Source organism: Lucilia cuprina, chromosome 6 (genome assembly GCF_022045245.1).
Source record: "Lucilia cuprina isolate Lc7/37 chromosome 6, ASM2204524v1, whole genome shotgun sequence".
In the NCBI taxonomy this organism is placed as follows: Eukaryota; Metazoa; Arthropoda; class Insecta; order Diptera; family Calliphoridae; genus Lucilia; species Lucilia cuprina.
Genome location: NC_060954.1, coordinates 10,275,538 through 10,386,741, shown reverse-complemented (window position 1 = coordinate 10,386,741; position 111,204 = coordinate 10,275,538). Strand labels below are relative to the sequence as shown.

General features: G+C 30.3%; 8 protein-coding genes and 1 pseudogene across 14 annotated transcripts; 5 read left to right on the top strand and 4 right to left on the bottom strand.

The window, feature by feature from the left end:
- The first annotated feature begins 4,869 nt into the window (after positions 1-4,869).
- Positions 4,870-11,470, top strand: LOC111686187 (integrator complex subunit 8). The gene is made up of 11 exons (XM_023448502.2): positions 4,870-5,104; positions 5,161-5,508; positions 5,572-5,692; positions 5,752-6,220; positions 7,949-8,665; positions 8,725-8,970; positions 9,034-9,473; positions 9,544-9,662; positions 10,779-10,951; positions 11,037-11,207; positions 11,329-11,470. The coding sequence occupies exons 1-11, from the start codon at positions 4,990-4,992 to the stop codon at positions 11,446-11,448; spliced, it is 3,039 nt and encodes a 1,012-aa protein (XP_023304270.2). The 5' UTR covers positions 4,870-4,989; the 3' UTR covers positions 11,449-11,470.
- LOC111686185 (flap endonuclease 1-like) lies at positions 11,439-12,927 on the bottom strand. Its single transcript, XM_023448501.2, has 2 exons — positions 11,909-12,927; positions 11,439-11,847 (listed from the first exon to the last, which is right to left on the bottom strand). The coding sequence occupies exons 1-2, from the start codon at positions 12,791-12,793 to the stop codon at positions 11,578-11,580; spliced, it is 1,155 nt and encodes a 384-aa protein (XP_023304269.2). The 5' UTR covers positions 12,794-12,927; the 3' UTR covers positions 11,439-11,577.
- A 131-nt stretch (positions 12,928-13,058) lies between these two features.
- LOC111686181 lies at positions 13,059-14,063 on the bottom strand (annotated as a pseudogene).
- A 724-nt stretch (positions 14,064-14,787) lies between these two features.
- Positions 14,788-20,590, top strand: LOC111686180 (protein DEK). Of its 2 annotated transcripts, none has more exons than XM_023448496.2 (11): positions 14,788-14,928; positions 16,102-16,321; positions 16,830-17,173; positions 17,235-17,649; positions 17,725-17,825; positions 17,887-18,039; positions 18,104-18,307; positions 18,377-18,461; positions 18,542-18,648; positions 19,976-20,128; positions 20,191-20,590. In XM_023448496.2, the coding sequence occupies exons 1-11, from the start codon at positions 14,887-14,889 to the stop codon at positions 20,203-20,205; spliced, it is 1,839 nt and encodes a 612-aa protein (XP_023304264.2). In that variant the 5' UTR covers positions 14,788-14,886; the 3' UTR covers positions 20,206-20,590. The 2 variants fall into 2 exon arrangements, with proteins under 2 accessions (XP_023304264.2, XP_046810841.1); XM_046954885.1 differs by lacking the exon at positions 14,788-14,928 and adding an exon at positions 15,541-15,558.
- A 15,067-nt stretch (positions 20,591-35,657) lies between these two features.
- LOC111686179 (far upstream element-binding protein 2) lies at positions 35,658-44,289 on the bottom strand. Of its 4 annotated transcripts, XM_046954698.1 has the most exons (10): positions 43,925-44,289; positions 42,755-43,456; positions 42,258-42,695; positions 42,044-42,190; positions 41,485-41,921; positions 39,860-40,076; positions 39,242-39,496; positions 37,435-37,555; positions 37,082-37,386; positions 35,658-36,335 (listed from the first exon to the last, which is right to left on the bottom strand). In XM_046954698.1, the coding sequence occupies exons 1-9, from the start codon at positions 44,009-44,011 to the stop codon at positions 37,211-37,213; spliced, it is 2,580 nt and encodes an 859-aa protein (XP_046810654.1). In that variant the 5' UTR covers positions 44,012-44,289; the 3' UTR covers positions 35,658-36,335; positions 37,082-37,210. The 4 variants fall into 4 exon arrangements, with proteins under 4 accessions (XP_046810654.1, XP_046810653.1, XP_046810656.1 ...); XM_046954697.1 differs by having other exon boundaries at positions 35,659-36,335; positions 37,082-37,555; positions 43,925-44,288; XM_046954700.1 differs by lacking the exon at positions 39,242-39,496 and having other exon boundaries at positions 35,659-36,335; positions 43,925-44,287.
- A 1,128-nt stretch (positions 44,290-45,417) lies between these two features.
- Positions 45,418-48,632, top strand: LOC111686182 (zinc finger protein 808-like). Its single transcript, XM_023448497.2, has 2 exons — positions 45,418-45,582; positions 45,641-48,632. Exon 2 carries the CDS (start codon positions 45,656-45,658, stop codon positions 48,596-48,598), a length of 2,943 nt encoding a protein of 980 aa, XP_023304265.2. The 5' UTR covers positions 45,418-45,582; positions 45,641-45,655; the 3' UTR covers positions 48,599-48,632.
- Positions 48,633-49,491: 859 nt separating this feature from the next.
- On the top strand, positions 49,492-73,695 carry LOC124420996 (homologous-pairing protein 2 homolog). 3 transcript variants are annotated; one of them, XM_046955633.1, is made up of 6 exons: positions 49,492-49,702; positions 64,865-64,959; positions 72,645-72,766; positions 72,830-72,926; positions 72,986-73,207; positions 73,269-73,695. In XM_046955633.1, exons 3-6 carry the CDS (start codon positions 72,645-72,647, stop codon positions 73,464-73,466), a joined length of 639 nt encoding a protein of 212 aa, XP_046811589.1. In that variant the 5' UTR covers positions 49,492-49,702; positions 64,865-64,959; the 3' UTR covers positions 73,467-73,695. The 3 variants fall into 3 exon arrangements, with proteins under 3 accessions (XP_046811589.1, XP_046811588.1, XP_046811590.1); XM_046955632.1 differs by lacking the exon at positions 49,492-49,702 and adding an exon at positions 50,117-50,387; XM_046955634.1 differs by lacking the exon at positions 49,492-49,702 and having other exon boundaries at positions 64,846-64,959.
- Positions 50,824-51,531, top strand: LOC111686184 (transmembrane protein 14 homolog). Its single transcript, XM_023448500.2, has 2 exons — positions 50,824-51,035; positions 51,114-51,531. Exons 1-2 carry the CDS (start codon positions 50,960-50,962, stop codon positions 51,368-51,370), a joined length of 333 nt encoding a protein of 110 aa, XP_023304268.2. The 5' UTR covers positions 50,824-50,959; the 3' UTR covers positions 51,371-51,531.
- LOC111686183 (A disintegrin and metalloproteinase with thrombospondin motifs 16) lies at positions 53,497-92,805 on the bottom strand. Its single transcript, XM_046955631.1, has 11 exons — positions 92,677-92,805; positions 86,695-86,954; positions 86,125-86,229; positions 66,417-66,559; positions 66,161-66,213; positions 63,184-63,310; positions 62,799-62,963; positions 60,949-61,180; positions 60,806-60,885; positions 58,332-59,546; positions 53,497-53,960 (listed from the first exon to the last, which is right to left on the bottom strand). Exons 1-10 carry the CDS (start codon positions 92,783-92,785, stop codon positions 58,508-58,510), a joined length of 2,313 nt encoding a protein of 770 aa, XP_046811587.1. The 5' UTR covers positions 92,786-92,805; the 3' UTR covers positions 53,497-53,960; positions 58,332-58,507.
- Positions 92,806-111,204: the final 18,399 nt, after the last annotated feature.

Genomic DNA, 111,204 nt, shown 5'->3' with positions numbered 1-111,204 from the left:
TCTGGCTAAACTAGAGCAGATAGAGCTAAAACAATGAAAATCTGTGATCACTCTTATTTCCTAAGAAAAACTCGATTTTTGAGTGAAAACATAAAAGTCCATTTTCTGTGATCACTTTTATTTCCTAAAAAAAACTCGATTTTTGAGTGAAAACATAAAAGTCCATTTTCTGGCTAAACTAGAGCAGATAGAGCCAAAACAATGAAGATCTGTGATCACTTTTATTTCCTAAAGAAACTCGATTTTTGAGTGAAAACATAAAAGTCCATTTTCTGGCTAAACTAGAGCAGATAGAGCCAAAAGGATGATAATCTGTGATCACTTTTATTTCCTAAAAAAAACTCGATTTTTGAGTGAAAACATAAAAGTCCATTTTCTGGCTAAACTAGAGCAAATAGAGCCAAAAGGATGATAATTATTTGATAAGAAACACTTGATTTTTGAGTGAAAACATAAAAGTCAATTTTCTGGCTAAACTAGAGCAAATAGAGCCAAGAGGATGATAATTATTTCCTAAGAAAAACTTGATTTTTGAGTGAAAACTTAAAAGTCCATTTCTGGCTAAATTTGAGCAAATAGAGCCAAAAAGATGATAATCTGTGATCACTTTTATTTCCTAAGAAAAACTCGATTTTTGAGTGAAAACATAAAAGTCCATTTTCTGGCCAAACTAGAGCAGATAGAGCCAAAACGACGATAATCTGTGATCACTTTTATTTCCTAAGAAAAACTCGATTTTTGAGTGAAAACATAAAAGTCCATTTTCTGGCTAAACTAGAGCAGATAGAGCCAAAACAATGAAGATCTGTGATCACTTTTATTTCCTACAAAAACTCGATTTTTGAGTGAAAACATAAAAGTCCATTTTTTGGCTAAACTAGAGCAGATAGAGCCAAAATCATGATAATCTGTGATCACTTTTATTTCCTAAGAAAAACTCGATTTTTGAGTGAAAACATAAAAGTCCATTTTCTGGCTAAACTAGAGCAGATAGAGCCAAAACAATGAAAACCTGTGATCACTTTTATTTCCTAAGAAAAACTCGATTTTTGAGTGAAAACATAAAAGTCCATTTTCTGGCTAAACTAGAGCAGATAGATCTAAAACAATGAAAATCTGTAATCACTTTTATTTTAGACCAAAACTCGATTTTTGAGTGAAAACTTAGAAGTCCATTTTCTGGCTAAACTAGAGCAGATAGAGCTAAAACAATGAAAATCTGTGATCACTCTTATTTCCTAAGAAAAACTCGATTTTTGAGTGAAAACATAAAAGTCCATTTTCTGGCCAAACTAGAGCAGATAGAGCCAAAACAATGAAAATCTGTGATCACTTTTATTTCCTAAAAAAAACTCGATTTTTGAGTGAAAACATAAAAGTTCATTTTCTGGCTAAACTAGAGCAGATAGAGCCAAAACAATGAAGATCTGTGATCACTTTTATTTCCTAAAAAAACTCGATTTTTGAGTGAAAACATAAAAGTCCATTTTCTGGCTAAACTAGAGCAGATAGAGCCAAAAGGATGATAATCTGTGATCACTTTTATTTCCTAAAAAAAACTCGATTTTTGAGTGAAAACATAAAAGTCCATTTTCTGGCTAAACTAGAGCAAATAGAGCCAAAAGGATGATAATCTGTGATCACTCTTATTTCCCTAGAAAAACTCGATTTTTGAGTGAAAACATAAAAGTCCATTTTCTGGCTAAACTAGAGCAGATAGATCTAAAACAATGAAAATCTGTAATTACTTTTATTTTAGACCAAAACTCGATTTTTGAGTGAAAACTTAGAAGTCCATTTTCTGGCTAAACTAGAGCAGATAGAGCTAAAACAATGAAAATCTGTGATCACTCTTATTTCCCTAGAAAAACTCGATTTTTGAGTGAAAACATAAAAGTCCATTTTCTGGCTAAACTAGAACAGATAGAGCTAAAACAATGAAAATCTTGGATCACTTTTATTTCTTACAAAAACTCGATTTTTGAGTAAAAACATAAAAGTCCATTTTCTGGCTAAACTAGAGCAGATAGAGCTAAAACAATGAAAATCTGTGATCACTCTCGATTTTTGAGTGAAAACATAAAAGTCAATTTTCTGGCTAAACTAGAGCAGATAGAGCTAAAACAATGAAAATCTGTGATCACTCTTATTTCCTAAGAAAAACTCGATTTTGAGTGAAAACATAAAGGTCCATTTTCTGGCTAAACTAGAGCAGATAGAGCTAAAACAATGAAAATCTGTGATTACTTTTATTTCCTAAAAAAAACTCGATTTTTGAGTGAAAATATAAAAGTCCATTTTCTGGCTAAACTAGAGCAGATAGAGCCAAAACAATGAAAATCTGTGATCACTCTTATTTCCTAAGAAAAACTCGATTTTTGAGTGAAAACATAAAAGTCCATTTTCTGGCTAAACTAGAGCAGATAGAGCTAAAACAATGAAAATCTGTAATCACTTTTATTTCCTAAGAAAAACTCGATTTTTGAGTGAAAACATAAAAGTCCATTTTCTGGCTAAACTAGAGCAAATAGAGCCAAGAGGATGACAATTATTTCCTTGATTTTTGAGTGAAAACTTAAAAGTCCATTTCTGGCTAAACTTGAGCAAATAGAGCCAAAAGGATGATAATCTATGATCACCTTTATTTCCTAAGAAAAACTCGATTTTTGAGTGAAAACATAAAAGTCCATTTTCTGGCCAAACTAGAGCAGATAGAGCCAAAACGACGATAATCTGTGATCAGTCGATTTTGAGTGAAAACATAAAACAAATAACCTAGAGGAACTAGGTCCAAAAACAATGAAAATCTGTAGAGAACATTAAAAGTATATATTATTTTTAAATTGTAGTAAATAGAACTGGTTTAAAATTTGTTTTGTTTTGCAACAACAATAAATTTAAAAAGGCGTAATATGTACAGGTATGAAGAGTGAAAAAAAATGATCAAATCATTGAAATCTTTACAAAAATCTTGTTTTTATATATTAACAGCATGCCAAAGAAAGTGCTTAATACAGAGAAGAGAAAAAGGGAATACATATTATTATTATTATTTAAGCAACAATGACTTAATACTTGTACTATACAGGGCAATGGGGAATGAGATTTAACATTAAACCCTCTCTGAATCGTATTATTGTGCAAATGATCAATATATGATCAATAATAAAGTTGTTGAAGTTGTTTAAGTTTTAGTTATTGAACTAAGTACTTACATAGTCTGTGTTTATGTAGTGTAGTGTGTGATTGAAGATCCTTTCGTTATGCCTTTTATGTGTTAAATTTTTTTTGTTTTATGTTGGAGTTTCGAAAACATAACACAAATTGGCAAATGATTGTGATCATTGTGTTTTTTCTCATTCTTTTTGACAAACTTATAAACCCATAGTTGATGTCTGTTTGCCCAAAAAAGGGCTTTTGCAAGACAATGACTTGGTAGGTAGGTAACAGGTTTTTAAGGCTTCCTTTTAACGGCACAAACAAAAAATAAGAGCAGTTTTAGAGTTTAATGAATTTTTTAAAATGGGAAACAATTTTCAGACAAATTGTTTGATTTATTGATGGGTTTTTTGAGCAATGACCTATAAAAATGAAGAAAAAACAAAAAAACTAACTGCAACAAAATTTTTGAAAATTTTTGTTATAAGAAATTTTTTTAAGGCATAAAAGGAAACTTGTTAAAAAATTGTAAAAAAAGTTTTCATTTAAAATTTAACATCATTAATGTTTAAATGTTTTAAGAAACCTGTTAAGATGGAATAGTGATGACTACGGCGGCAGCATACTTTTATGGTTAATAAACAAATTTGAATATTTAATGATTTTTTGTTTGAAATAAAATTTTTTTGAAACAAGTGCACACTCACACAATTATAGAAAAAAGAGAGAGTGAGAGAGGTAATCAATGGAAAAAAAAATATTTCAAATATTTTAATTTAATGCAAATATGTAAATTTATAAAATTAAATTTTGTTCCAAATAGCACTTCTTATTTCCTAATTTGTTTTTATTTCAAATTAAATTGATATTTTTTTATTTATTCGAAAACGAGTTTGAAATACATAAATAATAACAATACAAATGACAAACAATAAACAGCAACAACAACAACATCAAAACTTAAAGAAACTGCTTTGATTTCTTTTATTAAATTATACATTGAAATTATCATGTGATTAAGTGGCAGAGAGTCTTAAAGTTGACAAATATGTACAAGGGAAAAACCGAAATTTTAAAATTTTTAACTCAAATTATTCAAACGCTATCTAGAATTAACACATTATTTTGTATAAATAGAAATTATTTAACAAAATTATAATTTTTTTTTGCAAAAATCATTATTTTCACTTATTTCTTTCTAAGATTAATATTATATTAAAATTTTATTATTAACTTAGCATTTTTTTATTAAATTTTAATTTAAAATAAACGTTTTGTATAATAACAACGTTAATTTAAATTATTATTCATATAAACATTACTATTTTGCTATGAAAACCTGTAGTTATACATATATAATAAAAAGCTTATTGTTATGAAAATGTTTTAGCTATTTCCGTTGTTAATATAACAAAAAGCTCATAGCTGTAAAATATTACAAATATATATATAAAGTTCAAAGTTATAAAAACCAGCTGTTTGATTTAATGTCAAATATATATTCTCATTATTATGTAAACCTTTTTCTAGCTATTTATTTTTAATGCAGACAACAACCTTTATTAAAAGAAATGCCACTCAGTTAATATAATCATTTAAAGTTGCCACTCTATTAAAAATGTTAAAGCAACATTTAGCTTTCGTATACAACTTAAACAATAAAACACAATATGGCTACTTTATCAAAAAGAATATAAATAGCAAAACAAAACTAATAAACTAAAACAGCAAAAGCATAAACAAATTACATGTTGTGCTGTAAAAATTAAAAGAATTTCATTCAATTTCTCTAAAAAAAAAATTAAAGAAAATAATAAAAATATCTTCAAAATGGATGACCCCTTAAAGCCCAAACCTGTACCCTTAGCTGCCGAGACAGTATTATGGTTCGAATTTCTCTTAGATCCTGAATTAATAACCAAACATTTAAAGAAAATAAATCCAGGTAAGGCAAATAAAAAAACATTCTTAAAAAACTAATAAAATTAACAATTTCCCCAGATCCTTCTGCTTTGGAACTTTTATCACAGTTCATTTCCATGGCTCCGGATAATGTGGTAATACCACAATTTGATTTAACTAATACCGACCCTAACGCAATGCCGGTGCCCAATCCACCCGTAGTAACGGGTATGCCGGTTAATATAGAGGGTTTGCGTTTGACACGCAAACAATTGGCTTTAAAGGTTTTGGCACTCAAAGTGGCCACATGGCTTAAATGGAATTTGGATGTGTTTGAAAAAAATCTACCCATACCCAAGCAATTGTGTCTACTAAGAGATTTATGTACCATAAGTTTTGGCAAAAGAGTAGCCATACCATTTACAAATGATTTTCAGGCTAAAATAAGTAAGTCAAAAAAAATGTTCCTAATTCAACTAAATAGTATATCGAAATGTACTCTATTTTTAGCTGCTGAGGGCAATGAAAAGGCTGCTAAATTTGCCTTAACCTTCTATCATCGCTGGGTATTAAGACTGCAAATTCTTAAGGACATAGCTGTCAAAGCAGCTCGGCCCAGTATGGGCAATATGTAAGTCTCACACAGAAATGTTAACAGTAGTTAATAAAGCATTTTTCTTATACCTTTAGGTTCGTTCCCCTTGAACCCATGCATCAATTTTTCGCTCCCGAAATAAACCCCCAGACGAGCATAGAATTTTTACAAGAACTTTGCAAATCCAATGAACCCTTTCATGTCTTCTCTTATGAAACATTTGTACCGCCTCACCCTAATGATGATGTCAATTTACCACAAAAATTTGACGCTATGCTACAGATATCACCAGCTGAGCTGAGAACTCAAATCTGTTTTGATCTGGTTAATTTCTATTTGTATACCAAGCAGTATCTATTGGCTCGAGATGCCGTAAATGAATGTCGTCGTTATTTGAATTTAACTAAAAATGAATATGAAATGATTGGTAAAATACCCTCACAGTTTGTTTTCTGTCATGTGAATGAAGATGAATTGGAGGGTTATCTGTTGGCATGTGGTGTAAGTGCTCAATCGCAGACCTTAACGGAACGTTTTAATATGTCACAATTGACACAATATAAGGTGAGATTGATGAAAGTTAATATGTGGGATCTATAGTCTTGACTATAGATCAGTTTATGGTCTTGTCTATAGATCGATTGACTATAGATCAGTCTATAGTCTTGACTATAGATCATTCTATTGTCTTGAATATAGATCATTCTATATTCTTGACTGTAGGTCATTCTATAGTCTTGACTAAAGATCTATATATAGTCTTGACTATAGATCAGTCTATAACCTTGACTATAGATCAGTCTATAGCCTTGACTATAGATCAGTCTATAGTCTTTACTATAGATTAGTCTATAGTCTTGACTTTAGATCCGTCTATCTTCTTGACTAAAGATCATTCTATAGTCTTGACTATAGATCATTCTATAGTCTTTACTATAGATCATTCTATAATCTTGACTATAGATTCGTCTATAGATTTTACTATAGATCAGTCTTTAGTCTTGACTTTAGATCCGTCTATATTCTTGACTATAGATCATTCTATAGTCTTGACTATAGATCATTCTATAGTCTTGACTATAGATCATTCTATAGTCTTGACTATAGATCGTTCTAAAGTCTTGACTATAGATCATTCTATAGTCTTGACTATAGATCATTCTATAGTCTTGACTATAGCTCATTCTATAGTCTTGACTATAGATCATTCTATAGTCTTGACTATAGATCATTCTATAGTCTTGACTATAGATCATTCTATAGTCTTGACTATAGATCATTCTATAGTCTTGACTATAGATCATTCTATAGTCTTGACTATAGATCATTCTATAGTCTTGACTATAGATCATTCTATAGTCTTGACTATAGATCATTCTATAGTCTTGACTATAGATCATTCTATAGTCTTGACTATAGATCATTCTATAGTCTTGTCTATAGATCTTTCTATAGTTTTGACTATATATCATTCTATAGTTTTGACTATAGATCATTCTATAGTCTTGACTATAGATCATTCTATAGTCTTGACTATGGATCATTCTATAGTCTTGACTATGGATCATTCTATAGTCTTGACTATGGATCATTCTATAGTCTTCACTGTAGATCATTCTATAGTCTTGACTGTAGATCATTCTATAGTCTTGACTATAGATCCGTCTATCGTCGTGAATACAGATCAGGCTACAGTCATGACTATATATCATTCTGTAGTCTTGACTATAGATCATTCTATATTCTTCACTATAGATCATTCTATAGACTTGACTATAGATCCATCTATCTTCTTGAATACAGACCAGGCTAAAGTCTTGACTATAGATCATTCTATAGTCTTGACTATAGATTATTCTATAGTCTTGACTATAGATCGTTCTAAAGTCTTGACTATGTATCATTCTATAGTCTTGACTGTAGATCATTCTATAGTCTTGACTATAGATCCGTCTATCGTCTTGAATACAGATCAGGCTACAGTCATGACTATATATCATTCTATAGTCTTGACTATAGATCATTCTATAATCTTGACTATAGATCCGTCTATAGTCTTTACTATAGATCAGTCTTTAGTCTTGACTTTAGATCCGTCTATAGTCTTGACTATAGATCATTCTATAGTCTTAACTATAGATCGTTCTAAAGTCTTGACTATGGATCATTCTATAGTCTTGACTATGGATCATTCTATAGTCTTGACTATAGATCAGTCTATAGTCCTTACTAGAGATCAGTCTATAGCCTTGACTCTAATTAGTCTTATAATTCTAACTCCTTCAATTTCAGGACATTATTGAAATTCTAAAATTAGATAACCGTAAACGTGAAATACCTTTGGTTAATAGACGTATATTGGAACTAGACATAGAGGGTGCTATATCGCAAGGCATATTAAAGGAAACCAAACAATTAGAAATGCAAGTATCGGCACTCAATTTGGTGCGCAGTAAATTTGAAGAGGGCAACATATTTGCCAGTGTGGATTATTTTGAAAAGTACGCACAATTAAATTGTTTTGCAGCAGTAGTGGAGAGTATTATGGATGTTTTACCCCATAGTTCTTTAAGTGAACGTAATATGCTTAAACAATTTCTTATCGATTGTATAGTCAAGCATAAAAATAAACAATGGCTACAGGAAATTATGCATTTGAGTATTTTTACACCCATAGAGCTAAAGGATTTGCTGCAACAAATACAGGAAGAAGAATTACCACAACCAACATTGGCTTTGTTAAATGAATGGAAATTTAATTCTAAAATGCCACGCATAGAAATAGGCTCTCTAGAAAGACAACTTATATCCTGTACCAATGCTAATACAGTACGAAAGTTGTTAGTGAAATTAGCAGCCACTAATCCCGCCAAACCTTTGTGGACGGTAAATCCTAGTTGGGAAATATCTACACCTATTAAGTCGGTATTAATGTCTATGCAAAGAGGTTTTCTACAAGATTTTGCTTATGTTTTATTGGGTAAAGCAAGAGAACTAACAGCAAAGGGGGTGAGTTGTTAAAAAAAAGAAACATTAAAGGATTGTAATAAATAACATCATCTTTTCAGAATTATGAAGGTGCTGTTTCTATGTTAAGCATTTTAAAATCAGAAACCCAAAGACCAGAACTATCAAATGCTACTGTTATCTCTAAATTGGGTAAATTAGTTAATTGGGAAATCTTACTAATACAAATTACTCAGTGTTTAGATGAATGGAATAATAAAACCTTAGATTTACAATCACTGGGTAATCGTTGTAAACAATGTTTACAATCCTTGCAAACCAATGATAACATTATACCCCGCATAGAGGTTAGTTTTTTTTCTTTCAATTGAAAAGAAATTAAAATTTTAATTTGAAAAACTTTCAAATAGATCATCGAAAGCTGTGCTTTAATGTTATTAAATCTTAATGATTGGACTGCGATTATGCTGCTAGACAAACGTTTGCCACAATTAGAATTGCCTATAGCCTTTGCTGCTACCTTTTTGGATATGGAAAAAATGAAAGGACCTAAAAAGATATGTCGTGATGCCTGGGACTTGGTATTGTCCATGTTTCTTAATACTTCTAAAAGAGGCAACAGTACAGGCGGCGGTGGTGGTGGTTCTGGCAGTGGTGGTGGCAGTTCACGTAATTCACCCTGTTTGGCTGTTTCAACGGGTTTACATCCGTTTTTAAAACGTATACGTCATCAAATGTTATTCAATTTGGCCATTTCTATGTTAGGTAAAATACACAATATTCTAAAAGATGATGCCAATCATGATTTAAATGGTGAATATATGCAATTATGGCCCACCACTATAAGCAAGTAAGTTACGTTTTTATTGTACGAAAAACAAAATTACATTCTAATAACTTTTCATATTCTTCTATCTTAGTCCTATTGGTTATAGCATAAGATCTGTGTGTGAAACATTACATTGGTTACTTACCGAAGCTTTAAAATACTATCCCCAAACTATACCCTGGCTAAAAATGAAGGGTGATCTTGAATTAGGTGAGTTTATGATGTTTTGTTGTTATAAAATGGATTTCTTGAAAATGTTTTGCTTGAATTTGTTTGTACAGTTTCTTGAGTCTTGATTTAATTTTGTATGTTTTTGAATTTTGTTAGATATTGTTGTTAAATCTATAAGAGAAAATATTAAAAAAAGAAACAAACTGTTAGAGATTTATCTCAAAAAAAATGTTCGATGTCTACTATAGATCAGTTTATAGTCTCCACTATAGATCTGTCTATAGTCTTGACTATAGAGTAGTCTTAGTCTTGACTATAGATCAGTTTATAGTCTTGACTATAAATTAGTCTACAGTCTTGAGTATAGAATGGTCTTAAGTATAGAATAGTTTAATATAGATCAGTTTATAGTCTTGACTATAGATCAGTCTATAGTCTTAACTATAGATCATTCTATAGTCTTAACTATAGATCATTCTATAGTCTTGACTATATATCAGTATACAGTCTTGACTATATATCAGTATACAGTCTTAACAAAAGATCAGTATATAGATTTGCCTATAGATCAGTCAACAGTGTTAACTATAGATCGTCTACAGTGTTGACTATAGATCAGTCTACACTCTTGACTATACATAGATCAGTCTATAGTCTTGAATATAGATCAGTCTATAGTCTTGACTAGAGATCAGTCTATAGTCTTGACTAGTGATCAGTCTACAGTCTTGACTATAGATCAGTCTATAGTCTTGACTATAGATCAGTCTATTATAGTCTTGACTATAGATCTGTGTATAGTCTTGACTATAGATCAGTGTATAGTCTTGACTATAGATCAGTGTATAGTCTTGACTATAAAGATCTATCTATCTATAGACTGATCTATAGTCAAGACTATAGACTGATCTATAGTCAAGATTATAGACTTATCTATGTATAGTCAAGTGTAGACTGATCTATAGTCTTGACTATAGATCAATCTGCAGTCTTGACTATAGATCAATCTGCAGTCTTGACTACTGATCAATCTACAGTCTTGACTATAGATCAATCCATAGTCTTGACTATAGATCAGTCCATAGTCTTGACAGTAGAAATGTATGTAAACTTATTTTCTATTTTAAGTTTCTTAAATAATACATTTATTTATAGCTATCGGTAATAATGAGGCGGCAATGCGCTGCTATGTTAACGCTTTGGTAACTGGAACTGACTATTGTAATATTCCCCTACAACGTAATGTTGCTGATGATTATATAATACGTAAAATGATAAGATGTTCTTCAAATTTGGGTTGTCATATGCAAGCAACGGTTTTATGTCAGGTTAGTTCCACATATTTAGATGTCACTTGTTCTCCTTGAGAAATGAATGCAATGTAGTCAATATTCATGTTAATTCTATTTTTAGTTTTTAGAAGAAATAGATTATGGCATTGTTTTCAAAAATCTCACCGAAAAATGTTCAAATTTTACGGATGCCATGGATGCATATTACAATTGTATATGGGATACTACACTATTGGAGTTTATAATTAATTTACATGCTAAAAAGGGTGAACATAGTAGAAAGCTAGAGGCGGTAAGTAAATTTAAAATTTGATTTAAACGAATGAATATTATATATTTTTTTTTTCTTTTTATATCTTTTCATTTTTTATTTATTTATTTTTAATATATTTTTTTTTTTGTTTTTTTTTTAGATTTCCATTATGGGCACTTTAGAACTAAATGCCAACAATAATGATGAAATCAAACGTGAAGCTGCTTCTATAAGAAAATCTCGCTTTCTTAGAGCCTTGGCCAAGCAGTATTTACTTTAATACATTAAATTTAATCACTTTTTTTTTAATAAGAGTAACTTGTAAGCAAGTATTGTGAATGTAAACGCGGAATCAACAAGAACGCTGACAATATAATATAAAAATAAAAGTAAATTACCTTTTTTTTATTTACTTAGGACGTCTGCCTCTATTACCGCTGCCACCACCGGCTTTGGCTTTTTTCAGACTTGTATTCTTTTTATCATCGTCAGCCTTACGTTTTGGTGTTGTGCCCGTAGAAGGCAAAACTTTAAAGAAACTGTCGAGACGTCCTTGAGTTTGCGATTGTTTAGATTTTAAAATCTTTTTGGCACCCGATCTAACACGATCTTCATTAAATTGACGATCACCACAGAGAAACTTAACCAAACCATCCTCATCTGGTTCTGACCACTTGAACTATAAAAAATATTTAAATTAGCATGGAAATGTAGTATTTAGATTTATGTTATGAACTTGCCTCCAATTCTGAGGGGTCCTGTACTTCGGGTGCAATAAATAGCTGTCTTGCCACATCATAATTCCAATTCTCAGGCACCGTATATTTCTTACGATCAATATTCTCCAATATAGTTTCTATATCCCGATAACTGTTCATTAACTCTATAGCACGTTTGGGTCCTATGCCCTTTATACCTTCACAGTAATCACAACCCAACAATATACAAAGATCTATAAATTCTTTGCTGGTTAAACCAAAGCCTTCCAAAACTTTATTGTAGTTAATCTCTTTAACTGGCATTTTGCGTGCTTCACTAAAGGTAAGATGACGTAATAATACCGTCGAGCCAAATGTTAAAGCATCCATATCCTCTGTGGCAGTGGCATAAACTTTTCCCGCCTTCACTAAGGCAGCACATTGGGCTTCTGCCTCACAAGGTGCCTCTACATAAGGGACACCCATTAATTTTAACAACTCCTTGGCTTCATTGGCATGTTCTTTGGTCACTCTCACCAAACGTCTGTTGAATTTTTCCATATCGGCCTCATTACCAGCCTCTGTAGCCTGCTGCAGAGCTTTTTGAGCCTCCTCACGTCGTTCGGCTCTTTTGGCCAATTCGCCAGACTTTAAATCTGGTGGCTTACCATCGAATACATACAATGGCTTAATGCCATTATCCAATAGGCGTATGGTACGATAAAATATACCCATTAAATGTGAAGTAGTCTCACCATCCACCGAAGTCAACTGGGCGCCTTCAGCTCTTACTGCAATTAAAAATTGATACAAACACATGGAAGCATCAATGGCAACTTTGCGGCCAAAATAATGTTTTATTTCCCCTTCCTTGATAGCCTGTGGGCAGACATCTGCTATTAACTTGGAAAGGCCGAGAATTCCCATTGCAATTGGGCAATAAATATATTTTTCGCGAATTAACTAAAGAAATTTCGACTTGACGCTCCCGCGGTTTTTTAGTTTACTAATAGCCAGAGCCCTGCGTCGACAAATATTAACATCGACGGCGGCTGAAATTAACAAATTATTCCATTTGTTCCTACGTAAATCTGGTAACACACAAAGGAATGTAATGGAAATAATAAAAATGGAAGTTTTATATACGATAACGATAAAATCATTTTCATGATGAATCCGAAGATGCGCGTAATTAATATGTACGATCAATATTTTCCAATATAGTTTCTTTATCCCGTTAACTGTTCATTAACTCTATAGCACGTTTGGGTCCTATGCCCTTTATACCTTCACAGTAATCACAACCCAACAATATGCAAAGATCTATAAATTCTTTGCTGGTTAAACCAAAGCCTTCCAAAACATTATTATAGTTAATCTCTTTAACTGGCATTTTGCGTGCTTTACTAAACGTTGGCTGGCGTAATAATACCGTGGCAGTGGCATAAACTTTACCTACCTTCACTAAGGCAGCACATTGGGCTTCTGCCGCACAAGGTGCCTCCACATAAGGAACGCCCATTAATTTCAACAACTCCTTTGCTTCATTGGCACGCTCTTTGCCAATTTATCAATATCGGCCTCATTACCAGCCTCTGTAGCCTGCTGCAGAGCTTTTTGAGCCTCATCACGCCGTTCGGCTCTTTTGGCCAATTCACCATACTTTAAATCTGGTGGCTTAACATCAAATACATGCAATGATGTAATGCCATTAAATGTGCGGTAGTCTCACTATCCACTGAAGTCAAGTGGGCGCCTTTAGCGCTTACTGCAATTAAAAATTGATACAAACACATGAAAACATCAATGGCTACTTTACGGCCAAAATAATGTTTTATTTCGCCTTCCTTGATAGCCTTTGGGCAGTCACCTGCTATAAACATGGAAAGACCGAGAATTCCCATTGCGATTGGGCAATAAATACAATTTTACCGAATTTAGAAATTTCGACTTGATGCTCCCGCGGTTTTTTAGTTTACTACTAGCCAGAAACCTGCGCCGACAAATATTAACGCCGTTTTTTCCATTTGTTTCTACATAAATCTGGTAGCACACAAAGAAATGAAATGGAAAAAATCTAAATGGAAAATCATTGAATGGAACCGAAGACGCGCGTAAATATAATTTTTAAATATACATATATTCAAATTTATATTTATTTTCTAATTCACTTTTATATATTTCATGATTTGTTAGTTTTAATGTTTGGTTGGAGCCTGAATATTTTAACAAGAAATTCTAATTTTCCAAACTTTTTCCAATTACTAATCCAAATGTAAAAAAAAAATAGTAATGACAAAATAAACACTGAAAAAAATAATGTTGTTTACTAAGTTTTATGAAATGTTATAAATTGATTTTATAAAATTGAGTCCTTAGAACATTCACTATTTTCTAATACATACATACAGTGACAACCAAAAATGTAACATGAAAAACTATGGTCAGAATTAAATACTATTAATTTTAAAAACTAATAAATGCTGTCTGTACCTGCTAATATTTTATCATGATAACAATTTGACATTTAGCATAATAAATATAGTGCATTAAAATGAACAATTTTTCTGCCGACTTTTGTCAAGTGCCGTGATAAATATATGTCTAATATAGACATGGGTTTAGAATTATGAGTGCTAACGTTAAAATCTTTATTTATTGCAAATTATTGAATATTTCGTTAAGTATTGTTGATATTTTATTTAAATTTTCCAAAATTTTGAAACGAAAATTATTTTTAAAGATGAACAAAGTCCAAAAAATTCGAACAAAACAATTCTTTAAAAAGTTATTGCCAAAAAATTGGATTTTTTTTACATAAATTTAACAAAATATTAAAAAAAGTACCTTTTCCCAAAAAAAAAGTGAAGTAAACTGTACCCCACCTATTTAATACCAGCAAATACAGCCCTGTGCTGGAGACAAAACATAAAGCGAAATAAATGGTAGAGAAAAAGAAAAGAAAGACGACGAAGAAAAAGTAGTGAATTTTTTTATTTAGTTGAGTATTTTCCATAAGCATGTCGGCTGACGGTGAAAAAGATAAAACCATTGAAAATATGGTATGTAATTAATAAAAAATTGCATAAAAAGTGCAAAAAATGTGTAATCTATAGTGGGAACTAGAAAAATTGTGCGAATTATTGGCATAAAACGTTCAAAAATACTTGAAAAAATTCGAGCGCGTCACATCGCTAAAAGGAATCTAGCAAACGGAAAAAAAATTTACACAACGTCGTTTTTTTCGTACATCTTTGCATTATTATAAGCTTTCTTTTTCCTCCGTTCATCTATTTCTCATTGTATATAAACATGGCGTCGGTCCATTTTTCCACCGTGTTTTTTTCTTTTTGTATGTTTTTGTTCGTTCTTTTTTTCTATTCATCATAAAACGAAATGCATGCATTTGTATAAGTGCATGTGTGTGTGCGTGTTTAAATGCGGTGTGTGTATGTTTATAAGATGAAGAGCGCGGTATTATTGGGCGAATTGATTAAAATAAAATCACAAAAAAAGGAAAAAAAGTGCGCCGTTGAAGTTTGCTTAAAAAATTTCGCGAATATTGTAGAGATTTGCATGCGTGTCAGTGTTGCCAAGTTTATTTTAATTTAAAGGATTAGAAGAAAAGTTTGTAGTGTATTTTCTAAATTGTTGCAAAAATTAACGTGTAATTAATTTATTTTCTTGAAATGGTGTGTTAATTATAGCTGTTGATTCTTATTAGAAACATAAATGTTGAAAGCTACAGTGTAAATGTAAAGAATTGCGGCTGAAAAGAAAACCAAAGAAAAACAAAAAACTTAATAAGGGTTACTAAATGGAATCAAAACACTTGCACAAACACACATATTTAATTAACAGTGTTGCATTTTTTCCTAATCTAAAAATAGATTTATTTAAACAAAACTGCCATATATTAGCTAAATACATATTGACAAAAGCTACCAGATGATTAAATAAATAAAATTGTGGAGTATTTATGGCAAACGTTTTGTTTCGGCGTTTTTTTTTAACTTGAAACAAGTTCTTTTTTTAACTGTTTTTGTTGCTTTTGTTTTGATTTGTTGACAGACAAACAAAACGAATTGCAAAACTATAGACAAGTGTGTATTGCTGTCTCACTCTCTCACACACATACATAGGCTTTTGCTTAGCAAATTTGGATTATTATAATAGTTTTTAAAATTTTCTAGAATTAACTAAATATTAAGAAATATCCTTTATATTAATTTTAGGAAACAGATAAGAAAGAGGAAACAACAACAAAAGTTGCAGATGCAACTGATGACAAGAAATCTATTGAAAATGATAAGAAATCGAATGATGAAGGCGGTGGTGAGGATAAAACACCCTCTGCTGCTGATGGTAGTGAGGCTGAAGATGAAAAAACTAATAATGAAACTGGTGCACAAAATAACGATGATGAAGATGATAAGAAACCTAAAGATGATGAAGGTAAATATAATATTTATTTTTCTAATAGTATGGTAACTTTCTGTAATATGAGAAGAATGGATGGAATGAAACATAATTTGAAATTAAATTTTAGTCATTAGGTTCTTGACTCTACTTTAGCTGAACTGGCTAGACGGTTTATTATTAGTGTAGTTTTGTGCTGTTTCGAGATCTTCTGGGTTCGTATCCCAGTCGGGAAGAATAAAAAATAAATAAAAATTTTTCAATTAAAGAATTTGTTGTTTCGGTCGGTACTGTGTTGTTTGTATATTTCCCTTGGTATTTGTTCATGCTTAATCTGTAATTTGCTTGGGTTAAGTTCAGTAAGAACCAAGGTATAAGAAAAATTCACTATTCATGGTTTATTCGTGCTAATACCAGGCATATAAGCTTTCCCAAGGGTGAAGATAAATCTTTTTTTTCCGCTCAGTTCTAGTTCATGTTATATTTAAGTTTTAGTTCTATAGAAGTTGAATTCTAAACAGTCTTTACTCTTAATATTATTCAGAAAAATCCGATGAGGTGGCCGATACTAAGAAATCATCATCAAACGATAAAGAAGAGGAATCAACTAAAGGCGATGATAAGAAATCCAATGATATTAAAAAGGATGAAAATGCCGATGAGAATGATAGCGCCAAAAATGGTGATGTAGACAACAAAACTGAAACGAAGGAAGATGAAGATGACAAAGAATCTAAAGAAGATGAAGAAGAAGACGAAGAAGATGCAAAGAAAGAGAATACAGAAGTTGCAGAAGATGATGAAAATGTTGTAGCTCTAGCTGAAATTGATAAAATCAATGAAAATATTAATAAAACTAGAGTGGATGGTTTGCAAACATTGCATGCGGTATGTTAATTGATTTAAACATCTTTCAAGTGAAACTAATAAACATTTGATTCCTTTACAGATATGTTTTGGTTCTCAAGGCAAAAACAATGTTGTCAAGAAGAATTTACGTTCTTTTGCGGGTTTTGAATTCGAAAAGGATTCTTCGGAATATAAAAAGAAATTTGAATCTATTAAAAAGATTGATATAAAACAATTAAAAAGTATTTGCGATATTCTTGCGCTAGAACGTAAAGGTTCTAAAGAAGAGGCAGCAAATCGTATTCTTAAATTTCTTATGGAACCGGATGAGTCGCTGTGTGTAGAAGCCTCGCCAGATGATGAAGAAATGGAAGAGGATGAAGAAGCCGGTGAGGAGGAGGAAGAAGAGGAAGATGAACCCAGTGAAGATGAAAAACGTAAAAGCAAGTCGTCTGGTGGTAGATCGGGTGGCAGATCGACTTCTGGTCGTCCTAGGCGTGCTACCGCTGGCAAAAGTGAGCTACTTTAATAAAATTATTATGAATTTTGATTTATTGTCTTATTTTGTATAATTTTTTGGTGTTTTTCAGAAATGTCCGCTTATGTTGATTTCTCTAGTTCAGATGAAGATGCACGTAAAGTAACACCAGCTAAACGGAGACGAAATGATGACTCCGAATCGGGTTCGGATGTAAGTTTACTTCATTCTTGTTTTAAAATATATTTTTGAAAATAACTTTTCTTTTTTGTAGTATAATCCTTCTGCAAACTCTGATTCTGATGGCGGCAAGGGACGTAAAGCAGCTGCTGCAGCTAGAGGAGCTCGTGGTCGACCGGCTCGTAAATCACGTAGAAGAAATTCGGATTCTGAAGAAGAATCTGAACTATCTGAAGCTGATAGTGATGTAAGTGTTAAAATTACTTTAATAAAATAAACATTTAATATTATTTTATTTCGACAATAAAAAGGCGGCTCCTAAACGCAAGCGTCCCTCAACTGGTGCTGGTAAACGTGGTCGTCCTGCTGTTTCGCCTCGTGGTAAAGGTCGTGCTGCCGCTAGTAAACCTTCTCGCAATAAACGCAAGGGTAAAGACTCTGAAAGTGAGGAAGATGTCTCCGAAGATGAGGAGGAAGAGGAAGAAATGTCTGATTTGGGAAGTGAAAAAACTGAGGTGAGTTTTACTCTATTTTATGAAAAAATGTACATAAGTTCAACTTTTCTTTGTTTTGTTTTTATTTAGGAGGAAGAAAAATCGAAAAAGAACAAGAAACCTGTTGTAACACCTGCGAAAAATAATAAACCCAATAATAAAACTCCTTCAAAACGTAAGTATTTTCTTAATAGAAATTTAATTATTTAAATTTTTGTGTTAAATGCATTCATTCATTTTTCTTTTATTTTGTAGCAGCTGGACGTCCTAAAAAATCTAAAAAGGAATCATCAGAAGATGAAAAAGATGAAAGCGATGAGGATGAACCATTAAACAAAAAGGGCAAAGCTTCATTCCCCACGGTAAGTTTAGTGAATAATATCGTCTTTAGTTAGTCTAAAATTTTGTCAAGAGTTTGTCTAAAATCTCAACTGAAGTTTGTCTATAGTCACGACGACAGTTTTTCTATAGTCTTGACTATAGTTTGTCTATGTTCTCGATCATAGTTTGCCTATAGTTTGTCTGCAGTCTTGACTACAGTTTGTCTATGATCTTGACTATAGTTTGTCTCATACAATCTACAAAAATCCTGCGTGTTACCAACCCAGTTATTCTTAAAGGCCCCAAGTGCGCAGTGACCAGTTATTACCCCTACTAAAGTTCTTATACTATTCTTATCCATTCCTGGTTGCTTTTGGGTTTAATTTTGGCCATATTACCCTAAAAAACCCTGCAATCCAGGGAGATTAGTCTATAATAATAACAGATACGGGATTTTACAGAACTATCCCTACTATTAAGATCAATACTTGAACCCTGTCTGGTCAATCATCTGCGATCTCGTTCTCCCGAATGTTATAAGTTAAAATTAACAATTAAAATAAAATATGATTTAGGAAGAACAAAGACATAACATTTTAAGTAAATAGTAATTTTATGATTTCTTTTATCGATATTATTACTGTTTTAAATGTTTATTTTAAATTTTTCTAATAATTTTCATTTGACAAAAGTAATATTTGCAAAAAAACAGCTGTTCATTGTTTATGTTTTTGAGTGAAAAGTTGGCAACGCTAACAAAGTTAAATGAACTTAAATCCATAATTGAAAAACACAATCATTTGATAAACTTCGCTAGTTAAGCCTAGTTTTTTCTGATAAAGATAATCTTCACACTTTGGTTAAAACGGGTTTAATATATATTTCGTTTTTTTCAGTTATCAGTAAAGTTACTTATTATCTTAGTTTAACTGAGTGTAATTGGCCAATTAAACTCAAGTTATAAGTGAGAAAACATAATTAACAAAAACAATGATTTCGAAAGAACAAAACACTTAATATTTTAAGTAAATTGCAAATTTCTGCTTTGTTTTGTTTTAATTATTATTGTTTTAAATGTTTATTTAACATTTTTGCAAAATTTTCCATTTTACAAAAGTATTGTATGCAAAAAACAGCTGTTTATTGTTTATGTTTTTGAGTGAAAAGTTGGCAACGCTAACAAATTGAAAAACACTAGTCATTGGATTAAATTCGCCTATATTTGTTGCAAGTTTAAGCTAACAGCTAGTTAAGCCTAGTTTAACTGAGTAGTAGGAAACCCGCCTTTAGTCTACCCTGACTTTTTGTTTTTGCGTTTCCCTTATTAAGAACAACTTTTAATTATTAACAAATTTTCTTGTTTTACAGGATGAACAAATTCGTGCTTATGTTAAAGAAATTTTAGATAAGGCCAATCTGGAGGAGATAACCATGAAAACTGTATGCAAACAAGTGTATGCTAAATATCCAGATTTTGATTTAACAGATAAAAAGGACTTTATTAAAGCTACAGTTAAAGCGGTATGTAACTAAATAAAACTATTGCAATAACAACTTTAATAACATTTTCTTTTTTATTTTAGCTAATTGCCGCTTAAAAGAACGTTAAGAAAAAACCTTGCATCTCTTTTTTAATTTCATATTAATGAATCCTGTTTTGTTTTAACTATAATATATTTTTTTTTGGAAAGAACCAATCAACCACAAACATTTTGTATAAGTTTTTCTTTAATTTTCTCTTTATTCTTTTTTTTTAGTTTTAAAACTTACCAACTACTACTGTGTATGTGTGCAAATCTTACAACAAAATGTTGTCTATTTTTTTGAAAATGATACATTACAATATATATTATACATAAATATAAATATTAAAAACAAAAACAAAAAAAAATATCTGTAAACCACTTTTACAATTTAGGTTAGTTAAACCGTAATCATATGACTTTTATCTTTAAACAAACAACAAACATAATAACAACAAAATTTAATTTTCAAATACTTTATAATTTCTTATAAATTGAGTTTATTTAAACAAAAATTTAAAATTTATTGTCTCTTTACTTTATTATTATTATTTTGTTTACATTTATGCAAATGTATATTTAAAAACAACAAGATCTAAAGAAAAAAATAAAAAAAAAATCATTCTAAAATATATAAACTAAAAAAAAAAATCAATAATTAATGTTTTATTTATATCGAAACTGAAAAAAGAAGCATTACACACAAACCACAAGGCGTCAGTACAAAATGATTATAAAATTTATTAAAATATATCTTTTTTTAAATATTTGACAAATTAGACGCATAATCAAAAGTTATTTATTAAAACAAAAAAATAATTAAACTATTATAAATTTCGGCATTTAAGATTTTATTTTTTTTTTAAATCTTTTTGTGAATACATTTACTAAATTAAAAAAAAAATAAAAAACAATAATTTTTTTCACAACTGGCCGGTTTCCCAACTGACGCAAACAAAAAAATATAAACCAGCAACAAAACACATAGTCCTTAATAAAATTTAAAACAAAGACATCATAAACAATAATAAATAAAACACAATTTTATTATTACAATAATAAAACAAAAATATAAAATAAAATTCAATTAATTAAAAAAAAAACAAACACTCAAAAACCTAGTTAAACAATAAACTTTATTATTAAAAATTCAAAATAATTGTGTCAATAACCCATAAACAATTACAATAACAAAACAAACAAAATAATTTACATTTTATGTAATAATAATGACAACAATGAATACATCTCCCCCGCCCTCTTCTCACTCTCTTCTTACATAAAGTAATAAAACTAAGTAATTGAAACAAAAACACACACACAAACACAAATTATTAATTCATTGTAAATTATGTTTTATTCGATGTTCTTAAAAAAAAAAAAAAAAACAAAATAAATATTGTAAAATTAATAAAAAAATGAATTTTGTGTTTGTTTTTTTGGGTGTCAAACGATAGAAATATTTTAACTATAATATCGACAATAGTTTCCTACTACTCCCTTAAACTAGGCTTAACTTGCTGTTAGATTAAACTCGTAACAAATTTTAGGCAAACTTTAACCGATGATTGTGTTTTTCAGAGCGAGTTTCTTACTACACAGTTAAACTAGGCTTAACTTGCTGTTCAATTAAACCCAGAACAAATTTAGGCGAACTTTAACCAATAATTGTGTTTTTCAATTTCAGATTTAAGTTTAGTAAATTTTGTTAGCTTTGCCAACTTTTCACTCAAAAACATAAACAATGAACAGCTGTTACTTGCAACCAATACTTTTGTAAAATGGAAAATTTTGGAAAAATGTTAAATAAACCTTTAAAACAATAATAAATAAAACAAAATAAATCAGAAAATTGCAATTTAATTAAAATATTAAGTTTTTGTTGTTTTGAAATCATTGAGTTTAATTGGCCAATTACACTCAGTTAAACTAAGATAATAAGTAACTTTAGTGATAACTGAAAAACACTAAACATATATTAAACTTGGTTTAAACAAAGAATGTAGATTATCTTCAGAAAATCAGAAAAACTCGCCCTAAGTAACTTTACTGATAACTGAAAAACACTAAACATATATAAAACTTGGTTTAAACAAAGAATGTAGATTATCTTTATCAGATAAACTCGCCCTTAGTTAAACTAAGATAATAAGGGCGGATTTATTACTACTCAGATAAAATGGGCTTAACTTGCTGTTAAACTCGGAACAAATTTAGGCAAACTTTAACCAATGATTATGTTTTTCAGTTATCGATTTAAGTTCAGTAAACTTTGTTAGCTTTGCCAACTTTTCACTCAAAAACATTAACAATGAAAAGCTGTTTTTTGCAAATAATACTTTTGTAAAATGAAACATTTTGGACAAATGTTAAACCAACCCCCTTAGTATAACATGGACTACAGTTCGAGTTTAATCTCGACTATATTTTGAATGCAATATAGGGTATTTGTTTGTCTATAGTCTTAACTATAGTATGTCTATGATTTAGACTATCGACTAGAGTTTATCTGTAGTCTCTATAGTTTGTTTGAAGTTTGTACTACTTGTTGTATATAGTCTTACGACTATAGTTTATCTACCGTCTCGACTATACTCTTAACAATAGTTTGTCTATAACATTGGCTATATTCTTGACTCTATGATTTCGACTGGTGTTTGTTTATAATTTCGACAATTGTAGCTGTAGTCTCGATTGTAATTTATCTGAAGTTTTGACTACAAGTTGTCTAAAGTCTTAGCTATAGTTGATCTATAGTCTCGACTACGGCTTGTCTATAGTCCCAGCTAAAGTTTATCTACAGTTTTAACTATAGTTTGCCCATAATCTCGGCTATAGTCTACATATACAGTTCGTCTGATGTTTTGACTACAAGTTGTCTAAAGTCTTAGCTATAGTTCTACAGTCTTGACTATAGTTTGTCTAGTCTTTATTATAAGTTGTCCATAACATCGGCCATAGTTCCGAATGATGTTTGTCAATGATCTTGACTATTGCTTGTTCTTGGTTTCGACTACTGTTTGACTATGATATTGACTATAGTTTGTGTATAGTATCGACTACAGTTTGTTTATTGTATAGCGAAAGTTAAGCTGTAGTTTCGATTATAATTTGTCTGAAGTTTTAACTACAGGCTATAGTTGGTCTATAGTCTCGACAATAGTGTGCCTGTAGTCTCTACTTTAGTGTGTCAATATTATGGACTATAGTGTGTCAATAGTATTGACTGTAATCCCAAACTGTAGTTTGTCTATAGTCACGACTATTAGCTTGCCTATAATCCCCGCCATAGTATCGACTGTCTATGATCTAGACTTTTGTTTCTTTAAAGTTTCGACTACTGTTTCTTTATGGTTTCGACTATAGTTTGTCTATAGTATCGACTGTAGTTGCTCCATTGTCTCGACTATAGTTTGTTTATAGTCTCGACTATAGTTTGTCTATAGTATCGACTATAGTTTGTCTATAGTATCGACTATAGTTTGTCTATAGTATCGACTGTAGTTGGTCTATAGTATCGACTGTAGTTGCTCTGTAGTCTCGACTATAGTTTGTCTATAGTCTCGACTATAGTTTGTCTATAGTCTCGACTATAGTTTGTCTATAGTCTCGACTATAGTTTGTCTATAGTCTCGACTATAGTTTGTCTATGGTTTCGACTATAGTCTAAAGTATAAATTGTCTATAGTCTTAACTATAGTTTGTATATATACTCTATTATAGTTTGTCTATAGTCTCAACTGTAGTTTGTATATAGACTCTTTAGTTTGTCTATAGTATCGACATAGTTTGTCTATAGTCTTGACTATAGTTTGTCTATAGTATCGACTGTAGTTGCTCTGTAGTCTCGACTATAGTTTGTCTATAGTCTCGGCTATAGTTTGTTTATAGTCTCGACAATAGTTTGTCTATAGTCTCGACTATATTTTGTCTATAGTCTCGACTAAAGTTTGTATATAGACTCTATTATAGTTTGTCTATAGTCTCAACTGTAGTTTGTATATAGACTCTACTATAGTTTGTCTATAGTCTCGACTATAGTTTGTCTATAGTCTCAACTATAGTTTGTTTATAGCCTCGACTATAGTTTGTCTATAGTCTCCACTATAGCTTGTTTATAGTGTGCCTATAGGCTCAACTAGTTTGTCTATAGGCTCGACTATAGTTTGTCTAAAGTATCGACTGCAATTGGTCTATATTCTCAACTATAGTTTGTCTATAGTCTCTACTATAGTCTCTACTATAGCTGCTCCTTTTATTGGTCATCTTAAGTATACAGATTTCTATTACCGACTTTAGATTTGTATATAAAAGTACTCTTTGATCAAAAGTGTAAGGGTCTTATTCACAACAATTTATCACAGGTTTATAAGACAATTTTTCATACTAAATTTGTTCAATAGACCTTTGATGAATTATTATGAATAAGTTGTTTGAATTTTGGAAGGGGGTTTAAATTAATATTACAGATTTCTGTTATCTTCTCAAGAGGATTATTGAGAGATTTTAGAACAAGTTTCTCAATTAATTAATGTCTTGATTAGTATTAAAGTTTCTGAAGTATTATTGTCGCTTTATATTAATTAGTTTTGAGAATTATCTTCCTAATCAGAACAAAAATATATTGAACAACTTTCCAAAATTACACTGAATAATAGTTTTTATAATAAAAAAAAAATTAATTAAAGAAATAAATGTTTTAAATTACTTGTACATTTATTGGTAAGAAAAATTTTTACTAAAAATATATAAAATTTATATTTCTTAAAATGTCTGTTTTTTTTGGTAAATATATAATCTAAGAAAATTTCATATAAAAAATATTGCATTTTAAAAAGAAAAAAATCAAAAGAAACAACAAAAAACAATAAATATCCTGTAAATAGAGGAGAAATACACATGACAGAAATATGCATATATAACAATATATAATTTGAAAGAAATATAATTTTTAAAGAAAAAATAAGAAGAAAATTAATTAAAATTAAAAAAAAAAACGGGGAAATTATTTCAAAATTGTCATGTGATTGCGAATTTAGAGTAGAAACATATAAAAATTTATATATTAAAAGTGTTTTACTTACCCCAGTTTAGTTATGGTATTATACTTACTTACAATAACTCAAATTGTTTTAATATAAAATATTAATTACAATGATACTAAGTCAGATTTAATTTATAAAAGTTTAAGTACCTAATTGAAAAGACATATCTGTTAAAGTCTAGTTTACAATAAACATTTTTACGCCTATTTTTATATTTTTTTATTATAAGTTTTTGGATTATAGATGATTGATAGAAAAAAAGTCGACTTTATAAACTAGACTACTGAATAACTAAAGTCTATATTGTAGTCTAGACTATAGACCAGATCATAGTCCAGACTATAGACTTGACTATAGTTTTGTTTAAAAACTAGACTTTAGACTGAACTGCAGCTAAAACTGTAGGTCAGACTTAAGACTAAACTATAGTTCAGACTAAAGAATACACCATATCCCTGAATTTAGTTTAAACTATAATCCAGATTATAGACTATATACTATATACCAAATTATACTCCAGACTAAAGATTTCAACATATCCCTGAATTTAGTCTAAACTATAGTTCAGATTATAGACTAATGTTCAGGCTAAGACTAGACTATAGACCGTAGACTACACTATATACTAGACTATAGACTAAACTATAGTCCAGATTATAGACTAGGTTAAGACTAGACTATAGACCGTCGTATAGACTATAGACTATACTATATTTTAGATTATAGAGTAGACTATAGACTAATGTTCAATCTAAGACTAGACTATAGACTACACTATATAGTAGACTATAGATTAGAGCAAACTATAGAGTAAACTAATGACTAAACTATAGTCCATACTTTAGACTAGACTATAGAGAAAACTAATGACTAAACTATAGTCCATACTTTAGACTAGATTATAGAGTAAACTATAGTCAAGACTATAGACTAGAACATAGTCCAGATTATGGACTAGACTATAGTCCATATTATGGTCTAGACTATAGCCCAGATTATGGTCTAGACCATAGACTAGAACATAGTCTAGACAAAGGGCTAGAATATAGTCGACTCTATGAACTAGACTATAGTCCAGACTATGAACTAGACTATAGTCCATAATATGGAATAGACTATAGTCCAGACTAAGGACTAGACTATAGTTCATAATATGGAATAGACTATAGTCCAGACTAAGGACTAGACTATAGTCCATACTAAGGACTAGACTATAGTCCAGACTAAGGACTAGACTATAGTCCAGACTAAGGACTAGACTATAGTCCAGACTAAGGACTAGACTATAGTCCATACCATTGACTAGACTATAGTGCAGACTAAGGACTAGACTAGAATATAGTTCAGACCATGGACTAGACTATAGTCCAGAACATGGACAAGACTATTGTTCAGTCTAGTTAATCTAATACAGACTGAACTATAGTCTAGTCAATAGACTCAATCATAGTCTAGTCTATAGTCCTGACTACATTCTAGTCTATAGTTTGAACTGTAGTCTAGTCTATAATCTGGACCATACTTAAGTCTGGACTGTAGTCTAATCCATAGTCTAGTCATAATCTGTACTATTGTCTAGTCAATAATCTGAACTAAAGCATATCCTATAATTTTGACTTTATACTATTGTATGTACTATAGTCTAGTCAATAATCTGGACTAGTAGTAGTCTAGTCTATAGTAAAGATTATTGTATAGTTTATAATCGGGATCTAGTAGTCCATTTTCTGGACTATAGTCTAGTCTAAATCTGTACTATAGTCTGAATCATAGTCTAGTCTACACAGACTATAGACTTATCTATTGTAGAGACTATGAACTAGACCAGAGTCAAAAAGATAGATCAGATTATAGTTGTGACTGGACGATAGTCTAGTCATTAGTTTCCAGATATAGTATAGACTATAGCCAATAATATAGATTAGTCCATTGCCTAGATTATTATCTAGTTTGTAGCCTGGTTTGTAATCAGGTCTTTGGTCTAATCTATATTTTTTGGACTATGATCTGTTCTATACTCCAGTCTATATTATGATCTTTGGTCTGGATTAAGATCTTGTATAGTTTAGTAAACACTAATACAAAATCTGGGCTACAGTCTAGTCTGTTACTACAATAGTTAGGACTACAGCCAAGTCTATAGTATGGACTGTATAGTAGTCTATTGTCTAGAATATAGGCCTTTCCATAGTTATGACTCACTAGCTGAGACTAAAAAATATTCTGGACTTTATTCTAAACCATAGTCCGTTCAGATTATAATCAAAGATATGTAAATAACAATATAGAAATGTTAATTTATATAAGACAAATAAACAAATAACTAAAATCGCAATCATATGAAACAATTTTGAAATATATATATAGGCAATATAAATTATATCATGTATATATATAAACATCAATTACTTTTAATGTTCTTCAATGATTGCTTGAACTATAGTTGTAGAGCTTGTATGACTAAAGAGACTTGTGACACAGAACCCCATGGCTCTTTCCTCACGATCTTTCCAACACTTAGAAAGCCAAGACACTTTCAATACTAAAGAAATATTGAAAAAAATATTAGGAAAATTTTATAATTTATAGAAAGTATATAAAAACAATATAAGAAAATTTATGAAATTTATAAAAAAAAAACAATTTGCAAAGAAATTTTAAATATATAATTGTTATTAAAATGATATATATATTATAGTTTTATATGTTAAATATAATAATAATAGGTCAATCAATTTATATATATATTTTTTTTAAGGGAATATGGTAGATTTTTTAAAGGTTCTTTTAAACTATACATACCATTTAAGGTAAAAATCGAAATATGTCACAAGTTTTGGCTTTTTTTTGCTTGTTTTGTAATTAGTTACTTTGTTTTTGTTTGAGCTATAGTTTGCCTAAAAAAAAGAGTACTCTGGACTTCGTCAAAAAGTGCTGTAAATAGTTCTATAAGAAATTAAATACAATAAAACTCCACCAATTAAGTATTTCATATAGTATTGGGTTTTGATTTTGATATTATATGAAATATAGCAATTTTTATATTGAATATAATATTATTTTAATAAGTTTTTATTTGTTTCAAATATTTAATAAAAATTATTTAAATTACTTATTCATTGTTTTTTTTTCAATTTTTTTCAGTTTGTAATATAATTATTTGATTTCTGTTCTGTTATTAAATTTATTTCGGAAAAAAAAATGTAGCAACATCTTTTTTTTTTCCTGAACAAAATACTTAACTTATTTACTAGATTATTTTAAATATTAAACAAGACGTAATTAGTTATGTTTATTTAGTTTAAATATTTATCTGTTTGACTATAAAGTTCATCATACTATTGTTAAAGTTTTATATATTTGTTTTTTTTTATAAGAAATTTTAACAAAAAAATATATTTCACCTTTTTTAAGAAGTAAATCTTACCATAAATGAAGTTTAGTATCAATTTAGCGGTTTATATTGTAAGTTTTCAAAACTTTTTTGTTTTAGAGAGGAAGTGTGTTTTTTCTTTTTAGCTGCAAATAGATTTGATACATGGAAACATTTTTGTTTTTTTTTTTCATTATGCAATATAATTGTTTATATAAGAATATAGTTTGTTTATAAATTGAAAATAATATAAAGTGTAACCAAATCTTACCGCAATTAACACAATAATCAAAATAATTAAAATTTCAATAGATATAATAGGAAATATAAGTTTCTTAAAATCGATTTATGTTCAAAACACCAGCCATTAATTTCTTTAAATATTCTTGTTTCCTAAAATCATACAAAAATCTAATAAAAACTGGAACATTCTTTAAAGATTGAATTGCCATGGTAGAAGAATCGCAAAGAGTTAATCTTTTACGAAGTTTCCTTCTCAATGGATAAACGTTACTAGATTTCCTCCAAATATCTAAATTAACAACCAATTTTTCTAACCCAACAACCTCTTAAACAAGTTTAGTCTACAGGATGGTATTAAGTTAGTCCTATAGTCTGGACTACAGTTATTCTATAGTCATGACTATAGTTTAGTCTATAGTCTCGATTATAGTTTAGTCTATAGTTTGAACTATAGTTAGTCTATAGTCTGTACTATAGTTAATCTATAATCTCGACTGTAGTTAGTCTATAGTCTGACTATAGTCTATAGTCCTGACTATAGTTAGTATATAGTCTGGACTATAGTTAGTCTACAGTTAATCTATAGATAGTCTTTAGTCTGGACTATAGTTAGTCTATAATCTGAACTTTAGTTAGTCTATAGTCTGGACTTTAGTCAGTCTATAGTTGTACTATCATCAGTCTATAGTCTGGACTATAATCAGTCTATAGTCCGGACTGTAGTTAGTCTATAGTCTGGACTATAATCAGTCTATAGTCTCGACTATAGTCAGTCTATAGTCTTGACTATAGTCAGTCTATAGTCTTGACTATAGTCAGTCTATAGTCTTGACTATAGTCAGTCTATAGTCTTGACTATAGTCAGTCTATAGTCTTGACTATAGTCAGTCTATAGTCTTGACTATAGTCAGTCTATAGTCTTGACTATAGTCAGTCTATAGTCTTGACTATAGTCAGTCTATAGTCTTGACTATAGTCAGTCTATAGTCTTGACTATAGTCAGTCTATAGTCTTGACTATAGTCAGTCTATAGTCTTGACTATAGTCAGTCTATAGTCTTGACTATAGTCAGTCTATAGTCTTGACTATGCCAGTCTATAATCTTGACTATAGTCAGTCTATAGTCTTGACTATAGTCGTCTATAGTCTTGACTATAGTCAGTCTATAGTCTGGACTATAGTCAGTCTATAGTCTGGACTATAGTCAGTCTATTGTCTGGAATATAGTCAGTCTATAGTATGGACTATAGTCGGTCTAAAGTCTGGACTATAGTAAGTCTATAGTCTGGGCTATAGTAAGTCTATAATCTGGACTATAGTCAGTTTATAGTCTGGACTATAGTCGGTCTAAAGTCTGGACTATAGTAAGTCTATAGTCTGGACTATAGTAAGTCTATAGTATGGGCTATAGTAAGTCTATAGTCTGGGCTATAGTAAGTCTATAATCTCGACTATAGTCAGTTTACAGTCTGGACTATAGTTAGTCTATATTCTGCACTATAGTTAGTCTTTAGTCTGGATTATAGTTAGTCTTTAGTCTGGACTATGGTCAGTCTTTAGTATGTCTATAGTCTGGACTATAGTTAGTCAGTCTATAGTCAGGACTATAGTCAGTCTATAGCCTGGACTATAGTCAGTCTATAATCTGGACTATAATCAGTCTATAGTCTGGACTGTAGTTAGTCTAAGTCTGGACTGTAGTTAGTCTATAATCTGAACTTTAGTTAGTCTATAGTCTGGACTATAGTCAGTCTATAGTCTTGACTACAGTCAGTCTATAGTCTGGACTATAGTCAGTCTATAGTCTTGACTATAGTCAGTCAATAGTCTTGACTACAGTTAGTCTATAGTCTTGACTATAGTCAGTCTATAGTCTTGATTATAGTCAGTCTGTAGTCTTGACTATAGTCAGTCTATAGTCTTGACTATAATCAGTCTAAAGTCTTGACTATAGTCAGTCTATAGTCTTGACTATAGTTAGTCTATAGTCTTGACTATAGTCAGTCTATAGTCTTGACTATAGTCAGTCTATAGTCTTGACTATAGTCAGTCTATAGTCTTGACTAAAGTCAGTCTATAGTCTTGACTACAGTCAGTCTATAGTCTGGACTATAGTCGGTCTAAAGTCTGGACTATAGTAAGTCTATAGTCTGGACTATAGTAAGTCTATAGTCTGGGCTATAGTAAGTCTATAATCTCGACTATAGTCAGTTTATAGTCTGGACTATAGTTAGTCTATATTCTGCACTATAGTCAGTCTATTGTCTGGACTATAGTCAGTCTATAGTCTTGACTATAGTCAGTCAATAGTCTTGACTACAGTTAGTCTATAGTCTTGACTATAGTCAGTCTATAGTCTTGATTATAGTCAGTCTGTAGTCTTGACTATAGTCAGTCTATAGTCTTGACTATAATCAGTCTAAAGTCTTGACTATAGTCAGTCTATAGTCTTGACTATAGTCTTGACTATAGTCAGTCTATAGTCTTGACTATAGTCAGTCTATAGTCTTGACTATAGTCAGTCTATAGTCTTGACTAAAGTCAGGCTATAGTCTTGACTACAGTCAGTCTATAGTCTGGACTATAGTCGGTCTAAAGTCTGGACTATAGTAAGTCTATAGTCTGGACTATAGTAAGTCTATAGTCTGGGCTATAGTAAGTCTATAATCTCGACTATAGTCAGTTTATAGTCTGGACTATAGTTAGTCTATGTTCTGCACTATAGTTAGTCTTTAGTCTGGACTATAGTCAGTCTATAATCTGGACTATAGTCAGTCTATAGTCTGGACTATAACCAGTCTATATTCAGGACTATAGCCAGTCTATAGTCTGGACAGTAGTTAGTCTATAGTCTGGACTACAGTTAATCTGTAGTCTGGATTATAGTTAGTCTATAGTCTGGACTATAGTTAGTCTATAGCCATTTTATAGAGACGAATTACCTTTTCATTACAATCTAACCTAAACAGCCACAAAACTTTACACATTTTAAACAAATTGAAATGATTTTAAATTTTACAAAAAATATAATTGTTAATATTATATAAAAGTTTCAAAGAGCATAACATTTCTTAATAATATGATCCATATAAACAAATAGTACCCCCTTAAAAGGCTGAAATTGATAAAATTATAAAATCTTAACAAAATTCAAAATATATATAGTATTTTTTATATATACACAAAAAAAATCAAATACATAATAAGGATGTTAAAAGTATTGGTTTATGATATATATAAAAAAAACTTTATAAATAAACTCAACAAATTTTTGAGAAATTGTTAAACCCCTTTACACGCACACACATAAAATTCAATTCAAAATTAGTTAATTTTTTTGTTTGTTATATATAATATATAAAATTATTATGGTAATATATAGGATGTTAAAAAGTTTTTGTTTTACTTCTTATAAAGGTTTCGTTTTTTTCATAATTTTCAATATTAAATTTCTTAAATAAAACTTAGAAATCAAACCTGTAAAATATTTCATTTTTCATAATTGTTACAAGTAAATAATATAATAATATATTGTAGATTGTGTTTTTTGTTAACAAAATTTTTACATTATTAAAAAGGTTGATAAATTTTTTTTAATTTTAATTAAAAACAAATTTACATTACACATACAAATTATACTCTTACCATTTAATATTTATTCCATGTTGTATAGCAATTGCAGAAATTCATGTAATTGTTGTTGTTATTGTTGAACTCTTGAAGTCTTCTAATTCTTCTTCTTTATGTTGGTAACTGTCCATCATCGTTGCCGTTGGTCTCATAACTCTCTGTTTAAGAAATAACACTTAACAAAGTAGGGTTTGGTATGATTTTAAACAAAAAATAAAAAATTGTTTTTTTTTTTTCATTTGTGATTAAAGATTTCTTGTTAAATTTCCTATAATTGTTTAAACAAATTAATGCAACATACATACATATATTGGTGATATGAAAATATATATAAGGATACTTAATTGTTGAATACAGCTCTTTGAAAGGGAATGGAGTTCGTATAGTTGTTCTTTTGAATATATTCTTAAAAGAGTATGTTCGTTAGAAGAGTGTCTTTGAAAGAGAGTTTTCTTTAAAAAAATGTCTTTGAAAGAGAGTTTTATTTAGAAAAGTATCTTTGAAAGAGAGTTTTCTTAAGGAAAATGTCTTTGAAAGGCAGCTTCCTTTAGAAAAGTGTCTTTGAGAGAGTGTTTTCTTTAGAAAAGTACCTTTGAAAGAGAGCATTCTTAAGAAAAGTGTCATTATAAGAGAGTTTTCTTTAGAAACGTCGCTCTAAAAGACAGTTTTCTTTAGAAGCGTGTCTTTGAAAGAGTTTTCTTGAAAAAGTGTCTTTGAGAGAGAAAAATGTCTTTGAGAGCGTGTTTTCTTTAGAAAAATATCTTTGAAAGAGAGATTTCTTTACAAAAGTGTCTTTGAAAGAGAGATTTCTTTACAAAAGTATATTTGAAATAAAATTTCTTTACAAAAGAATCTTTGAAATAAATATTTCTTTAGAAAAGTGTCTTTATAAGAGAGTTTTCTATAAGAATTGTCTTTGACAGACTATTCTCTTTAGAAAAGCGTCTTTTAGAGAGTGGTTTCTTTAGAAAAGTGTATTTGAAAGAGTTTTTTTTTAGAAAAAATGTCTTTAAAAGAGAGTTTTCTTTGTAAACGTGGCTTTGAGAAAGTTTTCTTTAAAAAAAGTGTCTTTGTAAGAGAGTTTACTTTAAAAAGTGTCTTTGAGAGAGAGATTTCTTTAGAAAGTATCTTTAAGAGAGTGTTCTCTTGAGAAGTATCTTTGAAGGAGAGTTTTCTTTATAAAAATAGAATAGCGTTTCCTCATGACAGTTTTCTTCAGAAAAGCCTTTTCTAAAGACAGTTTTCTTTAGAAAAGTCTTTTCTAAATACTGTTTTCTTTAGAAAAGTGGTTTCTAAAGGCAGATTTTTTAAGTTTGATCAGAAGAAGGTTTTCTTTAAAAAGAAGTTCCATCTGAAGACAGTAGATAGAAGAGTGTTTTCTAAAGACTTTAGAATAGCATTTTGTCATTGCAGTTTTCTTCAGAAAAGTGTTTTCTAAAGACAGTTTTCTTAAGAAAAGTCTTTTCTAAAGACTTTTCTAAACACAAATTTCTATAGAAAAGTTGTTTCTAAAGACAGTTCTCTTCAGAAAAGTTTCATCTAAAGACAATTTTCTTCTTTAATGTGTCTTCAAAAGAAATGTCTTCTAAAAGCAGTAGTCTAATATGTAGTTTAGCCTGAACCCTGATTTATAGTCTATAGTCAAAATTGCAGTCTAATCTATAGATTAAACTGTTGTCTTATATGTGGACTAAACTTTAAGTCTAGCCTGTAGACAACACTCTTATCTATTCTAGTGTATTGTCTTAATTATAGTCAAGTGTATAACTTAAACTGTAGTCTAATCTATAGTCTGAACTATAGTCTAAAATTGAAGTCTAATATATAGAATAATCTGTAAATTAATCTATAGTCTTGTCTTTACACTAACCTAGATGAAAGTCTTGTTAAGTGTACAGATTAAACTATAATCTAATTTACAGTCTAAACTATAGTCTAGTTTATAGGATAAACTATAATCTAGTTTACAGGCTAAACTAAAGTCTATTCTACAGGCTAGACTACAGTCTAGTTTACAGGCTAAACTATGGTCTACAGGCTAGTCTAAAGTTTAGTCTACAGGCTAAACTATGGTCTACAGGCTAGTCTAAAGTTTAGTCTACAGGCTAAACTATAGTCTAGTCTACAGGGTAAATTAGGCTAGTTTACAGACTAAACTATAGTCTAGTTTACAGGCTAAACTATAGTCTAGTCTACAGGCTAAACTATAGTCTAGTCTAAAGGATAAACTATAGTCTAGTCTAAAGGATAAACTATAATCTAATCTAAAAGCTAAACTATAGTCTAGTTTACAGGCTAAACTATAGTCTAGTTTACAGACTAAACTATAGTCTAATCTACAGGCTAAACTATAGTCTAGTTTACCGACTAAACTATAGTCTAGTTTACAGACTAAAATATAGTCTAGTTTACAGGCTAAACTATAGTCAAGTTTACAGGCTAAACTATAGTCTAGTTTACATGCTAAACTATAGTCTAGTCTACAGGCTAAACTATAGTCTAGTTTACAGGCTAAACTATAGTCTAGTCCACAGGCTAAACTATAGTCTAGTTTACCGACTAAACTATAGTCTAGTTTACAAGATAAACTATAGTCTACTTTACAGGCTAAGCTACAGTCTAGTTTACGGGCTAACATATGGTCTATTCTACAGGCTAAACTATAGTGTAGTCTACGGGGTAAACTATAGTCTGGTCTACAGGTTAAACTATAGTCTAATCTACAGGCTAAACTATAGTCTAGTCTACAGACTAAACTATAATCTAGTCTTTAGGCTAAACTATGGTCTAAACTGTAGTTTTAACTTTAGTTTAAGCAGCCTATTGAGTAAACTGTAGTCTAGTCTATAGTCTTAACTGTTCATTAGTCTATTCTATAATCGTAACTGAATTCTAGACTTAAACGTAGTTTAATTTATAGTCTAAACTCTAGTCTAATCTATAGTCTTAAACGTAGTTTAATTTTAAACTTTAGTTTAAACTGCCTTTAAACTAAAGTCTATAGACTAAAAATTTTCCTTTTTCCTTATAAAAAAAAACTTCCATTTTCCCCTTTCAAGAGTTGTCTGTTGGTGTTAAAAAAAATGAGTGTCAATCGATTTTGTTTGTTTTTGTTTTTTCGTTTTAATTTTTTATATTATAAAAAAAGTAAATTATAATTAATTATAATTTAAAATTTAAAGCTACAGAAATAGATTTTTTATAAAATTTTATTATTAAAAAAAAAGTATATGAAATAAAAAAAAAGAAGGAAGCTTTTGTTTTTTTGATATTTAAAAAAGACTTCTTTGCAATAATAAAAGAAATCATCATCATTATTATTATTATTATAAACATCATAATTAACTATTAACTAGAGTAGCTAAAGAGTGTTGTTGTATTAATATATATATAAACCTAACTTAAAAACGGCCGTTTTTAGATAAATTTTATTTTGTTTTGGGGTTTGTTTTTTTGAATTAACATTCCTGATACGAAGTTATAGTTATATATAGTAATAATTAAGTTTTTTAATTAATATATTTAGTTAGGGATTTAATTTTTACTTATGTGATTTAAAAACTCTTTTTTTTTTTTGTTTTGTTGTTTTAAATGTGTATTACTATCATTATTATTAATTATTAATAATATATAAATTATATTAAAGAGAGAAAAAAAAATTACACTTATTAACTAATAAATGAAAATCAAAGTAAATTGATATAATGCAAATAAGTATTTTGTTGTTTAAATTACATCAAACCAAACACTTGTCCACACACTCGCAACACTCTTACGCAGTTTTACAAAATTTCAAATTTTATAATTAGTTTTGTTTTTTTTTTAATTTATAAATTTATTTTATAAGAGAGAGACTTGGTATTTTTATTTTGTATAGAAGGTCATTATGTTTTTTGTTATATGAAAACTGAAAGCTGCAAGAAAAAAAATTTTATGGAAGGAAAAAAAGAAATATGTTTTTGTTATGTTAGAGTTTATAAAAAAAAAAACTTAAAATCATAAAAATTAAAAAAAAATTAAAGTTTTAAATAATAATAATAAAAAATATTCAAGAAATGTTAAAAAAATGAAATAAAAATATTAAACAAATGAAAACTCATAATTACACTACTACAAGTAAATATTTATAATATTAAAATAAATTAAATAGTTATTTAAAAAATTTGTTTGATTTCTTGTATTCATACACTTTTATATTTATATAACTATAAATATAAATATATATAAAATATACATAACGAAGTTTGAAAAAAAGGAAAACATGTATATATTTATATAATAATATAACAACAATATAATTGTTTAATATTGTTTCAATAAAAAAGTGAAAATAATATTTGAAATATAGTTCGTGTTTCAAATATTTTCTTATATACAAAAAAAAAAAATAAATGCAATTTACATTCTATATATATAAAACAAATATTTTGTTAAAAACAAATCTTTGTAAATAAAATATGTATGAAGAAAGCACCCAACAAGTGAATAAAAAATTTTTTTTCATAATTTTTTTTTTTTTGCAATATTCAGAGAAAAAGATTATAATTTCTTAATAAATATGATTGAGGTAAAACAACAACAACAAATCAATTAATGAAGAAAAATAAAGAAACTAATAAAAAAAAAGGTTTATCAATAAAAAACAAAAACAATAACTTACCCCAAATCCTTTTTTAAACTCCCCCAACAACAACTTTCTAATCTGTGTCCATTTTCCTTCTAGTCTATTATTAAAAAGAGTTGTATGCTGATGGTGTGTATATATATGTGTGTGTGTGTATGCGAAACTTTAATGTTTGTCTCCTTTCTTCTGACTGTTGGCACCACCACCACCACCACCTTGACTGGGACCACTGCCTGGTGGTTGTGGAGCTCCAGGATAACCTCCAGGAGCTCCATAGCCACCAGCTGATCCAGGACCACCATAACCACCAGGTTGAGGATATCCTCCCGCTTGGGCAGCAGCTGCGGCATAATATTGTGAATATTGAGCATATTGGCTAGGGGTCATACCTTGTGGATAACCACCTCCAGGGGCGGCTGGTCCGCCAGCATTAGCGCCAGGGGCTCCAGGTGCACCTCCAGGACCACTACTGCCAGCTGCACCAGCATTACCAGAGCTATTTTGTCCTCCCTAAAAATTAACACAACAAAAAAACACGAGTTTTTAAAAGTTAATTAATTTAGTTAATAATAGAGTTTTCTCTAATAAATAAGAATTTTATTAATATCTGTAAGAATTTAATTGTATGAAACATTTTGTAAGAGAACAGTACAATATTTATAAATGTGATTAATTCCAAATAGAAAACAAACGAACCAAAACCATATTTGGTCTATAGTCAAGCCAAACATCATGGTCCACAACCTGAAAGATCAATTTATAAACTCGTCAACAGTAATAATCTGGAAACTGGAGAATAACTATATTCTAGCCTATAGTCTAGTGTATAGACTAGTCTATAGTCTAATCTATAGTCTAGTCTAAAGTCTAGTCAATAGTCTAGTCTATAGTCTAATCTATATTCTAGTCTATAGTCTAGTCTATAGTCTATTCTATAATCTATTCTATAGTCTAGTCTATATTCTAGTCTATAGTCTATTCTATAGTCTAGTCTTTAATCTAGTCTATAGTCTAGTCTATAGTCTAGTCTCTAGTCTAGTCTATAGTCTAGTCTCTAGTCTAGTCTCTAGTCTAGTCTATAGGCTAGTCTCTAGTCTAGTCTCTAGTCTAGTCTCTAGTCTAGTCTCTAGTCTAGTCTCTAGTCTAGTCTATAGTCTAGTCTATAGTCTAGTCTATAGTCTAGTCTATAGTCTAGTCTATAGTCTAGTCTATAGTCTAGTCTATAGTCTAGTCTATAGTCTAGTCTATAATCTAGTCTATAGTCTAGTCTATAGTCTAGTCTATAGTCTAATCTATAGTCTAGTTTAGTCTATAGTCTAGTCTATAGTCTAGTATATAGTCTAGTCAATAGTCTAGTCTATAGTCTGGTCCAATGTCTAATCTATAGTCTGGTCCAAAGTCTAATCTATAGTCTGGTCCAAAGTCTAGTCTATAGTCTAGTCAATAGTCTAGTCTATAGTCTAGTCCATAGTCTAGTTTATAGTCTAGTCCATAGTCTAGTCCATAGTCTAGTCCATAGTCTAGTCTATAGTCTAGTCTATAGTCTAGCCTATAGTCTAGCCTATAGTCTAGTCTATAGTCTAGTCTATAGCCTAGTCTATAGTCTTGTCTATAGTTTTGTCTATAGTCTAGTCTATAGTATAGGCTATAGTCTAGTTAATAGTCTAGTCAATAGTCCAGTCTATAATCTCGTCCATAGTCTAGATTTTAGTCTAGCCTATAGTCTTGTCTTCATTATAATCTAGACCACAGTCTATATCGTGACTTTTTATAGCATATTTGAGCTTTGTTAATTTTTCAATGTTTTTTTTATATAAAGTACTTTCAGAAGTGAATGTTCACGATTCAAACAGTTTTGTTCGAAACAATAAATGTTTGCGATTTAAGAACAGTTAAGATACGTAACCATAAAAAAATTCTGCTTCTAATTGAATCTATTTGATAAATGCAAATAGACTCCACAATCATAATATCTTTGAAGTTTTTACTTAAAACTAATTATTATGAAATTAAACTTAAACTTAAAAATCTATTTGAATATTAAAACAAAAGCTTTTTCCACTGGCTTAACTAAATAGTGCAAAAAATGTTATTATTTTTTTTTTTTTTTTTTTTTTATAACACCTAAACTCAAAAGATAGATTTGTTTAAAATGTTGCCTATTTTTTTATTTATTTAAAAAAATACACAACGTACCTTCAATTGTTTTTCAAGAGCTTCAGCTTCTTCAATTTTACCTATACTACGATAATATTCAGCCCATTGAGCACTATAGTCATTAGTTTGTTGACCAGCAACAGCAACAGACGACGAAATACCACCACTACTAATACCACCAGATGGTGTATATGTACCAGCACTACAACCACCGCCACCACCAGCAGAAGCACCAGCAGCAGAGGCAGATGATGATGATGACGATGCTGCTGTTGAGGCCGATGATTGTGAAGCCTATTTTAATTTATAATAAATAATAAAAACGTTTTGAAAAGTAATTGAGTATGTGTGTGTTTTCCAAAGGTTATTGCAGTTTTATAATGTGACATCTAAACATACAAAAAACATTTAAAGAAAAATGTAATAAACAAACTACATATGTACTTGAAAAAAACGTAATACATTTTTTATTATCGGTATTAATTTTTGTTATGCCTAAACTAAAACTTTGTTGAAGCGGTTTTTAACTAATTTTTTTTTGCAAATACTCTAATATACATATAAAAATATTGTTTTGGAAGTATTGTTAACACTATATTCGATTTTGCAAATTGGATGGTGTTATAAATAGAGAGTATTTAGTTAAGTGTAGCTTACCTTCATTTGTTTTTCAATAGCTTCAGCTTCTTCAATTTTTCCTATACTACGATAATACTCTGCCCATTGGGCACTATAGTCTTGCGATTGTTGACCGGCAGATTGAGCTTGTTGTGCAGCGGGTTGAGCTTGTGTCTGAGGTTGGGGAGCAGCACTTGCTTGTTTAGCCTTTAATTGTTGTTCAATCATTTCAGCTTCTCGATGCATACCCATTGATCTATAAATAAGACATATTTTTTATGTTAATAAATGCATTTTATTACACTGCATATACCAATAATAGAACTGAACTAGAACTGAACTAGATCTGAACAAGAACTGAACTAGAACTGAACTAGAACTGAACTAGAACTGAACTAGAACTGAACTAGATCTGAACTGGAACTAAACTAGAACTGAACTAGAACTGAACTGGAACTAAACTAGAACTGAACTAGAACTGAACTAGAACTGAACTAGAACTGAACTAGAACTGAACTAGAACTGAACTGGAACTAAACTAGAACTGAACTAGAACTGAACTAGAACTGAACTAGAACTGAACTAGAACTGAACTAGAACTGAACTAGAACTGAACTGGAACTAAACTAGAACTGAACTAGAACTGAAATAGAACTGAACTGGAACTAAACTAGAACTGAACTAGAACTGAACTGGAACTGGAACTGAACTAGAACTGAACGAGAAGTGAACTAGAACTGAACGAGAAGTGAACTAGAACTGAACTAGAGCTAAACTAGAACTGAACTAGAACTAAACTAGAACTGAACTAGAACTGAACTAGATCTGAACTAGAACTGAACTAGAACTGAATTAGAACTGAACTAGAACTGAACTAGAACTGAACTAGAACTGAACTAGAACTGAACTAGAACTGAACTAGAACTGAACTAGAACTGAACTAGAACTGAACTAGAACTGAACTAGAACTGAACTAGAACTGAACTAGAACTGAACTAGAACTGAACTAGAACTGAACTAGAACTGAACTAGAACTGAACTAGAACTGAACTAGAACAGAACTAGAACTGAACTAGAACTGAACTAGATCTGAACTAGAACTGAACTAGAGCTGAACTAGAGCTGAACTAGAACTGAACTAGAACTGAATTAGAACTGAATTAGAACTGAACTAGAACTGAACTAGAACTGAACTAGAACTGAACTAGAACTGAACTAGAACTGAACTAGAACTGAACTAGAACTGAACTAGAACTGAACTAGAACTGAACTAGAACTGAACTAGAATTGAACTAGAACTGAACTAGAACTGAACTAGAACTAAACTAGAACTGTACTAGAACTGAACTAGAACTGAACTAGAACTGAACTAGAACTGAACTAGAACTGAACTAGAACTGAACTAGAACTGAACTAGAACTGAACTAGAACTGAACTAGAACTAAACTAGAACTGAACCAGAACTGAACTAGAGCTGAACTAGAACTGAGCTAGAAAAGATTAAGAACTGCAATAGAGAAGTAAAACTGAAGTAGAATTGAACTAGAAATAAACTTGAAGTGAAGTAGAATTAACATAAAAAATCTTGTTTTACTTTTTCAATAAGATCGAAGCTTAAGAGCCTTTTCAGTGCCATTTTTTTTGGGGGGGTTTCTTCAACTTACTTGTAATACTCAATCCATTGCGTGGAATAATCTGCTGATTGACTTGCCGCTGCTTGAGCTGCCTGACCCATACCAGCAGCTTGTTGTTGCTGAGCTTGATCACCCCAACCACCGGCCTGACCATAACCAGCAGCCCATTGCTGTTGGTAAGCGGCTGCGGCAGCATTTGGATCATTGGGATTGTAACCGCCAGCACCACCACCTCCACCTTGTTGATTTGGTGGACCACCATTAATGGATTTACGATTTATAATCGGCAGTTCCATATTTATTTTTTCAGCAATCATTTGACGGGCAGCTTCTACTTGTTCGGAGGTGCCTTTACATTTGAAGAGTTTTTCTGATGGTGGATTGACAGCATTACGATCCATTTCACAGTAGGCACCAGATTGTTGATTAATTAATTTAATAGTTTCACCACCACGACCAATAACAATCTAGTTGATGAAATAAGCGAATAGATTATAAAGAAATAGTACATATTTTAGGGTCACTTAGGGGTTACAATCGAATTTTGTTGAATTTTTAATTCCATTTTTAAAAAACAATTCCTACTTACACCACATTTTGAAGCGGGTACCATAAAGGTTATTTCTTCACGTGCGGGTTGTTGGGCATGATTAACACCATAGCCATAACCATAATTGGAATTGCCATTATCACCACCATTACCGCCGCCTCCGCCATTACCATTACGATTTCTTTGCTAAAGTTAAAATGTAAAAAAAAGTTATAAATTTTACTTAAACTAATTATTCTTTTTTCTTACTTACCATAACATTGTCAATTAAACCATCAATCATACGTTTGGCATCATCCACTTGTTGCCGAGATCCTTGTATTAGACATCTACGATCACCGGGCTCATCATTTTTGCCCTGTATAAATTGTAGTTTACAACCACATTCCTGTTGGATTTTACGTATCATATCGCCACCTTTACCAATTACTACACCAACAGCCAGTTTGGGTACAAATACTTCACATTGTTCGCCTCCATTGTTACCGCCTCCGAAATTATTATAATTTCCCCCGCCATTGTTAGGGCCATTATTGGAACCCATACCGCCACCATTACCGCCCATATTGGGACGATTATTTTGTTGCTGCTGTTGTTGTTGCTGTTGAGCATCTTTTTGTGCTATTAATTCCAAGACCAATTGTTTGGCATTCTCAATTTTATGAGGATCGCCCGAAATGCGCAGAGGTTTCTAAATCAAATCAATAGTTTTATCATTAAGTTTTTAACCTTTTTAAAATATCAACTTACAATGACTTCTTGATTGGGACCATCTTGTATGATGACCATTTTGGCTCCGGTCTTTTCCTGTAATTGTTTAATTGTATCACCTCCTTTGCCTATGACTAAACCAACTTTGGTGCCGGGAATCATGATTTCTTGATAAGGAGGATAACCTGTGGGTCCTGGAGGTGGCATATTTATTGTTAAAACTACTTCAACATTACCACCACCATTACGATTTGCCAGCTGCTGCATAACTTCACGACCTTTAGTCACCGATTCGCGTGAACCTCTTAAGGTAAGAATACGTTCACCTTCGGTTTGGCTCATTTGAACCTTACAGCCAGAATCTCCTTGTATGTGAGAAATAGTTTCATTGTTGCCGCGACCATAAAAGGCGCTCATAAGACAATCGGGAATGCGTACTTGTTCTTCACAGGTATTGCCAGCAGTAGCAGCTAAACGAGCTGCAACAGCTGCTGCTTGGGCAATAGCCTGAGTCATATTAGCTGGACCACCACCGCCAGAAGATGAACCACCACCACCACTCATATTAGAATTGCTATTATGACCGTAGTCATTAGCATCCGGACTAGTGAAACGTTTATTTTCTGGTCCTGAATCAGAATCGTCTAGGGAACGTTTAAAGCCAGCGCCACCGCCGCCGCCACCACCACCACCACTATTGTTACCACCTTGCTGTGGATTTGGTTGGATTTTAGCAGCAATCTATCAATGTAATAGATAGTAAAGAATGTTTAATAGAGACATCAACATTTCAGATAAAGATATTTGTACTAGAACTGGATCTGATAAAACATAACATGTACAATTGACTAGAACTGAACTAGACTGAATTATAACTAAACAAAAATAAAACTACACCAAAGCTGATCTTAAACAGAACTACAGTAGAACTGTAACATAAGCAAAACACTACCATAATTGATCTAGATTCCAAAACTATAAGAGAACTGAACTCGATGTTAATAAGAAGTAAATTATAACAAAACTAGATAAAAACTTTAAATATCATTATCATTTCAACACCACAAGCTTCAATAAAGAGTAAGAATTATTTTCCTACTCTCTTACATTTTCCACTCGTTTCTCTTATGACAAAAAAATTATCGATTTTTTTCATTCTAGCAAAAGAAAAAATCTTTACCCTGAAAAAAATATATAGAAACAAATTACCTGTTTAGCTCGTTGTAAAGCCGCTGCAAATGCTTGCGATTGATTTATATTACTTTGTGCTGCTGTAGAACCACCAAAATCACCCATACTTTTTATTAATTAATAATTATTTTTAATATGCACAACTTTAATACCACGCGTATCTATTATATCAGTCAGTGCAAAATTTTTTCACGATGTTCTTTTCTCGTTCCTTTCTACAAGGGCGGAAGCTTTTTTGCACTAAATTTATATACGATTTTTTGCTTTAATTTTTTAGAAATTTCATAGAATTTCTTGTTTACTTTATAATATGTTAAATAAACTTTATAAATTTTTACAATTTATTTAAATATTTTCTGTATTTTGTATAAAAATTACAATTTTTCACAGCACTTTCCAAAAAAAAACTCACTACAAATGCGGCATGAAAATACAAATGGCGGATTCAGAGCCCTGTGCCAGTAAACATTAACTGCTTCGGAGGTTGCTGTGACAACGGCGTTAGCTTAAAATCGGCAGCTACGCCAAAAGTTTTTACTTATGGTTTTTAATGTTTAAGAAAATTTGTAAAAAACCCAATCTGATATTATATAGATATTTAGATTTTTAAAATTTCCATATATAAAATATATAAGAAAATAAAAATTAATACAGAATAATAAGTATTTTATATGTAAAATGCAACTCTTAACGTATGTTATGTTTTTTTTTTCTTTCAATACACGGTACACTTAACAAGGTACCAGCACTTGAGAGTAGGGTTCTATAAATCGACTTTCGAATAATCGAACAATCGACCTTTTGTCGAAAAAAGTCGAAGTCGACTATTTTGTTCCAAAAAAGTCGATAACTAGACTATCGTCTGTGAAAAAAGTCGAAAAGTCAACTTTATGAATAAAAGTCGAAAAGTCGGATAAAGTCGATAAGTCGAAAAAAGTCGATAAGTCGAAAAAAGTCGAATAAAGACGAAAAAAGTCGAAGAAAGTTGAAAAAATGTCGAAGAAAGTCGAATAAAGTCTGAAAAAGTCGGAAAAAGTCTGAAAAATCGAAAATTGTAGAAACAAGTCAAAAATAGTCAAAAATTTTAAAAAAGTGGAAAAAAGTCAAAAACTCTAAAATAGTCGGAAAAACTCGGAAAAAGTCAAAAAATAGTCGGAAAAAGTAGAAAGAAGTCGAAAATAGTCAAAAAGTCAAAAAATCGAAAAGTCGAAAAAAGTCGAAAAGTCGGAAAAAGTCGACTATTTATAAAACACTTATAGTCGAAAAGTCGACTTTTATTTAAATGAAAAAAGTCGAAAAATCGACTTTTCATAAAATGCAAAAAGTAGAAAAGTCGACTTTTAACTAAATGAAAAAAGTCGAAAAGTCGACTTTTCGTTTCAACTATAGAACCCTACCACAAAGTCAACTTGACTTTTTAAAAATATCTAAATTCTATGAACAGTTTTACCGATGATATCGATAAATGTTTTTTATCGCACATAAATACCATCACCAAAAATATGTATATGTGCGAATATGTAAAATTTTATTTTATTTGAAGTTGTGTCCATAATTTCCTTTATTTTTTCTCACACACAAATATATATAAAAAAAACTGAGCAATTGAAAAATATCTACAGAATTTGATTGGAATTCGCACATGCAAATCTGTGAACAAAAGTGATAAAGAAAAGGTTTGTTGCTGCATCATAGAGTAGTTGGAAGCGGTATTAAGACATAAATATTTTTCAGGGAGGAACAACAACAATGGATATTACCATAAAAATGGAAACAAATAATATTAAAGTTGGCGAAACAAGTACTATGATATTAAATACAATTAAAAAAGAAGAAGATGAGCTAATAATTGAAAGTGATGAACAATGGATGCCAATAAAATTTGAGGATGAACAAAATGATTATTATAAAGAATATTGTCAGGAATTTATAGAAGATACATGCTCCCATGTTTGTATAAAAAATGAATCGTCTCTTGATTATTATAAAATTGAATATTTAGATGAAAAGGAATATAATGATGATGAAGACGATGATGGGGAAAGTGAGAATGTTAAAGATGATTTGTATGAAACAAGTGAAGAAAATAATGAAGATGATACCGATTATGAGGTTGAAGATGACGAGGACGAAGAAGTTCATGCTGTTGTTGATAGTGAGGGTAATATGAAAAATGAATATAATTTACAATTAAAACATTACGCTAAAGATATAACTAAAAAGAACAAGTATTCAGAAAACGATAGATCTAATAGAAATAGTTTTACTTTAAATCATTGGCTTTTAGAAAATTATATTCAACATATTTGCCCAGAATGTAACAAACATGTAGCTACCTATAAAGGAATGCTTAAACATATAATTCTCAAGCATAAAAATGCTATTGAAGAAGCACAAAATGATTATGTTATAAACAGTGAAAACTACGGAACATGTAAGAAATGTCAACGGAAATATAAACAAGCTTTTAATATGTATAAACATTCAGTAAGACATCGTGAAAATTCTCATGGTTTAAGGGAGCTAAAGTGTAAAATGTGCAATTATAAAAGTACAAAATATATAGTACATAGACATTTTGTTGCCCAGCATCCGGACATTGTGAATGAATATAAAAAATGGGTTAATGAGAATAATACATTCAAGTGTCCAATTTGCCATTACACTTATATGAATAATCAAAATCAAAGAATTTGGCATCACTTTATGGACAAGCATCCGCTGGAATATTGTGAGAAATTTCGCTATAATTGTCATCTATGTCAGCATGAAAGTTTTGCTGAGGAGCAATTGTATCTGCAGCATTTAATAAGAGAACATGAATTAAATTGCTGGGAAAAATTTAATTTTCGTAAACTTTTTGCCAATAAGGATTATTTAGCCTGTGGTATATGTCATTTAGTGTATCTTAGAAATGATACAAGTAAATTACTTAAACATTATCTAGAACATGACAACTCGATCTATTGGTCATGTAGATTTTGTGAAAAAAAATGTTCATATAAAGATACTGCACGCAGTAGTCACATTTGTTCTAAAATGATAAGTTATTATGCCAGACGCCATAAAGAAGATGGAGATAAGAAAATAAAAAATTTACAAGAATTTGAAGAGCATATGGCACATGTTTGTCCATTTTGTAAAGAAGACTTCGATAGATTACTAGATTGGCAAAAGCATTTAAGAAGCAAACATGCAATCGACACTGCCAAAGGTTTGGGAATGAAGGAAGCAGCAGCTGTTGACAGTAAATTGCATTGTAGCTATTGTCATAGAAATGTTGCAAATACTCCGGTACAATTACATTCACATCATTTTAAACATTTACCCTTTAAGCCCTATAAATGTCGACACTGTCAGCAAACATTGGCTACATTTAAAATGGCCGTTAATCATGTGGTGAAACGTTGTAATGATGACAAGGATAGAAATGATATTAAGGAAGCTTCAAATATAGTTGAAACCGCTAAGGTAGAAATACAATGTGCCTTTTGCAACTATCAAAAATTCGCTGATGCGAAAGAGGTTTATGTACATTTTCAAAATAAACACAAAAATTTTGAGGAATTCTTTACCTCAGACACCTTAAGGAAAGATGATACGATGTCTTCGTGCATAGTATGCCACGAGAAATTTTCACAAAACGAACAACAGCTACGTTTAGAACACGTGTTTACACATTTCGATGAAAAGATTTTTAAATGTCCTCTTTGTCCAATATCTTATGTTAAGCTTAACTCCTGTAGCGGTCACAAGTCTAAAATGCACAATTACAAACCAATAGAAAAAACTCACATAAGTCTTAATGACAAAGACAAACTAAACAAATATCAGCGCACTGCATCTATATCAAATTTATCTCAAACTATTCTATACACTGAGGTACTCAAGGAATTTGCTGAATTCATTAGCTTTGATTGTCCTGTCTGCAATGAAAGCTTGTCCAATCAAAATGAATGGCATTTACATATTATCACACAGCATGAGATTTTTGATAAATCAAAGGTGTTTCTTAAAGACACCAATGGTACTTGGAAATGTCAGACATGTAAATGTAAATTGCCGAAATTTTTAAACCGTCGCCTGGCACACATTTTTACACATATGCCTTATCGTCCATTTACATGCAATTTGTGCTATTTCAATAGCTGTTGTTTATATGAACTCTATAAACATTGTCGTCGAAGACATTTTTCCCCAGGCACCTTTAAGTGCCCCAATTGTCCGGAAGTTTTAGCAACCTCACACCAAAAAACCGAACATTTAAAGGAAAAGCATGCGCCCCACGAATGGCCCCATCATATTCAATGCTCTATGTGTTTTGTAGTATTAGAAAGTGAGTCTGCTTTAAAAAGACATAGTTCTATACATGATAATCAACGTATGAATTGTGAAACCTGCTGTAGCAAATCTCATAGCAAGAAGAAAGAAAAGAATAAGATTAATAAAAAACTTTGTATAGATAGTTCCTCAGTGTCTGCTTGTAAAGTGTCTAAAGCAAAACTTCCTCCGAATGTTAAGGAAGATGAGAGAGATTTGGGTGTTGGAGTTAAATCTAAGAACTTAAAATTAAGTAATAAAAGAAAAGTTGTTAGAAAAAAACCAGATGTTATGAAAGTAACAAGAGATGTGAATGATGGTGAGATTAAATCGGAAAAGTCAAATGTAAAAAAGAGAAAATGTAATAAATAACAAAAGTATTTCTAAATGTATATGTTGTTTTGGAAATGATTTGGTGCAATGATCTAGTTTTACGGTAATACTTGCATTACAAAGGTAACGTTTTTTTCTTTTTAGACCAAAAAAATTATTCGAACTTTTAGGCGTTTATTAACGTTTGTTAAATTAACGGCGTTCAAAGTAAGCTTTTTTCAACGTCAATTTCATAACTGTTTGACTTTGATTTCTGTAAGTGGCATCGCGATTTTTTTAAGTAGCGGGAAAAAGAAAATATAGTTTTTAATTAAAATTTGGGCAAAAGATGTGATTTAAACAATAAAACTAATAACAATTAATGTTAATAGAAAATAAATAACATTACTAATGATATATAATGAACAAAAAGTGAATTTTTTATAAACAACTAACAACACACAGTGTGTGTCACACACTGTATCACGCAGGTTAATTTTGTGAAATTAAGGTAATTTTTTTTAACAAATATTAACGAAAAAACGTTAAAAACTAGAGAAGTAATAATAACAAAAAGAAATTTTAAAGATATTTTTATAAAACAATACTAAAAATTTGTTACGAAATTAAAAAACTATAAAAACAACAATAATAAAAAAATAACTTTACTCTTTAACAAAATCCTAGCATATTTTTATTAAATTATTTAAAATATTAACTTTTAAAGTATTTTTTGGAAAAGTGAAGAAATATTTTATCAATTTAATGCATCTTCATTTTCTTTCAACATTCATCATAAACTATTAAACTACGTTTGTGTCGTTTTGTGTAATAAGCTTTTTTAGCGCCGTTTTCATAACTGTTCGCCTTCGATTTCTGCAAGTGGCATCTCGGTTTTTTAACATAGCAGTTTAGCGGGAAAAAAGAAAATAAGTTTTTTATTAAAATTTGTGAAAAAAAAGTGTAACTTAACCAATAAAAACTAACTAATTATGTTAAAAATACAAATAAATAAATTTTTTTATGACATTTGCATATAATTAACAAACTATTAAATGCTTTAATCAATATATTCAACAAGAGTAGTGAATTTCTTATAAAAAACGAACACAACACAGTGTGTACACTCGCAGAAACATTTTCCTAGATGTTTATGAAATAAAGGTAATTTTTATAACAAATACTAAGTAAAAAGGAAGGAACTTAAGAAATTTTAATAACAAATACAAATTTTAAAAATTTTATTATAAAACTCTACTGAAAATTTGTTACGAAAAAATGAAGGGTTTTGTGTTAAAAAAATATACCAGTTACTTTATCCTTTAACAAAATTGTTATATATTTTTATTAAATTAATTAAAAAAAATTAATTTTTAAAGTATTTAAAAAAAATACTTTATCAACTAATTTTCTTCATTTTCTTCCATCATTCACCATAAAATATTATCACTTTGTTTCGGTATGACGGCAATTGTCTTTTGTCAAATTAAGCTTTTTTAGCGCCGTTTTCATTATTGTTCACCTTTGATTTCTGTAAGTGGCTTCTCGGTTTTTTTTGCATAAAGTTTAGCGGGAAAAAAGAAAAATGTAGTTTTTTATTGAAATTTGTGTAAAAAGTTTAATTAAACCAATAGAAACTAACTAATAAAATTAAAAAACATAAAGTAATAAAGTTAATAGTGATATTTGCAAACAGTTAATGAAATATTAAATAATTTAATTGATTTAATATCAACAAGTAGTGAATTTTTTATGAACAACTAACATACAGTGTATTATAGACACAAGTACATTTTTCTTAAAAGTTTATAAAATAAAGGTAATTTGGATAGTAAAAACTAACTAAGAGGTAAGCATTTAAGAAATACTTATAACAAAAAGAAATTTTAAAGATTTTATTATAAACGCTACTGAAAACTTGTTACGAAAAGAACAATGAAATTTTTGTGTTTACAAAAATATTATACAAATTACTTTATTCTATAACAAAATTGAAATATAATTTTATTAAATTAATAAAAAAAACATTAATTTTTAAAGTATGTATTTTTGAAAAACTTAAATGTTTTATCAACATAAAATCTTCATTTTCTTCCATCATTCGCCATAAACTAATAACATATCTGTATGTTGACTATTGTATTTTGCTATAAGCCAATACCGCAAGGTGGCAACATATTACCAGCTGATTATTGTTTACAATTTAGCTTTATATAAAAACAATAGTTCACTTCTGTCAAACTGTATATGAAAAAAATACTCTTCGTAATATTGTCATCATCTTATTCATGTGCCGGGTTTTACTTGTTTAATAATTGTTTTTGTTGAGTTTTGATATCTTAACATCAAGTGATTGCACGCACGTCTTTTGTAAAGTTTCTTTTTTTTTGTTAACAAATAATAAATAAAATTATTTAAAAAATGCCTGCCGATCTTATTGGTTATCTGTATGCCGCCACTGTGGCAGCCGGTGGTATTATGGGATATGTTAAAGCTGGTATGTTACACATTTCCTCTTTAAACCTTTCACTTTATTGTGCAATAAATAATTTTCATACACATTTCCTATTTAAAGGTTCATTACCCTCTTTGGGTGCCGGTTTAGCATTTGGTGCCATACTTGGTTTTGGTGCTCACTTAAACTCCCAAGAACCACCACGTCCTTTATTACAATTGAGTACTTCGTTGGCTTTGGCCGGTATGATGGGTGCTAGATGGAATCGTTCTGGAAAATTGATGCCTGCCGGCATGATTTGTATTATATCGGTGGCAGCTTTGATAAGAAATGTTATCACCTATAATAGGTATTTACCATTGCCGGGCCGAAATTAAGGGGATTATCACAAAGATTGATGACATATTCGTTTTTCCCAATTTGATTTAAGTTTGAAATGTATTTGTGGTTGAGGGTCAAAGATCTAATTTTTTTTACAATACTTAAGTTGCTATTTAGCAAGTAAAAATAAAGAAATTAAATTAATTATTAATGAAAATTTCATAATTGAAATGATATTTAAGATAGTGGACTTCAACTTTTGTCGAAAAATAACCGATTGTTCAAATTTATTTTTAAGTATGTAGAACCCAGCAGCTGCAATACAAAAAAGTAATTTAGAACTATAGTCTTAACAAGAGTAGTTGTCTGCCAAGAGTAGTTGTCTGCCATATAGTCTGGAATAGAGTCTAAAATGGTTTACAGTCCTATTCCTAAGAGGTTTAGTTGTTCCGAGCAAATTTGGACTATAGTATCTATATGTTTTACAGCCTAGATAATAGAATATGTTGGACTTTTGTGTAGACTATATTGTGGCCCACTGAACTGAACTAAAGCCTGAACTACAGTGTGGAATATGGTTATGTTAGATAAGAAGGGCCGCCACTTAAGGATGAGTGGCTCACATGGATTCATCTAGTTGTGGTCCCGTTGTGTTACCCTAGTGATCATAGGAGTAAATTTAATTGTTACTCTCTACTTGCGGAGTTTAGGATATTCTTCAGCCATATCCTAGTTAGCTCATCCAGACAAGATAAAGTAGCAAGGGTGAAACATTGTTCACTACTTTCATTGAATGATGAAACTGTTGATAGTTCTTTCCTGGGGATAAAACTTTCGAATGATACAGCTATCGCTGCATTGACAATCTTTCGTCAGTCGTTCGTGGAGTTTAGAGACACACGTTCCAAACCCCGTAGAGTTAAACAAGGCGTACCTCATGGTGGACTACTATCGCTACTTTTGTTTTGTTGTACTTGGAGGTCGCCCACCGCCCATAGCAGATACGAAAGACGACTTAGGTTTTTGACCACAGCATTAACCGCCATTGCCACTCAGATCACACAAGGATTAAATCAGCAGAGGCCCTGTAAAAGGACGGTTCTAGTGGCTCTTGACCTGTCGAAGGCTTTCGACACAGTCAGTAACGCCACACTGTTCGAGAATATCCTGCAATCCACAATGCCCAACAACACGAAGAGAAGATTGATCGTAAATTATCTGAGTGGCCGTCAGTCGTTCGTGGAGTTTGGAGACAGACGCTCCAAACCTCGTAGAGTTAAACAAGGCGTACCTCAAGTTGGAGTACTATCGCTACTTTTGTTGTGTTGTACTTGGAGGTCGCACACCGCCCATAGCAGACACGGAAGAAAACTTGTGTGGAATATACTAATACTACCATAAGTTGTTCTACTAATACATTCACACGACTTAGGTTTTTGACAACAGACTTGGGTTTTTGACAGCAGAGTTTCCGCTCTATATACTCTATGCTAGTTTTTACAGTCATAGAGATTTCACAGCCCACTTCCCCTCACCAATCTTCACTTTCATGTAAAACTCAAGTTTATTTTTAAATTTCTTTTTTTTTTTTTTGTTTTTCTACAAATTTTATTTGTTTTTCTTTTTGTTGTTGTTGTTTTTTTTAATTATATATAATTTACAATATTTTTTTTAAGCCACTAAAAATATATATATATAGATGCAATAATTTTATTGAGGGTTTGTTTTTGTTTTTCTTGTTGTTGTTGTTGCACAATTTTATTTTTAATTAAAATTAAATTACAAATAAAATAATATTTTATTAAAAGCTTAACTTAAACAAAGAAAAATATAAAAAAATTAAATTATAATTTACAAAACATAAAACAATTAAAAAAATATAATAATAAAAATAAAAATAATAATAATAATAAAAATAATAATATAATGTATTTTTTACAAATATAAAATTAATAAATTCTAACTAAAACTTTTGCATAATTTGTTCAGAGTTGAGTTTGTTAAAATTTAACAAAAAAAAGAGGATTTGTTTGTTTTTTGTTTTTTTTGTTTAAAGTTTTAGTTTTTCTTGTTTTTTTTACTTAACAAAGATATTTATTTAATTTTTGTTAAATTTAATTAAACAAAAAAATAATTAAAATTAATGGCAATTATTTTATACAAAGAAAAATATGTGTGTGTGTTTTTAAATTTTTACAAAATTTAATTAAAAAGTTTAATGGTGTGATTGTATGAAGTGGTGATTGCTTGGTTGTTTGATTGGTTGGTTGGTTGATTGCTTGGTTGTTTGATTGCTTGATTGTTTAATAGTTGTATGTTTTAAATAAAAAGAAGTTTGAGAAACGTCAGGGATTACAAAATGTCCAATGTGTTTGTGTTGTTGATGAAATGAGAATTGTTCTTTAATGTTTAATATAAAGTTTAAATGTTAATTAAAATGATAAACAGCTTGTGTTTTTTTTATATTTTGTTACAATGAGTATGTTTAACTTTATAGTTTTGTAAAAAAAAAGTATAAAATTTTAACTAAATTTCTTTTTAATTCTATAGATTTTTTTTTATCCACTAAGGCAGCTTTGCATAAGAAACATCTACAGTTTTATAGCAGCAGTTATCATCAAAATGGAAAGGCTTTCCAATTAACCACTAAATAAAGGAAGAAAAAAAAGGAAAAAATAAACAAAAAAAAAATTATTAAAAATTTTGTTTAAAAACAAACAATATTAAGTTATTTTTAAATAACAGGCAAAAGGTTAAAGTTCAGGCATTTTTATATATAAAACCCATAGATACAAATATATGATTTTGCTTAAAAACTTAATAGCTCTGTTGGGCCCCACATGCGTTTTGTTTTGCTTGTGTATGTATGTGTGTGTTTTTTTTAAATCCTTTAATAATAATTAAAATCGCTTCTATTTGTAGTTCCATTTTTTATAAAACTCTGAGAACAGGCAGGTTTTTAGTAATTTTTTACTTTAATATAATAATTATAATAATTTTTTAATGATTTTAATGATATTAGCTTTTGTTGGCCATTTGATTCCATAATATCCATGCTACTACAGTTTTATTACTTTTTTTAATTAACGTGGCTATTTGCTATAATGTAATTTGTTTCAGTGTAGTTGTGTTGTATGAGTGTTTTTTTTTTCTTAATAAGTTTAATTTTTTGATAAATTATAATGTTTTCAATTTGAATTTTATATTTTTTTGATGAGTTTTATTTTATTAATTGATTTACTAATTGTTTAATTGTAAGTTCCATGTAAAATGTCATGCGATTCATCAATTTGTTTTATTAATGTTATGTTTGTTGTTATGTTTTTGTTGTTCTAAATGCCGCTACAAATATGTAACGTTGATAAAACAGACAGACAGACAGACAGACAGACAGACAGACAGACAAACAGTTAGAGAGTAAAAAGAATATAATATGATTTATTTTAGTTTTCTAAAAAGTTTCTTTGACATGTTACACATATGATTGTAATATTTTTATTTAATATTTTTTATATTTTCAAAATGCACTTAAAATAATTAATGTATTTCTATAAATAATTCTAACATGCTTTAAATAACTATTGCTTACGCAGTAAGCTTGAGTGGTATTGTAAAATCTAATGTTTCTAAAAGGAGGAGAAAAGTTTACCTAGAAACGAATATAAACTGGAGTTTTTTTACTATAGGAATAGTCGATAGAATAAACTAAAAGACTAAAAAGTACAGAATAGACTGTTATCTGGACTGTATAATAGACTATAGTCTAGATTAGACTAGACTATATAATATATTATAGTCTACACTATAGTATAGACTATATTTTGAACTATAAAACAAACTATAGTCTGATCTGTAGAAAAGATTATAATATCGACTAAAGAATAGGCTATAGTGTAGTCTAGGTTATAGTCAATTTTATTGTCCAGACTATAGAGTTGACTACAGTCTGGGCCATGCAGTAGACTGTAATCTATTCTGCAGTTTGAAGTATAAACCATATTTAGAAAAAAAGAATATACTATAGTGTGGACTGTAGAATAGAATGTTGTCTGGACTATAGAATATACTATAGTCTGGACTATAGACTATAGCCTGGACTATAGACTATAGTCTGGACTATAGACTCCAGCCTGGACTGTAGACTATAGTCTGGACTATAGACTATAGCCTGGACTATAGACTATAGTCTGGACTATAGACTCCAGCCTGGACTGTAGACTATAGTCTGCACTATAGACTCTAGCCTGGACTATAGACTCTAGCCTGGACTATAGACTATAGTCTGGACTATAGACTATAGTCTAGACTATAGACTATAGTCTGACTATAGACTATAGTCTGACTATAGACTATAATGTGGACTATAGGCTATAGCGTGGACTATAGTCTGGACTAAAGACTATGGTGTGGACTATAAAATATAGTCTGGACTATAGTCTAGAGATATATACTCTAGACTATAGACTACAGTCTAGACTATAGACTATAGACTATAGACTATAGTCTGACTATAGACTATAGTCTAGACTATAGTCTGACTATAGACTATAGTCTAGACTATAGACTATAGTCTGACTATAGACTATAGTCTAGACTATAGACTATAGTCTGACTATAGACTATAGTGTGGACTATAGTCTATAGTCAGACTATAGTCTAGACTATAGACTGTAGTCTAGACTATATACTATAGTCTGGACTATAAATTATAGTCTGGACTATAGACTATAGTCTGGACTATATAATATATAATATAGTCCGGACTATATACTATAGTCAGCACTATAGACTATAGTCTGGACTATAGACTATAGTCTGGACTATATACTATAGTCAGCACTATAGACTATAGTCTGGACTATAGACTATAGTCTGGAGTATAGACTATAGTCTGGACTATAGACTATAGTCTGGACTATAGACTATAGTCTGGACTATAGACTATAGTCTGGACTATTGACTATAGTGTGGACTATAGACTATAGTCTGGACTATAGTCTATAGTCTGCACTAAAGTCTATAGTCTGGACTATAGTCTATAGTTTGGACTATAGTCTATAGTCTGGACTATAATCTGTAGTGTGGACTATAGGTTATAGTTTGGACTTTATGCTATAGTCTGGACTATAGGCTATAGTCTGTACTATAGGCTATAGTCTGGACTATAGGCTATAGTCTGGACAATAGGCTATAGTCTGAACTGTAGGTTATAGTCTGACTATTGGCTATAGTCTGGACTATAGGCTATAGTCTGGACTATAGGCTATATTCCGGACTATAGGCTATAGTCTAAAATATAGGCTATAGTCTGGACTATAGGCTATAGTCTGTACTATAGCCTATAGTCCAGACTATAGCATATAGTCCAAACTATAACCTATAGTCCAGACTATAGATTATAGTCTAGACTATTGACTATAGTCCAGACTATAGCCTACAGTCCAGACTATAGTCTGTAATCCAGACTATAGTCTATAATCTGTAGTCCAGACTATAGTCTATAATATAGTCTGGATTATAGACTATAGTCTGGACTGTAGGCTATAGTGTGGACTATAGGCTATAGTCTGGACTGTAGGCTATAGTCTGGACTAAGGGCTTTAGTCTGGAATATAGGCTATAGTCTGGAATATAGGCTATAGTCTGGACTATAGACTATAGTGTGGACTATAGTATATAGTAGTATATAGTCCAGACTATAGTCTATAATCCAAACTATATTATAGACTATAGTCTGGACTACAGATTATAGACTATAGTCTGTATTACAGACTATAGTCTGGACTACAGATTATAGACTATAGTCTGTATTACAGACTTTAGTCTGGACTACAGATTATAGACTATAGTCTGAACTATTGCAGACTATAATCAGGACTATAGACTATAGTGTGGACTATAGAATATAGTCTGGACTATAGTCTATAGTCCAAACTATAGTCTATAATCTGTTGTCCAGACTATAGTCTGTAATACAGACTATAGTCTATAATCTGTAGTCCAGACTATAGTCTATAATATAGTTTGGATTATAGACTATAGTCTGGACTATATACTACAGTCTGGACTGTAGGCTATAGTGTGGACTATAGGCTATAGTCTGGACTGTAGGCTATAGTCTGGACTATAGGCTATAGTCTGGACTATAGGCTATAGTCTGGACTATAGGCTATAGTCTGGACTATAGGCTATTGTCTGGACTATAGCCTATAGTCCAGACTATAGCCAATTGTCCAGACTATAGCCTACAGTCCAGACTATAGTCTGTAATCCAGACTAGGTTGTAGTCTGGACTGTAGGCTTTAGTCTGGACTATAGACTATAGTCTGGACTGCAGACTATAATCTGGACTATAGGCTATAGTCTGGACTATATACTATAGTCTGGACTGTCGACTCTCGCCTGGACTTTAGGCTATCGTCTAGAGTACAAGAAATATTGACAGCTTAAAGCATTTTTTATTATTAACATTATTGACCACTGATGGGTAACAACAATTTTTGTTAGACTTCTCCGATTTCTGCCATTAATCTTAAGTTTATAGTGATAAATTTAATATAAAATTTAAATTACTTTAATGAAATGAACTCTAACTACTGATAAAAAAAGAAAAGAAATGAAAACAGAAAACATGCAAATCATTAAGTGACTGTTTTTAATGATGAGATTATGAAAATATAATTTAGCAAAAGATAAACTAATTTTTGGATGCAGCTGAATTGCAGGAGGTGTTGCAAATCAAAAAAAGCTCTAATGACTAAACTAAATAAGAATGCTGATAATGAGTTGTTGTTTGTTTTGATTTGGTGATGATAGTTTTTTTGCTAGTGTTTTTTTTTTTGGCATATAGTTGTTGTTACGGTAGTCTACTTTTAGGGTAGTTTTTGGTTTTTTTTTTTAAATAATGATTAAAAATTAGCTTAGTGGCAGCTATGGAGGGATTAAGTTTTGTTTTTATTTTTGTTTTGTTTGATTTAGCAGGCGTGTGAAGTATATTTTTGTAAAAAAATTGCTTACCACACATAAACAAAAAAAGTTATAACAGTTTATGGTTTATGTTTTGATTTCAAATTTCTTAAGTAAAACTGGGTTTACAACAGAATTTAGAAGAAGTTTTTGAATCAAAAAAATCATTTTTTTCAAATTTTATTTTGGTTTTTTTTTTTGATGAGTGATTGATTGTTTGTTGCTGATCATTTGATTTGTGTGCGTAATCTTCGTATAAGTTTTTGTGTTTTTATTTTAGGTCTTCTGGTGGTGCTAGAGAGTAAATATATAGAATCATATGATTGTTGTTGTAGTTGATGGTAAGGTGATGATGTTTGTTGTTGTTGTGGTGTTGGTGTGCTAGAGATTTGATGATTATTATAATGTTGCAAAGATGTTGTAGTAGAAGTTGCCTGTTGTTGCGGTTGTTGTTGTTGATGTTGTTGCTGTTGTTGTCGAATGGTGGTTAAACGTTGTTGTGTATTATCACCAATAAAATTTGTTACAAATAGAGGCGTTTGTTGTTGTTGTTGGGGTAAACGTGTCGATTCATTATTTTGATTATTATTATGATTATATCTAGAATTATTACTATTACTACGTTTACCGGTAGTTTTGGTGGTTTTAGTATTAAAATAAGGATTATTGTTATTATTATTTAAACTACTACTACTACTAGTAAAGGCATCATTAACATCCTCTTCCTCGTTTGTAGAGCGAGTATTAACAGGCGTACGTTTTAGAAATTGTGCCTCAAATGTAGCCTCTTCATCTTCTGCTTTAGCCTCCGGCACTTTGGGCGTTTTACCATCTTTTAATTTGCTTTTATTTTCCGCCCCATTTGAAGGCCTTTGATTGTTGCTATTATGATTTTGTTGCGTTTTCTTAGAGTAATTATCATAAAATAAGGGTGTAGCTAAACTAGTACGTCCTGTGCTGGATTTACTGCCATAACGAGGCGTGGCAGTAGCTAAGTAAGTAGTAGTTAGGGGCATAACAGTGGTGGGCAATTGTTGTTGCTGTAGTTGCAAAGTTTTTGTTGTTAGATTATTAGACGACAACTTACGTTTTAGTTTTTCTATAGTTTCATTGCTTTCATCATTATCTTCATCACCACCATTGCCCTCATTGTTTGCACCATCATCATTAGCTGTTTCGCCATCTTCATCATTGTCATCGTGTTCTTCCTCGTGTTCGTCGTGCTGTTGTTCGGGATTTGTGGCAGCTGCATTTTGTAGACTGTTACTAGAGGATTTAGAAGGCAAAATTTTTTGTCTATTGTAATTTTCTTTATTACTATTTGTTAAGCGTTTATTTCTACTACTATTAGTATCACTACTATTTTCTTGTAATAATTTTAAATAGTATTGAAATTGTTTGCGTAAACTTTTAAAAAGTGTAGAAGTGGTTGTAGTTGTAGCTGTAGTTGTGGTTATGGTGGATGGTGTTGTTGTAGCTGTGTTTTGTGTGTTGAAAGTGTTTTGGTTGTGTGGCTGTGTAGTTGTAGCTGTAGTTTTGTGTTTAAGACTACGTGTACTAGCACTACTAGTGCTTATGCTAGTCTTAGTACTTGTCTTGATTACCACTTGTTCCCGAACTTGTTCGGGTTTAACAATGTGTTCTTTTTTGGAATTTGTTAAAGGTTTTCTAGTTGTTGTTGTAGTCTGTAAATTTTGCCATAATTGTGCCAAATACTGATAAGTATTAAAATTGATTGAATTTGTATTTTGTGTATGATTTGTTTTTATGTCTTTATCATCTTGTACTTTAAGCATAGTTTCATCCACATTATTATCTTTAAATAAATCTATATTCTTTATATTTAAATCTTTTTCATTAAGATCCTTTAAAGGTTCATTAAGATACAATTCATCATCATCATCATTATTATTAGTGGCTGTATGTTTATCACTATAATTACTATCTACTTCTTCGTCTTCATTCTCATTATCATCATCTTCATCTCCCCCTTCCTCTTCTTCACTACTATCTTCTTCCTCTTCTTCATCTTCTTCCTCCTCTTCATCATCTTCGTTATTGGAATTATTTTCCAAATCTTTGGATTTATTTTTATCATCATTACCAATAGCCTCATTGGTTCTTTATTAAGATTTTTTTATTTTTAAATAACATACATTTTTTTTGCAGTGTAGTTTTGTGTGTTTGTTTGTTTAGTTGTTTTTTTAAGTGTATTTTTTTTGTTTAAATCGCAAATTTTTGTTTGTATATAGTTTATCATAGAGTAGAGTAGGAAAGTGTTGTAGGGAAAGTAAAAGTGTAAAAGAAGTAAAAAATTTATTAAAAATAAGTTGTTTATTTGTTTTTTGTTTGTTTTGTTTATAAGTGCTTTTTAAAAACGTTAAATTTTTGTTTTAGTGCTTTTATAAAATTTTGTCGTTTTCTTACTCAGCCAATTCCTTTCTATTAGCTTCTTCCCAATTATTATATTTAAAGCTAAAAAATTTAGTAAAACAAATAATCCCTTAAATTTAAAAAAAACTTACTTGTATCCCAAACGATATTGATGACCATAATTGGGTATAACATTTGAGGGTAAAGGTGTACACCGTCCATCCAAACAATGCTAAAAAATTTTGCACAAAAATTAAAAAAACCCTTTTTTTTGCTTTACAATCTGCCAACATACCAAACCATTACCGCACGATGAACCTTCTGCTGCCGGTCTATAGGCTACACAGTAACCTGTTTGAGCATCGAAACAGAATAATTGCGCACAAACACGCTCGTCTTTGAAACAAGCATAGGTACCACGATCTCTTCGACACTGAGCATCTAGTGAGAGCAGTGTACCGGGCAGTGAGCGTCCCAAAGCACTATCTTCATGGGGAGCATTGTGCAGACATGTTGCTGTGTCACCACTATAAAGAAAATAATATGTTAAGGAATTTTTTAAAATTATCCACCAAGGGTCTTTAGGAATACGACTATACAACAAGGGTCTTTAGGAATACGACTACGAATAGGGACTAGGAATAGGAAGTAGAACTGAACTATAACTGAACTAGAACTGAACTAAAACTGAACTAGAACTGAACTAGAACTGAACTAGAACTGAACTAGAACTGAACTAGTACTGAACTAGAACTGAACTAGAACTGAACTAGAACTGAACTAGAACTAGAACTGAACTAGAACTGAACTAGAACTGAACTAGAACTGAACTAGAACTGAACTAGAACTGAACTAGAACTGAACTAGAACTGAACTAGAACTGAACTAGAACTGAACTAGAACTGAACTAGAACTAGAACTGAACTAGAACTGAACTAGAACTGAACTAGAACTAGAACTGAACTAGAACTGAACTAGAACTGAACTAGAACTGAACTAGAACTGAACTAGAACTGAACTAGAACTGAACTAGAACTGAAATAGAACTGAACTAGAACTGAACTAGAACTGAACTAGAACTAGAACTGAACTAGAACTGAACTAGAACTGAACTAGAACTGAACTAGAACTGAACTAGAACTGAACTAGAACTGAACTAGAAGTGAACTAGAACTGAACTAGAACTGAACTAGAACTGAACTAGAACTGAACTAGAACTGAATTAGAACTGAACTAGAACTGAACTAAAACTGAACTAGAACTAAACTAGAACTGAACTAAAAACTCCAAATGACAAAATATTGAATTTTTCTTTGAAAAAGTCAAAGTTCAAAATACTTCCTGACTTAACTTACTTTAAGAAATGATGAAAACTTTGCACTGTACAAGGAGACCAACGGAAACCTCTTTCTGTATGCCGTAAATCGGACATTATATAACCATCCTCCCAACGGCAACGTTGAGCTCCAGGTCCACCCAAATAACTGGGTGGTGGTGAACCATCATGAACAGCACCAAGTCTAGTATAAAGATAAAACAAAAACAAATATTTAAAAAAATTTACATTTAAAAGGCGGATATGAATAAAATTCCAATAAATTAAGACAAGTTATATTGCAAGTTGTTTTTTCTTGTTAATAGTTTTTTTGCTTAATTTTAACGGAAATTTCAATATAGACATTGAACAACAACAAATATGTTTATATTGAACAAATGTTAATTATTTTTATTTTAACTTACAAATGGCCCACTTCATGAGCAGCAACAATGATGCCACTGAAACCGCCAGTATCCTCAATGATAGCAACACTGTTGACTTTTTCCAAACGTTTGTTCACCACACAGGCGCCTCCGACATAAGCAAAGCCTGATTTTCAAATGATTTTTTTTTTTTTTTAAGAAAAATTTTGAAATATTAACGAAAAGTTTACTGAACTAGAACTGAACTAGAAGTGAACTAGAACTGAACTAGAACTGAACTAGAACTGAACTAGAACTGAACTAGAACTGAATTAGAACTGAACTAGAACTGAACTAAAACTGAACTAGAACTAAACTAGAACTGAACTAAAAACTCCAAATGACAAAATATTGAATTTTTCTTTGAAAAAGTCAAAGTTCAAAATACTTCCTGACTTAACTTACTTTAAGAAATGATGAAAACTTTGCACTGTACAAGGAGACCAACGGAAACCTCTTTCTGTATGCCGTAAATCGGACATTATATAACCATCCTCCCAACGGCAACGTTGAGCTCCAGGTCCACCCAAATAACTGGGTGGTGGTGAACCATCATGAACAGCACCAAGTCTAGTATAAAGATAAAACAAAAACAAATATTTAAAAAAATTTACATTTAAAAGGCGGATATGAATAAAATTCCAATAAATTAAGACAAGTTATATTGCAAGTTGTTTTTTCTTGTTAATAGTTTTTTTGCTTAATTTTAACGGAAATTTCAATATAGACATTGAACAACAACAAATATGTTTATATTGAACAAATGTTAATTATTTTTATTTTAACTTACAAATGGCCCACTTCATGAGCAGCAACAATGATGCCACTGAAACCGCCAGTATCCTCAATGATAGCAACACTGTTGACTTTTTCCAAACGTTTGTTCACCACACAGGCGCCTCCGACATAAGCAAAGCCTGATTTTCAAATGATTTTTTTTTTTTTTTAAGAAAAATTTTGAAATATTAACGAAAAGTTTATATTAATAAAAAGGAAGTTGTTATTAAGTAATTAAGTTAAAAACTAGTTGCCGCTTAAGCAATTAGTTTTGAATATAAATTTTAAATTGTTAATAAATACTAAATTAGTAAATAATACATTTTTACAATAATTTTTAGATATTTAATAACGTGTTATTTAAAGCAGTTTGGTGATTAATTGTTTACAAAAGTGTGGTGAATTTGTGGTGAATATTTAAATAATTTTGACTTTAAAGAAACCAAAACCTTTATTTTTTGATAAAAAGCATGCTTCATTTCCAAAATCCTTTGCCACATTTTAGTAGTAAAAATACATAAAAAGGACAGTCCTGGCTAGAGTCAAGAATCAAGAAGTTTTAGAAACATGTAGAATATGGTCGCTGAAGTTAAATTTATGATTTACACATAAAAAGATAAACATTTCTGAATGAAATAGTTCTAGAAGAAAAGGGAATAGTTTGACATCTTAAATTCTAGTTTATGCTCTTTTGAAGGCTCATTTGAACTAAAAATGAACTAGAACTGAATTAGAACTGAACTAGAACTGAACTAGAACTGAACTAGAACTGAACTAGAACTGAACTAGAACTGAACTAGAACTGAACTAGAACTGAACTAGAACTGAACTAGAACTGAACTAGAACTAGAACTGAACTAGAACTGAACTAGAACTGAACTAGAACTGAACTAGAACTGAACTAGAACTGAACTAGAACTGAGCTAGAACTGAACTAGAACTGAACTAGAAATTAACTAGATCTGAACTAGAACTGAACTAGAACCGAACTAGAACTGAACTAGAAATGAACTAGAACTGAACTAGAACTGAACTAGAACTGAACTAGAACTGAACTAGAACTGAACTAGAACTGAACTAGACCTGAACTAGACCTGAACTAGAACTGAACTAGAACTGAACTAGAACTGAACTAGAACTGAACTAGAACTGAACTAGAACTGAACTAGAACTGGACTAGAACTGAACTAGAACTGAACTGGAACTGAACTGGAACTGAACTATAACTGAACTAGAACTGAACTAGAACTGAACTAGAACTGAACTAGAACTGAACTAGAACTGAACTAGAACTGAACTAGAACTGAACCAGAACTGAACTAGAACTGAACTAGAACTGAACTAGAACTGAACTAGAACTGAACTAGAACTGAACTAGAACTGAACTAGATCTGAACTAGAACAGAACTAGAACCGAACTAGAGCAAAATTAAAACTGAACTAGTACATTTGTAGTTCTTTAAATGTCAAAGAAAATGACGCAAATAGTTATTAATCTTCATTCAATTATTTACACTTAAAGAAAAATCAAACACTGAAATTTAAAAACATTTACAAAAGATTTTTATGTATTATAGTTGCTATACACGTGCTCGTTGTTTTTCTTAAAGAAAACTTAATAAAACATTTTGACAGAAAGTTAAACTTTATTACAACAGATCGTGCTAATTTTTTTTGTAATTCATTCATTTCAGTTTCATTTCATTACCTGCTGTACCACGATTACAATTTCCATATGCGGAGGTACGTCTGCACATATCAAGTCTAAATTAAGAAGTTTACATTAAAGGTAAGTTTAAAATTTATATTATTTTATATAAAACATTTTCTTTACGAAAAGTAGAAAAGAAATAAAAGTAGAAAGAAATGAAATGATAGTAAGAAAGAGAGAGAGAGAAAAAGAGGCATTTAAAGACAAGGTATGCCGTTAAAATTTTTTTTAAATTGCTGTAAATTTGCTTTTATATTAAATACTAAATTCATCAAAACTAATGATGTATAATTTGTTACAAATTTGATATATAAATAATTAACATATGTATGTAATTCATAATTAACCATTAACACAAAATGAAAGAGTATTTTTTGAAGCAATTGCTGTACAAATTTGTACAAATAGTGAAATACTGCCGGTACCAATTCTAATTAGTTTAAGGTTCAAATTTCGTTCAGTTGTAGTTCTGTTCTAGTTTAGTTCTAGTTCAGTTTTAGTTTTGTTCATTTTCCGTTCTAGTTCAGTACTAGTTCAGTTCTAGTTCAGATCTAGTTCAGTTCTAGTTCAGTTATAGTTTAATTATAGTTCAGTTCTAGTTGAGTTCTAGTTGAGTTCTAGTTCAGTTCTAGTTCAGTTCTAGTTCAGTTCTAGTTCAGTTCTAGTTCAGTTCTAGTTCAGTTCTAGTTCAGTTCTAGTTCAGTTTTAGTTCAGTTCTAGTTCAGTTCTAGTTCAGTTCTAGTTCAGTTCTAGTTCAGTTCTAGTTCAGTTCTAGTTCAGTTCTAGGTGAGTTGTAGTTCAATTGTAGTGCAGTTCTAATTCAGTTTTAATTCTGTTATGTTCAGTTCTGGATCAGTTTATTTAAATTGTAGTGCTAAGGACAACTCATTGCCTTTCGTATTATTTGTACCCATTAAGCAATTACTTGAATACTCTTTATAGTAAATGTATATCTCAAAGATCGTGTCTAACCCTCTATATATATTTTTATATGCATATACATAACTCCCTGACTAACCATTGTTAAAAAAGCTGCTTTTAATTAAATTATTATTTCTTTTAGTAGTTAATTCTCACATAATTGTATATATATTGTGTTGCTTTTATGCTATTATATTGTGTTCATAAGTCTTTATGTTAAAAAAATGTTAAATTATTTGTCTATATAAAATACTAGTGGTGGTGTCAATTAAAGTGCATTTTATATATTAAAAAAATACTAAATATGTTTAAAACTATACTACAGTTTAATTAAATAATAATTGTTGAAATATTTTACCCGCTGTGCCTTTGGTACAACGACCTCCTTTACGCCTTCGACACATATCATACCTAAAGTTTATATACAGGAAGGTAGAAGGGGATTTTTTAAAAAAAGTGTTTTGTTTTGCAAAAGAAATTTGAAATATTTATATAGTTAAGATTTAAAAAAAAGAAATATAGAAGAAAATTATTTTCAGTTGTTGTAAACAATCAGCAATTTGTTTAGTCAGGCTGATTAATCCGGGTCACAGAGTTTGTTCATTTTAACTTACTTTGTTATGGCTACGGCTATATCATAGACGGGTAATCTTCTCTCACGGAACAAATATTTACCCATATCGGTTAGAGCGGCCGCTGAATCAATAGCATCTCTACCAACACGATTTCTTTCCAGATAAGGTGTAGCATCTCGACCCTTTAAGCAAAAAGAGAACAAATTTGTAAATATTATTATTATATTTAACATTTAAGTTTTTTTTTTGTATTTTTTGCTTAAATTAACAATAAGTTTTAGTTAATATACTTGTGGTTATTCCATCATCCTTGGTAATTTAACTTAACCTTTTCATTGAGATAATCTATATTGAGTTTAGTTGTTTATTCAATTCAATTCCGTAAATCTTCTTCAGAAAACTATTTCAATAAAATGATTTTAATATGAAAACAAAAAACTACCAAAGAAGAGTTTTAACAGAGGCTTAGAAAGAAGGGGGGAATAGTTTAATAATTGACAAGTCATGTGTCTTAACTAAAGCTGAATCTATGAAGAAGTTGTGTGGAAATATTACAAAGTCGATATTCATGATATAGAAGAGTTCTTTCATTAATGATTCCTGTTAGAAATTGTCTGCTTCGGAACGTTTTATATTCACTTTGCTCGATTCTGGTTCCAATTCTTTCATAAATGATTCGTGTCTACACATTTTTGTTGAAAATTGTGAAACACATTGAACCTGTTCCGAAGATGATTTGAAACTTCATTCTTTAAAGATTTACGTTCCAAATGGTCTTCTTTAGAATTGATACTCTTGAACATATAACGTTTCAAGAGTATCAATTCTAAAGAAGACTTTAAATGCAAAGAATATTTCAGGAATCAGCTCATTTTCGTTAGAAGTTATCATCTTTCAAACTGGTTCCTTGGAAGCGTTATAACGATTCTGGATTAGAATTAATTTTGGTTCCATATCCATATAACAGAATGACTCTAGAACAGCTTCATTTAGCAATTATTTCTGTTGGAAAATTTGACTTTCGGAACTAGTTCTATAGAGTCAATATTCATACAATAGAATGGCTCTAGAACGAGTTCATTCGTCATTACTTTCTGACATATTCTAAACAAGTTATACGGAATAGTTTTATAGTCTTATAACCTCTGTTTGTCCTTAACACTTTCAGAATTAGTTCCACAGAAGAATTATAGTATCGATCATCACTGATGTTGGTTTGATATTCCTAACTTCGGAAGTAGTTCTGTGGAAGCGTTATATAAACGAAATTTTATAAATTTAACGGGGAATTTGTTCTACAGAAGCTTTACATTGTTGATCACTACCTGTAGTATCGATCATCACTGATTTTGGTTTGATATTCTTAACTTCGGAAATAGTTCTGTAGAAACGTTACAGAATCGAATTTCTATAAATTTAAAGGGTCTGAAACCAGTTTATTTAAATATATTCTTTTCTCACTCTCTTCGGTATTAACACCTTTGGAATTGGTTCTACAGAAGCTTTACAGTGGCGATCACAACCGATAGTATCGATCATCACTGGTTTGATATTCTTAACATCGGAATTAGTTCTTTGGAAACGTTATAGAACCGAATTCTATAAACTTACTCGTTTCTCTCTCTTTGGTATTAACACCTTTGGAATTGGTTCTACAGAAGCTTTACAGTGCCGATTACTACCGATTTCGGTTCGATATTCTTTACTTCGGAACTAGTTCTGTGTATACTTTATAGAATTGTAATTATTGCCAAAGAATGGCTCTGGAATCAGTTACTTTTTTAATATATTTTTCTTTGTAAATTGTCACCCCTAGAACTGGTTCTAGGGAGATCTTATAGATTCTTATTAATTGATAATTTTTCTTCGAAGTTATCACCATCTAAATTGTTTCATCATCTGAATTGCTACCATAGAATTTCTACAGAACTAGTTTGCATTAAAACATTATCTTTAAAGTTTTATACTTCAGAACTAGTTCTGTAAAATGTCTACATCTAAACTTGTTCATTTATCACGGATTTCTCTTTAAAAGTTATCACTTTAAAACGGATGCATTATCTCAATAGATCGGTTTAGCAACTGCTTCCTTCATCAATGATTGTAGATCGATACTGTCATCTTCGAACGGTTTCTTTTGAGAGTTGTAAGCAGATTGACTCTAGATCTAGTTCTTCCTTCAATCGTTGGCTTCACAATTTTTACCTTCTGAACTGGTTTTGAGGAAGAGCTGGTTCCCATATAAACTGATCGATACTGATGCTTAAAAAGTGTAGTGAGTAATTATGATTTGAGAACTAGTTCTTCAAAGTTTTTTTGTTCATAATTTTAAACCTTTTGGGAAAAGTCTTAAACACTTACAGATCAAACTGTAGATTTGTCTTAAAGATTATTTGATTTCTTCTTTTCTTAACCTAAAAACTATTTTCAACTTTACACTCTAACCGCTTTTGTTCTAATTTTAAGTTTTACACAACTGTATTTAGTATTTAATTGCCTCGAAATTAACTTTTTCCCATTTAAACCCCCCCCCCCTCTTTTTGACATTATTTCACGCCTGTTTTTTTTAATTGAAACTTTTTCATTTGTTGTTGTTGTTGTTGTCATACAATTTATAGTTTACTGCAGGCTGGCAACCGTGCAAATTAAACTTTTCCCTCCTCTTTTCAGCTTCTATGCAACCAAAATAAATGTCATCAATGGTTTAATGTGTCTTTATAAAAAAAAAACGTGATTCAATTGACATTTGAAAAAAAACCCATTAGCAGTTGTTGCGATTTGCCCAAGAAGAAGAACTATTTGTGGCCGGTGTTTATTCTTTAATGTGTTTTCGGTTTGCTTTTGTTAATTGATAACTAATTTCAATGTGAAAATGTTTTTGGAATGTTAATTCGTTTGTTGTTTCTTTTTTAAAATATTCATAACAAGAAATAAACATTGTTTGATGATGTTGGATTAATGCCAAAGCATTTGAAATGTTGCCAGATTATAACTTGCAATATTTGTTTGTTCTGGCAACAATGAATCTAATCAATCAAATTATAAACATCGTGGAAGTGGTTAATGTATCTGTGTTTAATCTTTCCTGAAATGTTTTTGAACAGAGAATTTGGTCAATTGAACTTTTCGATACATTAGCTCGTAAAGGGCACTTCACACGATCACACTTTACGTACGTAAAGTCTTTTGCTTGCTTTTTTAAATCATTTTCAAAAAATGAAGAGAGCCATACGACAGTCAAATTTTCCATTCGTATTCTCTCTCAATTTGTGATGGTTTTATTACATATTGCTTTTAGACGATCCCATCAGTACTCTTCTACATAGAATGAATGTCGAGAGTTTTAACGTGAGTACCTGCCTTGGCGTCCTTATCTCACGGTGGTCTTTTTCATCCACTAGGTTGACTAAAGAACGTTTTACCATCGCCCCTTTATTCTTCAATGAAGAAATTAGGTGGCCATTTTTGTTCATTGGTTTTGACCATGTACAAGTACTTTGCTGAAGTACTCGAGCTATCTAATCTCTGACCATTGGATGGCCTCTGTTGATTCGGCAACAGAACCGGTAACCGGTGGACCGAAGTACGGATCCATCAAATAAACCGAAGACATTGTTCTTACTCACAAGGACACACTGTGGCAATTCTGATATGAACAGAGTATACTCTGAACATATCTGAACAAAAAAAGGAAAATTCAATGGTATCATATGTATATGATACCTTTCATCCATCATCATTCAACCCAGCACACATCTCATTCATATGACACATTTATAAGAGAAAAACATACGACACATTTAATATAGGTAGACGGGTGGGTGAGGCCCGCCATACCTCACAATTATCCAATACCATATAGAATTAATACCAACTCATTTCCAACGCTAAGTCCCACAGTCACTACTCTATGGAGTATTTGTTGTTTCGGCAACAGCACCGAACTTATACCGAAATATTGACTTTACCTCTTTTAACCGCCACTTACTCTCTCCGCGAATTTATGATTAAACCACAACCACTACGTGGATCCCGAATGAACCTTAAACAACTGACCAGACAGGATATAGTTCTGCGGGCAACTGGCCACCCGTAGTACCCATTTTTCAGTCCCGGCCAGACTAGAGGTATTGGCCACCTCTTTATACCCCGGGATTGCAATAACACCAAGTTGGAGGCTTCACCAAGGTAACATGCCCCCGGGGGGCCTTCTACACAGAGTGTTGACAGATCATATTACTTGTGTGATTGTGTAATGACGGCTTAAGACTACTCAGGTGGGAGATAAATCCAAGTTCTGAGTAACCCGTTACTGGCTGATGCTTAATAGTATATCGGTTAGTCCAGCTAAGGAAGATCATTGTTGAGTTAAATCCTCTAATGAAGATTTGGATTCGCCAAATCGTCTAATAGTTTAGTGGATATTAATCGTCTTTGTTTCGCCGAACTAGGTTTGTTTGGCAATCGAGAAGTTGGTCCACTAAACTTTTAAAAGGAGTTGGTTCCAAAATTTTGTCTTCAGATTATCTTAACTAACAAAATAAGTAACTAACTAACTAACTAACTTACTAACTAACTAACTAACTGACTAACTAACTAACTAACTAACTAACTAACTAACTAACTAACTAACTAACTAACTAACTAACTAACTAACTAACTAACTAACTAACTAACTAACTAACTAACTAACTAATTAACTAACTAACTAACTAACTTACTAACTAACTAACTAACTAACTAACTAACTAACTAACTAACTAACTAACTAACTAACTAACTAACTAACTAACTAACTAACTAACTAACTAACTAACTAACTAACTAACTAACTAACTAACTAACTAACATACTAACGAACTAACTAACTATTTAAAGAACTAACTCACTAACTAACGAACTAACTAACTAACTAACTAACTAACTAACTACCTAACTATTAAACTAACTAACTTACTAACTAACATACTATCTATCTATCTATCTAACTAACTAACTAACTAACTTACTAACGAACTAACTTACTCGTAAACTAATTAACTAACTCACTAGCTAACTTACCAACTAACTAACTTACTAACTAACCCACTAACTAACTAATTAACTAACTAACTAACTTAGTAAATATACCTAACTTAGAGCGGGTTTTTACTATTCAGTTAAGCTGGGCTTAACTTGCTGTTAGATTAAACTCGGAACAAATTTAGGCGGTCTTCAACCGATGATTGTATTTTTCAGTTATGCATTTGAGATCAGTGAAGTTTGTTAGTATTGCCAACTCTTCAGTCAAAAACATAAACAAAAAACAGCTGTTTTTTGCAAGTATTTCTTTAGTAAAATGAAAAATTTTAGAAAAAATTAAAATAAACTTTTAAAATAATAATAAATATAATGAAACAAATCAGAAAATTACTATTTACATAAAATATTAAGTTTTTCTACTTCCGGATTCATTAAATTTTTATTTTTGTTGATTAGGTTTTCTCATTTATAACCTAAGTTTAAATGGCGAATAACATTCAGTTAAACTAAGGTTATATGTAAGTAACGTTAGTGATTACTGAAAAACACAAAACATAGTATAAAGTTTAAGTTTAAACAAAGTATGAAAAATCCGCCCTGATAAACTAACTTTATTTTTTATCAGGTTTTTCTATTATAAACCGTTATTTTTTATCATGCCCTGCGGCACGGATGAAGACTTGTTTGGTGCGTTATTAACTCTTATTAATTGTATGTGTCAAACTAACAGAAACATTATTGAGTAGAAAATTGTTGTAATAACAAATTATTTAGTTCCTTCTATAAATATTAAAACATTTTTTAATCACCACATCCACAACTAATCTCTTGTTTTAGTGTCAATCTAACTTTAGTTTTTTTTTCTTCTTGTTTAACAATTATTTAAATAAATCATTTAATATAGATTTAAAATATGTAGATCATACCTGGTCCAGGCGTTGCCACTTGTTATATTAACATTAATTTTAGATTTGTCAATTACACTCTGTTGTGCTCTATATTATGCATATTAAATAAGTGTAGCGTAATTAGTTTATTGAAACAAAAAAAATTACCTTAACAAGTTCTATAACCGTTATTTGAAAAAAATGCTAATAAAACTTTAACATGAAAGCATGGAAAAGAACACATGTTTGACAGAAAACACGTGAGCGGTAAGATAATTATAATAAAAGTTTTTATTAATATTGATACCATATGATTAATTCATTAAGCAGAGAACTCAAAATATACTTAATAATTTAGATGTCAAAATCAGATGTTTTGAAAACTGTGCAACAATTTATGTTGCAAGAGAATCGACCTTATGCTGTCCATGAGGTGTTGGAGAAATGTGGCAAGGATTTGGGTAAAGCGGCCATACAAAAGTTAGTTTGTAAAGGATTTTTTGAAATAAATTTAAAAATTTAGCAATAATTTTATGTTTCCAGAGCTTTGGATTCATTGGTTAGCAAAGAAATCTTGTTGGCCAAAAGCTATGGCAAACATAAAATCTATTTTGCAAAACAAAATGTTAACAACCAAGAGGTAAGTTCAAAGTTTTGGAATAAAATCAATAATTACTTAAAATTTCCAACACATTCTAGCTTAAAAAGCAAATGCAAACTTTAAAACAAAAGCTTTCACAAGCTCAGAATATACTCAAGAACAAAGAATCAGAATTAAATGATTTGGAAATAAAGTTAAAATCTTTAAATAAAGTTAAAAGTCTGGCTACTTTGGAAGAGGAAAGAGATCAACTTTTGAATGACATCAGACACACAAATGAAAAGCTCAAAAGCTTTCAGGCTCAAGAAATGCAAAACAAGGTATTAAGCTAACAAAAAATGTATATCTTTTCTCTTTAATTTAAAACTCAATTTCTTACAGTTAAACTCTCAGGATGTTAAAAAAATCCTTACAAAATATGAAAATGTCTCTTTAGCCTATCGTAAGCGTAAACGTATGTGTAACGATATGTTGGAGGCCATTATGGAGGGTTATCCTAAAACGAAGAAAGCTTTAATCGCAGACATAGGTTTGGAAACCGATGAGGATGTAGGCTTTAATGTGCAGTTAAAGCGTTAAAAGGGGTTTCACATTTTGTATAATAAATTCTTTAATTTTATAATAATCTAAGGAATTTTTATGTTAATTTATGTAAAACTTTAATCAAAAATATCTATACTTAAGCGTATTTTTGTCTGAGTCAAATGCATTACATGTATTAATGTATGTAGGTGAAGGTATTCTTATTTAACAGTTAATAAATTTCAAAGAAAATGTCTTATTTATATCTTTAGAAAACAGCTGTTTACGCCAAACTTGTTTTATTTAGGGGGGGCCCAAGGGTTTTTGGGTTAAACTGAGGTTTTTAATATTAGACTCAGGCCTTCAACGAGGGCAGAATCTCGGAAGACCTTTATATTAACAGAATATAGAAAGTTCGAGTTAATAAAGTTCTAAGAATGCTGAGAAGACTTATCAGTTCTAGAGAAAGACAAGACGGAGAGTGACAATAATGAGAGTTTTTGAAGGCTTAAGTTTTCAAAGATTCCCAGAATGATGAAGCGAATAATAGACTCGCTTTACGAGGTAGGAATCTCACAAGCTATTCATATTAAAAACGATGTAGAGACTTTCATTGGTTCCAAGGAAAGAATTCCGGAAAGTGAGAATATTGAGAGTTTATACAAAGCTTATCAAGCCAAAGAATCTAAGAACTATTTATATAACGTTCGAGTCGAAACTTTCTAGAGAAAGAACATAGAAAGTTCGAGTTAATAAAGTTCTAAGAATGCTGAGAAGACTCATCAGCTCTAGAGAAAGAATAGCCGGAGAGTGACAATAATGAGAGTTTTTGAAAGCTTAAGTTTTCAAAGATTCTCAGAATGATGAAGCGAATAATAGACTCGCTTTACGAGGTAGGAATCTCACAAACTATTCATATTAAAGACGATGAAGAGCCTTTCATTGGTTCCAAGGAAAGAATTCCGGAAAGTGAGAATATTGAGAGTTTATACAAAGCTTATCAAGCCAAAGAATCTAAGAACTATTTATATAACGTTCGAGTCGAAACTTTCTAGAGAAAGAACATAGAAAGTTCGAGTTAATAAAGTTCTAAGAATGCTGAGAAGACTCATCAGCTCTAGAGAAAGAATAGCCGGAGAGTGACAATAATGAGAGTTTTTGAAAGCTTAAGTTTTCAAAGATTCTCAGAATGATGAAGCGAATAATAGACTCGCTTTACGAGGTAGGAATCTCACAAGCTATTCATATTTAAGACGATGTAGAGACTTTCATTGGTTCCAAGGAAAGAATTCCGGAAAGTGAGAATATTGAGAGTTTATACAAAGCTTATAAAGTCAAAGAATCTAATGCCAAAGAATCTATGTATATAACGTTCGAGTCGAAACTTTCTAGAGAAAGAATATTAAAGTAGAATATCAGAAACTTAAGAAGTTGCTAAAGATTCCCAGAAGAGTTTATAGATAAGAATCTCGGCAGACTTTCATATTATGAACAGACCTTCATATGAAGTATTCAAAGTACTTTCTAGTGGAAACTTTCATCGGTTTCGGAGAAAGCATGTCGAAGTATGAGAATAATAAGAGTTTATCGGAAACTTTAGTTGCCAAAGATTCCAAGCCATGTACAGCGTAACAAACTTGCTGGCAAAGCTCAAGTAAAAGGTATTAAGCTTGGAGATCAAATAACGTTTAAGTGGAAACTCTTTTCTTTTCATAAAGCATATCAAAATAGAAGAATGGTAGTTTATCATATATACACCGAACAAATACACCTAGGCCTCTATCGGACCTGTCGTTCTCTCAGATGGAAATCGAACCCACCACCTCCGGTCTTCCAGACTAGAACACTAAGCTATCGGAGGCTGCTTTTATATAATTTATTGATATAAGACATCTAGGACTGTATGTGACAATAATATTGGATACACTTTGTTGAAACCAAGCTAAGCAAGCTCGACTACCTCTGTGATCTCTCTAGACATTTGTTATTCCAATACTTAGAACCGTTGATCGAGTTAGTACATTTGCTCGATCGCTAGAGATTTTTGAACTTATATGTATACAGAACTACCGATTTCAATGGTTTTCATAGACTACAACTATGAAATATGAAATCAAACATTACTGGACAACTTCAGATTGAAAATGACCATGACACACTCTTCATGTCTGTAACGATCCAGTCCTGGAAACCGAACTCTAGTTTCGATATATTTCAACGATCTATTTGATTTATCGAATGTTCTATTAGAACAACTTATTGTATTTGTGAATCTGACAGATTGGGTATGAATTTCAAATTCTTACCAGGTTGGATGTTATCTTTTTCCTATATCTCTGAATTCACTATAAAGATCCAGTCCTTTAACGATCTATCTTATAGCATTTGTGAATCTGTCCAATTTGGTGTGAACGTCGAATTCTTACTATGGTGGACGTAATATGCTCCTAATATAAGTTCTGCTGTGGATGTCAGAATGAGTATGAAGATGACTCGGTAGTCTATCATCCTTGTAACGATCCAGTTCTGAAAACCGAACTCTATGTTCGATCTTCTTCAACGATTGTTCAATTAGAACGACTTATGGCATTTGTAAATCTGTCCAATTTGGTGTGAACGTCGAATTCTTACTATGGTGGACGTAATATGCTCCTAATATAAGTTCTGCTGTGGATGTCAGAATGAGTATGAAGATGAGTCGGTAGTCTATCATCCTTGTAACGATCCAGTTCCGATCACTAGCGTCGATTTACTTCAACGATCTTCCAAATCTATCGAATGTTCAATGTCAAATTTGGTGTAAACGTCAAATTCTTACTAAGATGGACGAAATATATCCCTAACATGACTACTGCAGAGGTTGTTAGATTGAGGATAGTCTATGGTCCCTATAACAATCTAGACCTGGAAACCGAACTCTAGTTTCGATCTACTTCAACGATCTATCTGATCTATCGAATGTTCAATTAGAACGACTTTTGGCATTTGTAAATCTGACAAATTTGGGTGTGAATTACAAATTCTCTCTAGGATGGGCATAATATTCTTCTAATATAACTTTTGCAGAGGTTCTCAAAATGAGAATGTTAGTGAGATGGTAGTCTATTATTCCTGTAATGATTCAGTCCTGAAAAAACGATCACTAGCGTCGTTTTACTTTAACAATCTTCAACAAATTTATCGAATGTTCAATTAGAAAGACTTATTCACTCCTATTCTGCATTTCGATTACGTTTTCACTCATTCAGTTACGCAAAAAAAACTGAATCGTAAGAAAAAGAAGAAGCAATTCCATTTCCAAAAAAAACTGAATCGTAAGAAAAAGAAGAAGCAATTCCATTTTGTTTCAAAAAACTGAATCGTAAGAAAAAGAAGAAGCAATTCCATTTCGTTTCAATGCTTTACGAATGTGTGCATTCTGCGTTACGATCGTACCTACATTTTTGTGAGTTGTTATGTGAATCCTAAGAAAAAGAAGAAGCAATTCCATTTCGTTTCAAAAAACTGAATCGTAAGAAAAAGAAGAAGCAATTCCATTTCGTTTCAATGCTTTACGAATGTGTGCATTCTGCATTACGATCGTACTTATGATTTTGTAAGTTGTTATGTGGCGTAGAGTCGAATCAAAATACAGAATACCAAAGTTGCCAAACGGAGAAAATTTCGATTCGAATTGAAATGTAGAAAAGGTTTGGTGGGAACTTTTAATTCTTTCTAGACTGGACTTAATCTTTTACTCGTTTCTTTTTCTAAAACATATTTTTAATCATAATTTAATAAATTTTTCATACCTTGACTCTTTTTATATTGAGGCCCCTTAGGTTGAACATTTTGGCTGCACAACAACAATTTAAATATTATCCCATAAACCGGTAGTCAGTTCAGTTCAGTCCACTCACTTATTGTGTGTTAGTAATGGCAAAATGTAAATAAAATGTAAATATTTCACTTTAGACTTTGACTCAGACTTGCAGTCACAAAAAGGGAATTGTTGCCAATATTTGTATGTTGTTGTTGTTTTTAGTTTTTTTGGCATACTTGTGACCCTATAGACAAAGTTATAGTTTGATCGCAACAAACTAGGTAGCAGTGGGTGTATGGTTAGTTATTTATTTGTTTAATATAGTGTGGGTGGTCATTTTAGAAAATGACAATTGCAAAGAAAACAAAAAATGGGTTTGTAGACAGAAAAGTATTTAAAAGCGAAAGTCCTAATAATAGTATTTTTAAACATAAAAATTTTGTGTAATTTTTTTGCCTTTTTATAAAAGATAATGGTTATTTGGAATAAAAAAAATATATGTATGAAATGTTCCGCATTAGATATCGTTTACACAAAACAGAAAAAAAAAATTGCAGCAATTTTCAAGTCAAAATATTGCTGGCAAAACAAACAGCACGAATTGACAGTTGCTTAATAATATTTAAATTTTTTTTTATTGGGGAGTTTAATTTGGTGTCCAATTTCCCAGCGTGGGCTTAGTTCTTAATAGTATTTTTAAAACTATTGACCACTGCTGTAAAACAACTAAAATTTGATTGCGTAAATTGAACTTTAATTGACAGTTCTTAGTATTTTGAGAAATAGTTAAAAGATTAATGATTAAGGCAAAACGAAAAAAAAACAAGTAGGAAAGTATAGTCGGGCATGGCCGACCATATAATAACCTACACCATGAGTATATTTTTAAAATTTTTACTTTTTATAAAGAAACTTTTATGTTAAATATTATTCCAAAATATTTAAGAAATTTTTTGATAAAAAAACCAAATTTTCTAAATGAGGCTTTAATATAGGTCAAATAAGGGCCGATCCTCGGTAAATTTGGGAAAAGGATATTAGTTTTGTTGAGTTTCATTGCGATACAAATGGTTACAAGTGAATTTTAGACCATTCAGACATTTTTTGAAGGGGGCTAGGGTCAAATAAGGGCCAAAATCTGCAGTGTCATTTATACTTATATAAAACTTATTTGTACCAATTTTTAGACAGAGATAATCGAATATTTGACGTAATTATGGCATAAAATGTTCAAATCGGGAGGTACGGTTGTATGGGGGCTAGATGAAATAATGGACCGATTTCAACCATTTTCAATAGGCTTCGTCCCTGTGCCAAAAAACATTCTTGGTCCAAATTTCATCAAATTATCTAAAAAATTAAATTAAAAATTAACGGACATGTCTTAATCGACTCAAAAAATGATTCTGAATCGATCGGTATACTTTAAGGTGGGTATTGGACCAATATTTTTGTATGTTACAAACATCAGCACAAACGTATAATACCCTCCCCACTATAGTGGTGTAGGGTATAAAAATCGCTAGAAAAAAACCAAAACATGCATTATTCAATAAATCCATAAAATTTTAATAAAATATTTAAGGAGTTATCTCTTTAACAACGACCATTAAATACCCTTCATTTTGATAGCAATTACTATTCTTAAACCATATTAAGTAAAACTTGTTATAAAAAAATAAAAAACACTGCTAAACGTCTAATTAACAAGCATTTTTAGTCAAGCAACAAGCCAGCAACGTGAGTTTATCAAACCATGAAGAGTATCATAACATAGTCAAGTGTACAATAATTGATTTTTTTTTGGTTTTAAAGAATGATTGATGTTTCTTTATGTCATATGTTTAATCATTCTTTTAAACAGACCTTTCACATTATGTTGTAAACAAAAAAAAGTGCTTTAATAAATCATTTTATAATTGTTTCACTTTGGGTTTATAATTTCCATAGAGATTTTAACAAAATCATCTATTAAAATTAGATTTGAAAATATCGTTAATAATTGCATTATATAACATAATATTTTTAATGATATTTCAAAGATTATGAAAGGGTTAAGGCATGATTCAATCACCCCTATTGCCAATAGATGTGGAAATTTTGTTGCCTTGGAATTTTCATTCCCCTCGAAGGGAAAATTTATTCGCAATTTTGATTTTGCACGCAACATCTGTTTAATGTTTACAAAAAGTCTATAGTCCAGACTATAGTAAGTCTATAGTCGAGACTATATGAAGTCTATAGTCCAGACTATAGTAAGTCTATAGGCCAGACTATAGTAAGTCTATATGCCAGACTATAGTAAGTCTATAGGCCAGACTATAGTAAGTCTATAGTCCAGACTATAGTAAGTCTATAGTCCAGACTATAGTAAGTCTATAGTCCAGACTATAGTAAGTCTATATTCCAGACTATAGTAAGACTATAGTCCAGACTATAGTAAGTCTATAGTCCAGACTATAGTAAGTCTATAGTCCAGACTATAGTAAGTTTACAGTCCAGACTATAGTAAGTATAGTCCAGACTATAAAAGTCTATAGTCCAGACTATAATAAGTCCAGACTATAGTAAGTCTATAGTCCAGACTATAGTAAGTCTATAGTCCAGACTATAGTAAGTCTATATTCCAGACTATAGTAAGTCTATAGTCCAGACTATAGTAAGTCTATAGTCCAGACTATAGTAAGTTTACAGTCCAGACTATAGTAAGTATTATATGCATTATTCAATAAATCCATAAAATTTTAATAAAATATTTAAGGAGTTATCTCTTTAACAACGACCATTAAATACCCTTCATTTTGATAGCAATTACTATTCTTAAACCATATTAAGTAAAACTTGTTATAAAAAAATAAAAAACACTGCTAAACGTCTAATTAACAAGCATTTTTAGTCAAGCAACAAGCCAGCAACGTGAGTTTATCAAACCATGAAGAGTATCATAACATAGTCAAGTGTACAATAATTGATTTTTTTTTGGTTTTAAAGAATGATTGATGTTTCTTTATGTCATATGTTTAATCATTCTTTTAAACAGACCTTTCACATTATGTTGTAAACAAAAAAAAGTGCTTTAATAAATCATTTTATAATTGTTTCACTTTGGGTTTATAATTTCCATAGAGATTTTAACAAAATCATCTATTAAAATTAGATTTGAAAATATCGTTAATAATTGCATTATATAACATAATATTTTTAATGATATTTCAAAGATTATGAAAGGGTTAAGGCATGATTCAATCACCCTATTGCCAATAGATGTGGAAATTTTGTTGCCTTGGAATTTTCATTCCCCTCGAAGGAAAATTTATTCGCAATTTTGATTTTGCACGCAACATCTGTTTAATGTTTACAAAAAGTCTATAGTCCAGACTATAGTAAGTCTATAGTCGAGACTATATGAAGTCTATAGTCCAGACTATAGTAAGTCTATAGGCCAGACTATAGTAAGTCTATATGCCAGACTATAGTAAGTCTATAGGCCAGACTATAGTAAGTCTATAGTCCAGACTATAGTAAGTCTATAGTCCAGACTATAGTAAGTCTATAGTCCAGACTATAGTAAGTCTATATTCCAGACTATAGTAAGACTATAGTCCAGACTATAGTAAGTCTATAGTCCAGACTATAGTAAGTCTATAGTCCAGACTATAGTAAGTTTACAGTCCAGACTATAGTAAGTATAGTCCAGACTATAAAAGTCTATAGTCCAGACTATAATAAGTCCAGACTATAGTAAGTCTATAGTCCAGACTATAGTAAGTCTATAGTCCAGACTATAGTAAGTCTATATTCCAGACTATAGTAAGTCTATAGTCCAGACTATAGTAAGTCTATAGTCCAGACTATAGTAAGTTTACAGTCCAGACTATAGTAAGTATAGTCCAGACTATAAAAGTCTATAGTCCAGACTATAATAAGTCTATAGTCCTGATTATAGTAAGTATATAGTCCAGACTATAGTAAGTCTATAGTCCTGACTGTAGTAAGTCTATAGTCTAGACTATAGTAAGTCTATAGTCCAGCCTATAGTAAGTTTATAGTCCAGCCTATAGTAAGTCTATAGTCCAGACTATAGTAAGTCTATAGTCCAGACTATAGTAAGTCTATAGTCCAGACTATAGTAAGTTTACAGTCCAGACTATATTAAGTATAGTCCAGACTATAATAAGTCCTGACTATAGTAAGTCTATAGTCCAGACTTTAGTAAGTCTATAGTCCAGCCTATAGTAAGTCTATAGTCCTGACTATAGTAAGTCTATAGTACTGACTATAGTAAGTCTATAGTCCAGACTATAATAAGTCTATAGTCCTGACTATAGTAAGTCTATAGTCCAGACTATAGTAAGTCTATAGTCCAGCCTATAGTAAGTCTATAGTCCTGACTATAGTAAGTCTATAGTACTGACTGTAGTAAGTCTATAGTCCAGACTATAGTAAGTCTATAGTCCAGACTATAGTAAGTCTATAGTCCAGACTATAGTAAGTCTATAGTCCAGACTATAGTAAGTCTATAGTCCAGACTGTAGTAAGTCTATAGTCCAGACTATAGTAAGTCTTTAGTCCAGACTATAGGAAGTCTATAGTCCAGACTATAGTAAGTCTACAGGTCTGACTGTAGTAAGTCTATAGTCCAGACTAAAGTAAGTCTATAGTCCAGACTATAGTAAGTCTATAGTTCAGACTATAGTAAGTCTATAGTCCAGACTATAGTAAGTCTATAGTTCAGACTATAGTAAGTCTATAGTCCAGACTATAGTAAGTCTATAGTCCAGACTATAGTAAGTCTATAGTCCAGACTATAGTAAGTCTATATTCCAGACTATATTAAGTCTATAGTCCAGATTATAGTAAGTCTATAGTACAGTCTATAGTAAGACTATAGTCGAGACTATAGGAAGTCTATAATCCAGACTGTAGTAAGTCTATAGTCCAGACTATAGAAAGTTTATAGTCCAGACTATAGTAAGTCTATAGTCGAGACTATAGTGCAGTTTATAACAGAGACTATAGCCATAGTTCAGGCAATAATATAGTCGGTAGTCTTATCTATATAGTTTAGTCTATAGCCTAGTCAATAGTCCATATTTTAGTCTAGTCTATACACCAGACCGTAGACCAGTTTCCAATCTATACTTTAGTCCAGACTACAGTCTATTAGCCCATACTATAGTTTAGTGTATAGTCCCGATGGAAGTCCAACCTATAGTCTAAACTATTATCCATTCTTGAGTAATTGTCCAGCATATGATACTGATTTGTAAGGTATCCCTTTAAAAAATTTTTGTCTTAAAAAAATCAATTAAAAAAATTATGCGTTTTTTGTTGTTGTTGCCTCTGATATTATTACAAGTAAATAAATCTTTTTAGAAAACCCAAAATACATTTCGCTTTTAATTAAAACATATTAAATATACCAGACAACAAACGAGACAGTTTTTTTTTTGTCTGTTATCAAGATTTTTTAACACCACCTTAAGGAAGTCGACAATTTCAGAGTGTGTCGATTTTTTTTGGCCGTTTATTAAAAAATATATTTTTGGATATTTCATGTTTGCTGTTATACAAATGCGTCGTCGTTGTTCAGACAATTTGGTGTTAAATTTTTGGTTTTTTAATATGTCTCATGTTTAGAAAGGAAACCGGTCGTTGGGGTTTAACTTAAACTTAACGTTTATTTTTATAAATAAATTCAAGGAAGGTGTGTGTAAATTAAAAGTGGCAAAAAAAAAAAAAAACAAATTCGAAATTCTGTTAATATTTGTTCAGCCTAAAAGATTAGAATGAATATTTAAGAAATATTATGTTTAACCTAGTTTAAAAGCGGTAGTTCTTAGGTTTTTTTTTCATAAAGAAATGACTTGGAGTTAATTAAAGTTGGCGTTGTTGTTTTAACACCATGTTATGTTTTGTTACAATTTATTTAGAAAAAATCTAATTAGTAGTTGGATTTGCATGTTTTTCTTAAGCTGAGCAGCTAATTTACACATGTCATTTAACTGTTTTATCATAAAAATTCTTTAATCTTAAGTATCGGTTACTGAAAACGTAACGGTTATGTGGACATGATCAGCGACGCTAAAAGTATCATGATGACGGCGTTGAAATTGGAAAAACGACGGCTAAGTTGGAGAAACAACTGAGAAATGGCAACATGAACCAACAGAGTAGTCTATAGTCTTGTCTGTAGAGTAGTCTATAGAGTAGTTAATAGACTAGACTATAGACAAGACTCTAGATTCTACTATAGACTAGAGTATGTACTAGATTGTATACCAGACTATAATCTAGTTTATAGTGTGGTATGTAGTATAGTCTATAGAGTGGTATATAGTCTAGTTCATAGTGTAGTCTACTTTAAAGTCTAGTCTATTCTATAGTCTGTTGCACTAGGCGGTCTATAGTCTAGTCGATAGCCTACTCTTCTAACTAACTAACTTACTAACTAACTAACTAACTAACTAACTAACTAACTAACTAACTAACTAACTAACTAACTAACTAACTAACTAACTAACTAACTAACTAACTATCTATCTATCTATCTATCTATCTATCTATCTATCTATCTATCTATCTATCTATCTATCTATCTATCTATCTATCTATCTATCTATCTAACTAATTAACTAACTAACTAACTAACTAACTAACTAACTAACAATACTTATTTTCACAGCAACCTATGCTTGTATATTTAACGGCGTTTTTACTAAAACTGCATGGCCGGCTAGGCTTTTACCTATTCGCCGTACTCTTCTGATCTGGCATTTGTTTTTTCTCCTACACTTAAAGAAATTTGCCACCACAAATTCAATATGTTAATGATTTCGTTTAATTTTTAACACAAAACACGTTCAACAACTTATTTATAATAAAACAAAACTCAACATAATCAATCTCTAAACATAAAACTCCTTATAGAAACATTTTAAGAATTTCAAAGCGCAAAAAAATCTAGCAACAATTAAAATTATTGCTTAATGGTTTTATTAACACTTTAAAGCTAACAAATTAGAGTAAAAACAAAAACAAGTTTTAGCTTTTCAACACTCTTAGAATGATAATCTTAACTAATATCAGCTGCTAAGTAAAGCCGTCGTCTAACAAAGAAAAAAAATAAAACACTTTAAATAAAACTATATATTTTCTATAATTAAGGAAATTATTGTTAAATTTATCGCTTACCTAATGACCTAATGATTTCATTTTAAGTTTTCTAATGTTTTAAAATTTTAGTAGCTAAGCTTATACCCTGTCATTTGAGACTATCAATCTGATGTTTGGAAAATTATATTTTTTTAGTGTCTTATGTCATGCCATTTTAAAGTTAAATTATGTTTGTATTGATTTTCCCACTAAGACCTTCAATAGATATTGTTGTTTTCGTTGTTGTTCTTTTTACGAGTCTACTTGTGACTTTCATGGTTTACTGCTTTTTAATATTATTTAGTTTTTTTATTTGATGACCACGTACTATTTGGATAAAGTTGTTGTTGTTTTTACCTTATTAGGTTTAAGAATATTACAAAAAAAGAATAAGAATTTTTTGCTATATAGTCTTTAGTCATGGTCAATAAATTGGTTAAAGAGGACTTGGTTGAGTCAAGTTTTAAAAAATATGGTATCTCTAAATGCTCAAGGATTTTTATAGTTCATACTATAGGTTAGACTAAGAAACAGATTACATATACAACTATAGATCAGTCTATAGACCCGGCTGTACTCCAGACTATAGAACAGAGTGTTTACCGGTCACATACTATGGACTAATTAACAGAGTAGATCTGGCTATAGATTAGTTTATATGTCATATTACATACCAGAGAAAGTCAAGACTAGTCACCACACTGGACTAAAGTCCAAAATATAGTTTAGTATATAGTCTGTTGTACAGTTCAGACTATAGTTTAGTCTATAGACTAGGCGTCTAGACTATAGTCTAGATTATAGTTCAGACTAAAATTCAGACTATAGTCCTTCTATATTACAGACTACAGTCCACACAATAGTCTAGACTACAGTCCAGACAATAGTCCAGACTATAGTCCAGACTATATTTCATTCTATAATCCAGACTTTAGTCCAGTCTATAGTCCAGTCTATAATCCAGACTATAGTCCAGTCTACAGTCCAGACTATAGTCCAGTTTATAGTCCAGACTATAGTTCAGACTATAGTTCAGACTATAGTCCAGTCTATAGTCCAGTCTATAGTTCAGACTATAGTTCAGACTATAGTCCAGACTATAGTTCAGACTATAGTCCAGACTATAGTTCAGACTATAGTCCAGACTATAGTTCAGACTATAGTCCAGACTATAGTTCAGACTATAGTTCAGACTATAGTCCAGTCTATAGTCCAGTCTATAGTCCAGTCTATAGTCCAGTTTATAGTCCAGACTATAGTCCAGTCTATAGTCCAGACTATAGTCCAGACTATAGTCCAGTCTAGTCCGTAGTCTAGTCTTTAGTCTAGTTTATACTCTAATCCGTAGTCTAGTGTATAGTCTAGTTTATAGTCTAGTTTATAGTCTAGTCTACAGTCTAGACTATAGTCTAGTCTATAGTCTAGTCTATAGTATAGTCTATAGTCAACTCTATGGTGTAGTCTATAATCTGTAGACTAGACTAGTCTATAGTCTGGTCTATTCAAGTCTATAGTTGAGTCCATAGTCTTCTCTGTAGTGTTATATAATCCAGACTATAGTTTACTGTATAGTCCAAACTATACTTTACCCTATAATCCAAACTTTACTTTACTTCATAGTCCATGTTAGTTTAATCCATAGTCCAGACTATAGTTTACTTAATAGTACAGATTGGTTTACTTTATAATCCAGACCGTAAATTAGGTTTTAATCCAGTTTTTTATATAATAATTAAAAAAAATCTTTAAAATACTCACTCTTGATATAATAATGCCAGCTATACTGATGCGTATTCTAGGACCTTTGAGTAAACGATATCTCAAATCAACACCATTCCAGAAAGAGATGAAATAACGTTTCACCTTAAAAATTAACAAAAAAATAAATTAAATTAGATATCTAGAATCTTAAAAGAAACTTTATTTTCAAATGAAAAGAAGTCGGCATGATAATTGTTAATAAATTATTTAAAACACGTTTTTTTTTAATTTAATAAAAAAAGAATTTAATAAAATAAAACATTTATTTTAAATAACACACTTTTTAAAGAAGACTTGTTGCTTTTTGGCAAATTTAAAATATTTTTTATAATAAAAATAATTTAGAATTTTTCTATAAAAATAAATCAAGTTGTTATTTAATGTCTTAAGAATCATATAAATTTCAAATCACACCTAGATTTTATTAAAAGATAGGAAGGAGTGTCTATCGTGGTAACGGCCTGGTAATCTATCAACAATCATGTCATGTTTTACAGTTGATTTGTAGTTTAATTTTTTTTTGTTATTTTTGTTTAAAGTTTTGTGACTTTTTTTTTGGACGATTACCTGCAAATTATCACCACCATGCAGACGATAACCATCATAGTCAACGATTACTAAAATTTCTGGATATATTATATAGGGAGCTTGTCGCTTGGCTCGTTTATGATCAGCGAATTCATTTTCCTCTAGACCATCATCGGCTTCAAGTTGTTCCTCTTCTAGTTCTATATCTTCCAGTGTGGTACGATGAGCAGATCTTTTGTGGCGATTTTGTAATTTTTCCAATTTTTCACTAGTGGCAACATCATCGGGTTCCATGAAGGCTAAAAAGATAAGTAAGCAAAAGGAGTTGTGTATTAGTTTTCCGAAATCTTAAAATTATGTTAATAATTTAAAACACTTTAAGTTGACGCCACTTTTTTTAAACAACATCTAGTTGGCAAATCTTCATTTCAACTACATCTAGTTGGCAACATTTTTCTATAAAATGAATTCACATTAAATTCATTCATTATCTCCCTAATTTATGCTAATTAGTAGAACTTTGTAAAATTTTACAAAATTATCCATATTCTTTAATGAATAATTTCTCTAACAGCAACAATTTTTCTTTTCAAAATTTTAATTTATGTTAATTTCTTTCTATCTAATCAGCGCTAAATTCTTCTAAAAAGAGCTATATAAAAGAGCTCCATAAAAAAGTTCTTTTGTAAACATTTATGATCCATTTAAGAAAAAAATCTTTTATTCAGACTTTTTGTTTCCAAAGGCGATTTTTTGAGAAATGTGTCAAAATGCTGACGCATGTTGTGATGTAAACATTGTTTTTAAAATTTTAATGAAATGTTAACACGTGTAAAGCGGTTTGTAAATGGAAATTAAATATTTAAAAAGAAATATGCTAAAACATATTTGATTTATTGTTTTAGATTTTAAAAGTGTGTAAAGAATGATCTTGAATGATAATTAATAATGGCTTTTAACTGATCTATAGACAAAATTGCAGACTATACACTGATCTGTAAGAAAGACTATAAACTGATCAAAAGAAAAGATTTTAAATTGATTTATAGCTAAGATTATAGAATAATCTAAAGTCAAGGCTATAGACAGATCTATAGACAAGACTATAGAATGATCTATAGTTAAGACTATAGACTGATATATAGTCAAGATTATAAACGTATCTGTAGTCAAGATTATAAACGTATCTATAGTCAAGACTATAAACTGGTCTATAGTCAAGACTATAGACTGATCTATAGTCAAGACTATAGACTGATCTATAGTCAAGACTATAGACTGATTTATAGTCAAGACTATAGACTGATCTATATACAAGACTATAGACTAATCTATAGTGAAGACTATAGACTGATCTATAGTGAAGACTATAGACTGATCTATAGTGAAGATTATAGACTGATCTATAGTGAAGACTATAGACTGATCTACAGTCAAGGCTATGGACTGATCTATAGTCAAGATTATAGACTGATCTATAGGCAAGACTATAGACTGATCTATAGTTAAGACTATAGACTAATCTATAGTCAAGACTATACACTGATCTATAGTCAAGACTATAGAGTGTTCTATAGTTAAGACTACAGACTGATCTATAGTCAAGACTATAGAGTGATCTATAGTCAAAACTAAAGAGTGATCTATATTCAAGACTATAGAGTGATCTATAGACAAGACTATAGATCACTCTATAGTCAAGACTATAGACTGATCTATAGTCAAGACTGTAGACTGATCTATAGTCAAGACTGTAGACTGATCTATAGTCAAGACTATAGACTGATCTATAGTCAAGACTATAGAGTGATCTATAGTCAAGACTATAGAGTGATTTATAGCCAAGACTATAGAGTGATCTATAGTCAAATCTATAGAGTGATCTATAGTCAAGACTATAGAGTGATCTATAGTCAAGACTATAGACTGATCTATAGTCAAGACTATAGAGTGATCTATAGTCAAGACTATAGAGTGATCTATAGTTAAAACTATAGAGTGATCTATAGTCAAGACTATAGAGTGATCTATAGTCAAGACTATATAGTGATCTATAGTCAAGACTATAGATTGATCTATAGTCAAGACTATAGGCTGATCTATAGTCAAGACTATAGGCTGATCTATAGTCAAGACTATAGACTGATCTATATTCAAGACTATAGACTGATCTATAGTCAAGACTATAGAGTGATCTATAGTCAAGACTATATAGTGATCTATAGTCAAGACTATAGACTGATCTATAGTCAAGACTATAGAGTGATCTTTAGCAAAGACTATAGAGTGATCTATAGCAAAGACTATAGAGTGATCTATATTCAAGACTATAGAGTGATCTATAGTCAAGACTATAGAGTGATCTATAGTCAAGACTATAGAGTGATCTATAGTCAAGACCATAGAGTGATCTATAATCATGACTGTAGAGCGATCTATAGTCAAGACTATAGACTGATCTATAGTCAGTACTATAGAGTGATCTATAGTCAATACAATAGTGTGATCTATAGTCAATACTATAGATTGATCTATAGTCAAGACTATAGACTGATTTATAATCAAGACTATAGACTGTTCTATAGTCAAGTCTATAGACTGTTCTATAGTCAAGATTGTAGACTGTTCTATAGTCAAGATTGATCTTAATGTCTATGATCTTTCTAACTTCTTATAATTCCTTTTATGAAAACCTTCACAATCTTTTAGTATGTTAAAAACCATTTAAATGTGTAATAAAATTAACTAAAAAACTAAATAAATTAGAGCCTATGAGCTGATTAAAATCATTTAAGGCAAATTATAAAAGTTCTCAACATTTTTGCTGGGAACTTTTTTTTTTAATTTCTGATCTAAGCAAATTTTAAGAATATTTATGGAATAAATGTTTTTAATGAATATAAAAATATTATCTCTACCAAAAGATCTCAGCAATAGGAAGAGGAGGTTGTTGAGTATTTAAACTGTCATAAACAAAGTAATTAAAATGTTTATTTTAGCGTCCGGTTGCCCTATTTAACAACAAATTGTTATAAATATGTTAATTTTTTTAACTATTTATTACAGCTTTTAGTAATTTTTCAAAACTTTTGTAAGTTTCTTCTTTATATCTAGAATTTGATGGGTTTTTTGCTCCCTAATTAAAAAAAGTTAAGGTTTCATCTTTAGTTGTTTATAATAATTTTTTTGTATAAATCTTTTTGTTAAAAACTTTTTATGGTTTATTTTTTATTATTTAAATATTTATTTCTGCTTAAAATGCCATCAATCTGTATAAAATCCTTAGATTTACGTGACTAAGCCGAGCTAAACTTTTTTTTAGTATTTCCTGTCTAGATTATTAAATAAAAACATAAAAATTATCTTAAGAAAACCATAAAAGTTTTTTAAATAAAGTTTTTTTTTCTATAAAAAAAACAAAACGAAAATTAAATTTTTAATAAAAATTTTAAATGCAAATAAAACCTTCAGTTAACAAAAAGGGTCAATCAACTTGTTATTGAAAAAAAAAATATTTATTTTTATAAAAATTTCTACAAAAATACTTGACAAAGGAAGGCTTGTCTCTGTTTCTTTACAAAAACTTAAAAAATTTTTTAAATTTTTATTTAATTGACATTTTTAATGGAAATATACAGTTTTAATGAGGTGCTACTGAAGTTTTTAATGTAATCAATAAATTAATTATTTTTAAATTAAATGCTTTTTTAAAAAAATATTTTAAAAATTCTGTTAAGGAAGCGACAGACGTCTTAAATTTATTAAGCCACAGGAAACAATCTATCCGGTTTTTTGGTTATTTTTTTTAGCTTTTAATAAAATCAATAGAATTTTTAATGTTTTTCCTTTAAATTTAATTGTCGACTTGACGCCAGATGTTGGTCGCCAAAAAATTTAACCGCAAAATTAACTGGAGGTTACCAGCAGTTGGTTTGTGTTTAAAGAATTATGTAAACTATTGGTATTTCATTTTGAACTTAATCAAAATTTTTGGAGGAAATATCAAGCTGAATTGGCATTTCCTCCATAGATCATCGATCGATCGATGATCTAACAATCGATCTAGATCGATCATAGTTAAGACTACGGATTGATCTATAGTGATTTATATAAAGACTATAGAGTGATCTATAGTCAAGACTATAGAGTTATATATAGTCAAGACTATAGAGTGATCTAAAGTCAAGACTTTAGAGTGATCTTTAGTCACGACTATAGAGTGATCTATAGCCAAGACTATAGGGTGATCTGAACTGATCAATAGTCAAGGCTATACACTAATTGATCGATAGTGATTTATATAAAGAGTATAGAGTGATCTATAGTCAAGACTATAGAGTTATAGTCAAGACTATAGAGTGATCTATAATCAAGACTATAGAGTAATATATAGTCAAGACTATAGAGTGATCTATAGTCAAGACTATAGAGTGATCTATAGTCAAGACTATAGAGTGATCTATAGCAAAGACTATAGAGTGATCTATAGCAAAGACTATAGAGTGATCTATATTCAAGACTATAGAGTGATCTATAGTCAAGACTATAGAGTGATCTATAGTCAAGACTATACAGTGATCTATAGTCAAGACTATAGAGTGATCTATAGTCAAGACCATAGAGTGATCTATAATCATGACTATAGAGCGATCTATAGTCAAGACTATAGACTGATCTATAGTCAAGACTATAGACTGATCTATAGTCAGTACTATAGAGTGATCTATAGTCAATACAATAGAGTGATCTATAGTCAATACTATAGAGTGATCTATAGTCAAGACTATAGAGTGATCTATAGTCAAGACTATAGGGTGTTCTATAGTCAAGACTATAGAGTGATCTATAGTCAAGATAAAGAGTGATCTATAGTCTAGACTATAAGTGATTTATAGTCATGACTATAGAGTGATCTATAGTCAAGACTTTAGACTGATCTGTAGTAAAGACTTTATACTGATCTAGGCTGATCTACAGTCAAGATAAAAGTTTGTAATATAAACAAGTCAAAGCTGTATAGTGATTTAGTCTACACTATAGGTAGATCTGCAGCCAAAAATGTAGACTGATCTATAGTTAAGACTATTGACTAATCTTAAGTAAAGTGTAATCTATAGTAAATACTACAGACATATATATATAGTCAGGACTACATACTGATATATAGTCAAGAGTGTAGATAGATCTATAGTCAAAACTATAGGCAGTTCTATAATCAAGACTATACAATTACCTCATGACCAGAGTGACCTGTAGTCATGAGTATACAGTGATCTTTTGTCAAGACTATAGAACCATCTTCATTCGAGACTATAGTGATCTATAGTCAACACTAGATTGATCTATACTTAAGGCTAAATCGATCTATAGTCAAGAATGTAGGGTGATCAGCAATCAAGACTACAGAATAATCTATAGTCTAGACTATAGACTGATCTCTAGTCTTGACTATAGAGTGATCTATAGTCTGGTTTATAGACTGATCTATAGTTTTGACTATAGACTGATCTATAGTTTTGACTATAGACTGATCTATAGTCTTGACTATAGACTGATCTATAGTCTTGACTAAAGACTGATCTATAGTCTTGACTATAGACTGATCTATAGTTGTGACTATAGACTGATCTATAGTGTTGACTATAGACTGATCTATAGTCTTGACTATAAACTGATCTATAGTCTTGACTACAGACTGATCTATTGTCAAGACTACAGTCTCATCTATAGCCAAGACAATAAATTGATCTAAAGTCACTGATCTATAGTCTTGACTATAGACTGATCTATAGTTTTGACTATAGACTGATCTATAGTGTTGACTATAGACTGATCTATAGTCTTGACTATAAACTGATCTATAGTCTTGACTACAGACTGATCTATTGTCAAGACTACAGTCTCATCTATAGCCAAGACAATAAATTGATCTAAAGTCACGGCTATAGAATGATCTATTGTGAAGACTTGTGTATAGGACCGATATAGTTATTTTCTTTTTATCTCTCTCCCACAACTTACCAAAATCACTTAAATGCTCTGAAGTATCAACTTCTCGTTTAAATATCACATGATGTGAAGTTTCCTTTTGATTAGGTGACAAGTCATGTGGTAATGGTTTTATCACCATATCATGACCAATACTGCCCTCCTGCAAAACAAGAAATTGCACATAAATTAATAAAAATATATAAATAAATTATTATAAATATTAAATAAATTTAAAAATAATATATATAAAATTAAGTTATTATTTTTAGCAAATATAAATGACAGTTATAGACACAGCAGGGAGTCTTAAGAAAAAAAATTATAAAAATTTAATGACTAGTTCCAACTAAAAGGCGAAACTCAAACTGTAAGCTCTGAAAGTTTGCAGTTTCCAAAAGTTGTTCACTTGTTGTCCTACAGTCTTCAGCAAAAAAAAAAAGGTTATTTTGGGTGGCCTGTAGTTGTTTATTCAGTTAAGCAACACATTTTATTTATTTATTAATTAATAAAAATTCATTTTGGGGTTGTATATATAAGACCTTTTTTTGGCATAATATTATTAATAATTTTGCAAGAAAAAAACATTTCACGGGGTTTGGTGTTATTTATCTTTTTATTTCATTTATAAATAAAACATGATTAAGCAAACTGTAACATGATTTCAAGAGGAAGTTTTATTGTGTTTATTTTTTTTTTGTTAAATAAGATTTCTATTGTTTGGCGGGAAGAGAAATAAAACGGAAGCTTTATTATTTAATAATTAATAAAATGTCTAAAAGTCAAGGAAAATCTCTTCGTTTTTTGACAGCTATCTGAAAATTTCCAGTTTTTTTTAATGATTTATGACTTTGTGTGGGGATGTTAAGATTTAGATGGGATTTGCTTAAAGTAGGCAACACTGATTTCATATTATACCTACTTTAGATTGGTCTATAAGACAGACTATAGACTAATCTATACTCTAGAAAATAAACTGATCAATAGTCAAGACTGTAGACTGATCTAAAGTCCACATTAGAGTCTGATCTATTGTCCAGATTATAGAATGATCTAAAGTCCAGACTATAGAATGATCTATAGTCCAGACTATAGAATGATCAGTCCAGACTAAAATACGATCTATAGTCCACATTATATAATGATCTAGAGCCCACACTATGGACTGATCTATTGTCCATACATAGGCTGATTTATAGTCCAGACTATAAATTATTCTATAATCCAAACTACTGATCTCTAGCATAGACTATACAATGATCTATAGTCTAGACTATAGATTGATCTATAGACCAGACTTTAGAATGATCTATAGTCCAGACTATAGAATGATCTATAGTCCAGACTATATAATGATCTATAGTCCAGACTATAGTATGATCTATAGTCCAGACTATAGTATGATTTATAGTCCAGACTATAGAATGATCTATAGTCCAGACTACAGAATGATCTATATTCCAGACTACAGAATGATCTATAGTCCAGACTATAGAATGATCTATAGTCCAGACTATAGAATGATCTATAATCCAGATTGTAGAATGATCTATAGTCCAGACGATAGAATTATCTACAGTCCAGACTATAGATTGGTCTATAGTCCAGACTACAGAAAGAACTATAGTCCAGACTACAGAAAGAACTATAAACTGGTCTATAGTCCAAACTATAAACTGGTCTATAGCCCAGACTATAAACTGGTTTATAGTCCAGATTATAAACTGGTTTATAGTCCAGATTATAAACTGGTTTATAGTCCAGACTATAAACTGGTCTATGGTTCAGGCTATAAACTGGTCCATACTCCTGACTATAAACTGGTCTATAGTCCGGACTATAAACTTATAAACTTATAAACTATAGTCCAACCTATAGACTGATTTGTAGTCCAAACTATAGACTGATCTGTAGTGTGGACAAGGATAAGTCTATAATCTGGAATAGACAATTCTATAGTCTGGATTATAGATCATTCTAGTCCAGATTATAAACTGATCCGGGCTATAAGCTCGTCTACAGTCCAGACTATAAACAGATATATAGACCTGACTATAGACTAATTTAAAGTACCGATTATAGACTGATTTATATTCCTGACTATAGTCTAGTTTATAGTCCAGTCTAAAGTCCCGACTATAGTCCGGTCTTTATTACTGACTATAGTCCAATGTATAATCAAGTTAGTCCATCGGCAGTACTTCATAGATTTGAACTATAGATTTGTCCTTTGTCTGACCAATGTATTAGTCCATAGAAGTCTATAAAGTTCTCTTTAGCCTCCAGCTACTGAGGAGTCAATGAGCTGAGTTATGAAATAGTCTATAATCTTTTCACATCATTTAAAAGTCTATTTTAACAAGGACTTTACCTCAAGCTAAAATAGTTTATTTTAAGACTTAAATAGTAAGTTTAAAGCCTTTCAAAATTCATTGCAAAATTAATACTATAAATTTTTACAGTTAGTTTCTGAATTTTTTATCTTTTGAAATACTGTTTTCTACAAAAAAAAAAAAAAATAAAAACCAATTTGATTTCAATAGTTTTTTCAAACAGCAATTGCAATTAAATCAAACGACTAAGGACATACAATTTATAACTGTAAAATGCGTGTGTTAGAAAACCCAAAATCAAGCTTTAAAATAAGAAAATTGAAATTTTATCAAATCATGGTTAAAATTATCAATTGAAAAAATCTTTAGTAATTAATTAACATTTCAAAAAGTTTACTTTTCTACAGTCTCCCAGTAATAACCTAAACTGTGTTTATATACATATGTATTTTAAGTTACTTTTCATTTAAGTTTTTTATTGCCCAAAAAAAACTAAAAAAGAAAATTTATTTATAACTTTTTTTTTCTTGGCTTAAATGTTTATGGTCATTTATAACACCCCATAGAGTTTTTGGATTCAAAAAAGAGAGAGATAGAAACAAAACATCAGTCGGTTGACAAATAACAACTTAAAACTGATAACAGTTAATAGAGTTAAAGTGTAAAAAAGCTGATGGAAAAATTTTAAGAAACAACAAAAACTAAAAAAGCTATAGCGGTAATTGTATATATATAAATTAAATTAAGCAATATTTTCCGCATTTTTGATAGCATGCTGAGGTTTTGGTGGCAGGAGTTTTTGGGTTTTTACTATTTGTTCATTTGAAGGTTTACAAATTTATGTTCATAAGCTATTAAATTTAGCTGGTGTTGAAGGAGATTGTCATAAATCGAAATATTTTATTAAGAAAAAAGTAGAGCAGACTACTATAAACTGTGGTATAGTCAATACTAAAGACAATTCTACAGTCAAGACTATGAACAGAGCTATATAGTCTATATGAAAGGTTACTCTATGATCCAAACTGTGGAGTAATGTCAGTCTATAGTCTGGACTATAGATTAGTCTACAGTCTGGAATATAGATTAGTCTATAGCCTGGACTGTAGATTAGTCTATAGTCTGGACTATAGATAAGTCTACGGATTAGTTTATAGTCTGGACTATAAATAAGTCTAGACTATAGATCAGTCTATGGTCTGTACTATATAGATCAGTCAATAGTCTAGAATATAAATTATTCTATGGTCTGGACTATAGATCAGTCTATAGTGTATAGTCTTTACTATAGATCAGTCTATAGTCTGAACTATAGATCAGTGTATAGTCTGGAGTATAGATCAGTCTATAGTCTGGAGTATAGATCAGTCTGTAGTCTGGACTACAGATCAGTCTATAGTCTGGACCTAAGATTCCGTCTATGGTCTGGACTATAAATCAGTCTTTAGTCTGGACTATAGATCAGTCTATAGTATGGACTATTGATCACTCTATAATCTGAACTATAGATCAGTATGGACTATTGTCTATAGTCTGAACTATAGATCAGTCTCTAGTCTGGACTATAGATCAGTCTATAGTATGGACTATAGATCAATCTATAGTCTGGACTATAGATCAGTCTATAGTCTGGACTATAGATCAGTCTATAGTCTGGAATAGGTCAGTCTACAGTCTGGACTATAGATCAGTCTATTGTATGGACTATAGATCAGTTTATAGTCTGGACTATATATCAGTCTATTGTATGGACTATTGTCTATAGTCTGTACTATAGATCAGTCTACAGTCTGGACTATAGATCAGTCTATAGTCTGCACTATAGATCAGTCTATAGTCTGGACTATAGATCAGTCTATAGTCTGGACTATAGATCAGTCTAAGGTCTGGAATGTAGATCGCTTTAAAGTCTGGAATATAGTTCAGTCTAAAATGTAGATCACTTAGCAGTCGTTCTATAGACAAGTCTGTTTTTAGTCTGTCTATATAGTCTGGACTATAGGTATAGACTGGACTATAGATATAATCTGGACTATAGATATAGTCTGGGCTATAAATATAATCTAGACTATAGCTATAGCCTGGACTATGTAGTCTAGACTATAGATATCTTCTAGACTGTAGATCACACTGGATTGTAGATCACTCTATAGTCTAGATCGTAGATCAGCCTCTGTTCTGGACTGCAGATCCGCCACTGTGCTGGACTGTTGATTAGCCTCTGTTCTTGACTTCAAATCATTCATTGTAAGGAAAAAAGATCGGTTTATAGTTTAAAAACTGTTGGTATTGCATTAAAATTTTACATTCCAGTAGCTTAAAATGATTTATTAGTTTAATACCAACCTTAATTAATTAACAAAATAAACCACTAAATTTGTATTTAAATGCCAAATTTATTTAAAATCACCTGTTATGCAATAATTAGAGCACACGCCCAGTGTTTTAATTATAAAAATTAAAAAAACTAAAGAAATAAAATAGTAATTTATAAAAAAATGTTACTAAAACCAACATTGAACATTAAAATGTTTAACATTGTAACAATTAAATTTTGTAACATTTTTTTTAAAAAAAAGGTCTTCAAAAATGCAAGTGTTTTTTATTTTACCTTCTTTAATTTGAAAAACAAAGAATTGTAAATTGATTTTTAATTTCAGTCTATACAATAGAAATGTTTATTACAATTTCAATTGCACTTAAAACAGAAAACTATTAAATTGTTTAATAGCAACAACAACAATTCAACATTAAATTCAGGGTCAATTAATTAATCAAGTAGTGAATTTCAAGAAATCTATTGGTGCTGTTTATTTGTTGTTGTTGGATGACTTTTTTTTAGTTTTATATTACAATTTGCATAAAACTAAAATGTATTTTTTATTAAGTATTTTGTGTTTAATTTATGATCTATTTTCAAACATAAAATTCAAAAACATACCTAACGTTGTCTTAAACAATTTGTTGAAAATTGTTGCATTACAAGAAGTCGGTTTTTTTTTATAAAGTGTTTGTATAATTAAAAGATTATATTGAAAATTTTGTAACGAGTGGACTATAAAGTGAATAATTATCATGTTGTTTAAAAAGTGAAAAAATTCCAAGTGTTTAGTGAATTAGTGGTATAAATATGGACCAATAAGTTGTCTTAATTCATCAAAATCATCAAGCAGTCATGTTCTTTCTCAATAAATTGAATTACAGAAAGATCTTTGAAATCTAAATTTAAGAACAGATCATAGTTCTTGATCAATCCTCTGAGGAATATATATGACAACCATTGAGTTTGACTAAAAGTTTAGAACAAGAAACAATCCATTTTTGCTCTCAATAACATTAAAGAACAAAACTTTTATTGATTCGATGTTTTAAAGCGATAAGTTTTGATCAAAGTAATTCCCGGAAAACTCCGAAGCAATCACTTTTTTTCTCAATAAAATTGTTGGGTTAAAGTGCAGTGATCATAAAATAAAAGAACAATTAATTCGAAATTATTGTTCAATGATCTAAAGCGATCTACTGCTACTATAAACTTCTTTTCCTCTAGACACAAAGCAATCAGTTTTCTCTCAATAAATATCTTTGATATTAAGTTTCCAGTGATCTTCTTCAACTATAAAGTTCTATTCCTAAAGACTCAAAGCAATCACTTTACTCTCAATAAAAAACTTTGATATTAAGTTCAAAAATAAAGAAATCATGGAACAATGCTTTAAACAAGCAGCGATCATCTTCAAGTACAAAGATCTGACCGTCAGTACAATAAATGAGTCATAATTTAAGGAACTATAGCGATCACCTCTACAAATATCATAAATTAATCAAAAACATCAAGCAGTCACTTTTTTCTTAATCGATTATTTTCTTTACTGATCAACAATAACGATCAGTTTTAACTGCAAGAATCAATTTGTATAACATTTTCTTTGTTATGGATAAAATATGATATTGATCAATGTTAAAAAAAACGATCAGTTTTAACTTCAATAATCTAACCAGAAAGCTGTCAATTTTCACTCAATAAATTTATTCTTCTGTTCCCTTCTATATTAAGATTTAGAAACAAAAATGAACATGATTAATGTCCAAACGATCACTAGTTATTAAAATATTCTTTATGATTAAAAGAACAAGGAAGTTGATTGATCGATCTGTGTCCATAAAAGATCAATTTTAATTGCTAATGATCTGCTTAGAATATCTCTCTCCGATATTAAGATTTAAAAAACAATGTTCAATTTTCAAACGATCGCTAGTTATTGAAATATGCTTAATGATAAGAGGACAAGGAGGTAATTGATCAATAAATGTTCAAAAAAGATCAGTTCTATTTGCAATTATCTGGTTAAATGATGACAATTTTCTCTCAATAAATTAAAAATTTTGATTCTTTTCTAATATTAAGGTTTAGAAATAAAAACAGTAATAAAGATTTAAACGATCACTAGTTATTCAAATATTCTTTATGATTAGTGAAATAAAAAAGTTATTGATAGATCAATATCCATAAAAGTTCAGTTCTAATTGCAATGATCTGGTTGAAACTTCACTCTGCAATAATAAGATTTAGAAACAAAAATAGTGATCATTGTTATGGAAATATTCATAATAATGAGAGGAACAAGGATATTATTGATCGATCAATGAAGAAAGCTTTCAATTTTCTCTCAATAAATTAATTGTAATGATCTAGTTGTAAGCTGTCAATTTTCTCTCAATAAATTGATTTATCTGAATCTCCTTGATATTAAGATAAAGAACCAAAAATAAGAGTGATAAATGTTTGAAAACGATCGCCAATAACTGAAATATATCCAAGACCGACTGAGGAGTTATTGATCAATGCTTCTAAGCGATCAATGTAAGCCTCGAAGATCCGTTCTCATAACAAAAGAGTGTTAAAAATTCTATAAATCTAATGGAGAAAAGCTAAAAGCTGTAATTTTTCTCTCAATAAATTGATTCACGTAAATCTCTTTAATATTAAGATTTACAAACGAAAATTATACTGATAAATGTTTTAAAACGTTCGCCGATAACTGAAATATATCCAAGACAGATAGAATAGTTTTTGATCAATGCGATCACAGTTAGAATCGATGATCTGTTCCTATAACAGAAGAGTGTTAAAATTCTACAAATCTTAGGGAGAAAAGTTCTACTTCATATTAAGATCATTGTTATAGATCAGTTTATAAAGAAATTTTTAACAAATCCAAATCAAACAAGTTTCAAATCTTAAACATTTTTGTTGTTTTTTCTTTAAATATTAATCATTAAATAACTCCCAACATTATCATTTATAATTTTTGACAAATCACTTTGATTTAGCAAATGGTCGGTATTAAATAAACATTAATTTGTAAATTTTTTTCTTAAATGTTTGTGTTTTTTCTTTGATTTTTTTAACAAAACTGCTGGTAAACAAACATAAATAGCAATATATATAATTTGTTAAGGTTTTCAATCAAGATTAAATTGAAATCTTATTTGAAAAAGTGTAAAAAAAAGAAAAACTAAAACTTATACAAGAATAACTTATATACAAACAGTCAGACAGACAGACAGACAGACAGACAGACATACAGTGCGACGATCTAACAAAACCCAGCAAGTGGTTATCAATTTGGTCAAGGTTAGTTATATATAAATTTTTTTATATTTTATTAATATATATACAAATAAATAAACAAATAATATAAAAACATGTTAACACATTGTTAAACATATAAGAACACTAACACTTAGCTAATAAAATTTATTCTTAATTTTTATTAGAAATAAACTTACTCTTAGAACATACTTGGAAAAAAAGAGTTAATATATTATTTGAATTAAAACAAATAAGAGCTGGTTGTTTTAGAAAAAAAAAACAACAACAACATTAAAATTCTAAAAGAATTATTTTACAAGTAGTTGTTTTAACTTTAAACATCCCTACTTATGGTCAAAGTGGAATAACCATCCAGAAAAATTGGTTCCTTTGCCCGAAAATACTGATATGTAATGAGATTTTCTCAAAAAAATAGTCTAGAGACTGGACTATAGTCCAATATATAGTATAGTCTATAGTCCAGTATATATAGTACTGACGATAGTCTATTGTGTCGACCACAATCTGGATAGTCTGGCCTATAGTCTGTCTAATGTCTAATCTATAATCTAGTTAATCTCGACTAGTCTATAGCCTAGTCAATAGTCTAGACTATGATGTGGACTTTAGTCTTGTTTTTACCATGGATTTTAGAATAGTCTATAGTCTATATAGTGTAGACTATAGTCTGTATATATTCTGGTTAATAATCTGGTTAATAATCTGTTCTATAGATTCTGCTACTGTCTAGTTTATAGTCTAGTCTATAGTCTGGACTATAGTCTAGTCTTTAGTCTACACTATAGTCTAGTCTTTAGTCTACACTATAGTATAGTCTATAGGACTATAGACTAGTCTTTAATCTGGACTATAGTCTAGTCTTTAGTCTGGACTATAGTTTAGTCTTTAGTCTGGACTATAGTTTAATCTTCAGTCTGGACTAGTCTATTCTCTGGTCTTCAGTCTTGCCTATAGTCTGGACTATATTACTAACTATAGTCCGGTAAATAATCTGGTCCATAGTCTGGGCAAGAGTCTAGTCTATAGTCTGGACTAGTCTATAGACTGGACTATAGTCTAGTCTATAGTCTGGAACATAGTCTAGTCTATAGTCTGGAAAATAGTCTAGTCTATAGTCTGGACTAGTCAATAGACTGGACTACAGTCTGGAATATAGTCTTGTCTAAAGTCTCCACTGTAGTCTAGTCTATAGTCTGGACTATAGTCTAGTCCATAGCCTAGTCGTCCTGACTATAGTCTTTTCTATAGTCTATTTTCTGGTCTATAGTCTAGTATATAGTGTAGTATATAGAATTAATGCTCTCCAGTACAGTTTATTGTATCTTCTTGACACCAGTCTAGTTTATAGTAAAGTGTTTCATCTGAAATATTATCTAGTCTATAGTCTAGTCTATGGTATGTGCTATAGTCTAGTCGTAGTCTGAGTCTTATCCATGGTCTCCAAGTTAAGTCTATATACAGGACCATAATCTAGTCTATCGTCTGGCCCATAGTCTATCTAGTCTATAGTCTAGTCCGAGTCTAGACTATAGTATATTCCATAGTCTGGTCAGTAATGGGGATACAATATATTATAAGGTCTGGACTATAATTAAGTCTAGTTTTGAATCTAGCCTTGTAAAAAATCTACTCTATAGTCTGGACTACATTCTAGGCTATAGTTTAATCTAAAGTTTGGACTTACTTTATGTCTGGTTTATAGTCTCGACCACAGCATAGTCTACGATATAGTCTATAGTTTAGGATATAACATATTCCATAGTCTAGACTGTAGTATGGGCCATAATCTAATCCGTAGAATAGTCTATAGTCTGGAAAATAGTTCATTATATAGTATGAACTATAGCTTACAATCTGGTCTATACTCTATTCTATAGTTTAGTCTGTAGTCTTGGTTAGAGTCTAGTGTGGACTATAGTTGTCAGGACTATACTTTTGTCTATCTATATTCTTGTCTATAGTCTAAACTATAGCTTTGTTTATAGTCCAAACTATTGCCTAGTGTATAGTGTGGACTACAGCCTCCTCCAGATAACACTCTAGTCCATATAAAGTCTGAACTTTGTTGTTGTTTTTGTAATTCTATAGCGTGTCCTATTAACATAATAATGCCGAATTTGTTAGTTATTTAAAGAAAAAATTAATGCAAAATTAACATTGACCATAACAGTGGTAATTGAATTGCTATTAAACTAAAATAAAAACAAATTTAATTTTTATTAAAAAAAAACACTTAAAACTGACTGCTTTAAGCGTTAAATTATCTTAAAACAGCAGTTAAAAGAATTAAGAACAATTTAAAACGCACTTGATTTTGAAAATATTATTTTAAGAATAATATGCAATTGAAATATATATATATATTTTTTTTCTAATTTATATAAATGACCTTTAGAATTTTTTGATGGTTTTGCATAAAAAAATGCGATTTTAAGATTTCTATTAGTTATAGACTTTAACAACAATTTAATTAGTTTTGAAAGGTGTTTGAGATTATGTGGACAAAAAAAAAAGGTACAGACTACATACCCCAAGACATTGAAAGATTTAAAGTAGAGATTTGTTAATATTTGAACAAGTTCAATGTTTTATAAATGCTAAAGATATTGAAATTATCTCACAGAGAATATTGTCAAATATGCAGTTGAGAATTTTGATTTAATTTTATTTGTCAAAGTCAATTTGTTTTGGTTTAAAATTTTACGAAGAAGTTGAAATCCTTGTTCTTGTTCTTTGAAATGTGGGATAGTTTAGTTAGAGCTTTTAGTTTTAAACATTTAAATATATTTATTAAGACCTTGTGTGATTATCTAAAAGATTAGATCAATTATGTGGATTATGATTAAGAGTGTCTTAATCATTGATCTATAGTCTTGACTACAGATCACTAAAGAACAAATTATAGCCTTGACTATAGATCAATCTATAGTCTTGACTATAGATCAATTTATAGCCTTGAATATAGATCAATCTATTGGCTTGACTATAGATCAATCTATAGTCTTGACTATATTTCAATCTATAGTCTTGACTATATTTCAATCTATAGTCGTGACTAAAGATCAATCTATAGTCTTGACTATATATCAATCTATAGTTTTGACTATAGATCAATCTATAGTCTTGACTATAGATCAATCTATAGTCTTAACTATAGATCAATCTATAGTCTTAACTATAGATCAATCTATAGTCCTTACTATAGATCAATCTATAGTCTTGACTATAGATCAATCTATAATCTTGACTATAGATCAATCTATAAGCTTGACTATAGATCAATCTATAGTCTTGACTATAGATCAATTTATAGTCTTGACTTTAGATCAATCTATAGTCTTGACTTTAGATCAATCTATAGCCTTGACTTTAGATCAATCTATAGTCTTGACTATAGATCAATTCATAGTCTTGAACATAGATCAATCTATAGTCTTGACTATAGATCAATCTATAGTCTTGACTATAGATCAATCTATAGTCTTGACTATAGATTAATCTATAGTCTTGACTATAGATTAATCTATAGTCTTGACTATAGATCAATCTATAGTCTTGACTATAGATCAATCTATAGTCTTGACTTTAGATCAATCTATATTCTTGATTATAGATCAATCTATATTCTTGACTATAGATCAATCTATAGTCTTGACTATAGATCAATCTATAGTCTTGACTATAGATCAATCTATAGTCTTGACTATAGATCAATCTATAGTCTTGACTATAGATCAATCTATAGTCTTGACTATAGATCAATCTATAGTCTTGACTATAGATCAATCTATAGTCTTGACTATAGATCAATCTATAGTCTTGACTATAGATCAATCTATAGTCTTGGCTATAGATCAATCTATAGTCTTGACTATAGATCAATCTATAGTCTTGACTATAGATCAATCTATAGTCTTGACTATAGATCAATCTATAGTCTTGACTATAGATAAATCTATAGTCTTGACTATAGATCAATTTATAGTCTTGACTTTAGATCAATCTATATTCTTGACTATAGATCAATCCATAGTCTTGACTATACATCAATCTATAGTCTTGACTGTAGATCAATCCATAGTCTTGACTGTAGATTAATCTATAGTCTTGACTGTAGATTAATCTATAGTCTTGACTATAGATTAATCTATAGTTTTGGCCAATCCATAGTCTTGACTATAGATCAAGCTATAGTCTTGACTATAGATCAATCCATAGTCTTGCCTATAGATATAGTCTTGACTAAAGTTTGATCTATAGTCTTGACTGTAGACCAATCTATAGTTTTGACCATAGATCAATCTTAAGGGGAAAATTTCTATAGAAAATTGTCTTTATCACTAACGATCTTGATTGAAAATTGTTTCGATCGATAGTGAATTTTACAAAAGGTTAGCCATTTTCTTAAACTTTATTATTGTTAAAATAAAACAAACACCTGAAACCAATTACCACCAAAAACTAAAGATTCAAAGCATTTAAACACCAAAATGTCTGCAAATGATAATGACTTCTTCTTCTTTTTCTGTTGGCAAAATTCTATAGAATTGACGTTGAATTTAAAACATTAATTTTTATCTATTTTAATATTTATGAGACATCTTAAAGACATGGATGGCATCAATTTGTGTTTCAAATTTAAATGTCACTTGTTTATCTTGTAAAAGAACACAGAATTTTAAGAGAAACTTCTAAACAACAAATTAATCAAGATGAAACATAAATTAAGAAAAAAAATACTGGTTTTAAAATGTAAATATCATAAAATAATGTTAAATATTATTTAAATAATTTTATTTAAATTAAAAACGTCACGTACTTACATATTTATATGGTAAAGTAAACAAAGGGTTTCTTTTTTTTTTTTTTTGATTGAAATACCGCTGAATTTCTAGAAATTTTATTTTGCAATTTGTAGACAATGATAGTTCATTCAACTAGGTTTATGCTGATCTCTGCTGCTAAATTAAATTTAACAACTTTGTAACCAAAATGTTGTTTCCTTAAGGTGTTAATTGTTTTTATTCATAAATTATTAACACCTTTATTTGTTTATTTATTTTAAATATAAATAGTTTATGTTAATCAACTATTAAGTAAAAATATTTTTGCAAAAAAATTGACAAAATTCTAAAAATTTTTAGATTTTCTGAGATTATTAAAGCTTTACGGAGTTTTGTACAGACAATTTTTTGCTAAGATGGTTAAAAAATGAAATAATTTTCTGCCAAAATATTCTTATAAAATAGTTATCGATTAATTTTATAAATTTTCTAGTTCAGTTCTAGTTCAGTTCAAGTTCAGTCCTAGTTCAGTTCTAGTTCAGTTCTAGTTCAGTTCTAATTCAGTTCTAGTTCAGTTCTAGTTCAGTTCTAGTTCAGTTCTAGTTCAGTTCAAGTTCAGTTCTAGTTCAGTTCTAGTTCAGTTCTAGTTCAGTTCTAGTTCAGTTCTAGTTCAGTTCTAGTTCTAGTTCAGTTCTAGTTCAGTTCTAGTTCAGTTCTAGTTCAGTTCTAGTTCAGTTCTAGTTCAGTTCTAGTTCAGTTCTAGTTCAGTTCTAGTTCAGTTCTAGTTATGTTCTAGTTCAGTTCTAGTTCAGTTCTAGTTCAGTTCTAGTTCAGTTCTAGTTCAGTTCTAGTTCAGTTCTAGTTCAGTTCTAGTTCAGTTCTAGTTCAGTTCTAGTTCAGTTCTAGTTCAGTTCTAGTTCAGTTCTAGTTCAGTTCTAGTTCAGTTCTAGTTCAGTTCTAGTTCAGTTCTAGTTCAGTTCTAGTTCAGTTCTAGTTCAGTTCTAGTTCAGTTCTAGTTCAGTTTTAGTTCAGTTCTAGTTCAGTTCTAGTTCAGTTCTAGTTCAGTTCTAGTTCAGTTCTAGTTCAGTTCTAGTTCAGTTCTAGTTCAGTTCTAGTTCAGTTCTAGTTCAGTTCTAGTTCAGTTCTAGTTCAGTTCTAGTTCAGTCCTAGTTCAGTTCTAGTTCAGTTCTAGTTCAGTTCTAGTTTAGTTCTAGTTCAGTTCTAGTTCAGTTTTAGTTCAGTTCTAGTTCAGTTCTAGTACAGCATAGTCTATATTATAGTCTATAGTCTAGTCTATAGTCTAGTCTATAGTCTAGTCTATAGTCTAGTCTATAGTCTAGTCTATAGTCTAGTCTATAGTCTAGTCTATAGTCTAGTCTATAGTCTGGTCTATAGTCTAGTCTATAGTCTAGTCTATAGTCTAGTTTATAGTCTAGTCTATAGTCTAGTATATAGTATAGTCTATAGTCTAGTCTATAGTCTAGTCTATAGTCTAGTGTATGGTCTGATCTGTAGTCTAGTTTATACTTTCGTCTATGGTTTAGTCTATAGTCTAGTCTATAATATATTCTATTCTATAGTCTGGTCTATAATCTAGTGTATATTTTAGTCTGTAGGCTATCAGGATCCTAGATGATCTGCAGGAAGTCCTGTCTAGATCAGTCACGATCGATAGAGTTTTTTATAGAAATTTCTATGAAGATTTTTAAAAATCAATAGAATAATGAATATGAACCAGACAATTATCCATTAAGATCAGTGACGATCGTCACAATTTTCTAAAGAATTTTTCATTATTACAATTTTTAGTTTATTTTGTGTTAAAGATAATATATTTTATCAAACTCTTTTAAAGTCTGTTGGATTTTAATTACATTTTCTATAATAAAGAAATAAATAAATACATGTTTATTAGCAAGACAGACAGACGGGCACAAGTTGACAACCGTTACGTGATTTCGATCTATAAATTAGAATAAAATTTTAAACAAGTCTAGCGGTTCTATAGACATTTAGTTTGACCAAGAATGAAATATAGTCTAAAGAAATAATTAAACAAGTTAAGGAATTTTTAAGAAAATTATTGAAAATTAGAAAAAAAATTGGTTAAACAATTTGCTAGACTAAATTTGTAAGATTGACAAACTGATTTATAATATTTTGTATTTTTAGTGAAGTATTGTGAAAAACTGGACAGTTTTATAAGGCCAACAATTAAGAAAATATTTTATTTATCAAGTTAACCTTCTTTGAAACTTATGGATAAATTTTTACTTTTTAAATAAGTTTTCTATTCTACAAGTTTCATGAAAACTCCTACTTATTTCTATTAAATGGGTTAATAGTAGATTATTTAATACTATAACTTTTAGAAAAGCCTTTCAAACAGCCTCTTATAAGTTGTAAGGCCTCTAAAGCAAAATGTTGCTTGTAAAAGTTTCAAAACTCAATTACTTAAACATCTGGCAATTAAATTATGAAATTTTTCCAACCAAACCATGAAATTGACTTTATTATAAGCTCCTTTCTGCAAAAACACTAGTAGCTTATCATCGCCTCATTTTCTCTCTCTCTCTCTTTTTCTCTGTAAGAAAATTTTCTAAAAAAAACAATAAACTTATTTTTAATAATACCTTAACAAAATTTTTATTAAATCATCATCCTGTCATTATTTTGTATTTTTATGTAATAGTTTTTTTTTTTTCAGAGAAAAATTTCCTGTTTGAAAGTAAACAAATTTACATCTTTGTTTGTTAGAGTCAAACAAAAGACTTAAGCAACAAACTTGTTTTTTTGTAGACAGTCATTGCAGCAAGTGTGTTTCGTTTCAATTAATATTAAACAGTTAATTGGGATTTTTAAAGAAATTTTTGTTCAAAATTAATAGAAAATTTTCTACCAAATTTGTTAATGATCGTCAGAACATTTTATAAAAATCATTATTTTATCACAATTTTTTTTGTCGAGATCAGTAATGATCGACACACTTTACTTTAGGCAATTTTCTACAAATATCTTTAACGTTAGACACAATTTTCTATAATGATCATTAAGGATCGATACAACATAAAAACTAACGATCGTTCTTAAGAAAAAATTTTATTAAGAACATTAACGATCGACTAAAATTTTGTCTATAATGATCGTTAATAGTCATCAGTTTTCGAAGATCATTAATGATCGAGTCTATAGTCTAGTCAATATTCTAGTTTATATTCTAGTTTATAGTCTAGTCTATAGTCTAGTCTATAGTCTAGTCTATAGACTAGTCTATAGTCTAGTCTATAGTCTAGTCTATAGTCTAGTCTATAGTCTATATTATAGTCTATAGTCTAGTCTATAGTCTAGTCTATAGTCTAGTCTATAGTCTAGTCTATAGTCTAGTCTATAGTCTAGTCTATAGTCTAGTCTATAGTCTATAGTCTAGTCTATAGTCTAGTCTATAGTCTAGTCTATAGTCTAGTCTATAGTCTAGTCTATAGTCTAGTCTATAGTCTAGTCTATAGTCTAGTCTATTATCTAGTCTATAGTCTAATCTATAGTCTAGTCTATAGTCTAGTCTATAGTCTAGTCTGTAGTCTAATTTATAGTCTAGTCTGTAGTCTAGTCTATAGCCTTGTCTGTAGTCTAGTGTATAGTCTAGTCTATAGTCTAGTCTATAGTTTAGTCTATAGTCTAGTCTATAGTTTAGTCTATAGTCTAGTCTATAGTTTAGTCTATAGTCTAGCCTAGTCTATAGTCTAGTCTATAGTCTAGTCTACAGTCTAGTCTATAGTCTAGTCTATTATCAGGTTTATAGTCTAGTTTATAGTCTAGTCTATAGTCTAGTCTATAGTCTAGTCTATAGTCTAGTCTATAGTCTATAGTCTAGTCTACATTATAGTCTATAGTCTAGTCTATAGTCTAGTCTATAGTCTAGTCTATAGTCTAGTCTATAGTCTAGTCTATAGTCTAGTCTATAGTCTAGTCTATTATCTAGTCTATAGTCTAATCTATAGTCTAGTCTATAGTCTAGTCTATAGTCTAGTCTGTAGTCTAATTTATAGTCTAGTCTGTAGTCTAGTCTATAGTCTTGTCTGTAGTCTAGTGTATAGTCTAGTCTATAGTCTAGTCTATAGTTTAGTCTATAGTCTAGTCTATAGTTTAGTCTATAGTCTAGTCTATAGTTTAGTCTATAGTCTAGTCTATAGTTTAGTCTATAGTCTAGCCTAGTCTATTGTCTAGTTTATAGTCTAGTCTATAGTCTAGTCTATAGTCTATAGTCTAGTCTATAGTCTAGTCTATAGTCTAGTCTATAGTCTAGTCTATAGTCTTGTCTATAGTCTAGTCTATAGTCTAGTCTATATTCTAGTCAATAGTCTAGTCTATAGTCTTGTCTATAGTCTAGTCTATAGTCTAGTCTATAGTATAGTCTAGTCTATATTCTAGTCAATAGTCTAGTCTAGTCTATAGTCTAGTCTATAGTCTAGTCTATTGTCTAGTCTATAGTCTAGTCTTTATTCTAGTCTTTAGTTTAGTTTATAGTCTATACTATAGTCTAGTTTATAGACTAAATTCTGAACAGATGATTACGATCTTGTCAACATTATATAGATCTTAAACTATCTTTTAAATTATTTTTAAAATTCTTGGTATTATTCTCTTTATTTGTGTTCAGCGACGCATTAAGGATTTTCACAATTACTCTCCAATAGTTAAATTTTGAGGTTGCAACATTTGCATGTTGCAGCCACCATGAAAATCTAGTTTATTAAACATACAATTAAAGTTTCTATGCATCATAATTTAAAAATATATTAATAACTTATTGAAATGTACTTAATTTAAGTTAAAGCATAACAGAAAAATAATATTTTAACTAATCATAACGATCATTTGTTAACTCTCATTACTTAATTGAATAGACACTAACTGTATAGACAGATGGACGGACGGACGGACAGACAGACAGACAGTGCGGGCACACCTCTTTCTGTGGCAGGCAATAAGACTTAAAAATCTTTTAATATAAATATTTGAATATGTATTTTAATACGTTAAACATATTTTACTTGTTACAGTTATTAATAAGACATTACAAATAAATAGTTATTTGCACACAGACGGACAGATGGCTGGACAGACAGATATGAATATTTATAAATAATTTACTTACTTTAGCATTTAAATTTATTTTTAGTTGTCTGTTAACTGTAATCATACATCTTTGTTTCGTTATATTTCATATATATTTTTGGGAGGTTTTGCTTTACTTGTTTTCTTTTCTTTTTTTTATAAAAACCACCAAAAATATTTTTAATAAAAACTATAAATGTATTACAAATAATATTACAAGGTGTTTTTTCTATAACGCCTTGCAACATGACAATTTTGTAAGTAACCGACAACAAAAATTTACATAAAGTCTTATAGGAAATTAAGCACCCACCAAGAAATCTGCTAAATAAAATAAATTGAAAGTTTTAAATAATTTTCCTATTAGATTTTATTTTTTTTCAGAAACAAATTGTAACAATCTTAAGCAATAATAATTTATTTAAAAATAAATCTTTTTTGAGATTTAAATATTTATTTAAATATTTCCTTGGCTGTCATAGTTTTTGGGGTGGTATTTAGTTACATTCATGTCTGAACATGTTGTTATAATGATCAACAATTTATATCTAATACATGTTATATAAAATAGATACATCTATGGACATGATGCTTAATATTTGAAACTGACTATAGACTAGACTATAGACTAGACTATAGACTAGACTATAGACTAGACTATAGACTATAGACTAGACTATAGACTAGACTATAGACTAGACTATGGACTAGACTA

Bases quoted from the DNA above. Each gene is read 5' to 3' on its own strand.
- LOC124420996 (XM_046955633.1), top strand. From the start codon at position 72,645: ATGTCAAAATCAGATGTTTTGAAAACTGTGCAACAATTTATGTTGCAA. The intron at 72,927-72,985 runs GTAAGTTCAAAG...AACACATTCTAG, and splicing joins AAAATGTTAACAACCAAGAG to CTTAAAAAGCAAATGCAAAC. The intron at 73,208-73,268 runs GTATTAAGCTAA...AATTTCTTACAG, and splicing joins CTCAAGAAATGCAAAACAAG to TTAAACTCTCAGGATGTTAA.
- LOC111686184 (XM_023448500.2), top strand. From the start codon at position 50,960: ATGCCTGCCGATCTTATTGGTTATCTGTATGCCGCCACTGTGGCAGCC. The intron at 51,036-51,113 runs GTATGTTACACA...TCCTATTTAAAG, and splicing joins TATGGGATATGTTAAAGCTG to GTTCATTACCCTCTTTGGGT.
- LOC111686179 (XM_046954697.1), bottom strand. From the start codon at position 44,011: ATGGGTGATTTTGGTGGTTCTACAGCAGCACAAAGTAATATAAATCAA. The intron at 42,191-42,257 runs GTAAGTAAGAAA...TTTTAACTTTAG, and splicing joins GTTTAATTGACAATGTTATG to CAAAGAAATCGTAATGGTAA. The intron at 41,922-42,043 runs GTAAGTAGGAAT...TTCATCAACTAG, and splicing joins TACCCGCTTCAAAATGTGGT to ATTGTTATTGGTCGTGGTGG.
- LOC111686187 (XM_023448502.2), top strand. From the start codon at position 4,990: ATGGATGACCCCTTAAAGCCCAAACCTGTACCCTTAGCTGCCGAGACA. The intron at 5,105-5,160 runs GTAAGGCAAATA...CAATTTCCCCAG, and splicing joins TTTAAAGAAAATAAATCCAG to ATCCTTCTGCTTTGGAACTT. The intron at 5,693-5,751 runs GTAAGTCTCACA...TTATACCTTTAG, and splicing joins CGGCCCAGTATGGGCAATAT to GTTCGTTCCCCTTGAACCCA.
- LOC111686183 (XM_046955631.1), bottom strand. From the start codon at position 92,785: ATGGTGATAAAACCATTACCACATGACTTGTCACCTAATCAAAAGGAA. The intron at 86,955-92,676 runs GTAAGTTGTGGG...TTATCTTTTTAG, and splicing joins AGAGCATTTAAGTGATTTTG to CCTTCATGGAACCCGATGAT. The intron at 86,230-86,694 runs GTAATCGTCCAA...TTAATTTTTAAG, and splicing joins ATGGTGGTGATAATTTGCAG to GTGAAACGTTATTTCATCTC.
- LOC111686182 (XM_023448497.2), top strand. From the start codon at position 45,656: ATGGATATTACCATAAAAATGGAAACAAATAATATTAAAGTTGGCGAA.
- LOC111686180 (XM_023448496.2), top strand. From the start codon at position 14,887: ATGTCGGCTGACGGTGAAAAAGATAAAACCATTGAAAATATG. The intron at 17,650-17,724 runs GTGAGCTACTTT...GGTGTTTTTCAG, and splicing joins GCGTGCTACCGCTGGCAAAA to AAATGTCCGCTTATGTTGAT. The intron at 18,040-18,103 runs GTAAGTGTTAAA...GACAATAAAAAG, and splicing joins TATCTGAAGCTGATAGTGAT to GCGGCTCCTAAACGCAAGCG.
- LOC111686185 (XM_023448501.2), bottom strand. From the start codon at position 12,793: ATGGGAATTCTCGGCCTTTCCAAGTTAATAGCAGATGTCTGCCCACAG. The intron at 11,848-11,908 runs GCAAGTTCATAA...TATTTTTTATAG, and splicing joins AGGACCCCTCAGAATTGGAG to TTCAAGTGGTCAGAACCAGA.